Source organism: Brassica napus, chromosome A1, assembly GCF_020379485.1.
Source record: "Brassica napus cultivar Da-Ae chromosome A1, Da-Ae, whole genome shotgun sequence".
NCBI classification, from domain to species: Eukaryota; Viridiplantae; Streptophyta; class Magnoliopsida; order Brassicales; family Brassicaceae; genus Brassica; species Brassica napus.
In genome coordinates this window covers 25622764-25758947 of record NC_063434.1, presented here as the reverse complement: position 1 = coordinate 25758947, position 136184 = coordinate 25622764, and the positions used below count along the sequence as shown (strand labels likewise).

General features: G+C 34.4%; 17 protein-coding genes, 1 non-coding gene and 1 pseudogene across 22 annotated transcripts; 12 read left to right on the top strand and 7 right to left on the bottom strand.

The window, feature by feature from the left end:
* Nucleotides 1–2932: 2932 nt before the first annotated feature.
* Nucleotides 2933–4919, bottom strand: LOC111213176 (auxin-responsive protein IAA26-like). Its single transcript, XM_048738912.1, has 5 exons — nucleotides 4192–4919; nucleotides 3671–3951; nucleotides 3442–3574; nucleotides 3205–3272; nucleotides 2933–3116 (listed from the first exon to the last, which is right to left on the bottom strand). Exons 1-5 carry the CDS (start codon nucleotides 4482–4484, stop codon nucleotides 3082–3084), a joined length of 810 nt encoding a protein of 269 aa, XP_048594869.1. The 5' UTR covers nucleotides 4485–4919; the 3' UTR covers nucleotides 2933–3081.
* A 13654-nt stretch (nucleotides 4920–18573) lies between these two features.
* LOC106390872 lies at nucleotides 18574–21137 on the bottom strand (annotated as a pseudogene).
* Nucleotides 20846–23243, bottom strand: LOC106390862 (pentatricopeptide repeat-containing protein At3g16610-like). Its single transcript, XM_013831405.3, has one exon. It carries the CDS (start codon nucleotides 23058–23060, stop codon nucleotides 21093–21095), a length of 1968 nt encoding a protein of 655 aa, XP_013686859.1. The 5' UTR covers nucleotides 23061–23243; the 3' UTR covers nucleotides 20846–21092.
* Nucleotides 23244–27029: 3786 nt separating this feature from the next.
* Nucleotides 27030–32186, bottom strand: LOC106390848 (kinesin-like protein KIN-13A). 3 transcript variants are annotated; one of them, XM_013831387.3, is made up of 14 exons: nucleotides 32001–32186; nucleotides 31861–31913; nucleotides 31530–31776; nucleotides 30678–30899; nucleotides 30111–30290; nucleotides 29895–29996; nucleotides 29712–29789; nucleotides 29469–29550; nucleotides 29210–29372; nucleotides 28617–28946; nucleotides 28277–28495; nucleotides 27653–28199; nucleotides 27510–27575; nucleotides 27030–27419 (listed from the first exon to the last, which is right to left on the bottom strand). In XM_013831387.3, the coding sequence occupies exons 3-14, from the start codon at nucleotides 31719–31721 to the stop codon at nucleotides 27234–27236; spliced, it is 2367 nt and encodes a 788-aa protein (XP_013686841.1). In that variant the 5' UTR covers nucleotides 31722–31776; nucleotides 31861–31913; nucleotides 32001–32186; the 3' UTR covers nucleotides 27030–27233. The 3 variants fall into 3 exon arrangements, with proteins under 3 accessions (XP_013686841.1, XP_013686849.1, XP_048594854.1); XM_013831395.3 differs by having other exon boundaries at nucleotides 31530–31761; nucleotides 32001–32176; XM_048738897.1 differs by lacking the exons at nucleotides 31861–31913; nucleotides 32001–32186 and having other exon boundaries at nucleotides 31530–31781.
* Nucleotides 32187–33916: 1730 nt separating this feature from the next.
* On the bottom strand, nucleotides 33917–35362 carry LOC106390833 (translationally-controlled tumor protein homolog). Its single transcript, XM_013831371.3, has 4 exons — nucleotides 35137–35362; nucleotides 34670–34743; nucleotides 34301–34587; nucleotides 33917–34218 (listed from the first exon to the last, which is right to left on the bottom strand). Exons 1-4 carry the CDS (start codon nucleotides 35162–35164, stop codon nucleotides 34101–34103), a joined length of 507 nt encoding a protein of 168 aa, XP_013686825.1. The 5' UTR covers nucleotides 35165–35362; the 3' UTR covers nucleotides 33917–34100.
* A 16375-nt stretch (nucleotides 35363–51737) lies between these two features.
* On the top strand, nucleotides 51738–55459 carry LOC106390820 (protein pleiotropic regulatory locus 1). 2 transcript variants are annotated; one of them, XM_013831360.3, is made up of 17 exons: nucleotides 51738–51965; nucleotides 52061–52085; nucleotides 52174–52273; nucleotides 52350–52434; nucleotides 52545–52589; nucleotides 52784–52868; nucleotides 53011–53106; nucleotides 53350–53413; nucleotides 53524–53609; nucleotides 53696–53797; nucleotides 53885–53968; nucleotides 54085–54145; nucleotides 54269–54335; nucleotides 54416–54493; nucleotides 54638–54702; nucleotides 54814–54891; nucleotides 55014–55459. In XM_013831360.3, the coding sequence occupies exons 1-17, from the start codon at nucleotides 51850–51852 to the stop codon at nucleotides 55184–55186; spliced, it is 1410 nt and encodes a 469-aa protein (XP_013686814.1). In that variant the 5' UTR covers nucleotides 51738–51849; the 3' UTR covers nucleotides 55187–55459. The 2 variants fall into 2 exon arrangements, with proteins under 2 accessions (XP_013686814.1, XP_013686809.1); XM_013831355.3 differs by having other exon boundaries at nucleotides 52347–52434.
* A 2135-nt stretch (nucleotides 55460–57594) lies between these two features.
* Nucleotides 57595–58932, top strand: LOC106390812 (phylloplanin). Its single transcript, XM_013831349.3, has 2 exons — nucleotides 57595–58047; nucleotides 58426–58932. Exons 1-2 carry the CDS (start codon nucleotides 57741–57743, stop codon nucleotides 58704–58706), a joined length of 588 nt encoding a protein of 195 aa, XP_013686803.1. The 5' UTR covers nucleotides 57595–57740; the 3' UTR covers nucleotides 58707–58932.
* LOC106419028 (bidirectional sugar transporter SWEET16) lies at nucleotides 58733–62960 on the bottom strand. Its single transcript, XM_013859777.3, has 6 exons — nucleotides 62682–62960; nucleotides 62521–62557; nucleotides 62203–62413; nucleotides 61703–61867; nucleotides 61276–61395; nucleotides 58733–61184 (listed from the first exon to the last, which is right to left on the bottom strand). Exons 1-6 carry the CDS (start codon nucleotides 62713–62715, stop codon nucleotides 61056–61058), a joined length of 696 nt encoding a protein of 231 aa, XP_013715231.1. The 5' UTR covers nucleotides 62716–62960; the 3' UTR covers nucleotides 58733–61055.
* Nucleotides 62961–64713: 1753 nt separating this feature from the next.
* On the top strand, nucleotides 64714–66300 carry LOC106419012 (probable acylpyruvase FAHD2, mitochondrial). Its single transcript, XM_013859757.3, has 7 exons — nucleotides 64714–64963; nucleotides 65043–65208; nucleotides 65352–65404; nucleotides 65502–65564; nucleotides 65692–65742; nucleotides 65821–65938; nucleotides 66077–66300. Exons 1-7 carry the CDS (start codon nucleotides 64856–64858, stop codon nucleotides 66193–66195), a joined length of 678 nt encoding a protein of 225 aa, XP_013715211.1. The 5' UTR covers nucleotides 64714–64855; the 3' UTR covers nucleotides 66196–66300.
* Nucleotides 66301–66520: 220 nt separating this feature from the next.
* On the top strand, nucleotides 66521–69366 carry LOC106390802 (putative pentatricopeptide repeat-containing protein At3g16710, mitochondrial). Of its 2 annotated transcripts, XM_048738872.1 has the most exons (3): nucleotides 66521–68585; nucleotides 68690–68885; nucleotides 69004–69366. In XM_048738872.1, exons 1-2 carry the CDS (start codon nucleotides 67251–67253, stop codon nucleotides 68705–68707), a joined length of 1353 nt encoding a protein of 450 aa, XP_048594829.1. In that variant the 5' UTR covers nucleotides 66521–67250; the 3' UTR covers nucleotides 68708–68885; nucleotides 69004–69366. The 2 variants fall into 2 exon arrangements, with proteins under 2 accessions (XP_048594829.1, XP_048594826.1); XM_048738869.1 differs by having other exon boundaries at nucleotides 66521–68885.
* Nucleotides 69367–69584: 218 nt separating this feature from the next.
* LOC106408869 (RING-H2 finger protein ATL2-like) lies at nucleotides 69585–70686 on the top strand. Its single transcript, XM_013849561.3, has one exon. The coding sequence runs from the start codon at nucleotides 69686–69688 to the stop codon at nucleotides 70262–70264; it is 579 nt and encodes a 192-aa protein (XP_013705015.1). The 5' UTR covers nucleotides 69585–69685; the 3' UTR covers nucleotides 70265–70686.
* Nucleotides 70687–70730: 44 nt separating this feature from the next.
* On the top strand, nucleotides 70731–72919 carry LOC106419001 (RING-H2 finger protein ATL2-like). Its single transcript, XM_013859747.3, has one exon. The coding sequence runs from the start codon at nucleotides 72096–72098 to the stop codon at nucleotides 72879–72881; it is 786 nt and encodes a 261-aa protein (XP_013715201.1). The 5' UTR covers nucleotides 70731–72095; the 3' UTR covers nucleotides 72882–72919.
* A 4726-nt stretch (nucleotides 72920–77645) lies between these two features.
* LOC106418991 (RING-H2 finger protein ATL2-like) lies at nucleotides 77646–81027 on the top strand. Its single transcript, XM_048738861.1, has one exon. It carries the CDS (start codon nucleotides 78613–78615, stop codon nucleotides 79486–79488), a length of 876 nt encoding a protein of 291 aa, XP_048594818.1. The 5' UTR covers nucleotides 77646–78612; the 3' UTR covers nucleotides 79489–81027.
* Nucleotides 81028–81200: 173 nt separating this feature from the next.
* LOC106390788 (condensin-2 complex subunit H2) lies at nucleotides 81201–84638 on the bottom strand. Its single transcript, XM_013831325.3, has 11 exons — nucleotides 84229–84638; nucleotides 84041–84140; nucleotides 83626–83732; nucleotides 83410–83552; nucleotides 82896–83316; nucleotides 82637–82809; nucleotides 82416–82565; nucleotides 82253–82357; nucleotides 82090–82191; nucleotides 81855–82010; nucleotides 81201–81778 (listed from the first exon to the last, which is right to left on the bottom strand). Exons 1-11 carry the CDS (start codon nucleotides 84395–84397, stop codon nucleotides 81407–81409), a joined length of 1998 nt encoding a protein of 665 aa, XP_013686779.3. The 5' UTR covers nucleotides 84398–84638; the 3' UTR covers nucleotides 81201–81406.
* Nucleotides 84639–88370: 3732 nt separating this feature from the next.
* Nucleotides 88371–97621, top strand: LOC125577392 (beta-galactosidase 15-like). The gene is made up of 7 exons (XM_048738851.1): nucleotides 88371–92561; nucleotides 92654–92746; nucleotides 92842–92985; nucleotides 93069–93157; nucleotides 93246–93351; nucleotides 93447–93534; nucleotides 93610–97621. The coding sequence occupies exons 1-7, from the start codon at nucleotides 92433–92435 to the stop codon at nucleotides 93774–93776; spliced, it is 816 nt and encodes a 271-aa protein (XP_048594808.1). The 5' UTR covers nucleotides 88371–92432; the 3' UTR covers nucleotides 93777–97621.
* On the top strand, nucleotides 94101–95673 carry LOC125578377 (beta-galactosidase 15-like). Its single transcript, XM_048740925.1, has 5 exons — nucleotides 94101–94380; nucleotides 94457–94566; nucleotides 94667–94888; nucleotides 94975–95186; nucleotides 95286–95673. The coding sequence occupies exons 1-5, from the start codon at nucleotides 94101–94103 to the stop codon at nucleotides 95671–95673; spliced, it is 1212 nt and encodes a 403-aa protein (XP_048596882.1).
* Nucleotides 97622–97848: 227 nt separating the features above from the next.
* On the top strand, nucleotides 97849–100133 carry BNAA01G27580D (uncharacterized transmembrane protein DDB_G0289901). Its single transcript, XM_013831307.3, has 2 exons — nucleotides 97849–99275; nucleotides 99692–100133. Exons 1-2 carry the CDS (start codon nucleotides 98055–98057, stop codon nucleotides 99863–99865), a joined length of 1395 nt encoding a protein of 464 aa, XP_013686761.1. The 5' UTR covers nucleotides 97849–98054; the 3' UTR covers nucleotides 99866–100133.
* A 1122-nt stretch (nucleotides 100134–101255) lies between these two features.
* Nucleotides 101256–102598, top strand: LOC106390763 (ethylene-responsive transcription factor RAP2-3). Its single transcript, XM_013831297.3, has 2 exons — nucleotides 101256–101552; nucleotides 101788–102598. The coding sequence occupies exons 1-2, from the start codon at nucleotides 101390–101392 to the stop codon at nucleotides 102348–102350; spliced, it is 726 nt and encodes a 241-aa protein (XP_013686751.1). The 5' UTR covers nucleotides 101256–101389; the 3' UTR covers nucleotides 102351–102598.
* A 22480-nt stretch (nucleotides 102599–125078) lies between these two features.
* LOC125579296 lies at nucleotides 125079–125185 on the top strand. Its single transcript, XR_007317264.1, has one exon. It is a non-coding gene; the product is annotated as a small nucleolar RNA R71 (small nucleolar RNA).
* The last annotated feature ends 10999 nt before the right edge of the window (nucleotides 125186–136184 follow it).

The following is a 136184-nucleotide window of genomic DNA, read 5'->3' as shown; positions in this document are numbered from 1 at the left end:
ATTTTTTTTAAAGCAAAAAAATGATAACTATGTCTTTTTAGACTAATATCTATTTTGTGCTATTTTTGTCTATAATACCCCTTAATATTTTTGAAAATAATATTAATAAATAGTTTTACAAACAAAAAAAATTTGGAAAAATAGTAATTTTCAGATTTTGTTCTAAAAATGTTTAAATCGTAATTTTCAGATTCTATTCTAAAAATGTTTAAATAGTTTTACAAACAATAAAATACTTATATGAATTTAATGGTATTTTTTCAGTTCTAAAAATGTTTAAATCATAATTTTCAGATTCTGTTCTAAATAAAGTAGAAATGACATTCTACGAAGTAGAAAACGAAATCCACTTTTTTCATTGAATCTACAATGTTTAGAATACATAATCTACGTAAATAAGAGTATTCTATTTTTAGAATACACATTCCGCGCTTAACCTACTAATCTAAAATCTTTAGAAATCAAAATCTACACATTAATATAAATCTAAAACACGTAGAAATCGACTTTTACATATTTACTGTAAATCTAAAACATGTAGAAATCAAAATCTACACATTAGTATAATTCTAAAAACCTGTAGAAACCAATTTCTACATATTAGTTGTATTCTACGGATAAGAAATCAGTTCCTAAAAATATGGAAACAAAATAGTTGGGAATATTTACTTTCATATTTTGAAAAAATCGTTTTAAAAAAATAACAAAAAAAAACAAAAAAAAGTGATAACCTTCTTCTCACGCCGTCTTATATATTTTATTGATTGTTCACAAAATTTTCACAAAAATTTCACATTATTTCTACCATGATTCATATCTATGCTTCCATGGATCGATCGGTCTATAATTCGAGATTGGTCGATCTGTATGAAATCGACCTTTGCCGATCGAGTGAAATGGACCAGGTCGATCAGTATATGCTTCGAATTTTATTTGTTCTGCATAATGATCAGGATCGATCGATCCGTTCGACCTTGTAATTTCGGATCGATTGATCCCGCTTGATCGAACCCATTATTTATTATATTTAAAAATTATAATTTTAAGGGTATTATTGCCATTTGAAAAATAATTAATCTAATGAAACATAAAATATATGAGATTAGTTTAAATGGACATAGTTATCAATTTTTGCTCTAAAAAAACAATTTTCCCTTTCTTGCTGTTTGTTCGGCACATATTGTCTTATATCTTTTTGTTTAAGTAATTGTGTGTTTGTTAAGGACTAGGGGTGGTGGTCCTTTGTGAATGAAATGGAAATAGAAATATTTTCATATTTGTATAATTTATTATCTATATCGAAAACTTAGGTAAATATGTCAATATTATCGTTCGTTTCTATTTTGTTTAACGTTCTAAAAATCCATTCCGTTTTCTTATATTTTCTTAACGTTCTAAACATTTTACTGCTTATAAGTCAAAAAAATGTTTTTTTTGGTCAAAGTAAAAAAAATTTTTATGCTATATAAGTTTTCCTATAAGCTATAACGTTGGTTCAAAGTTCAGTTTCTTCGCTTATAGAATAGAGCACTCCATCACAATCACGGACAATATTACTACATGACCAATCCCTTTATATATGAAAAAGAGTAATAAGTCCAAATTTGCTTTGAGTTAGGCATGTCTCAACGAAAATGACTATTCTAATTCAATGTTTCTATCGTATTTATTTTTCATGTCTCATTCAGTATTTCCCCCAAAATCCCCCAGCCACAAATCTAACTAATCCAATCATATATACTGCTTTATGAGAAGAAAACCATCAATTGACATGTTGCTCTTCAGTTTTTGTTCATTTTAAATCAGAAAATGAAATTATATATAGGCTCCAAACAATGAAAATATAGTATATTGTGCGAAATTAAATTAATTAAAGAGAAATTCTCTAGAATAACCATTTTTAAGATTTTGTCACAAAATAGCATTTAATGAAAAAAATGATCAAAATTTTTTTTATTAAAGAGTAAAAAAATATTTATATCCTAGGGTTAACTAATCTAGATTTAGAGTTTAGAGTTAATGAATGATGTTTCGAGGATATGATTTTAAAATTTTAAAATAAAAAAGTTATTTTAGTCATTTTCCTTATTGAATATTATTTTTGTGATAAAAAAATTAAAATGGCTATTTGAGATAATTACCCTTCATTAAACTACATACACTACATCTACATGTAATAACGTTATTTAACTGATAGGAATATTTGAAAACTATCCAAATATCTAGTGATCAGGTTTGCATAAAACGGTAACATCCACATCTAACCAGAAAACCCCGTGGAATTACGCTTTTAGTGGTTTTCAAGGGTTGCATGCAGCTGTATATATGGTTAAACACCATAGCCACGAGATACTTTTGGATAGCTTTAGTAATTCAGTTCTGCTCAAAGTTTTACCTCCTAGTCGAAGTTCTACTTAGTTTGAGATGATTCTAAGTCGGCCAATTGTTTGCTTAAACATGAAAACAATGTGCTAAATTAAATTTCTTTGTGATGATGTTTCAGTCGGTGACGGTCGACCAAGAGAGACGGTCCAATAGGTGATAGATAATGCAAGATGTGTTACATGCTGTGAATATATAGCGAGAACAAACAAAGCTGCTAAATTCTGTACCATGACAAAATAGATGATAGCCCACCAAACTATCGATATGGACTGATCATTCTGAAAGAACTTTTTGTATTTTCAACTTTTAATCTTAATTTACAGGCTCAGATTTGTTTTTAAAAAATCAATTGCGGCTTTTCATTCTCAACTTTTTACATGATTAAACCATCTTTACATAGAATACAATTTTCATTTATTTTTCTGAAAGTTTTATAGACATGAGATGATTATTATCATGTTCTAAGTATCTTCCTTAAAGCATTTTGCGAATAAAATGTTTTTAGATACCGATCGCTTCTGTAGTCTCATTCTCATAGTTGAGTGTCTTAGCTAGAGACATGGAAGATATATATCAGATCATATGAAATGTCTTTGTGGACTCATCCAATGATTGTCTCTTATATAACAAACGCCAGATTTACAAACTAAAATCTGCGAGACCTTCTGACTCGTATAGAAGTTGCTAACCCACTCTTTAGTTCCTCATCTTCTCCTGCTTACTGCATCCAACTGCAAACACAGATGACACCTTTTCTAGTTATGACTCTATAAATCATCTTAACATAAAACTAAACACAAACGAAACATAAAAGCTTACATCTCAAAGCAGATGAAATCTCAGAGCTTTTAATCACACGCAGCCTCTTGACAGATGAAACGAACATTCTGTTTTTAAAACACATATCAAGATTACTTAGTAACCATTCTTTACTTAAAAGGACAATCAATTTGAAAAAGCATTAACAAAAGGCGATACTTTATGCTTTTTGTAGTTATATGATTCTGCAAAACACTGAATCAGATTCAGAGGAGAAAAGGTAGAAAAGATTCTTACTGCCAAGAAACATCCCCAACAAGCATCTTGTCCCCTTCATTGTCTTCATAAGTTAAAGTAAATTCTCCTTTACCATCCAGTAAACCAATGATCGGTTTCTCTTCTCCTTCACCACCAGAGGTATCTCTTTGAGCTAAAACAAACAACATAAACAAAACACACCTCAGTATACAACAAGAATCTTTCTATAATAACAAAAAAAAAAATATTTGAAAAATCAAGATTTAACCTGCAAGTAGACCTCTGAAGAGTTTGTCTACACCAAAAGAGAGCTGTTCGTAGCTATTGTAAGCATTGAGATCTATTTTTCTACCAATTGGAACACTGTCCATGTTGATCTTTACAAACATGCCTTCCCTCTTAGGTTCGACTTGCTTCACACCATCACCATTCTTATTGATTTGACCTATGTGGGAGGATTCGTTTACCAGCTTTGAAGAGCTTGTAGTCGCTAGATTTTTTCTGAATGAACGAACCGGAGGCCAACCCACCACTGGACCAGGAGCGGTTCTTTAAACAAGACAGTAAAAAAAAAGAAATATGTTAACACCAAACGCAAAAAACAGAGCAAAACAGAGAAAAACAGAGCAAAACAGAGAAAAACAGAGCAAAACAGAGCAAAACAGAGCAGAACAGAGCAAAACAGAGCAGAACAGAGGTGAAAATAAGGCTAGTAAAGATTGAAAATTTAATAGGATGTGTCAGATGGGTCCCTAATGTCTAGAGAATACGCTCTGTGAAAGGAGATACCTTTTATGAGAGATGTGAGGAAGATTAGTTCTGTTGGATGGAGAGAAATGGTTTTTGCTGGGACTGAAGATAGATTTGTCTTCTGCTTCTTTCTTGATGTTGTTGTTTCTTGTCTCTGTGTTCTTCTTCGTTGCTGGACGATCTTCGTCATAACCACCGGGTGGTCCAAGCCTTAGCTCAAGTTTCTTTTCTTGATCTGTGTTGTTGTTTTCTTCATGGTACCATTGTCTTGCTTGAGGAATCAAATCAAGGAGTTTAGGACAGAGTTCTCTGTTTCTTGGACAACCTTCCATTGATTTTTTTATTTTTTTTTGGTTACAAAGAGATTAAAATTCGACAAACCCTAAACTTGAAAAACTGATGACTTGCTTCAAAAAGTTCAAAGATTATTTGTCATCAAAACGTAGTAAAGCTTCCTTACAAGGGGAGACGTACGACAGAGATTCACCTAACCCTAAGAGAGCTTTAAAGGGGAGAAAGCCTAAAAAGGAAATAATCTCACAAAATTGAGAGGGCGGGGGGGGGAGAGAGAGAGATGTGATGAAGGTATGGTAAGACAAGTGGTGGGATTTTATAAAAACCAAAGCTTTGCTTTGGCTCCTTTTACTTTTCTCGTGCACGCTTTGGTGCGTTCTCTCTCACGCACAGGCTTCCCCTTTTTCAGTTTGTTCTCTCTCTCTCTTAAGATTCTGAAAGAGACGACAAGAAAAAAAAAGGGGTAAGAATCCAGAGAATAGAGAAGTTGGATTTTGTATGAACAGGAGAGTAATTCTTACCCCAAAAGAGGAAGTAACAAACCATGAAACCTTTTTAAATATTCCACGTAGAGAAAACAGTAACTTTTCTTGACATGTAAAAACAGAAAAATGATCTTAGGAGTTTTGTGGAGTGAAACACAAGCAACATTATCTTATTTTCTGCCTCACATATCGCTAATCAAGGGTTTTTCTAAGCAAAGGCTGCTTTTCAGCTGCTAACAAGCTGTAGTATATTACAAACTAAAGAATAGTTGACAAAAATACAAATTAAAATATAATTAAATGTATAAATCCAATAAACAACTTGAGCATAATATAAGAACATTTTAAAATATGATTAAAGGAACTAGGGAAGATCCCATAAATTAAGGTCTGTTAAGGACCACTCTCTTATCCACTGTCCGTAAGACACATATCTCTATGCCTTAGACACATTTTAAATGGGTCCACATGGTGTATGAAACTTTAATATCAATACTATTAAAACAGAAGCAATTTTTATCTACTTACAAATAGTCTAGGTTAGACCATTATATTTAATTATATTTTCTATTATTTCTATTCATATTTAATTTAATTGTTAAATATACATCATACCTAAAATTAAGAAACTAACTAACTAATCTATTATTTTTTTAACTAATGAATTTAATTTATATTAATTCGAAATTCAACTAACTAATCAATTATATTTTAGTTATTAATGTAATAAATAATTATATATATATATATATATATATATATATATATATATATCTATTCATTCATATATATACAACTATATATTAATCCAAATGCAAAAAAAAAAAACAAATTGTTCAAAACCCTCACCAAATACATAAAAATATAATTCTTATAGTTAGAGTATTAAAATATATATAAATATATATTATAAAATAAATATTAATAGTAATTATATGATGAAACATGTTACTATTGATAGTTTAATGAATATATTTTTACGGGTTACTCAAACAGACATGTAATATATATATCAAATATAAACCAAATGAACAAATATATTAACACAAATATATCATAAAACATTACAATTAACATAAATCGAAGCTAGAGAGTAAGAGTCAATATTTTAATTGCTTAAAAATATAATTATATATATAAATTATAAAAATTAAGAACTAAATATAATAAAATATATATCAAAATTAAAATAATAAATATTTACATTTCTAATGCGAATAATGAAATTAACTTTTAAATTTAAAATAAGCCATAGACAAAACATCAAAAGTATCTAATAATATGTGAATAACAAAAGTAAACTAACTAAATAAACAATTATATTTTTTTTTGCAAACTTAAATCATTAATTTGTAATAGACGTATACATATTATTGATGCTCAAATCTATTTTATTTTTAGTATGCATCCACTCAAATATTAATCCATTAACAAGATGGAATTTTAGTTGGACTAAAATTGTATTAAAATTGGAATATCAATTTCATAATATTTACTATTCATCTGAACGTTCATTAATATATATTACAATACTCTAAATATAATAATAAATCAAACCGGATTACATATTGGGTCATCTATCAATTCAACCGATAACCAGATCTCGGGTTTTAACAGTTGTTACGGGTTTTATAGAATTTTTAAATAACAGTTTTTTTTTTTGAAAACAAAAATAGATTACAATTTGGCAATTTAACTGCGGGTCAGGTCGGATTTCAAAACATTGAATATAATTTTTCATTTGTAATATCTAAGTGTAGATACAATTAAAATACAAATTTATATCAAATAAATTTGGAATGTTTCGAAAATAATAGCGCGGATCAAAATCTGTTAGTATTAAACTATCTACAAATATACATAATTCACCAAAATAAATAAACGAACTGCATGGGAAGATTAACTGAGAGAATTCACGAAATGGGAGTACATACGAATTGCATGACGTCTCAGTGATATATAGATGATGGTTTATTTAAACACACAAGAAGGCAAATAAAATGTCAGCTAGTTAGGTAGCTATTCAACGATTTTATCAAAAGTTACAACCAATGCGTACGTGTGGATTGCGATGGCATGTTTAATCTGTTTCCCCAAAGAAGCAAATGGTCAACTGTTTGTTTCCTAGTCTTTAGTTATTTTCTCACGACATATAAATAACATCACAACTCACAATAGGCATGTACGTACATATATACAATCGAGTTTGGTTCGGGTTCAATGGGGTTTGGTTCTTCAGAATCATGACATTTATCCACATTAAAATATTTTTAAAGTTTGATTCGGTTCAACCTTTTTCTGGGTTCGGTTTAAATATAGTAACACATCAAAACATGATTGCATCCGTTTTAAATTCGGATTCAGTTCTAATCCATTTTTGGTTTATTCAAATGTTTTCGACTCTAAATTACACAATTTAGTTCATAAACTTGGAAAGTTTAAACAATTTGCACTAACAAAAGCTTGACATGACATGATTAACAAGTGGTTGTTAAAAGTAGAGAAACATAAATAAGTTAAATTAACAATTAACAACTCTATAAACGTACGAAATATTATCTATACTTCAAAAATAAAATAATTGTTGAAACGTCATAAAAAACTTGTTTATAATAAAACTTTAAATACAATTTCCAAAACATAAAAATCCTAATAAATAAGATAACAAAAATATACATTACATTGAGTATTTAAGTTAATTATTTATATTATAGATATTTATTGTAATCTTTAAACTAGATTTCTACCCGCACAACCGTGCGGATATAAATTTTCACATTTATATATATAGATATTTGTTTTATATAATTATTATATATATTTTTAACGTTACTCACATATTTAAATGTTTGTATAACTATGCCAAATATAATAATTTTATAGTTTTCATGCTGTAAATTAAAATCATCACATATATATGTTGCTTATTATATATTTGTCCTATTGAATTTGCGTTTGATTACTAAACTAAATTTTTAATGCATGAAACAACATATATGAAAACAATTTTGTATTTAATTTATTATAATCATGATCTGTAATTCAAATCGCTTGATTTTTTAGTAATTTTTTAATGTTTATTAATTTTATATAATAAATTACTGTATATTAAAAAGTTTAAGATAAGAATTTTTTTTTATACATGTATTATATAGTTTACTAATATTAATCCATTCTACCAACATATTATATATTTAGCATAAATATTTTATATTTATGAAAATAAAATATGTTAACTTATCAATTTAAAATAATTTTATCATATCTTGTTCAATATAACGTTTTTATTTTAAAATGATAGATATTATTATAAAATTGATAAAATAAGATATAATTTTATTCTTTTAGTAACATTTCATAACTAATTACAAAATTAGTTAAAAATATTTATATTCAATTTATGACAATTAAGATCTTATTATAATCTTTTTCAAGAGATTTGTTAGAATTTTAATTTTTTAAAAAAATTAAAAGATATAAAAGATATTATGAATTAAGTAGTTAAAATATTATATATATTAGCATTAGTGATATAAATTTAATAGAAAATTTAAATGATGGTCTAAATAAAAATATTACTCATCAAAAAATCATGATTTTTATTTTATTAGAAAACAAATTTGAAAAAATTAAAATAGAAATAAATATTTATTTCTAAGAAAATCTTTGAAAATTATTAGTAAATGTATTTTTGAAATTAATTTCATTTTATTTAAATTTTCGTTTATAAACCAAAACTATATTCAATTTTAATTTCTAATTATATTTTATGATAATATAAATTAAAACTAACTAATTTTTGAAAGTAAATTTAAAAAGATTCTAAGAAAGATTTTAAAAAGATTTTGTTAGAACATTTTAAATATATTCATTTGTATTTCAAATAAAAAGTTAAGGATATTAAAAGATATAATAATGAACTTATATAAAATATGATATTTTCTAGGAATTGTCCAAACTAAAAAAATCACACATGAAAAGAAGTCATGACTTCTGTTTTAATATATTAGATGTTTTGAGTATTTATTCAGGATTGGGTTTGGATTTGATATGAATTTTTTTTCTGGGTTTCTGATTTTTTGGGTTTCCTCGGATATTCACTTGATTCTGAGTTCAGTTCGGATAAAACACAAAATCTAAAAGACCGTAAAATGAGATTTATTCGGATATTATGTCGGGTTCAATTTGGATTTATTTTTTTGGGTTAAATCGGTTAAAATTTTTGGATTTTTTCCCACCTCTCTCACAAATTGGCATATATATTTTATTTATAACAAGATAACATAAAGAAGACTTAAAAATAATATTGGTGCATAAGCATACTTGATACTTCAAGGCTAAATATTATAATTTATTTGGTGAGGGAAAACGGATCGTTCATGTCTCCCCCCACGTGTGACAGCAATATTACAGAGAAGCCAAACGAAGAAAAGTTGAGACTGAAAGAGTTCCAGTCAAGCAAGGTTGGGCAAGTTTGGTAAACACAGTGAAGGAATGTGTGTGTGTGTGTATGTCGCTAGTCACGGTGCATGGTAAACTTAGTGAAGGAGTACATACCAATCTCCATGACGTCTCAGTAATATATATGTGAAATATGTTTATTTAACATGACACACAATAAGGTAAACAAATTTTCAATTTGTTAGGTAGCTAATCAATAATTCTGTCAAAAGTTAAAAACCAATGCGTACGTGTGGATTGCGATGGTGTGTTTAATATGTTTCCCAAACAAGTAAATAGTCAATTGTTTGTTTCCTAATCCTTAGTTAATTTCTCAAAAAATATAAATAACATCATAACTCACAAAATTGACATATCCTTTAAAAAAGTAACACAAAGACTTTAAAAGAATATTGGTGAGTAAATTATGAGCATTCTTCAACGCTTAAAGCGTATTATTTGGTGAGGGAAAACGGAAAGTACATGTCTCTCCCACATGTAACAAAGATATTACGAAGAAGCCAAACGAAGAAAAATCAAGAGTGAAGAGTTCCGGTCAAGTAAGAAAATGTAAATTAGTGAAGGAGTGTGTGTGTCTGTCGCTAGTCATGGTCCATGGTTAACCCCTCCGTCAGGAATGCCCTCCGGTTTAACTTCACCGCACTTCTTTTACTCACCGTCAATGGTTCAAAGTGAAAATCCAGCAAATAATATAATAATTCAGAAGAGGAAACTAGATCCGCGCAGACACATGTTGCACTTGCACAAATTGTAAGTTCGTACTATAAGGTTTGAGTTTTGGCCTTTTGTCACAACCATATAAGTGAATAAAGACGAGATAAAGTGACGGCTGGGATCTAAGATTACAAAGCAACCGACTCAGGAGTAAAGGAACAAAAACAACTCGTGAAATGAATGTCATATCAGGAAAGGAGAAAGTGAAAAAAGAGAAGAAAATAGTGGTATAAATGATGCTCTTCTCTTCGACCAAATTTTTTTTTGAAAATGATGCTCTTCTCATAATTTCACCAAGAAAAATAATTTAAATTTAAAAACAATACATATAATTGTCTAAATCATCGAATTATTTTATGCAATAACTATTATTCTATTAATTTGCAGGTTTTTAAGCCTTTTAAAGTATTATTATTAATTGTACACTAAATTTTCATTGTCTGTATTATATAAGAAAATAAAAAGATTAAAAACATATCCACTAAATTATGATTTCGAAAACCAAACACAAACTTTAACAAAGCTCCCATTTCAAGACTGTGTGTTTACTTTAAGAAAAAAAAATCATTTAGTAAATGTACTTTATAATAAATTTCTTAAACCTTTGTTAGTCTCAAGTTTTTGAACTTAACAACTAAATACGATCACAATATACTAATATCAAATAGGATTGGTAAAATATATGTATCAGCTGAGAACGATCATTGTATTTTTAAAATATATTATTAGTTAGTAATATTTTTTTTAAAATCAAAATTAAACGAAAATTTCAGATATCAATAAGATATACATTAGGCCTAATCTAAATGGTCTATGAAACCACGAAGAAAATGGACTCAATGGTTTATTTCATGGATGAAATGCTTGAAGTTTCTCTATTAAGTTGGTGAGTTTAGCTGAACTCTATAGCACCACGTCAGCTTTGCTTTTCAAACTTTAATAAAAGAAGGTCAGGAATTAGAGTCTGTGGTGTAGGTTGCCTAGGCAATTCAATATCTTTGGGAAGAACTTTGTGCTGCATTACCTTTCTTTAAATTTCAACCACTCTTGTTGGTATTCCATCTGGTGCTTCACTTTTGATAGAAAGAGATTTGATACATTATGTCTCTTACCGTGTAAACATTATCAATGAATATTAGTCCTTGCAGTTTTCAAGAGAGATCGACTTTCATTATTAGAGCAATGTCAGACAACTTACTAACCAAATCATGGCGGATACACATTGGCATGATGCGATTTTCATTACTACGTCACTGTTGAAATGTCTGCGACAAATTGAGAAGCTCAGAACTGGGACTTGGACATCTCCAAGATCTTTCCCGCCGAAGATCCCATCACAGACCAATTTCACGACGAGGGTTAAACGGCCTTCACGGGATAACCTTTGTTTGAGGGAAAATTTGACGGCGTGATTCCATGTAGGCTCAGATCCTCCGGTTCTATGGACGGCGTGATTCCGCGTAGTATTATATAAATATAACTTACACGTAAAATGTTAATTATGTAGCGGAAGATATATAATCGAAATAATTATATCACAATAAATGTGTATCTAATGGATAGGAAAACACCAATATAAGCCTTTGATTTTCATTTCACATAAGCAAAGAAATCACAAGCAGATTCTTGATATATACGAAACACAACATTTATTGCGAAAGCGAAAGGAATTTTTCATACGAATCACTAACCAAGATAGTTGTAATTGAATTGACAATATTTGCTTGGTTGGATTCAGTGAAAAACGAAACCAAGATAAACCAAATGAAATAAGATGTTACTCCCTAGCCTCTCTTTGTTTTCTTCTAGATGACGTTTTATCATTTTCACACAAATTAAGGCATCAAATACAATATATTCCTATCTTTTTTCATCAATTGACTATTGTCGTAAGACACATGGAATATAATTATTCTACTTTGAAACTTGAGTTTGTTGACTAGAAAGAATAATATAAGGGTACAAAGAGTATATGTCATTATATTTTGCATAGTTTTCTAAAAACATCAAGTATATGGAAACATAAAAAAGATGCTAAAATGTCATTTAAGAGAAAATGAAGAGGATATCTAGCAAAACAGATAATTTAAGTCAATAAAAAATACACTAAACTTCCCTTTTATGTTATTTTAAAATCATACTCATAACTTTAGAAACTTACAAATCTAGAATAGAAACCAAAACTAGTCACTGTCTTTCTGAGATTCTTAGACTTGGAGAAGAAAATGTTATAACATTCCAAGATTTCAACTGTTGTTTTATAGCGGATTCATAGTCGAGGACCGCTTGTAAATTGAACCTCAAATATTCAATACAACATCTCTCTACGAGCTCAATGAGATGATTAAGACTGTTCATTTCCAATTCATTTACCTTATGTACATGTTTCTCAAATAACTAAATGTTTTGGTTAAGAACTAAGAAAACATATTAGATAGGATAGTTACCAGTAAATCTTCCAAGCGTGTAAAATTTTAATTGATGTCATGATTGTTATCTCTGAACATCTATATCAAAAAAAAATTTATCTCACATGATGAACTTTTGGAATATCAAAATTTGAATCAATAGAGGATAACATAACAAGTCTTAAATAAATAAAAATCATTTAGAGCTCTAACAAACAGAATAACATACCAAAGAAAGCATGACCAACTATTCTCCAATCTCTAATTCTTTTGTTATTGATTTTGTTTTATATAGGACATAATCGCAACCGACAAAAATCACATCATCTTTAATGTATGCATGGGTGAAAGATGCATATACAAACCCTCCAAATATGTTGTATCTTGGAGAGTTTAGTGTTTTACACATTGATATGTGGTTTACGTGCATACAATTAATAACAATTAAAAAAATGAGATGACAAAATAAATGAACAACGTTAAAAAAAATAACAAGCAATGATATACATGTTTCAAGGTGAAATTTCACTCATGCACTTTTCATAATAATTTAAACAAAAGTTTTTCTTAATAGAGGTGGAATGTCTGCAAAACACAATGAAGATAACAAAGTAAATCAACAATTTTAAAGATAACAAGTGATGACAAACCAGTTTTAAGGTGATGTTGCACTCATGCACTTCTCCGTCTCTAAATAATGTAAAAGAGTTTCATATGCTCTCTATTAAGAAACCAAGTATCTGAAATCGATTCGCTTTTTGTTGCATAAAAAACTGCACAAAAAGATCGGTTTCACAAGTTAACATATAAGAAGAATGATTAAACAAGGTGTTCTAGTACATGTGTCGTCATTTCCTATCGGAATGTTGTTTATTGCAAGAGAGATGTCAGAAGTTTCCATAATCTTGTGAGCTCGAGATAACAATTTGATGCTCTCAACAAGGATTCTCGAATGACTTACACTACATTATAACATGTACCTACATGTTAATCTCAACCAGCCAAATCTAGAGTGTCGATCACTCTCTTCAACGCTAGACGACAGAACATGCATGATAACATAGATTGGAATGACCGAACTGCATTGTGAAGACCAGAAAGTAAAAGTCAAGAGAAATGCAATAGTAAGGTAAAACGTAAGAACAAAATAATTATATAAGATATTCAGTTTTGACTCACCTAATATGAACTCCACACTTTTTTAAAAATCAACACTTTGGAATATCACACCAACCACTTTGCATTGCATGATTATTAGACTTCCACTATGCCCACTAATAATTTCTGCATCTACAACTATTGTCAATCGCTCGATGTCACTCACACAGTACTATTGGAATTTAAAGCTAATGACAAGGCCTCTTGTAACTTGAATATTATAACCTACATTTTAGTAACCAAAGCATTAAACACACATTTATCTCTAATTAGTCTCACACATATATAAGTATGTATAACAGCCTATCATATGGAAACCAATAATTGACACAACTTCTTCTAGAGGTGAAATGTCTCCAAGAGATAATGGGGACATATCTTTCTAGAACTTGTCTCTATCAACTTATAATATGGCCAAATCGCACTCGTATAAATTTTTTTAAACTCTAGTATTGTATTTAATAGTTGAATTGTGCATCACCACATTGATAATTCAAACATTTAACAACATGTGTATTCGTGAGAGTCATTTTCTAGATATGACAAACCCTGCTAAGTAACAAATAAACATGACAAACAAGATAGGTTTTATACTTTCATCCATTATGTGAAAATAATCTTTCGTGATGATATATATAATTATCAACCACAAAATTTACCACGCCAAATATGTAAATATCAAGATTCTTTTTTGTGTATGTTATCAAAGATGCGTCTAATGTATAATGTAGCTAAATATATATTAAAGTTCATACCAAAATCATTGTATTTTTTCCTCAATATACTATCAAGGTTGATATGAGTATGTCTTGTAGTGGTAGAGAAAATCATCAACACCTATTCAAACAACTTTTCATCAAAAGAGATGAGATGTGCTTCTATTTTCCCCTGCCATTCTTCCATCTTCTTAACTCTAGTCTTGTATTTAATTATGTTTTCTTCTTTATTGAGGTAAGGGAATAATATTATTTTGCCCAATTTTTGTTTTTTTAGATCTAAACTATTATCTTGATGCATTTAGATTGGTTTTAAATATTTTATTCTACTCTAGTGATTGTGTCTTCATCATCTCTCTCTCTTTTATTTATTTATTTATGTATCTATTTTTATTATGTTTATGACTATTTCTCCGCAAGTCATGGTGTTTAGGATCTAATATTTAGTTTGATCATGATTAGGTTATAGTAGGATGATTTGATGTTTGATGATAATCCTTTATGTTACATTTTCTTAGATCTTTCATTTATACTATTTTATGCTAGTTTTTAATTTGATCATTCAAATTCTAGATCATAGATACTTTAAGATCTCAACTGTGTTTGAGGAAACGCTATTGAATTAAATTTTTATGAGTTTTTTAACCAATAAAATGATATAACAGTGAATAGTGAACTTAATGAAATTATTTATTAATGCATATTGATTATGTAACTAGCATATGAAAAAATTTAAGTGCGGATTTCTTGTTGTTCGTATTAAAATGATATAAAGGTAAATAGTGAATCTAATGAAATTATTTATTAATGCATATTGATTATGTTCTTTCATAGTGTCGTAAAACCCTTACTAATATAACAGGTTGGTGTTTATATCATATAGCTCAAGATCTTCATACCAAACTGGTAAAACCTAAGAAACCAACATTTCAATTTATCAGAGACATTGATACATTAGTAATCCTTTTACGTTGTTCATTAGCATTGTCTATACTATTACGTTGTTCATGTCGTCAATTAAGTGTATCGGCTCACTTTCCCAATCGAAATGAAGGGCTCACTTTCGCAATCGAAATGAAGGGCTGGCAATCACTCATTGAGAGCTTCTTAGAAGTCAAGGGGGATCCCCAAATACTGGACTGTGTAGATCAGTTGGTAGAGCACAAGGCTCGTAACATTGTGGTCTTGGTTCAAGAGCCCCTCAGGTGGAGACATTCTTTTTCTCAGATATTGAAGTTTAAATACTCCCACCTTACATTATGTAATATGAATATTCATAAACACGCGAGAAGTAAAGCTCTAAGTTCAAAATTTATTCCAATAGTACTTAAATCAATTAACAGAAACCAATTATGTCTAGTTACAAACCAAGTAATAAGCCAAGGCTAAAAAAAAACAACCAGAGGCTTAGACAAACTAAAAAGCAGCAGTTTTATCGAACAAACCATGAAGGTATCTAGAAATGAAGCTAGCTAGGAGGGTAGATAGAAATGAAGCCATGCCCATGCACAAGCTCGATCCCTTCCTTGTTGCTGAAGAAATCGAACAAACCATCGCTTGCAACTTTAACAAAGTGATCTGACTTCGTTATCTTGCGTGAACTCTCATTGATGGTTTCACTGAAACGTTAAGTGGGCTCAAAAGGTTACAAACCCGGAGAATTCCAACATCCTTCAGTTTCTCCTTCAACGTATTAGCCCTTTGAAAAATCAATCATGAGACAAAAGCTATGATGATGATACTCTCAAATCACCATGATAATGATACGTATGAGGCTTACTATCCACCGATGCTCTATCAATACAAGAGGAGGAAGGCCCAAGCTGAATAGGAAGCCTCGCACCGCTCGTTTTGGCCAAGGGAAGGTTGGTTCTTCAAAGGGCAGTCTCTAGAAGAATAAGGGATCATGCTGACTCAGCGACAATTGCACATGGGGTGTTGGCTCATGAAGAATGTGTGTGTGTGATGTGGGAGGTGCACATGGGGTGCTCTGCTTGCAGCTCACATAGTATGTGCGTGGAAAGAACGAGTAGCTTGAGAGTATAAATACTGTGTAGGGTTGTAAGGCTTTAGTATCAAGTTGTTTGATCATCATGTTCATGGAGAGATTGAGAGATTCCGGTTAAACCTCTCTAAACTTGTATTTTCTTTATCATTTCAGTAATCAAAACATAATCAGTTTATCATCCTTGTTATCTATTTCTCTGTTTTACCGGATCTAATACGTAAACTGTATCAGATAACAATACATTCTTTTTCAAGTAATTAACCAACTCCTAGAGTACAAGTAACTTTTAAGTTTTCCTTACCAATAACGATCTTGGGATCATCAAGATGTTCACTCAAGAGCCTAGCTTCTTCGATTTCGTTATGAACAGTGTGATTCCCTGTGAGCTGAACAGCTTGCAGCTTCCTATTACCGTTGTAGGTCACTTAGCACAGCTCTGCTATTACCTAGATTCATGATGTAAGGATCCTTCACGAGAAGAAGACTGGCCAGAACACAAGATCCCACGGATACTAAAACCCGGTCACCATCACATGTTATCGTTTGCATATACAATCCGAGGTTTCCAGCTTTAAGTGATATCAGCATCACCTGCACCTGCTACGATATAAGAACCTTGCATTAGTTAGTTCACTTAGAGCGGATAAAACATGCAACATCGAATTCACCACTTATGTCTGGATCATTGTTGAATTCTCTTACAGCTGTGTCTCTTGTTACTACAGACACTGAACCATCTAATCTTCTGTCTAATAATATTTCAGAATCATGGCCAGAGATGATTACTGTTAATTAAAGCATATGCAAATCCAATACCTGAAACAATGTCTCCTTCAACAATGCCTGACTTCCAAGATTACTCTGTCAATTAAACATCAACCCAGCTACAGCCCGGGATCTTGTGAAGCTGAATTGGTGTTCGACAGAAGGGCAAATATTAAATTAGGTCCATATCACCAAACACAAATGTTTCAGCTTTTTATGCAGAACCAGCAAGCTTTAAAACGCACACATCAAATCGGATGATCAAATAAATGTGTAACTTCATACGAGGAACCCAAAACCATCGTATGTGAATGTTCCAAAATCGATGTTGAATAAAAAAGAGCTTCGAAATGGATAGCTTCTGACATCTTTTTTACCAAAAAAATAAATATAATATATTCAACATTTTTGCATTTGAAGCAATTCAGCATCTAATGGTGTACAATTATGTTGTTCGACTTAGACCAAAAAATTATGTTATTCAACAAGCTAACTTTTATTGATTTGTATACAAGAGAAACCAGAGACAGAACAAAGAGCACAATTTTTAGTCATAAAACAAGAAACAAAGAGCACAATTTCTTAATTTTAAATATTAACACAAAACAAGATTCTAACATCTTAAGGGTGAGCGTTCGGGTACCCATTCAGGTTCGGTTTAGATCTATTGGCGTTTTGAATTTTCGGGGTTAAAGATTTTAGGCACATTCAGGTATTTCTAAATTTCGATTTGGATTCAGTTCGGATCTTTGAGGGTTCGGTTCGGGATCGGATAACCCATTTAAATTATTTTTAAAATTTTAAAATTTATTATATACTCTAAATTTTTCAAAATCTATAAACAAAATAATATATTACATATAAATTTGAATAACATATATCAAAATACATAAACTTAACATATAAATTGAGTTGGTTTGAATATTTGGATAAAAGATCAATAGATATTTAAAATATTTTTGGTGTTTTGAGTATACTTTAGCTATTTTAGATATTTACTTTTGACTATTTGTATATATTTTCAAATAGTTTGGACAACTTAAAAGTATCTTATATATTTTGGATAATTTTAATATACATTAAATCTAAAAATAGTTAATATATTTAGTTATATAAATCTATTTCGGATACATTCGGGTACCCAAAATATTTCGGTTCGGATCGGGTTCGGTTTTGATTTTCTAAGTGCCAAAATTTTGAATCCTTTCAGATATTTAGTCAATTTCAGTTCAAGTTTGATACTACTTTTCTGGATCGGATCCGGATCGGTTCTTCGGATTCGGATTTTTTTTTTGCCCAGCCCTAATCTCAATGCTACTTACTTTCAGGATGTTGTGTGTTTGGTCATCTGAACAAATCATTATTTTACGAGTGAACGTACTGATGTCAGATCATCTATTATAACCGAACAATGAGCATCAAAAAGGCTAGTTTTTTACGAAATAAAATTTTCTTTTTAAGCATGATTAAAACTAAAACTAAAACTTAAACAAATTAGACTTTATTACACAGAAAAATCATCATCATAACTAAAACTAAAAAATATTATACAGCATAATTTGCCAAGTTTGATGATAACTTGAGCATGAACCACCATTTTAGGGGGAACCAGCGGGTGTCTCAGGTTCATCGTCTGTGCCTTGTACACCAATCTCAGCATTTAGCTCATGCTCATCGATCCTGCTTCACATGTCATCTAGTGAAGCCATTACCAAAGTCAAGGACATTACAGGTTATGTAAATGAACAGCAAAAAAGCTATTCACTCTCTCAGATATGATCAAAATTTCAAAAAGGTATAATCTTAATAAGAACTCTAAGACCAATAGAGAGAGGATATTGTTTGTGATGATGGAGTCCTGAAACCTGGATTGCTGTAAACACACACGTTAGCACCCATTCAGTATATACTTTTCACTATAAAAGCTAGCTAACTCAAGAAGATGAAAAATCAACAAACCCACCAGCAGATTTTGATCCACATTGCCATCAGCTTCAAGTATTGATGAGTCAGTGATGGCAAAACCTTCATCTTTCATCTCTCTCGTCACTCTTGCAGCCTCCTTAAACATTCCAGAATGTAGGAAACATCCAAGAAGAGTATTATAATTGATACCATCAGGCTTAATCCCAGATTGCTTCATAGCTTCAAACATATCAATAGCCAGCTTTGGCACACCTTCTCTAGCAAAGCCGTTGAGGATGATATTATGTGAATTTACATCCAGGATGAAGCCATTTTCTTCCATCTTTCTAAGCAACAAATTAGCTTCACTTATCATACCAGCCTTCACCATTCCTGACACAAGCGCATTGACATCAAAACCACTTCCTTGGTCCTTGAGAAGATCCACAACAACAGCTTCCCTGAGCTTTCCATGTTTTCCGAAATGTTTGATCATCACATTTCTGAGATTCTCTTTATCTTCCTTAGATAGCTCACTTGCCTTTCCAAGAGTGTTTATGAAGCTGCAATACACTGGAGGAAAAGGTGGGAGACCTCCCTCGTCCATCTCCTCGAGAAGCAACAGAGCCTTGTCCACTCTATTTCTTTGACAATAGCCATCTATAAGGACTGAGTAAGTGTATTTAGTAGGGGAAACACCGTCCGCCTTCATCCGATCAAACAAATACATCACCTCTGAATCAGGTGCATTGGACTCAAATGAGTCTTAATCAGAGCATCGTACGCATCAATGTACTGCCACACTCGGAAGACCTTTGATAACACCTCAACTCTACCTATTTTGCTCAAAATGTTAATCAACTTGTGTAAGAAGACGAGATGAGGACACCTCAACCAATCTCTACGAATGTTCTCATACAAACCATATGCTTCTTCTACGTTCCCCACTTTGAGAAATTCATGTATCAGTTCCGCAAAAGTAGAAAAAGTACCGGTCTGTTTCATCTTAATCTCCTCGAGAAGATCAAAAGTTTTCTCAACCGTACAAAACTTAAAGTGTAATCCCAAGAGAGCGATGTATACACTCTCTGTCGCATCAGAATCATGATCAAGCTTCCTAGCCTCTTCTTCAAGGCAATGTAGAAAGACCATGTAGGTGGAGCGGTTAGGTTGAAAGTTTCCACATCTACCAGCCCACTTGAAAAACGTAATCTTGGCAATTATGTCAGCGTCCATGTCAAGAACCGAACAAACAAAGCGATCGTTCACTCTATGTTCAAAATCATGCAAGCCTTTCAAGTTTCTCCTCCTATGGAAGTTTTCCATTATCCTAACAACGGGCTCACCCAGAATCCGCGCTGACCTCTCCCTTCTAGCCTGTCTCGAAATACCAAACCTCTCAACACCAGCCTCATACTCTGGAAAACATAAATGTTACAGTGTCAAAACCCGTTAAAAAGGTTAAACCTTCTTTTAAAGTCCTTTAAAATGAGGAACAAAGTGTGCAGATTTTTTTACCTGTCGGAGAAAGGTAACATCTTGGTGGTATAGTAGTTGAAAATCTTGAGACGAATCTCTTCGCTAAAGTGTATGGAACCGACATGTACATCATCGAAATTATACTCCTCCGGTGACCACAAGTCCCCAGCAGCTTCCAGTTCCAGCGCTATATATCCACTCCCTCTCGCTGAATCAGACAGAACGGCGGCTGATAACGCTAGACTTAACTACGTTTGGTCGGGATGTTCAAATGGGCCGTTTTGGGCCTGGTCTGTTAAACACGTAACAATACCTTCTTCTTCAAGTAATCAACTCGTAGAGACCAGAACGCAAGATCCCACGGATACTAAATCCGGACTTTCTTGCTCAACCATCCTTAAGACTTGTTTATATCAAAGCCTTGGATTCAGAAAACAATCCTAGTATGTTTCACTGTGTCTGTGTTTGTTAACATCACTTGAAACAATGTCTCCAGCTAAATTGCGACAGTGCCTGACTTCCACGAATTCTCAAACCAATCTATCAGTTAAACATCAACCCAGCTATAACCCGGGGTCTTGTGCAGCCCTGTTTTCTTCTGAGTCGTTCTAATAATCTCTGCCTCTTCCCATCTTTCAACAGCTGAATAGGTGTTGGATAAAAGAACAAAGCTTCCTGTTGTTCCTCCAAGACTGTGCATCTTTTTCGACACTTTATCCCCAAGCTCCACACTCTTGTACGTCATACAAGCAGAGAGAAGTGTACCCAACACATTAACGTCTGGCTCAAACGGCATCTTGTTGACAAGATCATACGCTTCATCCAAGTATCCGGCACGAGCTAGGAGATCAGCCATGCAATTATAATGGTCTATCCTTGGGGTGAAGCTAAAATCTCCGCGAGTCAGAGAGTTGAACACTTGTCTCCCTTCATCCACAAGTCCTGAATGGCTACAAGCAGAGAGAAGAGCAAGAAAAGTCACATCGTCTGGGTTCACACCTGTGTCCCGCATACTATCGAACAGAGAAAGAGCTTCGTTGCCAAGGCCATGGTTTCCAAAGCCAAACATCATTGTGTTCCACGAAACAGTATCCCGCTTATGCATCGTGTCGAAAACTCTCTTGGCGACATCGAGTTTACCGCACTTTGTGTACATATCAATCAATGCGTTACAAACGGTTGTATTAACTGCATAGCCGTAAACAACGCAATACCCGTGGCAGCTGAAACCGTGTCTCAAAGCAGCCAAGTGAGAGCAAGCGGTCAAGACACCAAGCAACGTTGTTATATCTGGACGAACTCCAGAACATTTCATTTCATGAAACAGACGCAAACTCTCTTCGGTGCGACAGTTCTCCACACAGCCAGAGATGAGAGAGTTATATGAAACAATATCTTTCACGCCAATCTCACTAAACTGCCTAAAAGCATCACATAAGCTTCCATACTTGGCGTAAAACGAAATTACGGTGTTTCCAACGGTTAGGTCTGAGATAAAGCCAGCTTTAACCGCGTAACAATGCACACATCTCCCTCCATTCACATCTCCAAACCTCGCACAACCCATCAGAATAAGCCCAACGGCCACCGGCGTCACAACTGCCACATCTCCATGATCCAACATCTGCAAGAACAATCCCCCAGCTTCCATCATCATCTCACTTTCTATGTAGCCTCCAATCATAGCACTCCACGTCACCTCATTCTTTAAAAAGCCCGAATCAAAAACTCTCCTCGCGTAGACAATGCACTTGCTTTTCGAATAAACATCCAAGATTCCCGTCTTGAAAACAACATCATCACTAAACCCCATTCTTATGCAGTACCCATGAACTGACTTCCCTTCCCTCAAAGCACCACCAGACCTTCCTAACGCAGGAAACATCCCAACGATGGTGGATAAATTAGGGCTCAGCCCATCTCTTCTACGCATATCCTTAAACAATGCAATAACATCAGCTAAACCGGAACACAAAGAAAACCCAGAAATCAAAGCGTTCCAAGCAACAACATCTCTCTCTGGCATTTCGTCGAGCACCTGGATTGCTATATCTAGTGCTCCACATTTAGCATAGAAATCGACCAGGGCAGTACACACATACAAATCATCACTAAATCCACTACCTTTCGCATGGGTATGTATCAGCTTACCATCTTCAATCGCTCGCAGAGCAGCACACGCCTTCAGGGCAAAAGGGTACGTGTACTTCGTGGGTCTAACGCCAGAGCTCAGCATATTGTAATACAAATCCAAAGCCTTTTCCGGGTAATCGTTCGATGCGTAGGATCTGATCATCACGTCCCAGGGGATGGGATTGGTTCTTGGGTGAGGAATTTCGTCGAACGCGTGGCGTGCAAGTTTCACTTCGTTGCATGATGCGTAGAGGCGGGTTAGTTTGACGAGCACGGTGGAGGAAGTCAGTGTGAGGGAGCGTTTGAGAAGGTGCTGGTGAATGATTTGGCCTAGGATTAGGTTCTGTGATCGGATACATGAGTCGAGAAGGCTTAGAAACATCGGAGGATTGGATTTTAAGTTTCAGTTCAGGTGCATCGGCGACTTGCCATTGAACCGTTGCGAAATCAACTACCAATTGTTTGGTTTCCTCCGGTTATATCCGGTTTGTAGAATTTAATCACATTTCACTACTTTTGGGTTTACACTTGGGCTTTACGTATGTGCTCAACTAATGTTTCATCCCAAGAATCTAAAGTTGTCAAATAAAAACAATACACTACTATTGTTGTGCCACTTTTTGAAAGGATAGTTAGAGAAAAATAAGAAATACAAAAGGTATAATTTTATAATAGATTTTAAAAAATAAAAAATAAATAAATTCACAAAACACGATTCAAGAAGAGATCACCATTTAGTTTACTGAAACTGAAACTAAAATTTCACTCTCTTTTTCATTCATTGTGTCCCTAGCAACTTTCACACTTGACAACACCACACAAAGGTCATTCTTTAGCTTATTTTCTTCAACCAACTACCGGGGAGGAACTCTCTTACGGCTCAGCATCTCTTGTTCCTTGAGACGGTGTTGGAACCGAGCAAGTCTCGCTTCCCCGCTGCTTTCCGGAACAAGACAAAGCTCAGTTGCGTTACGTAGTTTTCTATCATGCTTCCTGGTTGGTCCACCTCCGCTAGAAGCTTCAATATTTCCTAATCAAGATATGTAAAAGAAATTAACAAAGCCATGATAATCTACAATCTAATAGTCACTTAGTTATGTTTACTTACCTCGCGAACAATCTCCATTGTATCCTCGATTTCTTTTCGGTGTGCTGCTATTAGAGCTTCTTCTTCCTGAACCGGAATTATCATAACTATCAGTATTAAGTTTTCTACCATTGCTTGTTAAGTGAGTATAATTTCACAGTTAAAAGATGCCGAATTGAGAAGCTTAAGAACTGGGACTTGGACTTCTCCGAATTTCACGATGAGAATTAAACGTCCTTCATGGGCTAACGTTTGATCGAGGGAAAACTTGACGGAGTGATTCCATGTAGGCTCAGATCCTCCGGTTCGATTGACAGTGGTTTTCTCCTTATGAGTCTTCCTGAAAGTATCCCCGTTGATCCAAACGACATCGCATATGTGTATCTTGGTGATAAGGTTGACATTTTCAATATCCTTTGCAGAGAATGTGTTGAGTTCTAAGGCAGATTCTCCATGGTAGAGAAGGAGATAAATTGTTGTTTCCATCGTAAATGAAATGTAATGTTGTATAAATATAACTTACATGTAAAATATTAATTATGCAACGGATGTTATATATTAATGTACATACCGAGTCTGTATATTGAGTCCTTGTATTCTGGTATTGTGTAAACCAGATGTAAATAGAGTCATAGATTTCAGTTTATAGGATTGGTTTAGTCTTGAGTCAAGTATGTATATAAACACACACTTGTACATTTTTACTAATTAATGAGAATGATATTATTTACTCATATGGTATCAGAGCTATACATTCGCTAACAAACTTTTCACACATTGCCATCTTCATCGATTCTCACCAGAATCTCGCTGGAATTCATTCATCAATCCTCATCAAAGCTTCGATTCAAACTCCTCCTCACTTTCCAATGTTGTTGTAATCGAATTGACATCATTTCTTTGTTGGATTCAGTGAAAAACAAAACTGAGATGCACCAAATGAAATAAAATGTTACTACCTTCGTTTTTTTAAGATGAGGTTTTATAACTTTCACACAAAAAAGGCATCTAGTACAATATTTTTTTCTATTTTTTTCATCAATCGACTATCATCTTTCGCAAAACACCTTAGAGTAGAGTAGAGTTGTTCCATTTTGAAACTTAAGTTTGTTGACTAAGAGAATAATACAAATGCACATAGAGAATATGTCATTATATTTTTCATAGTTTTCTGAAAACGTCAAGTATTTTGAAACATAAAAAAGATTATGAAGTGTCATTTACAAAGAAGCAGAGGGATTTTTGGTTGGGTTTTCAGAGACATAAATTGGAATTAGCAAAACAAATAATTTTAAGTCAACAAAAATACACCAAACATTCATTTTATGTTATTTTAAAATCATACTCATAACTTTAGAAACTTACAAATCTAGAATAAAACCCAAAATTAGTCACTGCCTTTTTGAGATTCTTAGAGTTGGAGAAGAAAATGCTTTAACATTCCAAAATCTCAATTGTTGTTTTTTGGTGGATTCATAGTGGAGGATCACACTTCTCCCTCTTGTAAATCATTCTTAAATATTCAATACAACATCTCTCTACGAGCTCAATGAGATTAAGACTTTTCACTTTCAATCCATTCCTTATGTATATGTTTCCAGTATATAGTTTTTCAAAGAACTAAATGGTTCAGTTAAAAACTAAGAAAAAGTATTAGATATGGTAGTTACCAGAAAATCTTTTAAGCATATAAAATCTTGACTAATGTCATGATTGTCATCTCTCAACACTTATATAAAAAAACAAATTATTTCACATGATTGAACTTTTGGAACTTCAAAATTTGAATCAATAGAAGATAACATAATAAGTGTTAAATAGAGAATCATTTAGAGTTCTAACAAACAGAATAACGCACATGATAAAACATGACCAGTACTATTCTCTAGTTTCAAATTATTTTGCCTTTGATTATGTTTCATATAGGAGAGAATCGCAACCGACATAAATCACATCATCTTCAATGTATGCATGAGTGAAAGACACAAATACCAACCCTCCAAATATGTAGTATTTTGGAAGGTTTAGCGTTTTATACCTTGATATGTGGTTTACCTGCATACAACTGGTAACGATTTACAAAAATTATGATGAAAAATAATCAATATCGTTAAAAATAACAAGTGATAACACTTCTCATAATAATTTAATCAAGATAGTTTCATATGATTTCTTCATAGATGTGGAATGTCTGAAAAAAACAACGGAGACCTATCTTTACAGAATTCGTCGCTATCAACCTCTAATAAAACCAAGTTACATCCGTAGTTAATCTTCTTAACTCTAGCTTGTATTTGATAGATGAATTTTAGCTCACCACATTGATAAATGTGACTTTCTATTTTCTTATTTACTAAAGTACTGGAAACATATTATGTTTGCCCAAATTTTGTCTTTCAACATCAAAATATTTATGTGTTTGGATTGATTTTAATCTTCATACACTACTCTAGTCATTGTTTATTCATCATATATCTCTTATATTTTTATCAATTTTTATTATGTTTATGTCTATTTATTTGTAATTCATGATTTTTATGATCTAATATTTAGTTTGATCATGATTAGATTATAGTAAGATGATTTGAATGTTTGAAGATAATGATTTATGTCACATTATGTTAGATCTTTTGTTTGTATTTAAGGTCTCAATTGTGTTTGAGGAAATGCTCTTGATCAAATTTTTATGAATTTTTCCTTTTTAACCAATAAAAAGGATATAAGTGTGAATACTGAACTTAATGAAATTATTTTATTATTGAATAATGGTTATGTAACTAGCATATGGAATTTTCAAGTGGAGATTTATTGTTGTGTTTCAAAGCGGAGTTTTGTATTAAAATTCCACTAATATCTGATTTTAAATGAATACAGTAGATATTTTACACTTGGTAAAACTGATATCTAAGTTTCAGGTGCATCCGCGACTTCCCATTTGAAGCGTTGCGAAATCAATTACTCCAACCAATTTTTTGGTTTTCTCCGGTTATATTCGGTTTGTGGAATTTCATGGTTCAATCACATTTCACTACTTTTTGGCTTATATTTGGTATTTAATGTGTCACAAGAGCATTCACAGCAAGGTTTCTTTTCTTGCATGAGTCTCTCAATAGAGAAACACGAAGAGTGAGGAGAGAGCTTCCATTCCCAAAAAAATTAAATTTGTTAATATTTTATATTTTTAATTTACTGATAAATAAAATAAAAACAATACACTACTACTGTTGTGCTCACTTTTAGAAAGGATAGTTAGAGAAAAATAAGAAACACAAAAGGTATAACTTTATAATAGATTTAAAAAATAAAGTGAAATAAATTCACAAACATGATTCAAGAAGAGATCACCATATTTTTTGCAGAAACTGAAACTAAAATTTCAATTTCTTTCTTCATTGTGTCCCAAGCAAACTTTCACACTTGACAACACCACACACAAAAGTCGTTCTGTAGTTTCCTTTCTTCTACCAACTACCGAGGAGGAACTCTCTTACGGCTCAGTATCTCTTGTTCCTTGAGACGGTGTTGGAACCGAGCTAGCCTCGCTTGGAGACTGACAAGCCCCGCTGCTTTCCGGGACAAGACAAAGCTCAGTTGCGTTACGTAGTTTTCTATCATGCTTCCTGGCTGGTCCACCTCCGCTAGAAGCTTCATTTCCTGATTAAGATATGTAAAAAACAAAACAAAAATTGAACAAAGCGATGATAATCTCTAAAATCGAATAGTCATTTAGTTACGTTTACTTACCTCGCGAACAATCTCCATTGTATCCTCTATTTCTTTTCTGTGCGCTGCAATCAGAGCTTCTTCTTCCTGAACCGGTGGTTATCATAACTATTAGTATTAGGAAGATAGTCTCTTGTCGTAGATGTTAAGTGAGTATTTATTACCTCCAGCAGTGCGTCAATGTTTTCATCAAGCGAAGTATCAGTTTCATACTGCCTTGAAGCAGCTTCGCTTGTGTTCTGTCTAAAGCTTGTCAAGGTAGGTATATCCGATGACCTGGCATCTCTTTTAGACAAGTTTTGTGTTCTGTCTGGCTTTTCTTCCCGCAACCCTTTCCCACGAGGTGGTGACACTTTCTTAACTTTCTCTTCACGGTCTGAAGTCTCTTGGGGATACGAAGACAAGTGATTCCTCTGACTAGCGGAGCCACCAAAAGAATTGTTGTTCGTCTCTGATCTCCCTTTGTCCATTGAGATTGATGGGATTCCACTTTCCTCTCGAAAACTTGTAGGTTGTCTGAAGTCAGTACTCGAAGTAGCGTAGCTTTCTTTCTCGATCCTCCTCCCTGTTTCTTGTACATTCACTTCCTGTGGAGGCTCAAAGATATCTTCCACATCGTTTGAGGCCAGCAAAGCTTCCTTGTTAACCGGAGGCATTGAATTGGCAGTTTGATCTTTCTTGCTGTTCCCACTTTTCGATAGACTTTTGACCCTGTTTGTTCCATATATAACAAACAGGTTAAGAAGGGCTGGAACTCAGAATTAGTCTAACGTTTGTACAAAACATACCGATCAGCATATCTTAGTGTATTGAGGGTATGTTCACACGATCCTACACTCGGAGAGATGCATGATATCATCACCGTTCTTGAGTTTCCAACGAACGAGTCACGGAGCACTTCGGTTAGTTTGCTTCCACGGAATGGTATATGTAGTTGGTCATTGTCCAGTGCACGTATACATTCCTTAAGAGCCAAGAGACTCTTATTGATTTCCGCTCCTTCAATCCTAAGCAAAATCAACCGTGTTTAAACTAAAGATCAAGAGAGTAGTGGTCCTAAAGTAAAACATAGTGCCACGCCATCAAACCCACAAGTCCAAAAAGAGGCATAGAAAAGAGCATCCTTACCTTGTTTGGCGGTCATTGTCTGTGGTGTCTGCACCTCTTTCACTGCCAGCAAGGTCAATGAAAGAAATCTTCCCAACAACTTTCCCAGGCAATTCCTTGGCATCATTGTTTTTGCGTCTAGTTTCTTTTACCTCAACATGCTTCTTTACAACAAGCTGTAAGATAGCATGTGATCTAGAAGATTCCTCATTTGCTCCAGTAGACCCAGTGCTCCTTTCAGCATTTCCTTTCTCGATGAAGTCCTTTACAATTTGAACATCTGAAACTTCATACTCTTGCAGGCCAACAATGCAAACTTGTTGTCTACCATCTTCTCGCATGCAAAGTTTCCTGCTCGACAATAACTGAATGATTTAGACAACTCAAAACTTGCATTTGCAATTGTGGACATCAGTGAAAGCATGGAGACTGGTGATGAAAAGTGACAATGTTTACAATTTCATAACATCTTTTAAGGGGGGCAATTAATTTAAAGATACCAAAATAACAATTCAAAATATAAAGAAAAATGTATATGCCAAAAGAAAAGAAAAAACATAAAACATCTAAAATTATGACTTAAAGAAGAAATGAGAAAGAGAAAGAACACTAACTTTCTCTCACTGAGAAGATCAAACAGCTTTCCACCATATATCTCAAAATAGCTGAGCCACAATTTAAACCTCTGATTGCTATATACTGGTTGACGCAACAACCTCATTAGATCTTCAACAGCTCGTATGGGTAGTGGTTTCATTGTGTATGTCTTACCACTACCTGAATAAAGCAAAACATCATCAGGGCCATGAAATGACATCAAGAAGATATATCATCATCTAATATTTTCGAATTAACATTACTGCCATTGTATACCTGTTTGACCATATGCAAAACATGTAGCCTTTGTTCTTTGGAAAATAATGGGAATTATCGGCTCAATCGTGGCCCGGTACACCTGTTCAAGGAAACAGCAAGCAACATCAAAGCAGAGTAAAGCTTTAAAAATCTACAAAGCTTTAATGTATCCATTCATAAATCTGTCACAGCCCAAGGTTGCATCATGTACTCCTGCTAGAATTTGCTATGGACTCCAATACGTTTGAATTATTAAATTACCTCATCATTTGAAACATCCTCATCTAGAACAGCATCAAAGCAGAACTCATGATTTTCCACATAAGCTGTCAAATCCACCTGCACCAACAAGATTATGATTCTCTCAATATCAGATGCCATCGTTCAGTTGTTTAACTGAATCATGGATGCCATTATTATCTTAAATGAAGACTACACACAAACCTTCAGCTTGGGCTCATGGACAGTCAAAGAATTATCAGACACGGTCACGACATCCTCCTCCTTTCTAGCTATTTCTTTCTTATTTAGGGGTCTTTTCCTTACCTAGAGAGTGAAGACAACAAACAACGGTTCTTAATGAGCCCTAGTCATAGTGAATGTTTCTTATAAAACAATCACGTAGTTAAGAAACAGTTACTGCTCAAATGAATTCCTTACCACTACTTTAATCTTGGCTACACTGGTATTTTCTTTTTCACTCTTAGGCAATGAGCCCAAAGGTTCAGAATCTGTTTGTTGCCGTTGTTGACGATTAGCTGGCAAATTAAAATCTTCTTCAAATTCTTTATTCACACTAGGCATGAAAGGTGACGGCTCAAAGGGTTCGGTGATCACATGCTGCAAAATGAAAGGAAAATGACATATTACAAAAGTTGACAACTTTGACATGGATAATCCTTTCTTTACGAATTAGCAAATGCAATCGGCATTTTCATACGTAGGCTTTTCTAATGAAATCAAGACTATAACTGCCATCTCTCGTTAATTCCTTTTGAATGTCCAGATCGAAATTTGTCAAACAAAAGTCTCCCAGATAGATGGCATGCACACCAAGCCAATGGATTAAGTGGGACTCACGACGACAATGTAAAATTGGCAGTTCCACTATTAACAACCGAGTTGCAAGTTTGCAAGTCAAGAACAGACAATGAATAAAATGTGTTGTTTTTCTATTCTATGTATAACTCAGAATAAACTATGTACTAGTTCTTCTTCCAAACGTACCTCAGATAGCAGCTCTGTATCATCCATTGCATGAAGATCCATTAATCCAGCTCCAAAATCACCTCTGAACTCGGGTGAAAAAAATCCTTCCGAGGAAGGCATAGCTGCCGATGCCTGATAAGTTGGTGTATACGATTCGGAAGTCGACTCCCCGTTAAAATTTAGATTTCTCATTAAATTGAACAGTCTTTGCTTCTCTTCAGCAGTCTGCGCTCCATAACCCTACCAGATACCGCAAAACACCACAAAGGAGGCTTCAAATTCCCGTTCATACAAACAAAAACAAGAGCCAGCCACAGAAGTTTCTAAAGAAATTCACCTATAGAAAGAGACATTACTAACATCCCTGAAAACAAACATGATGCGTATTCACATTCCCATGGATGGTAAAAAAAAATTCAACTTTCCAAGCTCAACTAATATACATAAACGAGAAACAAACAATCCTACATTCGTCTTTCAGTTTTTTTTTTTTTTTTGTAGTCCTACACCATCACGCTTAGGATGCAGCGAAGCAAAGCTCTACCAAAACGAAAATTGACCAATCAAAAGAGAAATTACCAACATCCTGAAACAAACATCTAACATAATAACTGTTCTCATTCACATGGATGGTCAAAAACATCCCAAGCTCTCTCCTTGAGATACATTATGACTAATATAAATAAAAGGAAACAATCCTACATTCGTCTTAAACGCTTAGGATGCAGCGAAGCAAAGCTCTACCAAGACTTGGCTATGCGGGTCTAATACAAAAAGTGTCATACTTTTATCAGCTAGAGTAGGCCACAACAGGAGAACTAACGGCATGCAAATTATTAGAATATTACAGAGAGAAAGAATCAAGATTACCTGCATGAGAAGGTTAGGAAGATGACGCTGATCATTATTGCCTGTGGAAGTAACGGGAGACCCGAGATGCTGCAATCCAGCGGATTGTAGCCACCGTGCCATGACAGCATCTCCAGCGTCATTAGCGGGTCCCGCCGCATCGTAAAGCGCCGTCGCGGCCGCAGCGTTGCTCTGCTGCATATGGCCGCCCATGTGGCGCTGCGATCTTCTTTGAGGAGCCAACTTGGGAGATCTGATAGAAACAACTCTTTCATCCCCAAACCAAACCAAAAACAAAAAATCAGATATCAAAATTCAATCTACAGAATCTCCAATCGAAGGGAAAACTCACAATGTAGAGATTCAAACATGAAAGCAGCAAACTCGTTTTCACTTTCTTCGAATCTGAAAATTCCACCGATGGATTGTATCAGAGACGCCGAGACGAAGATCGAATTAACAACAAAAAGAAAAGATGTAAGCGATGATTACCAGAGGGAAACGATTAGATTAGAGATCTGCGATTTGGGGATACAATCAGATCCGATTGGGAAGAAAATAACCCTAAGCGATGCAGAGAGAGAGAGAGAGAAAGCTCTGTTCAAAATTTTCTTTCTTCTATGGGCGGAGAGAGAGAAAGAGAGGCGTTGAAGAAGATTTGACAAAGTGTTATAAGACCAAGTTAAAAAATATATATTAAATTTAAATTTTAAAAAAAAAAAGCCGAACCGTTTAAACTTTTTTTTAAAAAAATTGAGAGTTAGATTAGAACATCCTTTAACTTCAGAAACATTTACTGATTTATCCTACTTTTGTAAATTGTGATATCTAGTCCACACGATCTTCTGTGAAACGGCATGGGTATTTGCAGTATGTTTTTTTGTTTCTACGATAGTGTTGAAATCGATCTTTGTCATCTATCAGTTTATTTACATTGAGCTCAGTCATCAATGATATATACTAAACAAAACAAAAGGGAAATTTATATGGTTTGAATCATCCTTATTTGACCTAATTCCATAAACTGATAGGATATTTTGATTTGGACCATAGATAGTAGTAATACTATGGTACTCTCTCTAGATGACAAATGACATGAGTTTTCAGTAGAGATGTGAAATTTGAATATGACTATGGTACTACACTACTACTATCATATTTGATTTGGACAATAGTAGTAATTGAGAGATGAAATTTTGAATATGTCTGAGGAAAATGACATGAGTTTTCCTCGACATGAATGCCACAACTTTGGGAATTTTCGTACATGGTGTATGATTTAATATTCTCATAACCATTATTCTTATATATTTTTCATATTTATTTTATCTTGTTGACCACTATGATATTTTGTATTATTGAAGTCTTGAGTTTTTTTTTTTTTTTTGTGATGTGTAGAGGTATCATCATGCATATGTGTGTGTTAAGAACTATGATACTTGTTTGTGTGGTGTATTATATTACGAGAACAAGAATATTCAAAAGTAGAGAAGTGGGACAACAAAGCTTGTGGGTTACTTTCGTTTGAATCAAAAAGGTTTGCTTTATCCTAAAGCATTTTGATCTAAAGGATTTCTGATTTTAACTAACAAATTCTTTGTTTTTCTCTCCATTTTAATAGTTCTGGTCTCTAGTGTTGTGCAGCTTTTACGTATTCTACCTCATCTTTTAAGATTAACAAGTGTCAAGTGACCACGTGAAAATATACCTTAAGAAGTTGATACAAGGTAATAGTGTGGACTTATTAATTTGTCTAAAAGCGAAAGGTAACAAGGAAACTCTGAAGAAGAATAGAAGATGATGACTTCAAATACAATTAGAGGCAAAAGAGTTGGAGTACGTCTACCCGACCAAATCACGTTTCCTTTTACTTGAGACACGATACGTAACAACGCATTTTGGTTGTCATCTCCTCTACACATAGGCAAAAACACATACATCAAATCATGTTGAGAAACCAACGGAGCTTCAAGAAAACATAATCTTTTACACTATTAAATGTACATAGCCAACGTTTTCTCAACTTATGGCGTGGTCATCGTATTTCTTTCTATTTTCGATCAATCAATGTTAGTTTTTGAAGGGTAAATTGGAATACTAAGGAGAAAAAAACAAAACCAAGCATGGTTGGCGTACTCGTAGATTGTAAAGATCAGACAACAATCGAAGTTTACTATCACCTCCACATTAGTGATTGTGCATAACTTAGAACCAAGAAGATATAGAATTATAACACAGGTTGAACATGAGATGTGATTGCCATACGAAGAAGACAAAAATGTTTCAGTTACGGGATGAGTTTACAACGCTTAAATTAGACAAGCAAGGTTCATCTGATAGTAACTGACAGATCAGACCAAAGAGAGAGAGATAAAATCAAAGAAACCAAAAGTAAATACGAACCAAAATTCAACTAACAAAACCATTGTTTTCGGATTAATAACTTAAGAATCTTGCAACAGAGACGAGAAGTAGAAAGAAAAGAAAACTGCTGATGGTAATTTTAGTAAGAGAAGACGAAACACACAACAATATAAAGGAACATAGAGTCGCTGCGACCGACCACAGTAACCCCGACGAGAGCTTCTTCACTCAGCACTTGACCTCCTTCAAACCATGTCCGAAGTACAAAAATGTTGGGTTCGTAGCACCTTCCTTGTAGTAAGCAAAGACGATAGTGCTGTCATCGTGCATCCCCTCCCCAACAAAGCTATCAAAACAAAACACAAATGAGTTTTCCATACGAACCAGAGTATCAAAATACAATCGGATCGAGAGGGGGAAAAACTTACAATTGGAAGTCCTTGAGCTTGGGGAGCAAGTACTTGGTAGCTCCCTCAATACCCTTCTTAAACTCTTCTTGCTGTTCAGGGGTGAGCTTGGGAGTCAAAAGCTTGATGTACTTCTTGATATAGGCGATGAACCCCTTCTTGTCGTAAGTGGGCTGCTCCTGAAGCCTGAAAGTGTCGACAATGTCAACAACCTTTTCAACAGAGTCGTCAACACCCTCGTCCTCACCACCTTCCTCAGCAGATGGGTTGGCACCAATGTTAACCTCTACACATCCCTTAGTAGTCCACTAAAATATAAAGCCAAAACAAAACAAACTTCAACATAAAAATCAGAACAAAGGATGAAACATTTATGATGGCTACACAGACCTTTCCTTCAACTTCCCAAAGAATACCATTCTCAATCTCCTTGTACGGGAAAGAGTCAGAGAGAAGCTCATCACCTGAATCAATAACCAATTAAACCAATCCAGTGATTCATATTATATATAATTTCTACCAAATCCAATCTAAACTATTCAAAAATTAAAATAAAAACCCCAATTCATACGAATACATCCAAACACGAGAAGAAGCATCGATCAGGACATTAAAAAAACTAACCAATCACAGATCTAATCATAAGATTCAATAACTATGCCCATCACTAACAAAATTACAAATTAACGAGAAACCTAATCTAAATCGTACATGATTACAGCTGCAAATCGCGACGAAAAATCTAAGATGCGATTACAGATCTAATCTCAAATCCAAATTCGAGGCAGAACAAGTCGAAATCAATGAATAGCTCAATCGACAATATAGAAGCGATGATAAACAATGATTGAGCTTACCGGTGAGAAGATCAGTGTACACCAACATGGTCGCTTATTGAATTACTCTCTCTCCGATCGATGGAATAAAAACGAATCTTTAAGGTTGCGGGAGAGAGACGCAGCGACGAGGGGGTTACCACGAGGACGTAACAACCGTATTTATACTCGAGCCTAACGAGGGTTTCCGATCGAGAGAGAAAAAGGAGATAATAGTTAATTACTATTTTACCCTTTTCCTTTTTTAAAAAAATAATGGAAAAAGGATTAAAATATTAAACCGCCCCCGAACACTCCACGGGTGGGTGGGTGGATCCGAGAGTTGGTTAACGTATAAATAAAGATCTGATTCCATCTTTATTTACCAGGTGTTATTGGTTTATATATTTTAATTGATTTAAAAATGAAAATATTACATCCAAATGCAGTTTTAAGTTTTTATTAACAGAAAACGACAGTTGTTGCTACTAGGGTAGTTTTGTTTAACCAAACTCATCTTCTTGTTACAAACTAACTAAATAAATCTCGATTTGAGTGTCCATTGCCTTAACTAAACATAATATATGTTTTTATTTTATTTAACATAAACTAAATCCCACATTTTTTTTTCTTCGTCTTCTTCCATCTTAAGTTCTCAACCATTTTTTATAAAATGTAATATATTCCCTCACATTATTTTCTTCAAGAAAAATTTAGGCAATTATTATCTTTATTATTATGTCTATCTTTTGAAATATGTCAAGTTATATTTCTGAAGGTAGCACTCAGCCGTAGGATTTGGAACAAAATGTTCAACAAATCAGAAAAAAAAACAGTTATGTTTGAACTTTTGAATGTAAAACCATAAATTAGAATTGAAATCTATTAGATCTGGACAAAATACATTAAAAACAAATGAAGAATGTAAAGAAACGTAAAAATAGGTGAGAGAGACGGAAATTAGGGTTTATGGTCGACAGTGACCAAGAAAGAAGACAAGAGCATTTTCGTAAATTTCCATTATTAATGAAAAAATAAAAATAAAAATTCATGTGTACATTACTTTTAAATTGTACATGTGTACATCTAATTTTGTATTATACATCAAAGTGATTGGGTACACATTTTTTCTTTTAACCATTCTCTTTGTAAACTTTTTTGTTGCAAACAATTATCATGTTGAACTACAGCTTTAACGTAATGAAATATCGAATAGGTAACTATAGTTTAATGTTAATCTATTAAAATATCTTTTTATTTTATCAAGATATGAATATATGATTGTAACTGAGAGCATATTACTTCACTGAAAATTTTGAATTGCATTGTGTTTTAAAGATTAAGATTTGGAGTTGGACATATATAAGTCATTTTGTTAGTTTTTTAAAATACAGACTATTTCAAAATTCTGCAAGATAATATAGGCTAGCTTTGTAACACTTTTGTTCTATGTTCCTATACAATGTGTCTAACTTTTGAAAGAAAACATAACAAATATAGTGATATAGTATTTTGAATTTCCTACAATAACATATCCATATCTCAATAATTTTGTTTCTTGTAAAAATTCAAATTATTGTGTCAGAAATTAATTTTTTTAAGGATAAAATAACAAGATTAAATCAATGCTTTGAAAAGATTAGCCAAAACAATATACGAGAAACATATATATTATTTCTATAAAAATTAATAAACAAGACATTTTGACACATCATATGATTATATTATCTATATGGATTCTTTGGCACATCTTGAAAATTCGAAATTAAAGTTTAAAAAAGAAATATGTTGATTCTCGTGAGATTCTTCGTATCGCATAAATAGAATGGGAGAATTGGGATGAAGCTCAGAAACAGGAGATAATAGAAAAACCAAAAGATCTTTTGGATCTCCCTCATTCGCATTAGAACGTCACATGGATAGTGCCTCGAAGATCTCAGATTCATCTACATGTTCATGATGGTTTTGCAAGAAAACAGAAACAAAAAATGTAATGATGGGCGAAATGAATATATATATATTAATGTCTCTCCCCCCTTATGCTGAATTCAAGGCCCTTATCTGGACCTCGGAGTGTATGAAAACCATGCAGATATTAGATGTGGAGCTTGCAACACATTGCTTTGAATTGGTGAAAGATAGTGCTACATCGGTAGAGTGGTCTGCCTTCTCTTTCCATTAGATGAATTTAATAGATCTAAGGAATATTTTTCTTTATTCAATCTGGAACAGTGCAATGAACATTCATGCATGATAACTTAGCATGAATTGGTAGAAGTTAATTTACATGAAATCGATAAATCCAAATTTTACCAAAAACAATGTTTATGAAATCCTTAGGTAGTAATCATATAGGATTGTTGATTAGGCGAATGCATTGACCAATTTTTTGAATGTATAGACCACATTGTTTTTTAAACAGTGTTAGAAAAACATTTGTAGACCCGATTTTTCATATAGGTGGACGCCTAGGCACCGTCTAGACCAAGATTTAGGACATATATCTACAAGAAAGATTCACGTTGACTTTGTACCACCGATATACATCACCAAACCGTTTACTTTTTATTTTTATTTTAATCATGCTGGTAACAAAAAAAAAATAGTGAAGGTTATTTCCATTTGTACTATTCACCAAATAGTCATTCCTTCTATACGTGACATTTTTATTTTGTGAAAAAATTAATCATCATACCAGTTTATTTAGGCATTTTCTATTAGAAAAATCCAACAGATTTTTAATTGATATAAAACTAAAATTACAAAGGCAATATAGAAAAGTTTTGAATAACAAATTATTACATATATATATATATATATGGAGAAAATTGACAAAGTAAATTCCAACTTACTAAAATAAATCAGAACAAACTTCAATTCACAAATGCACCATTTAAATCTCATATTGTCTTCTAAACACAAATAAATATCAAATTCCCGTTGACCAATCCATTTTAGCTAAATGAATAGTCAATGTTATAACATTGTCAACCTACGTTAACATCGTAAGAGTATTATCCCAAAATCTCTAACTTTCAAACTGAAGCTTAAAAAACTTCAACTCTTCAATAAGCCATTTTAACCTTTGAATATTATTTAGCCACAAGTAAATCACTCGATTTTATTGGTCAAAACAATCCAGACACATGTTTAATTGAACACTAAAACCTTAATAACAAATGTTGAACATTAAAACAACGTCTTAGCAAAAATAATCACCTCTTATATAACTGACCTAATCCCTTCTTAAAAGAAAAAATTCCTATATTCTTTTCTAAATCATCTATTCAAAATAATTTCTTCATATACATTTTCTAAATGGAGGTGAATAAAGCTAAACTTAAAACATTGTGGCATAATACCAATGATGAGTTATATCAAGTGTTGAAATGGATGTTAAAACATGTGGTTGTATCAAATGGTAGTTGAATGTCTAATAAATTTTAGATGGATGACTTGGGGAAAATGAATTTATATATGTTCACAAGAGGATATATCAATTATATTAGGGGTGTAAAATAGAGATATTTAAACGTGTGTTAGCGAGATTTTAACAGATTAAAAAAACGAATCACAAAATCTTGCCAATGAAAATAAGTGATTTTTTGTGTCTAAATGATAGTTGAAGATTAAAATGACTTACTAAGGAGTACTTTTTTAGTTTGAAAGTGGGAGATTTTTTGGCAAATCAATACAACTAAAACAACATACTTTTTGACATCCCCTTTACTTTGTTGAATATAGTATTTACCAAACATTTAATATAAATTTAGTTTTTTTTTGGTGAAATGTTAAATTTATATTAAGAGGATAAAGGTTTATGTACAAAAAGAATCAAAGGAATAAATTTAGTAATAATATAAATTTAGTTTATTATTATGGTTTTAGTAATAATAGTATTTTTTTCACCTGATATCTATAAGATTTGATTTTTGTTTACGAGATATTCTTTATTATAACAGTATTTTTTGTATAATAATTCTAAGTAAATTGTAACAAAATTAAAATTTTGACTTATTTCAGTTACCAAAAAATTATTTTATAATTTATAAAATATTTGCATATTGTGTGAGGAGAATAGCTGGTGCTTTTATTTTTAATAATTTTGGGCTTTAAAATTTGAAAAAAAATATATATAACTTCCTTAATTTCAATATATTTAGATAATAATCCTACAAGATTTTAATCTTTATTTTGTAAAAGGTATGCATATTGTGCTTTCATTTTGAAAGTATTTTCTGCTTCAAAAATCAGAAAATAGAAATACGTTGGAATACAGAACTTCCTTAAATTTAAAATATAAAAATTCCATAATTTTGAAAATGCTTAATGAGAGATTTTGCATATATCAAAATATATTAAAAAAATATAATATGTAAGAAGATATTCCTATGAATAACTTGCGAAACACTAAAATTACTAGGTGATTTTCCTGTGCTTATGCACGAGTATAAATACTTATAAAGTTAATATACTATAATAATTGATTTATATTTACTTTTAATTTTAAATAAATTTATAATTTGTATGCATCATTTATATTTATAATATTATATTACTATAATAGTAAATATGATTTTATATATGTTATATATATCTAATTGGTTTTGTTGTTTTTACAATCAATTTAGTTATCATTTGGATAATTTGGATTGCATCTCTGAATTCAACTATAATATTTATTATTCTAAATATATTAAAATTTTGATTAATTTTTGGATAATTTGGATTTGCATTTAAGTGGTTGTTGTCTTAGATATGTAAATATATTTTATGAAGATTATGTATAATTAAAAAAATATTGTGCTTAGAATAAAATAAAAAAATAAACTAAAATGTCTGATTCCAAATTACATAAATTGATATAACGATATTATTCTGAAGTCTCATGCACATATATAAGTTTTAGAAAAGAACTAAGTTGTAACAGTTGGTGAATATTTTATTTTCATTTTCATATGTTTTGAGTTGTCTTATGATTTATATTTATAAAATAAACTACTATTCTTATAAAATTATATATTCTTATCGTAGTTAAATCTATGATTTTAGATATATGTTGGATTAGTCGAGTCACCCATGAGGTGAGTATATTGAGTTTCATATATTCTTTAAATTCAAAAGGAAGTATAATTATTTTTATTATAATTAAGTCAAATAAAATAAGTTTTATTTATCGTTTAAATGTGAATGTATTTTCATAATATTTATAAAATTATATTTTGATTTCTTAAAAAGAATTTTATAAAATAAAGCGATGCTCAACAGGAAGTTACATACATAATTAGGTGATACATTTTTGGAAGCTCATGACATATATTAATATTTACAGTAATTAAAATATTTGATAAATTCTAAATAAATTTATGCCTTTGATTTATTGAATGGAAATTGAACTTTATTTTAGATAATTTTAAAAATGAGATTTCAGATTTGCTTTGGTATTTTGATTATGGTTAATGTGAGAATGACATATAGGAAACTGACTTCTCAAAAAATATGATAGAGATCAACTCCACTATTTTTGTTATAGATTATAATTTACAAAATATAGAAAATCTGATTATGTTATCTATTTAATATTTTATAATAAAAATATATTCAATACACAATATATATATATATATATCGACTTTCATAGTATCTATACGAATATCCTTGGAATATCGTTTGACCTTCAAAATTCTTGCTGTATACTATTGTCATAAATAAGAAAATTACCTAGCAATAAATATGTGAATTATTAATATTGGAAGAACTGAATCACCCGAATATTTTAATACAAATAGTTAATTTTATCGGATATTTTATGTAAAACTAAAAAGTGATATTTACTTGTATTATTTGAGATTATCCCAAAATCGGGACCCAATCAAGAACCAAACTAAACTCAAGATTTTAACGGGTTTCTAACATTGTTATTCGGAATAAACCGATAACCAAAATAACCAAACCAAGAAACACTCAAATTTATAAATAACCAAATATTTCCTATATCTCTTGAACCAGAAAAACAAAAATCAAAAACTGAATTAGAACCGTACTGAAAGCCAAAAAGATGTAACCAAAATCTGTCGGCAAAAGATAATCATCACTTTAAAAACATGGATCAAAATCTAGTTTCTTTTATGAAGCTAACCATGAGTATGTTAACGACATTATAATAGATGATTATTTACATAAATAAAATGGGTTAGTTAACGAAAATTTGATATTCGTTCATGTTTAAACAAAAGTATATGATTAAATGACTCGTTTGTAAATTGGTATTTTTAGATTATTTTCTAAATTGGGATTTTGTTTATCAAAGTTACATTATATATTAGATCTAACGTTTCAGTTTGTAATATTATGTAGAACTCAACTCAGATTATGATTATTAAACAGTGATGACTAGGACGGTATTGTTAACTAAAATAAATGTGTATCATTTATTTCATATTTGGATTTGGTATTAGTTGTAGATTTTATTTGAAAAAGGTTTCAACTTTTTATGTATCTTTATTTATTTTTATTAGATTGGGGTTTAAATATATAAACGTCTTTTTGTCAACTGAAGATAGAAAAATTAAATACTAATAAGATAAAAAAAATACAGAAGAAATACATGCCTTTCTATTCAAATATTTTATTTGTTAGAATCAGTTTTATTTTGAATATATAACTTTAAAAGTGTATTTTTCTTTAGTCTTGGTATATATCTTCATCTACAGGAACTATAAATATCTAGATTCAAGAAGCTAACTAATCACATATTTTCTTCATCTATCGATTAACAAAGAGAAACCAAAAACAAAAACATGAACAAAAAAATTGGAGTTGCATTGCTTCAGTTCTTATTTCTTACGCTAGCTTTAGCCACTCGCCAAAGTTTTTTCTTTAACTCTTATTATGATGTATCAAAAACAGTTTCAAATGATGAAATAATGAGAAAAGTTCCAAGAGGTCCAAGCAATATCACATCTCCTCCTACCCCAGTGTTTCCCGTGGCGGATGTTGGTTTTAAGAGAGAGATTCCAAGAAAAGGTCCAAGCAATGTCAAATCTCCACCTTTTTCATTATTTTCCATAGCGGATATCGGAATAAACAAAAAGGTTCCAAGTGGTCCAAACCATGACACATCTCCACCTAGTTCACAAATTTTAGTAACAGATATTGGAGTGAAGAGAGAAATTCCAAAAAACGATCCAAACAAAATTACATCTCACTCTATCCCTACAGTTTCTATTGCAGATAATAACTTTTAATTCAATAGATGAATAATCGTTGTATGATTAAAAATTATAATTATAATCTTATATTAATCATTTCCATACTAATAACTATTAAAATGTTGAAGATAACTTACATTTTATATTTTTGAAAGTAATTCATTATAGCATTTGATTAAATCTGTATTAGTTCAAATACCAATGGTCTCCTATGAACCTAGAATCCAATTGTACCATAATTTGGTACGTGAACTTGAAAACATAAAAGTGTTTGTCTGCCATCTTTTCCTAGTTTTGTTTTTATTATTTGTATATGATTTCCATATGGTTCGTTGATATCACAAGGTATAGACAAACATCATAATTTTTTTTGACATCCCCTTTACTTTGCTAATTATTTACAGGAGTACCCCTACCATTTAATTTTAAATAAATAATATGTAAATTACCATCGAATAACAAATTGAAATATAATAATAGGAAAAATATGTGTCAAAATATATCATATTAAATTATTTAATACCATTTCCAAATATGTTAAGTCAGACATTAATTTAAAAGTTTGCATATATCATACATCATATAATATTATGTCATCTTACACTATATAGTTCCAAATATTTACAAAATCAAATTCAATACAAACACTTTAATAAACCATATGTAAAAAAGCAAAATTTTAAATTTTACGTCAAATTATTTTTTTTATAAAAGTGTTTAAAATAATTTTTTAATATAAGCTTAAAAACTATTAAAACACTTTACAAATCTATACTATTAAATAAGCCAAAATCTACCAAGTAAATTTTAAATCTCACGAGTCCAACAAATGTAATTCTTATAAAATGCACAAAATATAATGTGAGAGAATAGGTCTGGTAATCAGGTCTTCTCATCGGGTACGGATCGGTTCCTTTCAGGTCTAGATTTTTTGGATCCTAAACATTTGGACATAACTAGGTATTTAAAATTTTTGGAAAAGTTACAAGAGGCTTATAAGGATGAGGAGGAATATTGGCACCAGAAAAGCCGAAATATGTGGTATTCATCGGGGGATCTTAATACTAAGTTTTATCATGCCTTAACAAAGCAGCGTAGGATTCGCAATAAAATTGTGGGCCTACATGACGAAAGGGGGAATTGGGTAACAGAGGAGAACGGAGTTGAGAAGGTGGCGGTTGATTATTTTGATGATTTGTTTCGTACTACTAGCCCAACGGAATTTGATAGTTTTTTGGAGGAGATAGTTCCATCTATTTCCCCTCAAATGAATCAAACTTTATTAAGAGTAGCAACGGAGGAAGAGGTTCGGCAAGCTCTATTTATGATGCATCCGGAGAAAGCGCCAGGGCCGGATGGAATGACAGCTCTCTTTTTTCAACATTCCTGGCATGTTATTAAGGAAGATGTGGTGGAGATGGTTAATAATTTTCTGGTTACAGGAGAAATGGATCCTCGATTAAATATTACTAATATTTGTATGATTCCGAAAACGGAGAGACCTACAAGGATGACAGAGCTTAGGCCGATTAGCCTGTGTAATGTTGGATATAAGATCATCTCAAAGGTTTTGTGTCAAAGATTAAAAATTTATCTACCAAGACTAATCTCAGAGACACAATCGGCTTTTGTGGCAGGCAGGTTAATATCGGATAATATTCTTATTGCACAGGAAATGTTTCATGGATTGAGAACCAATAAGTCTTGCCAAAACAAGTTTATGGCGATCAAAACAGATATGAGCAAGGCGTATGATAGGATAGAATGGAGTTTTATTGAGGCTCTTCTGCACAAAATGGGTTTTGATATTCGATGGATTAATATAATGTTGGAGTGTATATCGTCAGTTCAATATAGGGTGCTTCTCAATGGGCAGCCACGAGGTCTCATTACTCCCCAGCGGAGATTGCGGCAAGGAGACCCTTTGTCTCCTTATTTATTTATCATGTGCACTGAGGCATTAATTGTAAATATTAAAAAGGCGGAAAGAATGAAACAATTAACTGTTTTGAAGGTAGCACGGGCTTGTCCAGCAATTTCGCATTTGCTATTTGCAGATGACAGCCTTTTCTTTTGTAAGGCAAATAAGGAGGAATGTCAAACCATTCTCAGGATTCTAAAAGAATATGAAACGGTCTCAGGACAACAAATTAATTTTCAGAAATCCTCAATTCAATTTGGACATAAAATTGAAGAATCCAACCGTCAAGAATTGAGAGATATTTTGGGCATTCAGAATACAGGAGGAATGGGATCTTATCTAGGTTTACCAGAAAGCCTTGGAGGATCCAAAGTACATGTTTTTGGCTTTGTACAAGAGCGTTTGAATAATAGGGTTAATGGATGGACCTTCCGTTTCTTTACTAAAGGAGGGAAAGAGGTGATTATCAAATCGGTAGTTACGGCATTACCAAACCATGTGATGTCTGTTTATCGGTTACCAAAGGCTACAGTGAAAAAGTTAACTAGTGCAGTAGCTAAGTTTTGGTGGAGTCCAGGAGGAAACACAAAAGGCATGCATTGGAAATCTTGGGATAAATTATGTGATCCTAAAGATAATGGTGGACTAGGCTTTAAGGATCTGATGGATTTTAATACGGCGATGCTTGGAAAGCAATTATGGAGGCTGATTGAGAAGCCAAATACTCTTTTTTCAAGAGTTTTCAAAGGACGGTACTACAGGAATGCTTCACCCCTGGAACCGATCCGTTCATACTCTCCGTCATATGGCTGGAGGAGTATGATTTCTGCTAGATCTTTGGTTTGTAAAGGACTAATTAAAAGGGTGGGAACAGGTTCATCTATTTCAGTATAGAATGATCCTTGGATCCCAGCCACTCGCCCGAGACCAGCAAACAAAAACCTTCAAAACGGTTACCCAGACCTCACAGTGGATTCTCTTATTATATCGGAATCCCGAACATGGAATTTACAGGCAATCAGGGCTTTGGTGGATCCTAATAATGTAAAACTCATAGAAAGTATACCTTTAAGTAGAATTACGATGGAAGATAGAAATGGATGGCATTTCACAAAAAATGGGAAATACTCGGTTCAATCGGGCTATCAAGTGGAACGAGTCTATCCTGACAGTGAAAAACCACCAGATTTGATTGGACCTACGGTGGATATATTAAAAGCTTTCTGCTGGAAAGTGAGGTGTCCCCCGAAGATCCAACATTTCTTATGGCAAATTATCTCAGGATGTATAGCGGTGATGAAAAATCTACAAACTAGGGGAATACAAGGAGATATATGCTGTGCTCGCTGTGGAGACCCGGAGGAATCAATCAACCATGTGTTTTTTGAATGTCTTCCAGCACGTCAAGTCTGGGCTTTATCTAAGATACCATTGAATCCCAATATTTTCCCTAGTAGTTCTTTTTTCGCCAATATGGATTATCTATCCTGGAGAGTCAATCCAAAGATGGATGACCACCAGTTTGCATGGATATTATGGTATATATGGAAAGGTCGGAACAACAAAGTGTTTAGCAATCTGGATATTGACCCAACGGATACATTGAAAATAGCAGAATTGGAATATAGAAAATCTGATTATGTTATCTATTTAATATTTTATAATAAAAATATATTCAATGCACAATATATATATATATATATCGACTTTCATAGTATCTATACGAATATCCTTGGAATATCGTTTGACCTTCAAAATTCTTGCTGTATACTATTGTCATAAATAAGAAAATTACCTAGCAATAAATATGTGAATTATTAATATTGGAAGAACTGAATCACCCGAATATTTTAATACAAATAGTTAATTTTATCGGATATTTTATGTAAAACTAAAAAGTGATATTTACTTGTATTATTTGAGATTATCCCAAAATCGGGACCCAATCAAGAACCAAACTAAACTCAAGATTTTAACGGGTTTCTAACATTGTTATTCGGAATAAACCGATAACCAAAATAACCAAACCAAGAAACACTCAAATTTATAAATAACCAAATATTTCCTATATCTCTTGAACCAGAAAAACAAAAATCAAAAACTGAATTAGAACCGTACTGAAAGCCAAAAAGATGTAACCAAAATCTGTCGGCAAAAGATAATCATCACTTTAAAAACATGGATCAAAATCTAGTTTCTTTTATGAAGCTAACCATGAGTATGTTAACGACATTATAATAGATGATTATTTACATAAATAAAATGGGTTGGTTAACGAAAATTTGATATTCGTTCATGTTTAAACAAAAGTATATGATTAAATGACTCGTTTGTAAATTGGTATTTTTAGATTATTTTCTAAATTGGGATTTTGTTTATCAAAGTTACATTATATATTAGATCTAACGTTTCAGTTTGTAATATTATGTAGAACTCAACTCAGATTATGATTATCAAACAGTGATGACTAAGACGGTATTGTTAACTAAAATAAATGTGTATCATTTATTTCATATTTGGATTTGGTATTAGTTGTAGATTTTATTTGAAAAAGGTTTCAACTTTTTATGTATCTTTATTTATTTTTATTAGATTGGGGTTTAAATATATAAACGTCTTTTTGTCAACTGAAGATAGAAAAATTAAATACTAATAAGATAAAAAAAAATACAGAAGAAATACATGCCTTTCTATTCAAATATTTTATTTGTTAGAATCAGTTTTATTTTGAATATATAACTTTAAAAGTGTATTTTTCTTTAGTCTTGGTATATATCTTCATCTACAGGAACTATAAATATCTAGATTCAAGAAGCTAACTAATCACATATTTTCTTCATCTATCGATTAACAAAGAGAAACCAAAAACAAAAACATGAACAAAAAAATTGGAGTTGCATTGCTTCAGTTCTTATTTCTTACGCTAGCTTTAGCCACTCGCCAAAGTTTTTTCTTTAACTCTTATTATGATGTATCAAAAACAGTTTCAAATGATGAAATAATGAGAAAAGTTCCAAGAGGTCCAAGCAATATCACATCTCCTCCTACCCCAGTGTTTCCCGTGGCGGATGTTGGTTTTAAGAGAGAGATTCCAAGAAAAGGTCCAAGCAATGTCAAATCTCCACCTTTTTCATTATTTTCCATAGCGGATATCGGAATAAACAGAAAGGTTCCAAGTGGTCCAAACCATGACACATCTCCACCTAGTTCACAAATTTTAGTAACAGATATTGGAGTGAAGAGAGAAATTCCAAAAAACGATCCAAACAAAATTACATCTCACTCTATCCCTACAGTTTCTATTGCAGATAATAACTTTTAATTCAATAGATGAATAATCGTTGTATGATTAAAAATTATAATTATAATCTTATATTAATCATTTCCATACTAATAACTATTAAAATGTTGAAGATAACTTACATTTTATATTTTTGAAAGTAATTCATTATAGCATTTGATTAAATCTGTATTAGTTCAAATACCAATGGTCTCCTATGAACCTAGAATCCAATTGTACCATAATTTTGTACGTGAACTTGAAAACATAAAAGTGTTTGTCTGCCATCTTTTCCTAGTTTTGTTTTTATTATTTGTATATGATTTCCATATGGTTCGTTGATATCACAAGGTATAGACAAACATCAGAATTTTTTTTGACATCCCCTTTACTTTGCTAATTATTTACAGGAGTACCCCTACCATTTAATTTTAAATAAATAATATGTAAATTACCATCGAATAACAAATTGAAATATAATAATAGGAAAAATATGTGTCAAAATATATCATATTAAATTATTTAATACCATTTCCAAAAAAAATTTTTGGATTCGGGTCGATTCATTTTGGGTTCGGTCCATAATTCAAATACCTACAAAAGACCTACAATTTTTGGGTACGTAACATGTCGAATTGGTTTGGGATTTTTAGGACTCGAAAAAGACTCGAAGTACCCGAAAAAACCAAAAATATTGAAACACAAAAAGATACCCGGAAAACAAACAAATACCTGGAAAATATTTAAATTCACAAAAAAAAACCCAAAATTTTACCATAAAGCTGACCTGAATAACAGAAAAATACCTAAAAACATTTCCTAATGATACTTAAAAAACATTTGAAATACTGAATACATATCTTAAACTCAAAACTATAATCGAAAATCTGGATCCAAAACTTAAAAAAGTATTCTGTTTTTTTTTTGTAATTATTCATGATACTGAAAACACATTCGAAATACCGAATACATATGAAATACCCAAATATAACAAATATACACAAAATATTTCAGCTACTTTGGATACCCTATTAGGTCTCCGGTAGGGCCCGGAATCCAACAGAGACCGCAGGTCGAAGAAAAAATCAAATATGTATTTTGCTCTAGACCCGGACCCAAACCACAGCTATATTTCCGAGTCAATTTTGGTTTGTTTTGACTTTTCGGATCAGGTAAAATGTCATTGTCTAATAAAGAGTTATACAAGAGTGTACATACAAAAACTTATATAAACTAATTCATAAATTATATAATCTTAAACAAGTGCCAGTCTTTGTAACATAATAATCTACACCAGTTCCAAAATATTATTTCACAAACTTTGTTTACAATCCAAAAAAAACCCTGCGCTTTGACCCTGTGCTTTCAAAGCACAGATCAAAATCTAGTTCTTTACTATAACAGTGATTTTTTATAATCATTTTAAGTAAACTGTAACAAAATTAAATGTCACATCTCCCCCTATCTCATTATTTTTCATAGCAGATATCGCAGTGAAGAGAAAGGTTTCAATCGGTCCAACCAATGACACATCTCCACCTAGTTCATTTTTTTAGTAACAGATATTGGAGTGAAGAGAGAAGTTACAAGAAACGGTCCAAAAAAAGTTACTTCTCTACATATCCCACCAGCTTCTATAGCCGATATAAATTTTTAATTAACTGATGAATTAGCGTTTTTGATTAAAAATAATAGTTATACTAGATGACTTCCCGCGATATCGCGGGGTAATATCGTTTAAATACACTTATGGTAAATATCGTTTGTATATATATTTGAATTTATAATAATTTTGATAAATAAAATTTGTTGATTAAAAATCGTTAGAGAAATTTTGAATGGTTAATAACGGAGAAATAACATTAAAATTTATTTCACTATATTAATCAACTTAATACATGTATCTCATAATTATGAAAAAAATAAAAACTATAGAGAGAAAATACCATATAATTTTTTTTGTTTTTTAAATGGACTACCGTACATGAATTGTAATATAAATCTAATATTTAAGTTTGAAAAGTATCTATTATAATACTTGGAAATACTAATGACTAAGTATAGTTCAGTTTTGTATATAATTAATCAATAATATTAGATTAATTTCAAGACATTCTGAAATATATAGAAAATCCCACTAAACATTCTCAAGATATTTTATGTTTATTTTATTTTATATTAAATAAAATATATTAGTTAATAAAATTAGGATTCTAATCAAATATATCAATAAATTCAGATAATTTGAAAAAATAGGGATATATATGATTTTTTTTAGTCTTATAACTACATATTCATATTCCGATGAAGATGAAAATCATGTAAACTGCAATCAAATACAATCTTATTTTATTATAAAAATTTTAAATTAGTAATTTAAAATAAGCTAATATATACATATTAAAAAATTAAGCCATGTATTTTGGAAGATATATTCTAAAATTATATTCTAACTCTTATTTACACTTATTTAATTATTTATATTATATGTGTTATGCGTGTTATACTTATGAAGACTTTAAAATTTTGATCATTACAGTGACGTCCAACTCATTATGTATATTTTTTTTTTGAGAAAGACTAAACAACAATAATAAAATTATGAACACATAGTATATAGTATTTACTTATGATAGAGTTTTCACTAATTAAAATTTCTTACAAATTAATTAGTGTATATTACGGACATATGACATAACCTATATGTGTACAATGTTTACAGGTGTACGTTGTATATTACTAAGGCAATGTATCGTAGAATCATATATTCTCATTTTGTTTAAATTTCCATATGAACAATGTTTTAATGTTATATATGTGTACATCGCTTTACATATCGACATGTACAAAAGGGTGTGTGCCAACTGTCTGTACAACGGTTTACATATCCACATGTACAAAAGTGCTGCGCGAATTGGCTGTACATCGATTTATATATCCACATGTACAAAAGAGCATTCAATTTTTCTTCCTTACATACCATTTAAAACGTTGTAATCCAATGCGTGTAGAAGAAGGAAAAAAAATCACATGTACATTGTGTTAATATTATCGTGAGTTCATAAAATCGCAGATGCTTAGTTATTTTGATGTGTACATTTGTTGACGAGTACACGTGTACATCGAAAATGATCCAATATATATGAAGAAGTTGTACACATATAGGTGGATTGGTGGTTCCTTACTAAAACAATACCAAAATACATAATAAATAGCTCAAGTCAAACTAAAAATGGTGTACATGACAATAACACACATGATTTTGTGTTTTATTCGTATCTAATGTACACATGTACGCAAGTTGTCTTTGTAATATACAATGTACACATTACCTTAGTAATATACAGTATACACATTTTATCTTTGTACACATGTTATCATGTACACATGTACATATATTACATGGTGTACATTTATTGAGTGGCATTTTCGTAAATATATCTTCGTATTCCCCAGATTTTTTTAGGGTTTCCTGCATCAAACATTGCGGCCGCCATTAATTTATTTCATGTATTTTTCATTCTTTTTCAATATCGTGTATATTATACTTCAAAATTGTTTATTTATCACTTCTAAACTGGTTTCTAACTTTAGATTTTGAAATTTTTTGTGAGATTTGGCCATTGTTACTCAAGCTTCATTGTGCAACTGTTGGAGTGTAACAGAGATTAAGAAGAAATAAACAAAATATGGTTTGGTCTAACTAGAAAGCCTAACTAGTTGTGAGAAAAGAAACTAGACACAAAAAAAAATGAAACAAGTCACATCCCATCAACCCCCAAGTTAACAGAAACTGTCCTAGTAGCAGAAACTGACTTAATTTGTAATAAAAACTTGGAAACTATCTTGCAGTGTAAAATACTCTTTAAAAATCCATATAGTATTTTTCTTTAGATTTGAATTTTTATATTTTTAACTAAAAAAATCCAAACAAATCGATTCAAATCAATTATAAAATCAAATATATTAGTAAATCTGTACGATTGAATAACACTTAATTTGATATAGAATTTATGAATCATTAAACCAATATCACATGATTTTAATACAAATTTGAAAATCACATAACCAATAACAGTAGATTTAGTTCAGATTTTCAAATCCAACAATCAATAACCTCTACTTATATGTTAATAGTTAATTACTACTTTACCCTTTTCATTTTTTTAAAAAATAATGGAAAAAGGATTAAAATATTAAACCGCCCCCGAACGCTTCACGGGTGGGTGGATCCGAGAGCTGGGTTAACGTATAAATAAGGATCCGATTCGATCTTCCGCAGATAGTTTCTCTCTTCTTTCGTGTAAAACCTCTAATCGATTGGAGTAAACGACGAATCGACGATGACGACGGAGATCGAACCACAGTCACTGCAAAATCTGAGTCTCAAATCAGTAAAGCGAGCTCTTGATCTTTTCTCCCCCGCTCATGATCAACTCGCTCCGCCTGATCCAGAAAGGTTAAACCCTTTGCTAGTTTCGATTGCGATCTCCTTGTTTCTCGAAATCTTTCTGAATTTGTTTAACGTATTGACGATTCCTCTTTGTCTTGCAGCAAAAAAGTTCGTCTCTCTCATAAGGTAAAAAAAGATCTCTCTTTGTATGTTGTCTTCTTGTTTTCTAGCCTAAGACATAGGGCTGAACATAACATTGAGGTTTCTTGTATAGATTCAAGTTGCGTTTGGAGGTGTAGAGCCAGTGAGTAAGAAGCCTATACGTAGAGCTGAATATAATAATGAGCAGATAGCTCCATCCAATGCCCTTCCAGGTGAGAAAGTTTCCACCTTTCTAGTTGTTTATTGTTCTAAAGTTTCTAACTTTTATTGCTTGATGAATTCTAGCAGGTCAAGAAGGAGCCAAGGAAGTTCAAAAGGGCGTAAAAGAAAAAGCTTTAGCTGTTTTTGGTCCTACTTTACCGCCAAGAACCTTGTGAGTTTACTTTTGGAATTTTACTAATGGATAAAAAAATTTACTACATTGTCAAGAATCTTTTTGCTCTACTTATATCGTGATGATGCTGATAATGGATCGAATTACAGGAACGACAACACTGTTCTTCCTGCATTTGGATCCTCATCTGAAAGGTTCTCTGTCCTTTCCTTTTCTTCTTCTTATTTATATAAGCTCTCTGTAATGACACTACATGTTAGGTGGTACATTAAGAGTTTTATTAGCTTGTTCATAGTCATGGAACTTAAATTTGGCTATATTTTTCGATTTAACTACTTCTAGCTAGTTTCTCATTATATGTCCATCTTTGCCGCTCTATGTGTTGCAGAAACCTGTCGACTTCTGCTTTAATGGAGAGAATACCTAGTCGATGGCCCCGTCCAGAGTGGCATGCACCATGGAAGTATTACAGGGTAAGATTTGTGGTACAGTAGCATTCCTGCATCTCATTAAAATAGCATATAAGCTAAGCATTTAGCTCTTAGCCCATGTGTTGGCTTCTAGAGAGTACTTAATGTTCATATGAAGTGATGTATCTTTTGTTTCTTTTTACAGGTGATCCAGGGGGGGCACTTGGGCTGGGTTAGATCTGTTGCATTTGACTCAAGTAATGATTGGTTTTGCACTGGTTCTGCTGATCGTACCATTAAGGTAACCGATGAGCTCTACATGTTGAAAACTTCAATGCCTTTTTTCTTCTTCTTTTAACCTCCTTTTATAATATGAATTTTGCTAGATTCTGTTACCTAGCTCTTAATGCATCGTTTACCCATATCTCATGCATTTACCATACTTTCATCATGTGGGTACTTTCATCGAGTGCAACTTTACCACTTGTAGCAATCCTGGTTTTATTACTCTTGTTGAGATTTTTATATGGCTCATGTTCTCTAGGTATGGGATGTAGCGAGTGGAGTTCTGAAGCACACACTTACTGGACATATTGGGCAAGTACGAGGTTAGCCTTTTCAATCTTAATCCCATCCATTTGTTAGTTCATCAATAATTCTTGCAAAGCAAAGTTCCATGCTTCGACTTTCTAATATTTGCTTAATCATTGTTTCACAGGCCTCGCTGTAAGCAACCAACATAGCTATATTTTCTCTGCTGGTGATGACAAGCAAGTCAAATGCTGGGACCTTGAGCAGAATAAGGTTTAAACTCGATGATGGACTTCATTTCATCTGTAGATGAATTATATTATGTCTTCCTGATCTTAACTTCTCATGTGCTTGGATAGGTAATCCGATCTTATCATGGTCACTTGAGTGGAGTCTATTGCTTAGCTCTTCAGCCAACTCTGGACGTTGTACTAACCGGAGGGCGAGACTCTGTCTGCAGGGTATGAAATTTAGTGAAAAGATGTATCCTGTTTTCAATTTCTGAGTTTCGCTGAGATTGTTGTTTAAAATCCTGTTTCTGCATATAGGTGTGGGATATCCGTACGAAGGTGCAGACGTTTGCACTCTCGGGACACGACAAAGACGTTTGTTCCGTTTTCACCCGTCCAACCGTAAGCCACTTTTCATAAGCGAGCACTTCTGTTTTATGCTATATGGTCCATCTGTTTTACTTTCGAAATCATTTGAACTTGGGATATGAGAGCTGATGGTGTGTGTAATGTTGCAGGACCCACAAGTTGTTACCGGTTCTCATGATTCGACCATTAAATTTTGGGACCTTCGATATGGTACACTTAACGTTTAACCTTTTTTTTGAAACACTTAACGTTTAACCATCTTCTGATTTTTTTGCTTTTCAGTTGTGTGCAGAGTTGACTAACAAATATATATTGTTTGGTTATTATAATCAGGTAGAACAATGGCAACTCTAACGAATCATAAGAAAGCTGTCCGAGCAATGGCGCTTCATCCGAAAGAGTAATTGTCCTTCTCTTTCAACCTTTGGCTGTGCAAGATTATGCACTCTGATTTAATTTGTTCCCCTTGATTTTTTTCAGGAATGCTTTTGTTTCTGCATCGGCTGATAACATCAAGAAGTTTAGCCTTCCTAAGGGAGAGTTTCGCCACAACATGCTGTAAGTATCTGGAATCCCTGTTAATTAGCTCTTGTATCTAGTTTCATTGCGTTTTTTTAGTCAGTTAGTTTTCTGATGTAGTCAAAGAAATTGTAGATCTTTTTTTGCTGATGTGTTTTGGTGTTGTCATACTCCATGGAGCAGTTCTCAGCAAAGAGCCACAATCAACGCAGTGGCTGTGAATGAGGATGGTGTAATGGTCACTGGAGGTATTAACTCATTTCCAAACTTTTTTATTTGATAGTATCTGGATGCCACACTTATACGTACTACACTGGATGTATGTTTCTTAAAATGTTTACGTTATTGTATCATCGAAGGTGATAATGGAAGCTTGTGGTTCTGGGATTGGAAGAGTGGTCACAGTTTCCAACAAGCAGAAACCATTGTACAGCCTGGTATGACCTCATACTGTTTCTTTAAATTTTTGTTCTTGTTGATTAGTTTCTAAGGAGCTAAGGAAGCTCTCGAATGTGAACAAGTAGTAAATCTGAGTCGTTTTATCATTTCACGTTGTTAGGCTCGCTGGAGAGTGAAGCTGGTATATATGCAGCGTGTTACGATCAGACGGGTTCAAGGCTGGTAACGTGTGAGGCAGACAAGACCATAAAGATGTGGAAGGAAGACGAGAACGCAACTCCTGAAACCCATCCTCTTAACTTCAGACCTCCCAAAGAGATCAGACGCTTCTGAGGTCTCTCTCTCTCTCGCACACCTCTCTAGTTATCGTCTCAAACTCAAGTCAGAGGAATCACTAATCTTACAAATATAAGATTCTTTTACCAGTTTCTCCCCAAGATAAATTCATGTTAATTGTAGTTTTGCAAGAGTGTTGAAGCCATTATTGTGGACAAGGGCATCTCAGTATGAAGATTTTCTCCAATAAATATGATAAACATACCCCCATGTTTATGAATTATTATGGGCATCATATGAAATTAATGGTCATAGATGAGTCTAAAATCATCATGAGGATTTTTTTTTTTTGGTTTATGGGCACTAAATACTAATTCTTTAATTTATAAGTTGGTGGAAGATAAAAGAGAACTTTAATCTTCTGAGGTTTATGAAACAAGATTCTAACTGTTTATGTTTCATAAATTTTCAGCAAGGTAAGTTTAAATCAATTCTTTCATTATCGAATTGGTTTGGTAATTTAACCCCAAATACCAAATCGTATATACATACAAGAGCATGATGTCACGAGAGAAAGAATATAAGATGAATATTTGATTAACTAAAGTTACAAGGGAGAGGCTATGACGAGCGTAAGAATGTGAAGAAAACGCTCTGAAATATCCTAGCCATGCATAATGCACTTAATCAATTGTTGATTAAGTCTTTGTTGATTATGCTGCGGTTGTTGTTGACATGTTGTTGATGTCTTTGTTTTGGGCTGTTGACTTTCTCTCTTTCGGTTTCTCGGTATTTCCCGAGACAGAACTTGTTGTCACTTAACCAGCAGTGACAACAAGTTCAAAAATATACTTGCAGTACTATGGTGATGAAAACCTCATGTTTCCAAGACTCTTGTCTCATTGTTACTATCTACTTGAGTTTCTTGGTTACCATCAGTATACTCCAGAATGACTTTCTTACGGTTTTGTGGTGTCCATAACAAACGATTGTACGAAACAGTTACCGTGACCAAGAGGGCAAGCAACTTGATATACGACTAATCCCTTGGATGGATCTATCTATCCTGGTCCCCTGGAGTTACGTTGAATTCATTATTAACACACATTTACATTTACCTCTTAAGAGATAACTCTTTTGTTATGGCTATAAAACGGCGATCCAACGTAAAGTCGAAGATTAATAATAGGTTCAGTGGACCAATCTAATATAACACAAGTGATGGGTGGTGGATTTTCCCTTATCTCATTATATCAAGAGTCTACTTGTGTAAGTTTGATTTGTTTTTATATATAAGAATATTTAAGCAGGAAAAAAAGAGCCAAGTCTATAGGAGAGCCCTCCTATGATTTGGAGTTTAGGAGTTAAGACCACTCAATGATCCAAACGGTTAGATTTTGAACTTTGACAAAGCTGAACTCACCATATCTTTCTTGACCCAACACTTTAGGATACACTTAAAGACAAAACTGTATTCCAATATTCTGTCTTTCGTTCTTGATCTGTCTCTTTACCTTGTGGGTTCCGATATCTTGACTAAATTATTAAAAGGAATAAAAAATTGACATGTTAAATTTTTTTTTTTTTTTTTTTTGCATGAGAATGAGTTTTCTTTTAGTTTCTTTGTTTTTCACTCAATTAAGTTTTTTTTTTTTTAACTTTTTGTTGTCATACAATAGGAAACATTCTTTTTGTTATCATTGTGTTGATCTATTTACTAGTGAAGAAACTTCATTCCATTAAATGTTTTCAGTAGTGAAGAAACTTCATCAACTCAAGTCAGACGAATCACTAGTCTCACATAAATAAACTTTTGTTGTCATACAGTAGGAAACTTCATTCCATTAAATATTTTTCTTAGGGATTGTGATATGTATAATTTTGGTACGTGTGCAACAGTTTGAACACCAGATTTATTTTGCGAAATATATTGTGGAAGCAACAAGTTGTTTTTCGATATTGATCAATTCTTTATGATGCTAGTTTGTATCTCTATGCTGATTAGTAAATAGGGATGTATAGTTCATAATCATAATTGATCATACCATGTTATACCTATCGTCCGATTACTTATATATATTAATATACAAGAAGGATCGAATTTTGAAACTAATATATATCTCACGCATGCATGGTTGAATGCAAGACCGGTGCAGTTTGATATTCCGAATATTATAACTTGCCTAGAGTAGCATATGATTAAACTCAGGCGATGATTTAGTATAGTACTATTATCACATCAGTTTTTTTACTTAAACCCCCTCATCTTGGATAAACTAATAGGATGTATAAGAAAAGATAGTAATAATTGATTGCTTGTACATAACTTGTAATTAAATTTTAGGATTCTGGTTTATGAAACCTATGGACGTAATTCACTTAAATATATGATGAAATTATATAATAATAAAAACATCAGTGACATCATCACCGACTTTAAATGTATAAGAGCAACGTATACAAGAGGGGCGAGATCTGCAAAACTCGTTCTATAAATAAAGCTGCATGGTAAGACACTTTATCACATCCAAAACCAAAAGCAACACAAAAGAAAAGCATTTATTTACTGTCTAGCTACTCTGTAATTTCATATACAATTGTTCCCAAGAACATGACAATGCTTAAGAACAAACGAATAACCTTCTCACTGATCTTCGTGTGTCTCGTGATGGTGTCTCCAATGGCTAAGGCTCAGCTTGGTGGTCTGGGTGGCCTTCTTGGTGGTGGTGGTGGTGGTGGCCTAGGGGGCCTTCTTGGTGGTGGTGGCCTAGGGGGCCTTCTTGGTAATGGTGGCCTTGGGGGGCTTCTTGGTGGTGGTGGTGGTGGTGGTGTCCTTGGAGGCATTTTAGGTCTCATCAATATTCAAGGCGTACTTCGTTGCTCTGCCAATGGCAATGTCTCCGCTCCTGCTTTCGTTAGTAAGCTTTCCAAACTTATCCTTTTACCTATGAATCAATCATTTGAAATTAATAACCAGGCCAACAAAATTTGTATCGGTTCTCTAAACCAACACAAATTGGCGAGGCTGGTTTTGTTAAAGCGATATGTTATAAGAAAGCGATATGTTATAGATTTTATGTAAAATAAATATGGTATAATTAAACACGTTTGTAAGTTCAACTGTATTGTGAAAATGCGATATGAAATATATATTTCGATTGATTCCTAGAAGTATTTGTATATGTTACATATTCATTCGTGTACGAATCTATCAATCCACCACTTATTCACGTTTGACAAATGTAATTTCATTAATTTTACAGTTCATAACAATCATAAGTTTTAAAATTGAACAGATGCCGGCGTTCAGCTCCAGTGCGGAGGACAAAACAACGTCGTTTCAACGTCGACTACAAACGCCGCCGGATTATTCTCGATGCTTGTAAACCCAATCCAGCTTGTGCTTTCTACACTCCTCTCCGATTGTCAGGTCGCCGTCACAACCCCTCTCTCCACCTGCAACGCCGCACTTCCTACGGGCCAACTCCTCTCATCATCATTGGCCATGGTCGGAGAAACCGTCTCTGGTCTCCTCCGCGTCGCCAACCTCCGCCCCACTGGCTTTACCCTTGCTTAGTGAGTCCAGACTACACTTAATTATAAGTTCGGTGAATGTACGTGTTGTTCCATTTTGTGTCGTGACCAGTTTATGTTTGCTTGTGTATGGGTTAACCATATGCATGAATAAGGTCTAGGGTTTGTGTCTTAAGCTTCAAAGTCGTGTACCTGTTGTCGTTTATGTCTCCAATGTTTGATATGTATAATGCTGTTATAAAATGTAAGAAATTACTTTCCGTCTTTAATAATGTGTCTCTCTGTATACAAAATACATGTACGTGTATTAGATATTTTCTTTCTTGGTCTTTAAAAAAACCCTAAAAGATCTAGAAAAGCACTTTGAAATCATTAAAAACCCAATGTCTCAAACATTTCTAATAACGATGAACTTGAATTTAATGTTTAAAAATCACTAGTTCAATATCATTAGATTTAAGGGACATTTGTAATTAAAAATCAAGTAATAACACTGATCTTAGAAAACTTATGTAAATCTATACTATTAAAAGAGAAACATTCTGAAAAATCTACTTATACAAGGTTGTTGGACTCTTTTATTAGACTAACTTTTTTTGGTCTTCCTTTATATATTTTAATCTATACTATTAAAATAAAATCATCCTAAAAATCTACTTACAAAAAGTTTGTTGCACCTACTCATTAATATTTTTTGATCCTACCTTTATTTTCTCTAACTATCTAACATTTTTATTAATAGCCATATTAATACAGGATACAATAACTGCAATTAAAGCATCCTCCACATAATCATATTAATATCTCTTGCTAAATTTAATACCTTGATAAATTCATTTTCTTAAAAAAGATTGCGAACCATATATTGATTTCAATATAAACATTTTAATCCTTGATATAACTTATCTTTCAATATTCACGACGACCTTTAACCTGACTATTAATATACGGCAAGTACTTATCAACAAAATATAAACTTTTGAACACTGAAAAAATTAACATTTTTAATGTAATTCAAAATTGTCAAACATATATCCAACTATTTACAAAATCAATTTTGACAAAAAAAAAAACAAATCATCTGTTAAAAAATTATATGTATTACGAAATTTTTTTTAATGAAAATATTTATAATAAAAAATTATTATTTAAGATAAATTTTTTAAAAATATTAAAACCCTACAAATTTATACTATTTAGTTAGCTAAAAATATGCCAAACAAATCTTAAGTTTTATCAAGTGAACAAATGCATTAACTCTTATAAAATACACACAAATATATTGAAAGAGAGTAGCCTTGAGTATTTGGATCATTGGGTTAGGTACATGGCGGTTCTTTTTGATTTTGGGTCCTTTGAATCCTAAAGATTTGGAGTTAACTAGATATTTTAAAAAAATTTGGCTTGGGTTTGGGTTAGTTTTTTCAGTCCAGATTGGTTCAGACCCATAATTTAAATATCTCTAAAATACCTATAATTTTCAGGAATGTATTGGGTCCGAATCAGTCCAAAAAAACCCGAAGTACCCAAAAACCCGAAAACATCCAAACCCGAAAACACTCAAACCCGAACAAACACCCAAAAATTCAAACAAATACCCGAAAATATTCAAATAGTCAAAAAACTAATTTTACCTGAAATCATATCCGATGAACCAAAAAGTTATCCAAATACCTGAAATATATTTTAAAATTTTGAAAATTTATCCAAAACTATAACCGAAAACCCAAACTTGAAAGTTAAAAGAATATCTGTAACACCAGCAACATATCCGAAATACCCAAAAATACCTAATCTAAACAAAATATTTCGCATATTTTGGGTACCCGATCGGGTCTCCGGTAAGATCCAGACCCAAACCGAGATCACATGTCCAAAAACATACCCAATAGGTAATTTGCCATGTATCCGGAACCGAACCAGGCCTATATCTTTTACTCGGTTTCAGTTGATTTTTTTTGGATCCGGATAAAATTTTCATACCTAAGAGAGAGTTACAAAAGAATATATACATACAAAATTTCAAATAAACTAATAACGTACAATCAAAAAATACTAATTCATATCAAACTTTCTTTATAATAAAAAAACTCACGCTTTCGAAGCGCGGGTCAAAATCTAGTTCATCATTAAATCAAATGAGATTTGTTATTTTAACACAATCTTTCAAATTTTTGATTGATTAGTGATATTTTGGACAATTTTAACAACAAATCATAACAGTTTCTCTAGATTCGTTATAATCTTCCAAAAAACATATTTATAATCAAATCCTTCAATGTCACACATGTACTCACGCTCGGATATGTAAAAACAAATTAGATACTATCAATGATCACTCGCCAAAAGAAAAAAAATACATAGATTTTTTATTCATTCATACAAATTATGTTTAAGAAAGGAGAGGTTGGCTTGGAGCGAGGGCTTCCTCTTCATCTTTTACGTTTGGTTTGGCATTTCTGTAAAACGCATAAATTAGGAGTTGCATTGTCCCAAGGAAGAAGCCCATTCCATTTGGCACCTATACACACCAAAATATAAATCAGTTTACTACCAAATAACTATTTTTTTATGTTTCCTATAAAAAGCTGTATCAAAACAATGATACTTACTAGTAGAAAAACATCGTGTACGAGTAAAGCGTAGACACCCCAAATCGCGCCGTTTAAGAAGAGGAAAAACGATAGCCAAAACGGCATGTACTTCACGCTCTTCGTTGTCACAACTGTTTTCTGATCAGATCAATAATTTAAGTGATATGGATTAGAACGACACTACGTGTATATCAAAAGGGCCATCTAATGATTTGTTGTTTCTTTGTGGTGGTTGATTTGGTAGTTTATTGTCTAATGGGGACATAATATTTGTATAAAATTGTCACAAAATTTTAAACATGAAAGAACAAAAAATAAAGTTATTGGTGACTTATGTTTTTTTCTTTGAAACATATTGGTGTCTTATGCTATTATCATTTGTTTGTAGCAAACGTGTATAATTAATTAATATATAGTTTGATGAAAAGAATATAGAGAGACTTACAATAGCGGAAAGAGGAGAACCATACATGATAATGTTGAGAGTAGCACAAATGAAACCCATTGAGTTAGAACGCGTTTTTGCATCTCCAAACGCAGTTCTTGTTCCCACAATTGCTATAACTGGGAAAAGAATGTTCAGAGCTAGAACCAAAGTAATTGTTTTTAACTGCAAAAACATAATTGAAAAGATGAGAGAAATCAATTAGTTATAAATGCGTACAAGTGGACAATATATATTATAGTTTATATGACATATCAACTTTTTGATCAAATGTCACAGTAAAATGTTTCTATATATATAATCAGATCTGAATCTGAGTCAGACCAATGCAGTCCCTTATCTGTCCATTTTTTTTTTGAAACACATCTGTCAATTATTAAAAATGCAGAGTTCAACCAATAACCAAAAGAAAACACATAAGATCTCATCATCATAATACAAATTTACAATGCAAACAAAACTATATTATTTAAATATGTGAATGAAAATTAAAAACTTACGAATCTAGGTTTTGGGACAAAGAAGAGGAAAATGAGAACATAGATGGATTCAGCAAGAACTCCAAATCCATTGACCGTCGAAACCAAGTATTCTCCAGGTGTCACTATTCCATAATATGTCCATAACGACGAACCCAACAACGTGCAAATGTATGGCAAACACTCATACTCCTCCGTCGATCTCCGTTTCACTATCTTCCAAAACGCCTCCCTATTAATAATTCATATGTAATTCAATTAGTTCATGACCCATTTCTTATAGCTCAAATAATCTATTATTAGATCAAACAAAATCATCTGAAAATCAAGGTAACTCACACAGGAGAGAGGAAGACAAGCACCGATATTACATTTCCTGCATCGATCATATATAAAATTTACTCAGCTATAACAATTTAGATATACATATAAGGTTATGAATGTATAGTATGATTCTTTGATATAATTTAAATCACGTGCAAAGAAGATGATAAGGTTACCTATGACTCCGACATAAAAACTTAGTTCTGCCATATCTCTGGGGATTAGTTTTTGAGGAAGACAGAGAAAGAAATAGTGGTCAAAGAGGATTAGAAGAGGCAACTTTTGTGTTTACTATCTACATAATGGATATTTATATGACTTATTCTTAGGTCCACCCCCTATGGTGAATTTCTAGGTTCACCAACCAATAGGATTGTTTTATTTTATATTCGATATTTTTTAAAAAAGGAAACAAAATATTGTCAAATTATGTTTTTAAAATTAAAAGATAAAAAAAAATAGTAATAATTACAAAAAAAATATTTTACGTCATCAGCATAACATTAAACCCTAAACCCTAAATTCTAATCCTTAAACCCTTAATCCTAAACCCTAAACCCTTGGATAAACCCTAAACTCTAGGATAAATCCTAAATTCTAGGATAAATCCTAAACTCTAAATCAAAATCACTATACACTAAAACATTCAAGCGTTTAGGGTTTAGGGTTTTAGTGTTTTTTATTTAGAGTTTAGGATTTATCCAAGGGTTTAGGGTTTACCCAAGGGTTTAGGGTTTACCCAAGGGTTTAGGGTTTATCCAAGGGTTTAGGGTTTAGGATTTAGGGTTTAGGGATTAGGATTTAGGGTTTAGTGTTTTGTTGAGAACATTAAAAAAAAAAATTTTAATTCTTTTTTCTGTAACTATTATCTTTTTTTACTTTTTTATTTTAAAAACATAATATAATTTGAGAATATTTTGTTTCCTTTTTTAAAATATATCGAATTTGAAATAATGAAATCCTATTGGTTGGTGAATCTAGAGGTTCACCCTAGGGGGTGAACCCAAGAATGACTCTATTTATATACATATATGTGAATTTATGGTCAAGTATTAATAAATATATAAATTCTCTTTCAGACAGCAAAACGAGTACATGACAGGACGCTAATGTTAAAATAAAAGGGCTCATGTATCTCGTGAATATTTGATTAGTATCGTGCATACCATATTCTACACTAATCTCCTTTTCAGGTTGAATAGTTCCTTTCCTCCTATTATAATCTTTTTATACCCTTGTTGTTATTGAAATAACTGATTTACTAAAGATTTGAATGGATGTGTAAATCTAATTTAGTGTAAAACTAATACAAATGCACTAGTATTTCTTAAGAAAACATTAAACAATAAGTTTACAAAAAAAAAAAAAAACATTAAACAATAGCATTATTGAGCACGTAATTGATGTTTAGTTCAAGTCCAGACCAAAACAGCTCAACATCGGCTTTTAGACCCAACTCAGGGCTACACTCATTAAAAGAAACAAAAGGAAATAACTTCAACAAAAAGTAGCACATATTTCTGATTTTATGATTTGAGGGACATGTAAAAAATACTATGCTGCATGATTTTGTTATCCTTCAACTTTTCTAAACATCGTTATCAGACCATAAAATATATGTATGTATGTACATCTACCTTTTAATTACTTCAAATGTTTTTTTGGTAAAATACTTAAAAATGTTTGCTCTTAAAAAAGTTTGTATGATCAAATTAAAACCTTCCTATAAACTAAATATTTGACTAAGACATTTAAATCATATATCTTATGTATACATTTTTCATTTTAGAAACATTGTTTTTACATATTTATCGTGTTTTTTTTCGAAAAAGGGCTTTATTTTTATTTTTTTTGTCAAAGAAAAAGGGCTTTATTTATTTATCGTGTTTTGGTAAGTAATTATGTTTGTTCTAAAAACTCTGTGCCAAAATTTACTTCAAATGAGATTTTGACCCGATCATTAAGTTCGAGATTTTGATTAATCTTGGTGACACGTTTTCGAAAAAAAGCTCGTTATTTGATAATTGATCATGTGAGTTGCGAGATCAAGTTAATTAATCTTTTATTTTTTCTGTTAAAGAAAAGAAAAATGTCAACACGGCCAGACTAGCTATATGTCTTAATTGAGTCTTAACCTAGAAAGTCCACGTCGTGATGTGATGTCTTAATTTGCGAATCATAGCTATTTGCAGTAATAGGTCCTTACATTATACATTTGTTCCACATTTCGCCACTTACTTTCAAAGCTTTACACTTTGACCCTTAGCCTCACCGAGTGGACTCGGTAACTCGGTCAACAACGAATCTTTCCCAGACGAAAAGAAGAGTGCGAAGCTGTGTTAACCTAAAAATGGCGACTTCGATGATCCAGAGGATGTTCAAGCAAGGCACGAAGATCGTCGGCGTTGGTCTCAATTACGCTTCACACGCCAAAGAGCTTGGCAACGCACTCCCAAAGGTACACACTTTGTTGCATCTTCTTAACTTCACTTCCTCTTCTTTGGTCTTGACTTTGTAACTGTTTGTGCTGGGAGTAGGACCCGATTGTGTTCTTAAAGCCAACATCTTCCTACTTAGAAAACGGTGGAACGATTGAGATCCCACATCCTCTGGACTCACTTCACCATGAGGTGGAACTCGCTGTAGTGATCGGACACAAGGCTAGAGATGTCCCTGAACGTTTAGCCATGGATTACATCGGAGGTACTTAATAACACACACATTTGTCTGACTTAAGATTCTTGATGGTTATAAAGTATGTGATGGTTCTTGTGTTTGTGACATTGTTCTTCATCTTAGTATTTATTTATATACGTTCTAATGTGTATAATGTTATTATTTTGTAGGATATGCGATTGCTCTTGATATGACTGCTAAGGAACACCACGTTTCTGCCATGGTACACACCACTTATGACTTTGTTCATACGAGTCTTTACTTAGCATATACATCGTTGAATGATCATGGGTGGGTGTTTAATTTCTCTCCTTCTCTAGGCATCTGGTCTGCCGTGTACACTTGCTAAAGCACAGGATACCTTCACTCCCATCAGCTCTGTTGTAAGTTAATCATCTGGAACTTGTTACCATGTGTACGGAACAAACATAACATACTACTATTAGCTAACTAATAGCAAACAGTTTTGCATCTAATCTTGAGTTTTGTTTTCTTTTGTGGGGGTTTAAGCTACCAAAGGCAATGGTGGTTGATCCCAATAACCTGGAACTCTGGCTTAAGGTTTTGGTTCATCCTGCTCTGTTGTCACTATGAAGCTTTGTTTATTCCCTTTTCTTAGAATTTTCATCTCTATGATAGGTTGATGATGAGATAAGACAAAAGGGTTGGACAAAGGATATGATCTACAAGGTCCCGTACCTCATCAGCTACATAAGTTCTGTAATGACCCTTTTCAAAGGAGATGTCATCTTGACAGGTATGTCATCTTGACAGGTAATAAAAGATGGAACCAATGCTGGTAACACTGGAGTTAGTGGTTTGATTTCACTGTATCTGAGAATATTTAGGGATAGTATTGTAAAGAAAGTTGATGAACGTGTGTGTGTATGTATAGGTACACCAGAAGGTATAGGACCTGTTAAGATTGGTCAGAAGATAACCGCTGGAATCACTGGTCTTTCTGAAGTTCAGTTTAGTGTCGGTAGGCGTGTAAGACCATTGTTGAGCTCCTAGTGTTTGTTTGTGAATCTTTTACCGTGATTTATTATTGTATAAACTTCAGTTATAAAGTTGCCCAAAAAAAAAAACTTCAGCTATAAAAGCATTCAAGTTGATTTCCCTGGCTATTTATCATGTCTTGTTAACTTATTGGTCAACAAGAATGATGATTATTAATACTGTTGTTTAACCAAAGTATAAACTTTACACAAGAAATGGGCGTGACGGATTCATCAACTAAATGTCATCTTACAACTACTTGGGAGAAAATTTGTTGGTCACAATCATCCTTAATATCTACTTTTAAATATGAAATTTTAATCTCAAAATACTTTATTATTAATTATACAATTTTCACTGATTTATCTTTTTCAAATTATAAAATTATTATAAAATATTCTACAATCGACAATTTTATATGCTTATAAAGATTTAAGTTTCCCGGCTCATATTTGTGTAGTATTACGAAGATTTACATCTAATAATTCCATTTATACCATAACAAAGATTAATAAATTTTTAGTCGAACCGATTTACTAAAACAATTTCACAATTTTACAGATTAATAAAAAGAATTATAATTAATTTTCAATAGACTTTTTTCATTTATTTTAATTATCGTTTTAGTTTTATACACATAGATTAATAAAACATTTAATTTTTATACTTTTTAGAAAATAAAAGTTATTACCTATAATTGTTAATAAATTTTATATTAAAACTATAAAATGACATTATCTTGAAATAAGAATTTTACCGTATAACGATAACTAAACCGGACCAAGTAGTTTGCAAGTAACACAGTAAAACATGTATTTTTGTTTCAGTGCAGCAGAAAGTAAAACCAACGAATATAAATTATCATAAGACATACATTATCGGTCGTATTAATTACCGATGTAATGATACACAATAAATCAATATTAAACAAAAATAGGAAAATAAAATAAAAATAAGACGCCTCTAGGTTTATCGACTTCTTCCAGCTTTCTCCCTCTCTCTCAGAGCCCGAGTTCGTCGTAAGGGTTTAGGGTTTTACAGTGAAATGACTTCTGAGTCATAGCTTGTGAATGCGTAGTTCCATTGCGACTTGGTCCGCGTCGATAGCGAAAAGGTTCCTTCTTATTCTTCATAGGCATCGCCTGCATATAGAAGCTGCTCCCTCCTCTAGACTCTGTGGTTCACGAGCTTTCTCTAATCACCGAGATACTCCGAGAAGCGATCTCCACAATCTCCACCTCGACGAAGCTCTTGAGCTATTCACCCGCATGTCCCACTCCCGCCCCCTCCCTTCCCTGGGCGATTTCACCAGACTACTCACCGCAATCGCCGCAATGGAGGACGAGGAGGAGAGATACGACGTCGTGGTCTCTCTCTTCGACCAGATGCGAAGAATCGGAGTCTCGCCTCTTCTCTACACTTGCAACATCGTAATCAACTCTTTATCCCAATCCTCTCGGCCTTATTACACAGCTTTCGCCTTTCTTGGGAAGATGTTGAAGCTTGGGTTCGAGCCTGACGTGTTCACGTTCACTTCTCTGATCAGTGGTCTCTGTTATAGGAATAGAGTTGATGACGCTGTAGCTTTGTTTGTTAAGATGGTGGAGATCGGGTGTAGTAGGCCTAATGTTGTCACCTACACGACTCTGATTCACTGTCTTTGCAAGAACAGACACGTGGATCACGCGGTGGAACTATTCAACCAGATGGAAAGGGACGGGGTTCGAGCCAATGTTGTTACTTACAACTCTTTAGTAAAATGTCTTTGCGGTTGTGGTAGATGGGGTCACGCAGCTCTGCTTCTGAGAGATATGATGGAGAGGAGAATCCGCCCGAATGTGATCACTTTCTCCGCGTTGATCGACGCGTTTGCGAAAGCTGGGAAGGTTCTGGACGCTGTGGAACTGTTCGACGTGATGAGGGAGATGTCTATAGAGCCTAACGTTTTCACTTACAACTCTTTGATCAATGGGTTTTGCAAGCACGGTCGTTTAGAAGAAGCTATGAGTATGTTTAACTTGATGGAGAGAAAGGGCTGCGTGCCGGATATAGTGACTTATACTACTCTCATACATGGATTCTGCAAGTCCAAGAGGGTAGAGGACAGTGTGAGGGTCTTTAACGAGATGTCCCTGAAAGGATTAGCTGCCAACACAGTCACTTACACGGTCTTTATCCAAGGCTATTGTCTAGTTGGCAAACCTGATGTTGCGCAAGAAGTGTTCAACCAGATGGGTTTTTCTCACAATGCGCCTCCCGATATCAGGACCTACAACGTGCTGCTAGATGGTCTGTGTTGTAACGGGAAAGTAGAGAAAGCGTTGATGATATTTGAGTACATGCGGAAGAGAGAAATGGATGTTAGTATTGTTACGTATACTATTGTGATTCAAGGGATGTGCAAGGTTGGTAAGGTGGAAGATGCTTTTGATTTGTTCTGTAGCCTTTTCTCCAAGGGAGTGAAGCCTAATGTTGTAACGTACACTACAATGATAACGGGATTTTGTAGGCGGGGACTAATCCATGAAGCTGATGCGTTGTTTAGGAAAATGAAACAAGATGGGTTCTTACCAAATGAGCGTGTGTCTTAAGAAAGGTGAACTCATGAGGAGTTAGAGATACCATGATGCTTTTGATCTCAAGCATATGATGGCTCAGTTGCAGTTTTGGGGGAGAGGACACGCAGGTTATAAGTATATTTACAGGTTAGAAACTCATTGCTTCAGGATAATGTATGTTGTATTGGATTTTTTTTTTTTTTTTTTGAAACAAGTATGTTGTATTGGATATAATTAATAATTGTTGTGGATTGTAACTTTGCAGGTGCAATTAAGATGTTGCCATACCTTGTCAGCTACATGAGTTCTATAATGATTCATGTACAAGGAGATGGCATCTTGACAGTTTTTTTTCTTTGATAACTTGTTTCTATCGTCAAGATCCTGCATTATTGAAGTGGAATAGTATTCTCCAGAAATAAATTACTGTATAGATAGATAGTCGAGAAGGTATATGTGTGTAGGACATGTTAGATTGGTCAAGAAGCTTGTTGAGCTTTGTGTCTTATGAATCTCTACTGGTGTAAGGGGATTTAGATTTTGTGAAGAAATCCTTTTGGACTTTAATGAATGTAAACTACGACATTATTATCCGATATAAACCAAACAAAACCGTGGTTTGATCCCAGTTTCCTTATAATGTGGCCTTTAGAAAATGCTAAGAAATCTATAATTTAGTAGGGAACTATTTATTTATGTTTTTAATAAAAAATGAATATTTTTGGTGAAGATAAGAATACAATTATATACGTTCTCCCTTGAATGAATTCGAGTATTTACAAATTAGATATTGATGAAACAAATTGGCAAAAATCAAGGAAAAACGAAGGGCAAATTGGTCAACGTCAACTTTGGCGTCTTGTGAACCTCTCTTTCGCTCACAACAGTATAAAACACGAACTCTCTCTCTCTCTCTCTCTCGGAAGCTTTCAGTTGCCGCCAGAATCATGAACTCCAACGAGCATAACCCGATGGACCAATGGCCCGGGGAAAACATCTCCGATTCTCCAAATTACGACACGAATGGCAAAGCCAAGCTAGTCACCATTGTAACCCTCTCCACAATAGCCATAATAGTGGCCCTCTCCTATCTCTACGATCGCTGGCATCGCCGCCGCAGTCGTAACATGGTTTCCTTGGCCACCAATCCTTCTCATACCGGCCTAGATCCCGCCGTCGTGAAAACTCTCCCTGTTTTCACTTTCTCCGGCTCAACTCACAAGGATCCGACTGAATGCGCCGTTTGTCTTTCTGAGTTCGAAGAGGGAGAGTCGGGTCGGGGTTTGCCCGGGTGTAAACACGCTTTTCATGTTGAGTGTATTGATATGTGGTTTCATTCTCATTCAACTTGTCCTCTCTGCCGCTCTCTCGTCGAGCCTCCTGCAACCACGACATTGGAGGAGCGTCCTAGGAGGAGTTTCAGCGAGTTCGAAGACGATTTGACACGGGACTTATCGTCTACTCGGATGTCAAGCTGTCAAATAGTGATGACCGAATCGGATATCGAGCTTGGAGAGAAGAGATAAAGTGATTTCCTCCACGTGGATGTTCTTAGTGGTGTTGATCATTGATATTAACATCAAGTATAACCATGATTTAGAGCTTTTTGTTTTTGTTTTGGATAACACGAGATGCACTGATGTATCGCACTTTTATTGCTAAGAAATCTAATTAAATATATTAACAGTTCACTGATCAACGGGTTTTGCATTCACGGTCGCTTAGATGAAGCTATGAGAATGTTTTATTTGATGGAGACTTACCCAATATAGTGACTTATACTACTTTCATACATGGATTTTGCAAGTCCAAGAGGGTAGATGACGGTGTGAGACTCTTTAACGAGATGTCCCTGAAAGGATTGGCTGCCAACACTGTCACTTACACCGTTTTTATCCAGGGTTATTTTCTAGTGGGCAAACCACATGTTGCACAAGAAGTGTTCAACCAGATGGGTTCTCACAATGTGCCTCCCGATATCAGGACCTAAAACGTTCTGCTAGATGGTCTGTGTTATAACGGGAAAGTAGAGAAAGCTCTGATGATATTTGAGTACATGCAGAAGAGAGAAATGGATGTCAGTATTGTTACTGTGAGAGCATTTACAACCAAGAGACGAAGCTAAAGACGGTGATGACGTGTTCTCATCACCTTGCACGTGACTCACATGAGATGTAATTCACAATCTCTTGTTTTAAGACTTCTCCTTCAGCTAGCATGTTTACTATACTTAGCTTAAGTCTCGTGACTTCTTTCTTCTTGTTGATTGCGTTCTTCTTCAGTTCACTTGCAAAGAGTCTTCATGTTGAATCAATCTCCAACAGTTACGTATACTATTGTGATTCGGGGGATGTGTAAGGTTGGTAAGGTGGAAGATGATTTTGATTTGTTTTGTAGCCTTTTCTCCAAGGGAATGAAGCCTAATGTTGTAACGCACACTACAATGATAACGGGATTTTGTAGGCGGGGACTAATCCATGAAGCTGATGCGTTGTTTAGAAAAATGAAAGAAGATGGGTTCTTACCAAATGAGCGTGTGTCTTAAGTAGGTGAACTCATGAGGAGTTAGAGATACCATGATGCTTTTGATCTCAAGCAGTTTCGGGGGAGGACACACAGGTTATAGTATATTACAGGTTAGAAACTCATTGCTTCAGGATAATGTATGTTGTATTGGATATAATTAATAATAGTTGTGGATTGTAGCTTTGCAGGTGCAGTTTAGATTTGCCATACCTCGACAGCTACATGAGTTCTGTAATGATTCATGGTACAAGGAGATGGCATCTTGACAGTTTTTTTTCCGTTAAAGACTGAAGTGGAATAGTATTTCTCTAGAAATATAATCAATGTATAGATAGACGAGAAGGTATGTGTGTAGGACATGTAAAGATTGGTCAAGAAGCTTGTTGAGCTTTGTGTCTTGTGAATCTCTACTTGTGTAAGAGGATTTGGATTTTGTGAAAGAAATCCTTTTTGGACTTTACTAAATGTAAACTACTACATCAAGAGGGGATACAATAAACGGAATTATCCGATTTAAACCAAACAAAACCCGGTTCAATCCCAGTTTCCTTATAATTTGGACTTGAAAATGCTAAGAAATCCATAATTTAGTTATATATATTTTTTTAAAGGTATATTTTTGGTGAAGATAAGAATACAGTAATTTGGTCAAGCAGAAGGTGATATTTATTTGAATTTTGACAAATGAGAGTATTTTTGTAGCATTTTTCCCTTGAATTTGAGTATATCTTAAATTAAATATTGAGGGAACAAAAGGAAAAAGAAATTTAAAAACCACCGATAGTACTCTAAAAACCACCTTCACCTGTTCTCTCATTGGCCGTCAGAATCATGAACTCCAACGAGCATAACCCGATGGAGCACTGGCCCGGGGAAACCATCTCTGATGCTCCAACCTACGCCACCAACGGCAAAATCACGCTCCTCACCATTGAAATCCTCTTCTCCGTACTCATCTTTATGACCTTCTCCTACCTCTACGATCAATGGTACGCCACCCGCTCTAGGAGCCACCGCCCTACAATGTTTTTCTTCGCCGCCACCGATCCTTCTCATACCGTTTCACGCGGTCTAGATCCCGACGTCTTGAAATCTCTCCCCGTTTTCACTTTCTCCGACGCCGCGACTCACGAGGATCCGATTGAATGCGCCGTTTGTCTCTCCGAGTTCGAGGAGGGCGAGTCAGGTCGGGTTTTGCCCGGGTGTAAACACGCGTTTCATGTTGAGTGTATTGATATGTGGTTTCACTCTCATTCAACTTGTCCTCTCTGCCGCTCTCTCGTCGTCGAGGAGCCTCACGCAACAACGATGACGGTGGAGGAGCAAGTCACGATCATGATCGCGATTTCTCGTGAACCGCGATCTGGATCTTCTGCGATGCCGCCTTTGGATGATTTAGGGAGAGAACCAGCGGCGGTTGAGACCACTAGGAGAAGTTTCAGCGAGTTCGAAGACGGTTTGACAAGGAATCACTCGCCGATGAATCGGATGTTATCGTTTACTCAGATGTTGAGCAGAAAAGGAAGAAGCGCCCCGTCTTCTTTTGCTGGAGCTCCTTCGTCAAGCTGCCAGGTAGTGATGAACGAGTCGGATATTGAGCGGGGAGAAAGATTTTAAACGTGATTTCCGCCACGTGGATGTTCCTTAGTGGTCTTGATTATTGAATTTTTTTTTTTTAACATCTTAACTTTATTAATTTCAAATCAATGTAACATATTACATGAAACATAAGATACATCAAACATGTTAAAAAGAACATTTAACAGAGACAGCAGTAACACGATGCTTCCTAACGCATTCGTAGGATAGGCTGATTCGCTAGCTTTCTTCCACTTCGTTCTTGGTCTTATAAGATCTTTCTTTTGGCTCCCAATTCTTGTGAGTAAATGCCTTTCTTCTTTAAAAAGATCATTGGATACGATCCATCTGTTACATCGCAATCCGTCCCTAACACTCCCGCTGCAGGAGATAACATGTTTAATTATACCTGTCCATGGCGTTGATATTCTTTTGCTTTGGGACCAATAAAGCAATAACTTCAAACCGTTTTGTTGTTGAGATATCTTCAGACTCCATGCTTTAAATCGTACACTTCCCCATTCACTCCTCTGTATTTTATTCTTAATCATCAACACCACTGAATCTTGAAGGAAAGCTTTTAGAATAAACAAGATGAGTAGCAATTGTCTGTACGACATGAACCACCAAAAGTATAACCCAATGATTATACACCACGTTTCCAACTCTTCATGTATGAGACGCATCCATCTCTTGAAATCTCCTGGCCATGGAGGGATTTTTTGTCGATTCCTTATCTGCACAAGGCAAGATCCTTGAATGATTATATCAACTTGCAACATGTGCAAGTAAAGGCCATCGATACAGTAACTCCATAAGACTAGGAATTTCAACACCGGAGAATGATACTCCCGTAGGGAGAAGAGACGCACACCCAACGCTCGACGAAAACGCATAAGCAATGATATATCTCCGAACAATATCATAGGTGATATTCGCCGCTGGTTAAATCCGGGTGATCGCAAGTGGTGGGGTGACAACAAAACGCGATTTGGTTTTCTCCAAATCGAAAAACTTGATGTCCAATTCATCATGAATTGGTTAGATTACTAAAGTAACAATAACTAAAAGAAAAAACAGGAAACTCCGACGGCCGAAGCCGCCGGAAACGTGGATCTCCGGTGAAGAAACGAGTTTGGTGGTGGTCTTGATTATTGAATTATTAACAGCAAAGTGTGTAAGTTTATAACTATATGATTTAAATCATTTTTTATTGCTAAGAAATCTAAATAGAATATATTTTAAAAATTAATTGGATAAAGGCACAACTGAATAAGAATTTAAAAATTTATATTTTTCTCAACAAATATTATTAAAAACATAAGACTTAAACTAATATAAAAATTATTTCGAGTTCATTTGAACAAAATAACAGCTCGGCACTATATCCAAATCTGAATCATCACTCCTTCTCAGATGAAAATAAAAACATTTTAAAATGAGTTGCTATCGATGATTTCTCGTTATCAGTTATATACATAATATCAGTTATATACATAACTTGTTAAAGTTTCTTCACATACATGGGTACATTTGACACACTCAGAATGAGATTCATAGTGCTCAACATGCAACGTCGACTTTCAAGTATTGAATCCAACTTTTTACTTCCTTATACTTAGCATGATTATTCCTAAAGTGAGTTTTAAAGTTTCTTAAATTTTTTTTTATCCGAAAAAAAAAATAAAAAAAGAACCAATCATGGACTGCCACGTATTAATGGGGCTCGTGAACAGTACGTAAAACCAACAAAAAATGATCCTTAGTTGGTTACTTTTGTTACCGATTTTTATGAGAATTGTGGTCACAACTATCGTTTTTTGTAAAATCCCTTTAGAAACTTGGGATAAAAATGGTCTAATATATTTGGTGTTGTCCATTCACAGGGGTCTCGTTTTTATAGAAATATGACTCTTTTAGGTTCCAGTTTATCTGTGTAACTTTGTGTGAGTGGACAAAGTCTTATGAACCACAACGTGATCGATTATTAACGTAAGTTCTGTATAATTAGTCTTTTCTAAGAATCAGAAACGTTCTCGACTCTCAGTACAGAAATATTAATAAATTTTTAGTTAAACTAGTGGAACAAGAGAACTTCCGCATCCCAGTTTCTTTATAATGTGGCTTTAAAAATGCTAAGAAATCTATAATTTAGTCATACAAACTACAAAGGAAACTATATATTTATTTATTTTTAAAGAAAAGGTATATTTTTGGTGAAGATAAGAATACAGTTATTTGGTCAAACAAAAGGTGATTTTTTTTATTTGGAATTTTGGCAAATGAGAGTATTTTTGTAGCATTTTCCTTTGAATTTGAGGAAAGAAAAAAATTTAGGGATTATTTTTGTGGTCATTTCAACCTGTCCTCTCTGCCGCTCTCTCGTCGTCGTCGAGGAGCCTCACGCAACGACGACGGTGGAGGAGCAAGTCACGATCGTCGAGATTTCTCCTGAACCGGGATCTGGATCTTAGTGATGGACCTAACTCACACCCAAAAGCTAGCTCAAGAGTGGAAGATTGCCCATACATATATATATGCCCAAGGACCAAACATCTTTAACGATGTGGGACTCTAATAGCCCCTCTCGAGATGTGGATGGGAAACGGTCCAATCGGAAACAGCCCAAGTCCAACATCTCGGAAATACCACAGCAAGATGGACCATTTTATAGGCTACATAGGTAGACAACTATTTATATGGAGAATCATCTGCTGGGCTTAACCATGGGCTCTGATACCATATTAGTGATGGACCTAACTCACACGCAAAAGTTAGCTCAAAAGTGGAGGATTGCCCATACATATATATATGCCCAAGGACCACACATCTTTAACGATGTGGGACTCTAATAGTTGGATGATGTAGGGAGAGAACCAGCGGCGATTGAGACCAATAGGAGGAGTTTCAGCGAGTTCGAAGATGATTTAACACGGAATCACTCGCAGATGAATCGGATGTTATCGTTTACTAGGATGTTGAGCAGAAAAGGAAGAAGCGCCCCGTCTTCTTTTGCTGGAGCTCCTTCGTCAAGCTGCCAGGTAGTGATGAACGAGTCGGGTATTGAGCGGGGAGGAAAAGAGATTAAAAGCGATTTCCGCCACGTGGATGTTCCTTAGTGGTCTTGATTATTGATATTATTAACAGCAAGTGTGTAAGTGTATAACCATATGATTTAGATCATTTTTTATTGCTAAGAAATCTAAATAGAATATATTTTTATAAAAATTTGGATAAAGGCACAATTAAACAAGAATTAAAAAAAATATTTCTCTACAAATATTTTTAAAAACATAAGACTATCACCAATGTTTTTAAACCCGACCCGGACACTGAACCGGACGACATACCGGGTTGCTGGGTCACTGGATCGATCATGGGTGAACCGCAAATTAATAAATGAATTAATTTTATTATATAATAATATATCAGCTATGTAAATAATAATATAGAAACTAAAGTTTAATATTTTCTAAATATTTTTTAAAACAAAAAATAATAGTCTAGATATGTATATATTTTATGTTTAAAACATTTAAAAAATACTTAACTTTAGTTTTTATATTTTTATTTTTATTTGACATATAAAATATCAAAAAAATAGTTTAGACTATTTAAAATTTTCTCTAACAAAGGTAAGAGTTATGGCATCTTAAAAAAATAAAGACATAAATTTTTTAAATATTTAAATGTCTAATGTGAATAATAAATTAAACTTCAAATACAAAATAAACCAAAAATAACAGATCATTGTAATAAAGTGTCAATAACGGAAATAAAATAAACACCAAATCACATCAACTAATTTTGATTCTCTCTACCGTCGTCGTTCACTTCATTTTTTTTAGGTGACATAGTGAAATCTTCATCAAAATCTAAAAATCACAAATATAAACTGAAAAAGAAAACCTAACTTTTTTTTGTCAGCACATAACTTCTTAATTAGAAACTTATAATATAAAACATAATCTAAAAACATGATTAAAAACTAAAAAAAAGAAGTAAAAGTTATTTATTGGTTCAACCGGTATCGGATTCCAGGTTTTACTGGGTTTTTGCGGGTTTATTTTTGTTTTAAACTCAACTTCAACTTTTATTATCCACCACCAAATTTGTTACTAACTAATTAGACCTCAAGAGATTGAACCGCAAAACAATGGAAGCGATCTAGTATCACCTAAGAACACGTCTATGGATTCTACGCTACCTAATCAAATTCCATCGTACTCTTGTAACCACAATGAGAACAAATTTACTCCACGACTCAGAGCAAAGCGTCTCTTGAACCACTATAAAAGCAAGATTATAAAACTATGTCTAAACCACCAAGACAAACATCTAAAATGAGATACAAGTGAAGGTCGAAGCACAGTTGATGCCTTAAGTTTAGAAAGTTGTTCATGACCAACCGCCACAACACCTATTGGTGCAAATCTCACTTAGTCGATTCCTAATAGCCAGAGACCAAGGCTTTGCAATCCTGCAAGGGATTAGATAAGCAAAGCAAGCGACCTGTAACCAAGGCTTCTGGATTCCGCTTAAACAGCCACCCGATCCCATGAAAACTCGGGTTGAGAGAGAGGCTCCAACCACGATCCAAAGAACCATAAATATCAATCACATTGGTACTGCGAATGATGAACTTCAAAACGTGCTCACCACCAAGACCCGAACTTTCTCGTTGACCAAGCGAAAAAACTTGAGCCTTCACATGTTCTTCTTCGAGAACCAGATTGCAGCTTCAACTTTATACGAAACGTTTTGTCAGCGTTTTGTTCTTCTCTTTATAAAAAACATTTTATGTTACTTTTGTCTTGGCTCTTGTATAGTTTATAAAATAGATCTATGTTTTTCAAAGCATGATCAATTTTACAGATATTTGATAGTATCAATTTAGTTTAGTATCAATTTTACAGATATTCGATAGTATGATCAATCTATTATTGATGAAAACATGTAATAATGTACATAATTAACTGTTTTATAAATTTGTATTATATTGATTAATATCAGTTATATACATAACTTGTTAAAGTTTCTTCACATACATGGTATTGGGTACATTTGACACACTCGGAATGAGATTCATAGTGCTCAAGAATGAGATTCATAGTGCTCAACATGCAACGACTTTCAAGTATTGACTCCAACTTTTTACTTCCTTAATATCAAGTATAATATATTTGGTTTTGTCCATTCACAGCAGGGGCGAAGCCAGGTATAAAATTTAATAGGTCATATGATAATTATTAAAACGTAATGGGTGCACGGATACCCACAACCACCAATGTGGCTTCGCCCCTGATTCACAGGGGTCTCGTTTGTATAGAAATATGACTCTTTTGGTTTCCAGTTTATCTGTGTACCTTTGTGTGAGTGGACAAAGTCTTATGAACCACAACGTGGTGATCGATTATTAACGTAAGTTCTGTATAATTAGTCTTTTTAAGAATCAGAACGTTCTCGACTCTTAGTATAGAAGCATTAATAAATTTTTAGTCAAACTAGTGGAACAAGAGAACTTACACATTCCAGTTTCTTTGTAATGTGGTTTTAAAAATGCTAGGAAATCTATAATTTAATCATACAAAGGAAACTATATATTTATTTATTTTTAAAGAAAAGATATATTTTTGGTGAAGATAAGAATACAGTTATTTGGTCAAACAAAAGGCAATTTTTTATTTGGAATTTTGGCAAATGAGAGTATTTTTGTAGCATTTTCCCTTGAATTTGAGGAAAGAAAAAAATTTAAAAAAGGAAAGGGCAAATGGTCAAAGAGAAAATTCTCATGAGTCATGGAACCTCTCTTTTTCTCACGATAGTCTCTAAAAACCATTTCACCAGTTCACTCTCTCTTTCTCTGAATCTCTCATTCGCCATCAGAATCATGTACAGCAACGAGAATGACCAGTTGGTGACAGTCTTCCTTACATTCATCTTCTTGTTCTTCATGTGTTTCAACATCTACTATCTCTACGTTCACTGGTGTCTCCACCGCCCTACAATGCTTTTCTTCGCCCCCACCAATCCTTCTCATACCGGTCTAGATCCCGCCATTGTGAAATCTCTCCCTGTTTTCACTTTCTCAGACGTGTCTCACAAGGATCCGATTGATTGCCCCGTTTGTCTTTCAGAGTTCGAAGACGGCGAGTCGGGTCGGGTTTTGCCCGGTTGTAAACACGCATTTCATGTTGAATGTATTGATATGTGGTTTCATTCTCACTCAACTTGTCCTCTCTGCCGTTCTCTCGTTCACGCAGTGGAGGAGCAAGTCACGGTCATCGCGATTTCTCCTGAACATGTTTCTGCTACTGAACCGGTATCGAGCTCGGGATCTGGTTCTTCTGCGATGCCGTTGGATGATTTAAGGAGAGAACCAGCGGAGATTGAGACCCCTAGGAGGATTTTCAGCGAGTTCGAAGACGGTTTGACACGGAATTCGCCGGTGAATCACTCGCCGATGAGTCGGATGTTATCTTTTACTCGGATGGTGAGTAGAAATCGAAGAAGTGCACCGTCTTCTTTTGCCGGAGCTCCGTCTCAATCGCCGTCGTCAAGCTGCCAGGTAGTGATGAACGAGTCGGATATTGAGCGGGGAGGAGAAGAGATTAAAATTGATTTCCGCCACGTGGGTGTTCCTTAGTGGTCTTGTGTTATTGATATTAACATCAAGTATAAGTGTATAACCATGATTTAGAGATTTTTTATTGCTAAGAAATCTAATTAAATATATTTACAGTTCAATATTTAACTTTCGGGGTATCCATTCTGAGTTTAAGAATAAGTAGAGATGTTAAAATGAGTTAGCTCGTTCAACTCAGTTCAGCTCATAGCGAATTCAGATCTTTCATAAATTAACTCAGCCCAGTTCAATTATTATATGAGCTTCGGGAAAACGATCAATTCATACATCAACAGCGGGACGCGGTCCCAATCAATACATGAACTCTGGACCTGTGCAAAAACATACATCAACAACATTTTTTATTCAAAATTCATACATCAACTAACACTCTTAGGTCAAAACATACATGAATCGTGTTTCCGTTAACTTTATTCGGTGTATTTGTGGAGTTAACGTGATTATGTGGATTAAACGAATTTATTACGTGGATTATTGGACTGAGAGTAATAGAAAACGACATCGTTGTGGTCTTTTGAAAACGGCTTCATTTTGTGTTTTATGAAACAAAATCCTCACTTTCTTCGTCGAACCCGCGATAAAAGAAAAAGGAATCAGAGTTCGAGAGAGAGAGAGAGGAGAGTAAAACGTGATTGAGAGAGAAGAATCAGAGTTTCCTTACCACCTAATTTTGTAATTTTTCTCTCTCAATCACATTCCCATATACTCAGCATACTCATTTTTACACCCCTGAATCGGGTTTAGTTATAATATTTTGTATTTCAGGTAGATTTTATAATTTTCTAATACTTATTTGTAACAAGTGGTAATAATCTTTTGGGGTTCAGCAAGTTGTTGGTTCAAAGTTTGATTACCGTTGGAAACTAAATTATTAATATTAGCCTAATGTGAATTTGGATTTCGGTTTAAGTAGTTAATATGGTGGACAATAACAGACGATGGTCTATCTCCTTATATTAGTCGAAAGGTATTCCAAATTTTGATCTAGTAGTGTGGTTAGTTTCCGGATAAATCCCGTTTAACACTAAATACATTTCTCTTAAAATCGACCGGATCAGCCGACATAATATATTAAAAAATATTTATTTGGAACCGAACTCATTTTAGACTCTGGTTAATAACATATGAAGTGGTCAAGTATTTGAAATATATAACTAAGTTTGACCCAAAAAACATACACGAAAGATAATCAAATTTTTTTATTAAAAAGTACAAAAAATTATATCTTTACTTTATAGATTATAAATATAAAAAAGTACAAAAAAATAAAAAAAATAAAAAATATTTTCGAAAAATACGTTTTTTAAATTGATCTTTTTGTGAAATTTGTTTTTTAAAAAAATTGTAAACTACACCCCTAAAACCTTTATCCTCAACTCTAAATATAAATTAATTAATCCCATGGGTATATGAGTTATTTTACCTCTTTTATAAAATATTTTTGGTCATTTTAATCTTTGTGTGCTATATTTATAATAAAAAAAATTTGTGTTATCTTAAAGAATTTCTCTTTAAATTTTGAAACTCATTTCTAAAACTAATTCAGATCAGGTATGTATTTATTTATGACAAGTGGACGAATAAGTTGAAACTGGTAATTGAGTCACAAGTTGAAATGGATCGAACAAGGCATCTAAATATATACGAACCTAATTATACTTGGTGTGACATTATATGAACTTTTTAACAGTCGAATTCCCTGGGGAAAAAAAAGTTCCAAAAGCAGCCTCTCTAATATGTTAAAAGATCCTGAAAAAGTGGAATTTCATTGTTATTACAACATACTACTACTACTTCAGACAATGACTTCATCATAAATTACACATCAGACAGTTACAAGAGTTTCGTAACTGTCTGATAGAAAATCCCACACATCTAACCACATTCTAATCTGTTCACTCACTATCATTAGCCTTTCTCAGCTTCCCACAGTGCTTTTAACTGAAGAAACTTCACTTCCCTCGCCTACTACTACCACCTCATCAGATCGACCTTTTCCTCTCTTCTTTCCCTTCGGGGCGCATCTTGCCCCCACACTGTTGATCTTCAACGGAACTTTCCTCCTCTGGCTTGACACAGAAGACGTTGTGTTTGCCTTCTTCGGCGGTGGTGACTCGTGAGTTTTCCCTTTGCCTACTGGGGACTTGGCTCGTTTCCTTGGTAAATCCATTCCTCTTTTCTCAGTCTTTCTTTCAAGCAACCGAACGCTGAAAGGATTATCCGCTGTGTAACACACTGGCTCCCCTACGGAGTTGCCAGGTTTCTCGAGATCAACCTCTCCATTGTTCACCTGAATAAAACATTTAAATATCAAATGATGGTTTCTTGCTTTTTCGGTGAACATACAGAAAAATGTGTTAACTTACCAACTGGAGAAGCGCAGAGAAAGCTCGAGCTACATCGTGCTTTTCTTGGTCTTTCATTAGATCAGTAAAGGCCTCCACGTGTCCACTCTCTTCAACAGTCAGCTTATTGAGAATCCTTTCACCGTATTCTCGAATGTCAAAAGGAGGGTGTAGCTCCTGATCATTAGAATAACAGTGCAGCATCAGAATCTTTCTCTGACTTCAACACAGAAACTATAGGAGAAAGAGATTTTACTTGTTCTTCTAGATTTTGTTCGATTTTCTGTTTCCATGATGAAACCCGAGCAGCTAGATCTGTTTGCTTCTCATTTTTAGCTATGTTTGCAAGAAGAGCATCCTACAAGAACATTTTCAGTTTTTTTGTTTTCTCAGTCTAGTACAAAAACCAAAGTAGTTACCAGGTGTGAGCGGCAAAGATCTTCCAAGCTTTCTTGACAATGTGAGTCCTCTTCGTTTCCAAATCCATCGTAATTGGGGAAATCTGCAGCTCCACCATCATCATTCTGCATGAATCCAAATTAGAGAACTACTAGAATGTCATCAAACTAGTGAACTACTCACCATAACTGGACCATCTTCATCCATGAACGCAGGTTCATGATCATCACCAAAATCATGGAAGTCGCCATCATTAGCTTCATCATGGCTATCCTTGTGATTGCCGTTAGCATCAGTAGGTAGGTTTCCTCCATTAACTAGCAATGCACGAAGCTGAAACCAAAACTATCAGTTTCTTTATCTGCATTACATATTATATAATAATGTATAGAGAAAACACAGACCTTCTCGTAAGAGGGAATGTCTTGTGGTTGGCTGTGATCTTTACTAGCAGGACGGCGCTTCTCCCAAACTCCGGTGAGCTCTGTACTGATGGGACCGTTGGGTTTAGCAAGAGGAAACATGGAAGTGACATGGTCCTTGGTAAGGCTCCCTCCGAACTTCCTCAAACTTTTCACTGCTCAAGAAATATAAAAGTAAAACATGAGATGGAATGATATAAGCTTCGGACATCAATCAAGAAAACAATAGCCATGTCCCAACCTTTTTTGAAAGGCTTCACTTTCAACTTCCCTTGTTCATAAGGATTCAACGGCTTCCACGGATCATCTTCATCATCAGCATCTGTATCACACAAATCCATGGTTCCTCCATGGTCATCGTTATCCATGTCAAAACCATGATCATCATCTCCAAAGACAGGAGGAAGAGGATGAGAGCCTTGGTCACAGTTCTGAGCATCAGGACCTTTGGTGCTCTGACTCTTTCCCAAAGATGATCTACGGGCACTTCCTCCAGAACGTCCTACTGGTGAGTGAAAACTTTTACGACCTGAGCTGCCTCTGTGAGAACTGGTCTTTCCTTTACTGGCATTGGCATAGCTACCACCTAAAAATTCATTTACCGCTACAGCATCACATGGGTCTAATAGAATAAAGTCTCGGTAGAGATGTGTAGTTGCTAACTGCAAGACAACGAAAGTTAAAAAAAAAAAAACGGAGTTCAAACTCTTTCTATTTTCCAATACTATTGAGGGATGGAAGAAGATGCTACATACCAGATAGGATTCCAATTCTCCTCCGTCACCACTAGTATCCAAACAGTCACCTTCAAGAACAACTAGATTTGCTGGAGGCTTGACAAACTGACTCGGACATGAATCTCCACCAGCTGAGTTGTCCAAGCTATTCTTCGCGTCAACTATATTGTTAACAGTCTCTAGAGTTAGGAATGTACTCTCTAGAGATGTTAAAAATTTCAGAAGTTTATCTACCTGGGATGTCATCCACAGTCCAGAAGAGATCATTTTCTTCTTCATCAGCCTGACGAGAGGAGCTTGCCTCAGCCTCGTTTGATGTACCTTTGGACTCTTCTTGCTCTCTGTTTAAAAAAAAAATAGCAAGAAGAATTGATCAAACAGAGAACACTCGTCTAACACTTTTTTTATTATGTGTAGCCGTCCGTTACTATCATTGTAGCGTTTGTTTGACTTTAGATACTATCATTACTCAAAGAATTGCAAACGAGGGCTGAGAGGCAAATAAAACCACTGTATAAGAAAAAAAACAGCTTAGACAGAAAAGGAACTGTATAGATGAAGCCAGCCACTTTATAGATTCACTTCATTAATGAGCAGAAAGAGAGTATCTAACAAAAGCACTAATCTAATAAAAAAAAAAAGGAGGAACCTTTGGTTGGATAGAAACTCCAAAGTACGTAAGACCAAGTTGTACAAGTACTCCACTTTCTTGCTGTACACCTGAACCGAGCCCTGAAGCAGCAAAGCAGCTAACAACAACAGACAACAAAAACACATCAAAAATCCAATCTTTGACTGACCCAGCAAAATCAAAATTGGTAGGAACGGAGTAAGCACCTTCGGCGAAATTGACAGGCGAATCTTCTTCAGTTCCGGTGATTTCACCGGAGCAGATTTTGAGGAGGTACTCCTCTAGCTTCTCCGACAAATCAACTTCCCAATTCGCCACCAAATCTCTCTCCGGCTGTACTCTATGGATCCTCTCGACGCCGCCGTGGCTCGTCATTTTCGGTGGAGCCGATTTAAGAGGTTGGATAGTTCATAAACCCTAGAAACAGTGAATTGGGGAAATTTGAGGAATTTTAAAAGAGAAACTTCCACATGAGTCAGAGGCTTTCAGATGAAATTTTGATGGGAGGCGAAGGGACGTTAAGGAGGATTCAACAACAAGAGAGTACTTCAAACTGAAGATTCATAGAAAGGAACTGTGTGAGACACTGAAGAGATTGGGAGTTAACGAAATATTTTGACTTCTCTAGATTTTCCCGCTTTTCATTAAATTTTGTTGGGCCTTATTTATTTGGGCTTTATCCGTGTATGATAATATCTCTCTATCATAGGCTCGTTTTTATAAAAATATATGAGATATTTGGCTTCGAATGCATGCAGATCAAGAAAACGCAGATCAAACCCAAAATGCAGATCAAACAGAACAAATGCAGATTAAGTAGATCATGCAGAACAAATGCAGATCATGCAGAGCAAATGTAGATCAAGCAGAACAAATGCAGATTAACTGGTTAAGCTACTTTATCGAATTAATGTATTTAACCAAATGTTAAAAATAATTTTGTAAATTAAATATCTAAAACAAAAATATAAATTCTTATTGATTATTTTTTATTAATTTAATAAATACAAAGAAAGTTTAAATATTATATAAAAGGTAAACACAATTACAACAACAAAAACTGTAAACAAAAAAATAATATCATTCTAATAAATATATTGAAACTTAAAAGCTATATAAAATTCATTAAAATGACAAAGAGTATTCCTTTTCCCTTTAATTATTTTTATTGTCCAAATTAAAATCCAATTAAGATCCAAAGACGTTAATTAGGTCTGGACATAAAATCCTTAACCTGAATTTCGACCGAACCCGAACGAATTTAAAAGGATTCAAAAATATTAAAATGTAACAATTTATAAACAAATATTGATTATTTAAATGATTACTTATTATCAAGAATTAAATCAAAATGAACTATAGTATATATGTTTTTATATTATTGTAAATATGATTTATTACTGAAGTTAAGGAAAATAGATGATACAAAGTACACTTTTTATTAAAATACTTACATGTGTTATAATATATATGTTGTAAACAAATTAAAAAAATTATTGAATACTATTAGTTATAAACTTTAACTTATGTGTAACATAATTTTTCATAATTTATTAAATTAACTAATACAAAACATATTTTGATTTTCTTTTCATTTAAATGGATTGAGTAAGAAAATTCATGCATGTGTTATAATACATTGTATTCAAATATTACAAATATAATTTATATTTAACTATTTTATGAATATTAAATAAAAACAGTAATCGAATAGTAAAAGATAAAAACGCATACATGTGTTATAATATATTTGTCGAGAATTAAGTAACTTTTTACTAAGTATTATTGAATATAAATTTTAACTTATTTTAAGCATATTAAAATTTTAATAATTCATTGAAAAACTAATTAAACGTGTACCTTATTTTTTTTTGAATTATTTTTAATAAATGTAGATATATGAATCAACTAAAAATATTTTTAAAAAACTAATTAAGCATAAGATAAAATACTGCTTTTATTAAAATATTAAATAACTAAATAAAACATGAAAGTGCATGTATATGTCATAATATATTTCAAAAGAATAGATAAATATTCACTAAGTATTAATGAATATAAAGTCTAACTTATTTTTAATCAAAAATAATAAAATACTATATCATTTATAGATGACAGATTAAAGAAAAAAAAAACTATTGATCCCATTGGTCACCTGCACATCACGAACTCCCTCCTTCCCCTTCTTATCTGCAGTTCAAAAAATCAACATACTATTAATCTGCATGCAGGATTCTAATAGTTTATTAATTAATTTTTGATCTGCATTTTAATGGTGAATGGAGAGTAAATACAGTTTATCCTGCATTAATATTTCCACTGCATTTCTCCTGCTTCTATCCTGCTTGACATTCATAACCATTGTCTTTCTCTCTCTTTAATTGTTTTCAATTTATGATATACGTGTTTAAAAACCTGATGAGCATTCTTAAAAGGACGAATAACCAAATATCTATTAAAGTAAATTGAATTTGTATCTTGAAAAATAAAACGAAAAAGATTATAAAATCGTTTTTGTGTGTAAAATAGACACTCTAATCCCATTCTATAAAAATGGATTTGGATAATATAAAACTGAGTTTTTATATAATTTAAATGAGATTAGTGGTAGGAGAAAACAAAACTTGTTATTGTTGTATGCAACTTAATCAATTGTTTTTTACCAAAAAAAAACTTAATCAATTGTGTCAATTTTCAAGATACATTGGTTAAAAAAAACCAACCACACCATATATCTTGTTCGTTTGGGATTTTTTTAAAAAATGATAAGCCTGAGCAAAGAGTCACAATTATAAGTATCGTCCAAAGCCTTGAATATGTTAGAAGCATACTTTCGAAATGACAAATATAAGACTGAATTACCATGTTTAACAAAAGACAACACAATAGTAAGTAGTTTTATTTATTACATTCAACCAGTTAAAACATTTGAAAATCGCAACACCCTTCTTGCTTCTTCATCTTCAGATGTGTTCCTTCACTACTTTAGAATGAAACCCAAGTCAGTAAATACAAAATCATGCTATATGTACATTAGATGGAACTCAAAAAGGAAAAGAAATGTCAACTTGCCTTGGATTGACTGTTAGATCTGTAATAGTCTAATTTGTAAGAATAAATCAACATTGTTTCCTTATAATGGGTTTCTCGCATAGATTACACACCCTAAACTAATGAACAAAAACATTTATTGTTTTAAGGATTCATGTCAATGCCTTTTGATGACATACATCAAGCATCAAATTGATCAACAGAAGCTTTCGTTTTCATGATAAATTGCAGCTAGTATTTACTATTATATGCTAGTTAAGAAGATAATTGAAATTGAAAGAATCTAGTAGAAGGTGTTTTGATAATCAATAGATTTGAGAGAGAAACCTAATCCCGTTTTTATTTTTTTTGGTCAAAGAAAAACCTAATCCCTTACTTTCGTCAATTATCAAGGGAAGAAACAAAAATACTAATAAATGAATGGAACATCGTCGTTTTAGACAGTTTGCTGGTAATTTAAAAGCTTTATCCAATACTATATTCAATTTTCTTTGGTCCGACAATAACCAAATTTTATGTTCTAATTACCTAGTATTTTAAAGCTTTTGATTTTCTTATCGATTACATATTGACCGATCTATGTTATTTTATATACATAATCTTATTATATAATATATACTTTGTCTCTCACCTTCTGATGACACATCATCAATTCGAGTGCTGAGAAGCCACACATCAGTAAACTAATATTGTGAGCTATGACTAACGTCTCAGTCCTCCTCTTCGATTTGAAGACAGGCCGCTCCTCCTCCACCGTTCAAGTCCGGTTGCTCCGTTTCTTGAAGGCCATGAATGTCTGCCGGGGTGGAGAACTTATGGGAGTGGATATGCTCCTACTCGATTCTCAGGCAAATTATTTAACTCCGCCTTCTGTTAATAAATAGAGTTTTTTCACCGGTTAAATTCTTTAGACATTTCCGCCGTCCTGAATCCATATTACTAAAAAAAAAATTTTTTGCTAAACATTCTTCACTGAGACATTTTGCACATTGATGAGTGTTGTGTCTATTTCACATATGTTCAGGCGACCATGATGCCTGCTACCATGAATTTCAACCGGCTTGCAACTCACATGCCTAATCTGAAATCGAGTTCGGTTTATTCTCTAACCGTTTTTGATGTTACTCAATGTAACCAAAATTATCGGTTATCGGACTCTGTCCTGATAATCCATTTTAGCGACTCAAACTCTTTCAATGAGGTCAAACCGGCCGTTCTGATATCTCTTGAATTTTTTTGGCTCCGCCATAATCGCAGTGATATGCTTGGTCTTGCCAACACAAATACTTAGCTTCCAGGTAATGTTTCTCTTATCGGTTCTTCTGACTACCGGATTAGATATATAATTATCTTCTCTCCACAGACCTTATTTGTGAGATAACTGTTGTGATGAGTACTGTTACTGACCCTTTTCAGGATAAGAATCGTGTTATGGCAACGATTAACATGGAAAAGTAAGTTATTTGAACTATATTTTTTGGTCGATTGTTTAAATCTAATAACTACAGTTTTCTCACCAATATTCTATCTTTGCATGTTATCAGTGACATGTATGTGACCATGAGTTTTTTCGACTCTCAGGCTGTTAAGATGCACAATCAACAAGAAAAAATGCGAGGTGATCCAAGGGTTGTGGTTGCAACCAGTGTCAACCCCAAGATGGTGGGAGGTAAGCAACCAAACTGAAACTACATGGCCAGCCGTTAAATGATTGTTAGAGCATTTACTCCCTATTCATCCTACAGGTCATCTGTTTTTGAATGCCACCTCCGGCACACACATATACTTTGACAAGGAAACAGCTGTAGGGGAGAGTTTTTTCTACATGTAATTTCTTGAGAATTATTGGCTTTATACATTCCCTAATTCTGTGAGATTCCAAATGTATATCGATAAGTCTAACAACTTTATATTCAATTATGCAGGTTGGTTGCACAAGACACTGGGCTTACACCAGCATCTCCACGGCTAAGGGGATATGCTAAGGTGGAATCCCTGAGCATAGCTGAGCTCAATAATTTTGTCACAACTGCTCCCTCGCAGGTACGTCAACCAGATTTGTAATGCTTAAATGCTAAATATATAAGTTTCTGTGTGTCATTATGTTTTTCGAACAATGTAGGAAATTGATTTTGTCTGTACCGGAAGAGTGACTGGAATAAAGGTGGAGAAGGGATGGTACCATGTTTCCTGCTCAAACTGTGACAAGAAACTTTAGCACACTGTCTCATCTTTCACATGTCTGCCTTGCAACAATACTAATGCAGTTGGTGTTCTCCGGTATGTACTATTACCGGCAGCTTATTCAGTAACATTGAACTTCTGACCTAACACAAAATCACCTTTGGGATTTGATACATGTTCTCTGTCTTCTAGATACCGTGTGGAGATGCCCGTTGCAGATGAAACTGGTGAAGCTTTGTTTGTCTGTTTCGATGGGGTATTGACAAAACTACACAACATGAGAGCCTTATACCATTTAAACAAATGATACATGCTAATACGACTCCAATCTCATTATAATTCAAGTTTTCTTACTCAACTCGTTATAGTTATATTTAAAACTGTTTTGACTAACAAATCGTTAGTCAACCGTTAAATTGAGATGAGTCATCTTTTATACATAAAAATATTTGCTTTCCATTAATACTCACTATACCGCACTAGCTCAGTTGATAAATAACTAATTTTACTTTGTTACAATACTTTCTTTGCATTAAATAAAATCTTTAACCCTTCTTCTTCCCCATTATCTTTGACGTACACGAACATGAGCTTTTCACCGCACTCAACAAGTTTTGCCGACAAAGGTGATTTTGGCGAGACAATGAGTTTTGGAAGGACTGAAGCACTTTCTACTTCAGTCATTTGTTTGCCGCCACTACCTACGGTGAGGAGATTGACTGGAACCGCATTGTGATCCGGAGGATTAATCGATATATTAGGAGGTAAGGGAGATGGTGAGGAGTGAGGAGGAGTTAAATGTGATGCTGAACAAGAGAGGAGGCAATGGGCGATTCTCAGAAAATGTACGGAAGATGCTGGATGCGGAGATAGGTGAGAGAAGACGATGTTGGGAGAAGAGATGAGAGTGAGGGCTATGCTGAGAGGAGAGAGGAGAGAGAGAGAGGGTAATTTTAGGAGGAGAGAGGGCAATACTGAGAGGAGAAAAAGTGGACGATGTTGTATCACTCTTGGCTCTATCTCTTCTCTTCTCTTCTGTTCTCCTTTGATGGTTTCATATATTCTTACTCAGTTTCCCAAAGCTGTTTCGATTTGTTTAACAAAAAATATGCATAAATACATCAAGCTTGAAGCTTCCATTACAAGCTTAAAATAGTCAATTATCTTAATCAACAGATGGGTCAATCTGTCTCCATCAAGCTTATTGAAACCATTTTGATCCTAAATCTTATTGTTGGCAAAAATAATCTATTTCAATTCTTTTACTAATCTTTCACAAATTTTGTTGGCCTCCAATGGAAATTTTGAATATTATAGTAAGAATTAGGTTTCAAAAGAGAGAAGAAAAATAAAAACAATTTAGTAGCCTTGTTGAGCAAAATAACTTTCTTCTTGCAAGGATCATAAGATAACCTATTTTTTTAACTTTTGACATTTCGTTTGTTACACCGGGCTCCAACTTTAGCTGTTAAATTATAATTTTAATTCCTGAAACATCCTCAGTGTCCAATAAACTTATACTATTTGCCATAGCATCTTAAACCTTTACAGTTTACAAAGTACACAATAAATTTAATAGTTATATTACCTTAAATTTTGATTCGCATAGAAAGTTAGAGAGACTAAATGGTTTAGATGCTTGGAAATCATATATGCTATTTCTTTTCTACAAATTTTTTAAATTTTTATTTGTAAACAGAAGTGTGAAGTGCTATATTTTAATTTTAACTAAACAAAATTAACATAGCGCATTGTGTTTTTATAGCTAACATATAACAAATTAAATCAAACTCTTTACTAATGTGTTAGCTAAAATGTTAAAATCTCACTATTTTGAATCATAAGTGGAGATAATCCTAATCATTTTTTGTACATGTTAATGAGTCTTGTAAATCATATAATATATACCTCGTCATTAAGTTAGAATAACATTTATTCAATGCTCATACACTAATTTGATTAACACAAACAAGATATTTATTATATAAAAAGAGAGATAGTGAATACAATTATTTTTATCTCCTTTGTAAAAAAATGGAAAGTATTAAGAAAATTATCCAGACTTAAACTGGTTTTAAAATTAGATGAAAATATATAAATAAATATGATGGTTTTAGATTTACACTATTTACAAAAAAAATCATATTCAGACATGTTTTAAGATATAATGAATTGAAAAAAAAATTCAACAACCAAGCAACATCGATTTAGATTTTTGGCATAAAATCTGTTATTATCCAAATCAAATTTAAATTAAAAATCAGGATAAATCATTTTTTATTAGTTACAAATTCACAAAATTAGTTAAAAGATAAACAAATTTATACTTAAATAATATGGCAGTTACAGTTTTGGTTTTTCGGAATATCTATAATTATCCATATTATCTTTAGGTAACGATTTTATATCCCTATAAAAGCTTTGTTTCCTTTCATATTTCTTCATTCAAGAACTATTATTCTAAGTAAACATGGTTTCTCTAAGATTTCTTTTATGTTTTCTTTTCGTAAGTAGTGCCTATGCCACAATCGTTTCTCATGATGGCCGAGCCATTACCATTGATGGTCACCGCAGGGTTCTCCTTTCCGGTTCGATCCATTATCCTAGAAGCACTCCTGAGGTATTTAATCAACCTTACATCAAACAGTATATTTGGTCTTAGTCTTTTATGTTTGCGACTAACTATACTCATTTTTTTAATATGTTTAGATGTGGCCGGATCTTATCAAAAAAGGTAAAGAAGGAGGTCTTGATGCGATCGAAACATATGTCTTCTGGAATGCGCATGAGCCTACTCGCCGTCAATATGATTTTTCTGGAAAATTAGATCTTATTCGATTCCTGAAAACAATTCAAGATGAAGGATTGTATGGTGTTCTTCGCATAGGACCATATGCATGTGCTGAGTGGAATTACGGGTAATATACTAAAATGGATTTAGCTAATCTCTTTACGTGCCATATATACCAGTTTAATACATTTTCATAATAAGTTAGCTTCTTGTATGCTGATAGTACGGTTTTCCATATAATATTTTGGTCGATAAATGGTCCAATGGATTAATATTCGTAATCAGTATACCAAAACTTATGTATCATTAATGTCACTACTAGTCTTTTAATTATAGTATATATTTTTAATAAATTATCATAATCAGTACTTAGCTTCTTGTATAATGATATTACTGTTCTCATGTAATATTTTTGACCTGCAATTTTTTTTAATTATGTTAAACAGAGGATTCCCAGTGTGGCTGCACAACATGCCTGGAATGGTGTTCAGAACTACAAATAAATCATTTATGGTAGTCTTACCTGATGATCAATATTTTTTTTTTTTTATCATATGTGTAGTGTTACTGTTTAATTAAATTTTATGTGAATGATTTATGTATAGGATGAGATGCAAAACTTCACAACTATGATAGTAGACATGGTCAAGAAAGAAAAATTATTTGCATCACAAGGAGGCCCAATTATTCTTGCTCAGGTAATCAATTTAATTTTTTAATACATAATGTGATGTTTCGTAATGTTATATACAATTCTGAACAATATTTATCTTTTTTTTTACTAATATTGCAGATAGAAAATGAGTATGGAAATGTAATGGGACCCTATGGAGACTCGGGGAAAGCATACATTAAGTGGTGTGCAAATATGGCTCAGTCTCTTGATGTTGGTGTTCCATGGATAATGTGTCAACAAAATGATGCTCCTCAGCCTATGGTAATAAGTTCAGTCTTGTATAATGAATATTTATTGAATATATTCAAAGGTTAACTATTTTTAAATCGTTTTTGTTTTTATAGTTGAATACATGTAATGGATTTTATTGTGACAATTTTGTACCAAACAATCCCAACACTCCTAAGATGTGGACTGAAAATTGGACCGGATGGTTAGTTTTGTTTTCAGTATGATTATATTTTCAATTATTTTGTAAATATTTTATCATAATATATTTATTTTGTTTTTTATTTGAATAGGTTTAAGCAATGGGGTGGTAAAAATCCCCATAGAACAACCGAAGATGTTGCATTCTCTGTTGCAAGATTCTTCCAAAGAGGAGGAACTTTTAATAATTATTATATGGTAAAATATAATAATAAAGAAATATTTATTAAAATAAGCTCACAGAAAATCAACATTAACTAGAAAGAGTAATTGAAATGTTTTTATTTTTGTAGTACCATGGAGGCACCAACTTTGACAGAACCGCAGGTGGTCCATACATCACAACTTCATATGATTATGATGCTCCCCTTGACGAATATGGTAAATTTAAAGTATATTCATATTTAAAAATATTTTAGAAGTTTCTAATTTTACTAACATGGAAAAACCTATTAGGTAATTTGAATCAACCAAAATACGGACATTTAAAACAACTTCATGATGTTCTTCACTCTATGGAGAGAACTCTCACATACGGAAACATCTCAACCATTGACTTTGGAAACTCTGCATCGGTAATATTCTTGTTATTTTTTTATCAGTATTATATATGTTATTCTTGAACTGATTACTTATCATAAAAATATTACATAGGCAACAATTTATAAAACCGAAGAAGGATCAAGCTGCTTTTTTGGAAATGGAAATGAAAATTCAGATGCAAAAATTAGTTTCCAAGGAGAATCTTATGTTATCCCGGCTTGGTCTGTTACCATTTTACCAGATTGCAAAAATGAGGCTTATAACACCGCCAAGGTTTTTTATTTTACATTTTATTTTGTGGATGTTAGATTTTCATACTAATAACCATTATTTATTCAAAATTGTAACCAAAAATCATTCTATTGTTGGTTTTCTATTTTCAGATTACCACTCAGACTTCAATGATGGTTAAGAAACCAAATGAAGCTGAGGATACCCCTTCAACTCTGAAATGGTCATGGAGACCAGAGAACGTGGACAACTTCATTTTGAAAGGAAAAGGAGAATCTACACAGACACAACTATTTGATCAGAAAGTAGTAACCAATGACCAAAGTGATTATCTATGGTACATGACTACCGTTAAATTTAAAAAACGAGATCTATTTTTGGGTAAAAGCATGTCTCTTCGCGTCAACAGTACTGCTCATGTCCTTCACGCTTTTGTCAATGGAAAACATATTGGTAAATAACTCATATATATGTTTTACAAATCTCAATAACACCAACTTACCAAAAAAGTCTTTGATTTATATTTTAGGTAATCAACACGCTGAGGATGGAAAATTTAACTATGTATTTGAGAAAGATGTGAAGTTTAAGTCTGGTCGTAATGTCATTGCTCTTCTTAGCATAACTGTGGGACTTGCCGTAAGTTCTTAGATGTTATTTTATCTTGCATTTTAAAAAAAGTTAAAACTCTTTTTTAATTTTAACTGAAAAGTAAAAAATTGTCTATTTGTTTTTATAGAACTATGGTATTTTCTTTGAAAGTAAGCCAGCTGGAATCACTGGACCCATTTTTATTACTGGAAGAAATGGTGATGAAACTATAGTTAAAGACTTGTCTGCTCATAAATGGAGCTATAAAACCGGTTTAAATGGGTTTGAGAACCAACTCTTTAGAACGGAATCAATGTCTAAATGGTCGGTTGAAAGTGTACCGTTTAACCGAACCATGACTTGGTATAAGGTAAAGAGATATTATTCTCTATAAGATAACAAACCAAAAACTTGTTAATTTAATATCAAATCACATCATTCCATTTTGTTTTTCAGGCAACATTCAAGGCTCCCTTGGGAAATGATCCAGTTGTTGTCGATCTTATGGGACTTGGAAAAGGTACAGCTTGGGTCAATGGAAACAACATTGGGCGTTATTGGCCGGCATTCATTTCAAGCGAAAATGGTTGTGATGCAAAATGTAATTATAGAGGGGCTTATCATGCTGAAAAATGTCTGACCAATTGTGGAGAACCCACACAAAGATGGTAGATTTTCCACATCTTATTAGGTTCTAGAATCAAATATTTTAATATTAAACTTGGGAAATCTTTACCAGGATTTTTGCTTTGTCTTTTTTTGAACAGGTACCATGTGCCTCGCTCTTTCTTGAATGCAGAAGGAGATAACACACTAGTTTTGTTTGAGGAGATGGGAGGAAACCCATCGCTTGTCAGTTTCCAAACTACTAGAGTGGGAAGTGTGTGTGCTAACGTCTATGAGAATAAAATTATTGAGCTTTCATGCGATAGAAAACCCATTTCTGCCATCAAATTTGCATCATTTGGTAACCCACATGGCAATTGTGGATCTTTTGAAAAAGGAACTTGTGAATCAAGTAACAACACGGTTGATATTCTCACACAAGAATGTGTTGGAAAAGAGAAGTGTTCCATTGATGTCTCTACAAAAAAGTTTGGAGCACCAGATTGCAGTGGTGCTGCTAGAAAGCTCGCTGTCGAAGTTATCTGCTAAATGTTTTTCTAGATTTATGGTGTTTTCTTTATCATATTTTTAAATTATGCTATATTTTTTTACAAAGATATAAGTATTTTTTATCTTTATTTGTGGTTGTTTTATTCAATAAAAAAAAATACATTCTTATGTACATTTTACATAGTCATTTTCTTTTCCCAAAACAATCAACTTCATTTCTTCTTCACTATCCTCACTCTTTCTGAAAAACTGTTAATATTTATTGTTTTCTATTTAATATATAACACTGATTAAATTGCACTAGCTTAATTGGTAAATTATTAATTTTAGTGTTTTAAGATACATGAGTTCAAATTTTACTGTGACTTTTTTTATTAACTAAAATCTTGAGCTTACAACTAATCACATAAAATGATAGAGAAAAGAAATATCAAATTTGAAAGCATAACAGTGTGTTTTAATTTAAAGAAATAATATATAAATACATGAAGAATAGAGACTATATATCTTAAATAGTATATTACATTTTTATAATTTTTCATTATGCGTAAGATGTGAATCTTATATTAGTAGTCTAACTAAATTAATTAATTATATAAACCAAATAAGCTACATTGGAAATAGACAACTTTAACATATTTTAAATATATAAATATTTTATTTATGTATCAAAATTTTATATCAACTTCTAAATTTCTGTATATGTCTTTATTCTGAATAATCATAATACACAGTTTATTGTATTTTTTATTTCGTGTTATTAATTTCAACATTTTTAGTATACACCATTTTATCTGCAAGTTTCAAAAGGTATCATGAAAATCAATTTGAACATTTTACATACAAGAAAAAGGTTTGCTTACATCATTTATTTTGTATATTTGTATTAGTTATAAGCGATGTGAAATAATTTGTATCATTTAAATAAATGATTCTAATGATCGATGAAACATCCTGAATATTTGCATTAGTTAATAAGTGATGTCAATATATATTTGTGATAAAGTGATGTTAACTTTGCATCAATTTTGCTAATGATGTTATCATTAGTATCATTTATGATAATTGATTTAATATATTATTATCACTTGTTATGCTTGATGTTAAATTGATATCAATTTCACAAATGATTCTAATATATGTGTCATTTTTATAAATGATGATAATTTTATTATATTTATGATAATATTATTCTATTTACATAAATAAATATGACGACAAAAGAATTCTCATTATTTTTTTAATATTTCTTAGATTATAATTTTTTTATTTAAAATAAGTAAAATACAAAAAAAGATAAATAAGAAGAAATTATTTATTTATTATTTAAATTTAAATTGTATCATTCTTTGATACTGAAAAAAGAACCAAATAAGGAATTTAAGCAGAGAGAAATATATGAACATAATGTTTAACATTAGCTTCGTTAATTAGTATAGCATATAAATAATTTAAACTTAAATTATATCGGATAAATGACATATTTCCACACCAGAAATATTATATAGCAACAATTGCACACAATCTTCCAAATTCATCTTAATTCAACATATTAAAAGTATTAAAATATATTTCTTCCCAATCCAAAAGATCGAAACCCGCATCTCCATAATATATTAAGTATGAACTAAAATTCTCATAGTCCGAGTTAGATCGGTTTACTACTCAAAAATTTGAAACATAACCAATGGCTAACCTAATTGAATTGATACAATCTGATTTTTTAAAATTTACCAAAGTTTGATTCAGAAGTTGGGTCAGATTTGTATGTGGATCTCATGTTGGTTCGGATTTAAAACTTAGTGCTAAACATATTAATTTAGTATCGGTTTACGTTCAAACCAATAAAACCAAATCAAACTTTCATTTATGGGAATACGAATTTCAATTTTGGGATTGGAGAGAAATAGGTTGAAACGGGTATTTGTGGTCTGGAAATACGTCGTTGATCCAATTGTATCCATCACGACGTATCACGCTCTTATCACACCCGAACTATATGAACATAACTTAAAAAAAAAAAACTACATGAACATAACGTTTAAACTTCCGAGACATTAGTCATACTGTCATAGGTTTAGGAAAAAGGAAAAATAGCCGAGACCTCTTAAAAGAACAAAGGATATCACAAATCAAACTGTAATGGTAGTAAAATTAATGAGGTAAATTGAATAGAAACTCAAACAATAGGGGTCTTTCTGCAAAGTTTTATTTTTATTTTCCCCTTTCGTTGGCTCTGGAACAACAACAATCGCAAAAAGAGATCTCTCTACATCGCTGGTAAAATTAGAATCATCTCTCCACGACGGATCACGCTCTAATCTCACCTGAATCTACGCCGGTATCATCTCTCGCGCATTTCACCTCTTCTGATTCTCCACCATCTTCCGTTTTTTTGTGTAAATCTGAAAGTTTCGATCATGAATTCGAACTACGGGAAGAGATCATCGGGATCCTCGATCAACGCCTTCGATTTCGATCTCGGCCTCGGATCTAACCAAGGCAAGCCTCTGAATGGCCAGAAGAGCCAAGCACCTTCTTATTCGCAGCAGCCGAGACCTGCGTTTCAGCCTGGGAAGCCTTCGTGGACGCATCAGCCCGCGCCGAAGCAGACGACGATCAGATCTGAGATCGGAGGCCCGACTTCGATGGTGGGAGATATTCACGGGAAGACGTGGAACAGCAGCTCCTCGTCTTCCGGATCGGGTTCGGGTATTGGGATTGTTAACAAGGATCCGAGCTTGTTCGGAGATCTGGTGGGATCGGTTATTGGGAAACCCAGCGGAAACGTGCCGTTGAAGAAAGCTCCTCCTAAGAGCTCTTATTCCATGGGGAATCTGGCTGATGCGTTGCCAAAAAGTGGTGGTAACTCGATGAACAGTGGTGGTGGTGGTGGTGGTTGGGGTTATAGCGGTAATCCAGGTGGCGTTTCTGGTGTTAATGCTAGTAACAGTATCAAGACTCCAAATCTTGGAGGTCCTTCGATGAAAAGTATGTCTGGGGGCAATCTGAGTAGCTCTGGGCTTCCTTCCAATAGTGATCCGTTTGGTAACTTGGTTGGTTTCGGATCGAAATCATCAGGGAGTATCAACTCTGAGAAGGCTAAGAATGATGCAAAGAGTGATGCTGCTTTTGGGACATTCCAATCTGGTGGGTTTGCGGGAACAACCACTCATAACGATGACTTTGGGGGTTTCCAGGACGCCGCCAAGTCGAGCACATTCTCATCAGGAGGGTTTGATGCTTACAACGTTGGTTTTGGTGTGCAGTCAAGTGTTAAAGATGATCCATTAGGAATGTTTTCTACCTCCACCAATACCTCAGCGGCTGCAGCGCCGCAGAGTGAAGACTGGGGGTTTGAAAGTTTTGACGGTGGGGCTGATTCTGGCGGCGGTTCAACCACTGAGCTTGATGGGTTGCCACCTCCTCCACCGGGTGTGTCTGCTGCGTCAGCTAAGAGCAAGGGGATTGATAACCAGAGGCAAGGTCAGTATGCTGATGCCATCAAGTGGCTCTCTTGGGCTGTGATTCTTTTGGAGAGAGCTGGCGATGACGCTGGTTCTGCGGAGGTGCTTTCGACTAGGGCTTCGTGTTACAAAGAAGTCGGAGAGTATAAGAAGGCTGTATCGGATTGCACAAAGGTATGTGTTTATTGGTTGATTATTGCACATAAAAATAAGACTTGTTTGGCTTTGGACGCTATATAGTTTTGATCCATAGACGAACTCTCTAGCTATGGGTTGTGTATGTATTCGCTTTAGCTATAGCCTATGGGGTTAGGAACCCTTGAATGTTTACTGAACCAGTACTGTTTAGAGTTTTGAGGTATCTGAAACTTGGCAATATGATAATACGGTACATGTGGGAACTAAGATAGATAATAAGATAATAGACTTGTATTGCAATATGATAATACGGTACATTTTGGATCGTTACATTGTGGTAGTTTATGGATTGTTAGTTGCTCTCTAGACGGTTTCGGTTACAACTGAGAACAAAACTAGATATGAACTATGAAACATATGCACTTTTTTGTTGTTTCAAAATGTGATTTTAGGTACTTGACCATGACGAGAAGAATGTGACGATTCTAGTACAACGAGCACTGTTATACGAGAGCATGGAGAAATACAAACTGGGAGCTGACGATCTAAGGATGGTTCTGAAGATCGATCCCGGGAATAGAATCGCTAGAAGCACTGTTCACCGCCTAACCAAAATGGCTGGGTGATTGATCAATTCATTGATCAATCTTTCATATACAGATATTTCCTTAATTGTCTCAAAATATAAACAAAGTTCCCTTCAAATCTTCTTCTGCTGTTTTCCTCTCAATACGTTTCGTCTCTCATCAATGGACCTTGCGTGTGTAGTCTTTCTGAGTTTTTTTTTTTTTGATGGATCAGCTTATGCAGTGTGTGGGTTATGAATGTATTGTCATCAATATGGATTCTATTATACACTACATTTTTTTGAATTTATCACGGAATATTTGACCATGAATGTTTTTATAAAGCAACTTTATAACTTTGACGGTTGTTATTTTCTTACAGAGCTACAGGCAAAAACTTTCCGACAACATTAGTGGGAATTTTTGGTGAATAAAATGCAAGATTACCTGTAATAAGTCATGTCGTAACAAAAAAAACTTACTTTTTAGAAACGCGGCATGATGAACATGAGGCGTTCAACGCATATTACACAGCTTAACCATTGAATATTATTCTTGTTAAAATAATAATTATACGTTAAGGATTATATTTTCATTTTCCAGTTAAAGATTATTTATTCAGAAACTGATAGAAGACCCCCGCCACGTGTAATAACCACTGATTAGCCGACGCTCGTGGACGCAACACTCCAACTTCCAATTAATAGATTAATGACATTGTCAATACGTTTTTTCATCAGAGCGCCTCCCCAAAAGAAGCTTATAGTTTTGTCGTTATTTGGTTTAATTTTGTCCTAATCGGCGTGTATCGGGGAACATATAACTATTGAGTATAATTATAATATAAAATATATTATAGAGAAAAAGACTAGAATAGCACCAAACCAAGTTTTTGTTCTCAAAATAGCACTCAATACTCAAAGTCACAAAAATAGATTTCATTAAAAAAGTAAATATACACTTATATTCCTTAGATTAATTAATCCAAATCTTAGGGTTTAGAGTTAAGGGGTAGAGTTTTGGAATTAAGTTTAAAATTTATAAAAAATAAATACTAAAATAAAAAATAAAAATTTTAAAAACAGTTTCAAAAAGTATTTTTAAATTATAAAAAAAAAATTTGAAAAAAAAATAAAAAAAAATTTCAAAAGAAAAATTTTCAAAAAAGAATTATAAAAATTTCGAATCTGAAAACATATAATCTAAAACTATAAAAAAAAAATTTTTTTTCATTTTTTTATTTTATTTATTTTTATTTATTTTTGTTTGTTTATTTAATTTTAAACCAAGAGTATTAGAGATATTTTACCCTTTAATGAATGTCATTTTTGTGACTTCCTCCTTCTAGTGCTATTTTTGAGACATAAACTTCAAAATGTGCTATTATTGACAATTGCCCTATATTATACATATTATAAAAAAATTCACCCGACTTTATACTATGCAAGCTTTTATTTTTTTCTTATCAACATAATATAAAGCATTTATTTCTCTTATAAATGCGTTACATCCCCACCGCATTCATCTCCCTCTCGAAACTCAGCATCAGAAAAAAAAAAAAAAAAAAAAAAGCAAACAGAGAAAATGTGTGGCGGTGCTATAATTTCCGATTTTGCCCCTAACGTCACCAAGGCTAAGGGTAGGAAACTCACGGCGGAGGAACTCTGGTCAGAGCTCGATGCTTCCGCCGCCGACGATTTCTGGGGTTTCCATTCCACATCCAAGACTCAATCCACCAACCAACAAGGTACTATTAAATTAATCATAATAATAAATGAAATTGGGGAAAAATCAATATTTGGAATATACTTAGTTTTAGTAAATTAGAAAAATTAAAATAATATTTCTAGAAGTTACATGAATATGATGATGATAAAAGATTCTTTAAAAAAATATTATTGAGGGTTGGTGGTGATATTTATTTGTAATTTATGGCTATATCCGGGGTCAAATCTGTAATTTTGGACCTTAAACTTTTGAAGTGACGTTGAAAGAGGAGGCGGCGGAGAAGGAGAAGGAGCCGGTGACGGAGAAACGGAGGAAGAGGAAGAACGTTTACAGAGGGATACGTAAGCGACCGTGGGGAAAATGGGCGTCAGAGATTCGAGATCCAAGAAAAGGCGCCAGAGTCTGGCTCGGGACGTTCAACACGGCGGAGGAAGCCGCCATGGCTTACGACGTTGCGGCGAAGCGGATCCGCGGCGATAAAGCCAAACTCAACTTCCCAGATCTTCTCCACCATCCTCCTCGTAGTCCTGCGACTCCTCTAGCATCGTCTCCAGTGTCAGAAGTTCAGCCTCCGGCGAAGAAGCACTGCGTTGTCTCTCAGAGCGAGTTGACTCAGCCGAGTTTCCCGGTGGAGTGCAGTGGATTCGGGAGCGGGGACGAGTTTCAACTGGACTACGATCTGAAACAGCAGATATCGAGCTTGGAGTCGTTCCTTGAGCTGGATGGTGACACGGTGGAGCAACCGAGTCAGCTCGACGAGTCCGTCTCCGAGGTGGATATGTGGATGATTGATGATGTCATCGCGTCGTATCAGTAAAAAACGTAATATAAGTAGAAATATTAAATAAAGTTTGTAATATAACTGCCGTTACGTTTTAAGGTTTGTAATGTGATGACATGAGCGACTGATGTTATTATATGTTGTCGTTGTTAATGTGTGGCGCCTTCTTGTGACTCATTTGGAGCGTTACATTTACGGTTTGTGGTATTGTTATTTTGTTTTCTTTTATGGAAAATATATCATGCTGTAAATACAAAATATTGTAATCAAATTATAATCAAGTATAGGGTCTAGTTGTTCCTTATCAATTTTAACAAAGAATATTTTTAGTCTTTAATTCTCTACAAAAAAAAGAATGAAAGGGAATGAGAGAGAATTATTATTCCTTGTGAATGGTGATTTTTTTCAGGAACGTTAGGAAATGCATTATTTCTTGCCGTTTTCTGGTCACCATTCATACCCTAATGTTTGTTCATAGGGTTTGTTTTTTTAAGGTGGAATATTTCTAGGTTTTTATTTTTGACATAATATTTCTAAATTACTAAAACAAGAAGTTAATATTTTGAGGGTTTGTTATTTTCAGGTGGAATATTTCTACGGTTTGATTTTTGACATTATATTTCTAAATTACTAAAACAATAAGTTATTATTTTTACTGAAAAATGTTACTCCCACTAAGTGTCGTTTTATCTTTTATAATTTGTTTTGTTAAGTGTCATTTTACATTTTAAAAGTAATTATTAAATATTTTTTTTTCTAATTTTACTCTTATCTTCAGTTCGTTTATTAACAAAACTAAATTAAATAATAAATTAAATAGAGTCAAAACAGATATCTATTTTTTTTTAATTTGTGTCACTTATAATAAAAACGGAGTGAGTAAGTATGATTTTAGACTTACTAGCAAAAGACGAACCAGCTGTCTTTTTGTTTGTTTTCCCGATTCTAATGCATGCGTACCTATATTATGTATGATGATTTTTAAATATATATTTATTTTCATTGCGAATAAGGTAATCTTAATGAAAAACGTCTGATCCGTTCCTACATGGAAAATTTGGGAATTTGAAATATATCTTACTTTTAACAATTTTAAAAGAAACGATCGATAGCAACAACTTATTTGTTTATTTAAAAAATAAAAAATAACTCGCATATGAGATTAACTTTCAAGCTTGAAGGGAATTTGCAATATTTTGGTGGATCTAATCACTAAGAAATCAATAAACTTCCGGGTCATATATGGCAATGGAGCAAAAAGTTTGAAGATATAAGAACATCTGTATCAATGAACTTTGAGAGGGTTTATAACTTTAATATTATATTATTTATTATTTATTTTTTTTGTTTGATTTTTTTTTTTAATAAAAAATAGGGTCAATTTGCTGAATAACCAACTTTGGCATCAAAATTAAGTGAGTAGCATTGATTTTGACGTAATGTAATATCTATCATTTATGCCAATTGTTATCCGGTTCTGCCCCTTCTTCCATTAATCATCCGGTAATATTGTATTGCTAGATATGACTTGGTCAAAATAACGTAGGGTAAAGATTAAATTAAATACTACTTTATTTGATAGAAACACATGCAGCCACGTACCAATTTAATCCACCCAAAATTTTCTATTGCTGGTCAATAATGAATCACTATTATTTACAAACACATCACGTAAAAGAACTCATGTCACAAATTTACTTATAACATATTTATTTACTATATGAAGTAGAATGAGCGGATAGAAACATAATTTAAAAAAAAATAAAAAGTGTATAAACCCTAAACCCAAAAAAACATAAATTTCCAAATACTAAATCCTAAACTCTAATCACTAAACCCTAACTCAAATATAAACCCTAAACCCAAATATAAACACAAAACCCAAATAGAATGGAACAAAATAAATAACATAGTACATATTGGTGAAACTATAAAATGTCTATGATTGCATGAAAGAAGTTAGTGTTGACCCAACCATACCCCTCACCTTCTAAATACTAAACCCTAAATTCCAGTCACTAAACCCTAATCCAAATATACCCTAAACGCTAAACCTAAATAAATAGATTAAGCTAAACCCTAATCAAGGAAGTATAAACCCAAATAGAATGTATATAATATGGTTTACTATACCCAAACATTTACTTAGTAAATCTAAACCCTAGGCAAGAACCTATAAACCAAAATTCAAATATAAACACAAAACCCAAATAGAATGGAACAAAATAAATAACATAGTATATATTGGTGAAACTATAAAATGTCTATGATTGCATGAAAGAAGTTAACGCTGACCCCAGCCATACCTCCTCACCTTCTAAATACTAAACCCTAAATTCTAGTCACTAATCACCCTAATCACTAAGTATTATAGAAATACTAAAACCACATCCATAATCTTTAAATACTAAACACTATCCCAACTCCTAAATACTATATGGCTATCACTAAACCCAAACCTCAACCCCTACCTTCCAAATACTAAACCCTAAATTTAAATCACTAAACCCTAAACCCAAGTATAAACCCTAAACCTAAGTATAAACCCTAAACTCAAGTATAAACCCTAAACCCAAATAGAATGAAACAAAATACATAGTATAGTACATATTGGTGAACAAAATAGAACACTTTTTATTAATCGTCAAATGGAACGATACATGATAGGGTCACCATCAAACCTCAACCCCACCTTCCAAATACTAAACCCTAAATCTTAATCAATAAACCCTAAACCCAAATATAAACTCTAAACCCAAATAGAATGGAAAAAAATACATAGTATAGTACTTGGTGAAGAAAATAACACCTTCTTTATTAATCATCAACTGGAACGATACATGATAAATACATATAGTAACAGACTATTTTACATTACATAACATGAATAAAACATTCATAATACATATTGTTTTACATTTCTATTCTATACGCATAAAATAGAATAGAACACAATGTTACAAAAACTGTTCATCTTCTCCGATCAATTCAAGGATATTCACAGCGAGAAAGATATGTGTAACTGGCAACATCCGTGAGAATAGTACATGTAACCGCCTCGTAAACCGAAAAGATTAAGGTGATTGAAGGAAGAGGTGACGAACCTTGCGGCGGTGCCGTTTACGTTGTCGGCGACTCCATAGATTTCAGATGCGCAAAGCTTTTTGTCAGTAGCGAAGCGAGTCATTGCAGATGGGCATCTCATAGGCAAAGCTACTCCAGAAATGGTTTTGGTGGTTACACAGTGGATCAAAAATGGAGAAGAAACAACCCACGTTCTACAAGGTATGTGATTCTCCAAAGACCACGTTGTATGTGTGTAAGGTAAGTATTATTAATTTAGTTTTTTTTAGTTTACAGGTTTTACCGGTTGTGTAAGAGGGCATAGTAGTATTATTATATAAAAGATGCATGGTGTATTGGTGTATTAGGGTATTTAGACATAGAATGAATTATAATTTGTTTGAAGGTTATACAGCCAAATTTCCCTAAAAAATAAGCGGACTAATCGCGGGTCGCCACGTGACGTGGAACCTGCGTTACAGTGATGAACCGGGTTTCATCCCAGTGAACCTGCAAAGACTGAGTTCATAAAAATAGAAATATTATAATATTTTTTTTCTTTGAGAAAGGTGTGAACCTCTGCATTGAACCCTCAATGCAGATGCTCTAAGGATCACATGGGCAATAAACCGGCGGATCTACTTTCAGCCCAAGTTAAACCAAACGATCTATCCTTTTCATTTCATTCACATGTTCTGCGTGTAATCAACGATGCATTTCATCGTGACTATATTGTTTCATCAATATAAATTAAGTTTGGAGAAAAGAAACCAGTATTTTGGGCGTAATTGTTATAATTGCTTAACTTTCTGAAGTTTATAAACTCTGTTTAGTGATATTATTATGTGATAAACTTGTCTAAAACGTGATATAGTTAAGATGCTAAACATTTGTTACCATGTAGAAATGTTTCACCCATAAACAAAGCTTAACGATGTTTCATCCGTGAACATAGTCAGTTGATCTTGGAATTCAGAACCACACAGACATTTTATAGTAAATTTCAATAACTGTTTTTATAATTTGAGAATTATATTACTTATGTATATTAATTTTAATTTTTTTGAAAATGATTAAGAACTTTTTTATTGTACTTTACCCAGGACCGACCATGTTCCCTGTCCTTGAACTAATCCTATCGTTTCTCGATTGTCTAACGTATAGTACAAAGCAATGTAGTTTGGTTTCTAGATGCATGAACCTCGAACCCTAGTTGATCTAATAAGAATTTAAGTGGGTCCCGACAATGTTTCATAGATTGAAAGAATCTATACTATTAATTTCGCGAGATTGTCTATTTGTTTCACGTTTAATTAGAATCATCCCCTATATATTAATTGAGGAACATTTGAAAAGATGTAACCTCAATTTTGTATTAATTAAAAGAGGCCCCAATGCATAGGTGGCACTCAATTAGGTAGTCAATTACATTCAATTGAAAAATAAGTAGGTCCACATTCGATTTTTATATGTTGTTAGATACATAAGTTGGTCAAACTATATGATATAATGATATGATATGTTATTTTCTTTCCTTAAATAAAACCTACGGAATTACCATAAATGACTAATATATATATGACAATTAATGCTTTTAATAATAAAGATTTGATAACAATTTATATCTCCTCTATCATTTTTTGTTTAATTTTATATTATTAAAATAAATTAAACAATCAAATTAGCTATAAAAATAAAATTTTAATTTTTTCGTATATGTTATATTTTAAATTTTTAAAAACGACAATAAATGACTAAAACTATTAAAATTATTATGTTAAAAATTGATGATCAATGGTTTAACATTTTTATTATAAAAAGATACACATGATTTTAAAACCATATGAGTAAAAAATATCATTTAATAATAAATAAATATATATATAGATTAAACACTATATACCATAAGATTACATAAATATTTTAATATTAAAACTTTCAATGAATTTTCAAGAACATTTATAAATTATAAAATTATTAAAGATTTCAGATTGAAAATTTTGTTATCGATGATTTAAATATTTTGTTATAAAACGATATGAATGATCATAGAACCGTATGATTATAAATTCTTATTTAATAAATAACTATACAAAATATACTATTCTTAGAAAAATAGGTTGGTCCATCTTAACTTATATTACACTTTTTATAAAACTAACTATCGAATTGATAAATAACGTACCAAAAAATCTTTTGCACTTTCCTTAAATAAAAGCTACGAAATTACCTAATATGATTAACGTATATGTGAAAATTAATTATTATGAATAATAAATATTTGATAACAATTTTTGTATCTTAGTTCTTTTTTTAATTTTATATTATTAAAATATATTAAAAATCACATTAAATATATAATAAAAACATTTATATTTTTTCTTATATGTTATATTTTGAATTTTTCAAAACGTCTATAAATTATTAGAAATTTGAAGATCCCCACTCTGAAAATTTTGTGATCAATAGATTATTTTTTTGTCATAATAAGTTACAAATGATCATAAAATTGTATTAATATAAATTTTTATTTAATATTATAAGAAGATACACATGATTTTAAAACCATATGAGTAAAAAATATCATTTAAAAATAAAACACATATATATATATATAGATTATACTATATACCATAAGATTACATAAATATTTTAATATTAAAACTTTCAATGAATTTTCAAAAACATTTATAAATTATAAACTTATTAAAGATTTCACATTGAAAATTTTGTTATCGATGATTTAAATATTCAGTTATAAAATGATATGAATGATCATAGAACTGTATGATTATAAATTCTCATTTAATAAATGACTATATAAAATATACTATTCTTAGAAAAATAGGTTGAACTATATTAACTTACATTATATTTTTTATTAAACTAACTATCGAATTGATAAATAATCTATCAAATTTGTTTTTGCACTTTCCTTAATTAGAAACTACGAAATTACCTAATATGATTAACATATATATGAAAATTAATTATTATGAATAATAAATATTTGATAACAATTTTGGCATCTTAGTTTTTTTTTTAAATTTTATATTATTGAAAGATATTAAAAAATCACATTAAATATATAATAAAAAATTTATATTTTTTCTTATATGTTATATTTTGAATTTTTCAAAACGTTTATATATTATTAGAAATTTGAATATTCCCACTCTGAAAATTTTTTGATCAATAGATTTTTTTTTTGTTATAATAAGTTACAAATGATCATAAAATATAACGCATATGAATTTTTATTTAATAAATATTCAAACTAATAATATATATATATATATATATATATATATATATATATATATATATATATATATATATATATATATATATATATAAATACTAATGATCTAAAGCAACAAGATTGGCTGATCAATTTAGTCGTCCAGTTGAAATCTTTCAAAAGTATGTGAAAGACTAAAGTCAAAGTAAATATGGTTTTAGAATAGTAATTATATTTTACTAACCGAAATACCGAAAAAAACCGAACCGAACCGAAACCAACCCGATATTCGGATTGAACATCCCTAATCCAAATGAAGCCAAACTATTGTTTCATTCTCCAAAATATAATAAAAAGAATAATTTAATCCCGCGCAAGGCGCGGGTCTTATCCTAGTTAGTAATTTAACAGTACTACTCATCGCTTTTATTCGGTGTGATTGGTAATTTAGTACTCATATTTAATTAACCGAAATAATATCACCGAATGATCATGTTCAGACCGTATCGAGATCATAACCATTGTTCACATGACCTATCATGTAGTACTCAGACTCAAGTCAGTAAGATCCCGTCTCGATTGATTTTTTTTAGTTGCATTTTCTACATATATCACAATATCATAAATAGGATGACAAGAGTACAATAGCTTTTCTCTAGCAGTTTCAGTCGTTATCCTTTTCTCCCCACTTGTAAGATGTAAGATCCATACGTGTGTATTAATAATACGTAGGATATGGTTAACGTATAGAGTATGATACAATTATATTATATTGTCAAATACAATGCATATGTATGTATGTATTACCCACAACCATTTTCTATTTATTTTGTCTTTTTCGGTAGTCAGCCAATCAATGTAAACTTATTATCTTAAAATATCGTGGAGGCAATCATTTCAGTGCATTTTGTTTTATACTAACAAGAAATTTGAATCTTAAATTATATTTTATGATTTAAAAAAAATAATTAATTGCCTCTTTCACCTTGTGCCAGTACTAACAACCATAATAGAAAACCGTTGTCCCTTTCTTGTAGTTGAAGAAAAAACTATTATAGTATTTTCAGTTTCACAAGTAAAAAGATTGTAAACCTATCTAGTATCTACATTCACCTTATGCAAAATCAATCATCTTAAATCATCACTCTTAGTCTCGGTTTATGTTAGTGACATTAGCTATGTTCTTTTGGTGAACGCCGTGACCAACGGCATCGATTGAAAATTACAGTGCGACAGAAGCAAATTTAACTGGCACGGAAAATTAAAATAGCTGCTAATAAACCGCTGAAACTACAAAATATGGGAAGCAGCTGACTCTGAAATATTTAGCGTTATTTTTACTCTTCACGATCAGCCGCAGCGTCAAAAAAAACAGGATAGCATTGTTTCATGAGTGTTGTGCTAGGCTGTGTTTTTCCATGGTAATAGTTTAAATTTTCGGTCGCTGCCGCTGATTGCGACATTCACCAAAAGAACATGGCTATATTATGAGGCTAAATGAGTCTCGTCACGATTTGTTCTTCTTCGTCTTATCGCAGAAGAAGCTAAAATGCGAACTGATAGCGGATAGCCTACCCTATCATGCAGTATCAAGCACTAAGCCATGTGTTTTTTTTTTTGTGCTAAACGTAAACGAATAGGACCTAAGAGCACCTCAGCTCCATCGGGGTAGTTTAATACAGGTTCTAACCAAAAGCAAAAATAAAAATAAATGAAAAATGCTAAATAAATAGAGAACCGTTGCCAAACGTGGACTTTTTAGAATCAGTAAGACACCCTAACGTGTCATCTTGTAATTAGAACACACATTAATGTCTCTCTCTCTCCTTCGTTTGTGTGAAATTAGTTTTCTTTCTCCTCCATTCTCGAAGATTCCGCTTCTCTCTCGAATCTCATTTCAATCTCTTTCTCGGATTGGTAAAATCATCCTTTCGATTTCGTGAATGGGAGGAGGAGGATCAAGATCTTCGACCCCATCGAGCTAACACCGAAGAAGGATGATGGTAAGCCTGGGGAGGAGGAAGAAGGTGAGGAAAGAAGCTGCTGCGACCGCGAGAGCCTCTGCGAAAGATGCTGCAGCGAGGGCAGGGGATCCGGATGAGGAGAAGTATAGGTTGGGGTACGGTGTTGCTGGTAAAGGAGTGAACCTTCATTGGTATGTTGAGAACAAAAGTGAGTATGAAGATAGAGCTGGTGGTGAAGGGGAGGAGGAGGAGGATGGTGGACGTATGACACTGCTAGTTTTTGTGGTGCTTGTTTCTGTAAGTCTGTACAGAAGCTGATGTTTGCCCAATTCCTTGTCTTCAACACTTTCCCATTGATGATAAAAGAAAACATAACCTCGTCTTTTTAACACACCAATATGATCACCATCATGAAGAAGAGTACAAAAATGAATGCTCGGAAATAAATTAGTTTGTGAAATGCATGCATGCGATGATTAAATCACAAGGATGACAAAAAAAAATGGAAATGAGACGTGTTGCAGAGAGAACCCCTATGAGGTTCTCCCATTGGAGAAGGAAAAAATTATTTCCACTAACCAAAGTTCTAAACTTGCCAAATCACTTTATTTATTCTTAATTTAATCATTAGAACTCATTAGAGGTCTTAATGGATGGAGATGGTCTAAGTGAACCTATGAATGAACGAATCATATATGTCACTCACAACAATATAATGGGCCAAAAACTACGATTCATTAAAAGACGAAAAGGCCAAATATAGCAACGAGTCGAGTTAGACATACTGACCCAAAAACACAATAGTTCAATTTTCCGAGAGCCCACCTTACCAATTAGGTTTCTATAAGCTAGATGATCGGATCCAGATTTATGTTTTCTCTTTCTAATTGGGTTTCATAAGACATGTTGATCAATGGCTGATATCCTTATTAATAATACTCGGTTAAGATCCGCGCCTTGCGCGGGATGAACATTATATATATAAATTATTTTATATATTATATGTTTATAACATATTATGAAATAATAAATATATATTGAATAATTAAAAAGTCATTATCTACTACTTATATAATTAAATTGGTGCGAACATATAAATAAATTTTATAAATCAAAAAAATATTTTTTCTATTTGATATGATATATAATTAAATTTAAATGATAGTAACATATATATGGTGTATTTTAATATTAATATTTATTAGATGATGTTTTTTGCTCATATTTGTTTTTTTATCATTTGTATATGTTATAGCAAAAAGTCTAAATTAGTGATAACAAAATTTTTACTGTGGGATTAATGGTTTAAGTAATTTATAATATTTTAAGAAATTAAGCTGTCAATATTTTTCCAAATTTTTTATAAAAAACAATTTTCAAAGTAATTTCAAAATTAAGATATTTATATATTTTTATATGGCATATAATTTAATTTAAAATGATACATATATTTATATATCTTTTATTTTTGATACTTATTAAATGAGACTTTCAACTTATATTATTTTTTAATTATTTGTATCATGCCATAACAAAAGTTTTAAATCATAGATCACAAAATTTGAATGTAAAACTTTTAACAGTTTTAGTAATTTATACTTGTTTTTAAAAATTCAAAATATATTATATAAATAATTTTTTAAAATTTTTATTATATGGTTACTATGATTGTTTAATTTATTTTAATAGCTTAAAATTAAACAAATATAATTATAATACACACTTATTTTTATCAAATATTTATTATTCAAAATCATTAATTGTCATATATATTTTAGCCACATTAGGCAATTCCGTAATCTTATTTAAGGAAATAATGAAGCACATTAATAATGTATTTATTGTGGTTTAATAAAAAGCTTATTATATATTTAGATGGACCAACCTATTTCTCTAAGGATTCTAAGACTCATTCTATTGATGACACGTGACTACAAAAAATGTTACAATGCTTCTCAAATAATATATAGGGGATACTGTAATTAGCATTTGTATCAGGACAGAATATTATAAGGAACATGGAGGATGGTTTCACAATTAGGAAACCCTCCAGGATCCACTCACGTGCTTGTGCAAGGAGTTTAAACGAGGCAAAGAGAAAAGGTTGTCACTCTGGATATGGTAAAAAGTCTCACGAGATTTCCTACCTGAAAGATCTTTTTGTCGTGTATTGTCTTTTGAAAACCACTTCAACGTTTCTTGGTCTTTAGGCAAGAGACGGACCAAGGTCTTGTTGTGGATAAAGAGAATGAGGGTGTCGAGGCGTTTTCTTAGCAAGTTCCGTGAGACAAACAAGATCGACAAGCACATCTAGCGCGATATGTATACATAAAAGCCAAGTGTATAAAAAGAGAAGATTGTATAAAAAGAGTAACAGTAACTATTTTAGGTCACAGAATTCAATCATGTGGAAACTGGCGACTCAATCCACTGTCTATCACTTATGGAAGCAGAGGAATAATCTGATCCATAACCAGACATCAGTCCCTGCTGCAACTGTCTTCCATGCTATTGACAAAGAGATTCGAAACATCATCTCGGCAAGGAGGCACAGAAAGCACTTCGACACACTAATGATTTTGTGGTTGAGATAAGTCAGATCTCTTGTTGTTCAAGCTTGTGTCCCATCTTGTTTTTATTTCTTTTTGCCAAGATGACACAAACATAAGATTCTACTTTGTATTATCTTTCTTTCATATATGATATTTACAGTTTAGCAAAAAAAAGAATTCAATCATGTGTATCATAACTCAAAAATACAAATATAACAAATTAAAAAACAACAGTTCTGTGTGGTTGGAGAAGAAATAACGATCAATACAATTTCAACTAGAATTTGATTTGCGCACGGCGCACCGCAATGTTTTACATTATTTATAAATCAAAGTTAAGATTGATTATCCTTTTTTTGTCCTTGCATGGTTTGGTTGTTCATATGTTATATAAGTCATTTGTTATTTGATATAAGTCATTTGTTATTTGATAATCTTTTACAAAATGGACAATTTTTCTATCGTATTTGTTTATAAAGCATAGTCTATTTGTACAGATCAATACATCTATCTTTCAAAAATATACATGTTTCACATAGCAAATAATATGCTATAATTTTTACTTATACTAGTTAATTTTTCCGTGCACATGCACATGGTACAAAATATTTAGTATTTACAAAATACAAATAAAATTATTAATATTATAATTATAATTTTAATTATTTTCTCATTTATATGTATGATTTATTTTAAATAATATTATATTATTTTAATTAAACATAACATGTAATTAGATATATAATGATTCAGTTATTACTTGGATATATTGAATTGTATTTACTTCTCCAAGTTTAACCATTTTTTATGCTAAATATATTAAAATTTTAATTATTTTGTTTTTGCCTTTAGAATTTTGATTTAGGGCATAAAATATTAGATTGCTTTAAATATTTTTTGGGTTATATTGAACTACACATATTTCATCAAATGGAAGCACAATTAGTTTTGATTATAATTAAACTAAATTTGATTAATTTTATTTATTGCATTAGTTAAGTTCTTCATCTTAAATATGTATATATATATATATATTTGTAAACTCTTTTGTATAATTTGATATTTTTGGATTTGTAAAAATAGTATCAAAATTGAAATGATAATAAGTATGAAATTTTATTAACAATTTTTACCATTAAAGTTTTGAAAATTCATGACCATATAACAATGTTTACAAAAATAATATTTTTTTTGTAAATTCTAAGTAACTTTATACTTTAGATGTATATAATCTAAATTAAATAATATTCTAAATAATTTTAAAATTAAAAATCCATATTGGTTTATGTATTCTTATTATATGTATATTGAGTTGTATAAATATATAAAATTTTAAAAATAAACATAATAATATTAAGCTTTAAAGAATTTTTTTAGTGGTATATTAGGTTTGATTAAAGTTTGTAGATTTTTTATTTATGTAGTTTGATAAAATCATACATAAAATGTAAATGAAAACTAAAAAAAACTTATGAAAAATGAATAAACATCTGAATAGTATCAATTATGAAATATGTTTAATTCATCAATGATATTATAGTACATGTTATTAAATTACTTTTGTAAGAATCTAAGAAAATAGTCTGATATAAATAAAATATTTTATTAATTTTTTGTAACTGAAAATATTTTTATTAAATTTAAAGTATATATTTTTCTGTGTATTAAATTTAAAGTATATTAAATTTAAAGTATTAATTTTATGTTTTAAAGAGATGATTATTTTTTAAACATCAAAACTGTTTTTCGTATACTTTTCTTTTGTAAATCACATTATATATAAATTATATTTTCCTAAAATATGTTTATTTCCTTATTTGTAAATATAGTTTTTATTATATGAAATATTTACTTTTATCATAAATGGTATTTGTAAATATATAAAAAAGAAAATACATTAAAATTTTAATTGGAAAAAATTAGAAAATAGTTTTTATAATGATAATTATATATAATATTTAAATTCATTAAAGATACCTTTGTAATTAACCATTGTGAGAATTAACATGAACGCGACACTTAGGAAACTAACTTCTCAATAATATTTGATACACTAAAAATGAATCCTTGCTACTGTCAAGTTAACAGTGGTAATTGTAATATTTGAGATTCAATCCAGAGGACCAGTTTACTCTTTACTCTTATGAGTTCAATGTCAAGCTGAGAAACAAGTGGGTTTTGAGAATTAATTGCGACAAAAGTAACAAGAATGCCTAGGTAATTTGAATTCAATTTAAATGAAGCTGGCTTAGGGTCAATAATTGGATGTTACTTGCAGAACTGAACAACTATTCAAGTGCGATGAAATGCGATCTAGAACTTAGATCACTCATCTGGAACAACTCACTATCGTGATCTTGATCCCTATGCGAGTCGGTCTTGAATCCTAAGCTCTCGCTTGGAACAAGACGCGAAAGCAAGCCTTAGATGCGAGATCTGATTAGTTCACTTAATACCCTAATATCTACTCTCGCTGATTAGGGATACTAAGCTCATTCAATATAGGTCGACTTATCTCCTAACGGTTAGCTAGAGGATTAAATCATAGATCCAACATTAAGTGATCAGTTCAATGCAGGCAGTAAGATCAATATGAATGAAGATAGTTGAGATCACTTATTTGTGTTCAGTTCATGCGGCTAACAACCTACAACCCTAAGCAAGCTTTGCCTACTACTCAATCATTAAGCAGGATGACACAAACAAGATTTCTGAATAATACTGCATATAAAATAAGTAAAAAGACAAAGGGTTCAGGGAAGTCTTCTCGTGAGAATGAGAGATGGAGCCTTCTCCCTTACAAGTTGCGTAAAATCCAAAAGAGTAATCTAGGTTTCTTGTAAAACTCGTGTGTCCTCCTAGAAAACGATAGCCTCCCCCCTTTATAAGGAGGCGCTGGTGATAGGAGAATAAGAGAAAGAGAAAGTCGAAACTAGGGCAAACTCCAGAATAGGAAGTTTCCTTAATGAACGGGAGCAGTCTAATGCTTGATCTCTTCGGGAGCAACCCTTGGGTTGTTCTAAATGACTGTTCCACGTTGAATCCTTCGAAACAGCATCAGACTTCCTGAAACTCTCTCCTTTACTCTTTCACCTGTTCCCAACCTAGAATGATGTAAATTAAACACGAATTAGGACTGAAAATGAGCTCAAAGTGCACATGTATTGGTATTAAAAACACCACATATCAATTCCCCCAGACTTAGATCCTTGTTTGTCCTCGAACAAGACCAAGCCTCAAGAGCAGGGAGAAAGGTTTGAAGGAGCGGGAACTCGCTTTGTCTGAATAACCATGCTCTTACCACACATCTCTGAACCATACAAGCTGTAGAATCAGATCGCACACCCTTACCAGAACACCCCACGATTGCTGTTCGAAGATCAGCTCCGTACTCTGTATCTCATACCTGAAAAGGTTGCACTATCGAGACAAAACTCCTTTAAGAATCATTTAAGAACAGCGTGAGCTTCTCATTACAAGCACTATTCAGGGTAGACGGGTTGATAAGGAATAGGCTGTTTTACGGTGGAGCTGAGAGTGTTTAGGGGTTACCGTGTTTGAGTGCATGCAGGATATCGCGCAAAATAGCAAGAGAGGACGGATCTGTTGAAGCCCACAACCCTTACTCATCTCTGCCTCACGGATTAGATTGTTCTACAATGTGGATCAATCGTGCCACTGTTCTCCAGCTCTTGACTTCTTTTTATTCCTCCAAAATCTGCGCCCACTTCTTGCTCACCCTTTTCCAGCAGCATGCATCTCGAATCTACCCTTTCCATCATAAATAAATTAAAGCATTCGTTTTTTTTTTTTTTTTTTTTTTTTGAGTGGAGATGGAGGGAGGTATCGGGACGAATGTTTTGCAGCCGCTGGGGGTCTATCCTCTGTTTCTCACGGGGTGCCATTGTTCCATGCGCCTTCGACTGTTCCTTTCTTTAAGGATTGATCTTGTCGACTGTTCCTTTCTTTAAGGATTGATCTTGTCGACTGTTCTCAATCTGCTTGTTCTTCTCTCTGAGTGTCAGGCGTCAACGAGTAAGGGGCTGTGTCAATCCTATCCTCTCCGGCCCTTTTGCACATATCTGCACATATGACATTGAAAAACAGAGTGCATGAGGGTGAAAATAAAGGTTTAGGTAGAAGGTTGGAACTAGCTAAAAATGAGCTAGCCGCTCAGGATCAGCAAGATTGGTAAAAAGAATAAGAAGCCCTGAGCGTTGGTCTCGTTTCCCTGATCTAGTGCCCATAACAAGAAGAATTTCAGTCAAGATTAGGTTCAAGTTGGGTGGAGTTGAGTCTACCCAGTGTAACCTGATCGGATGAGAGCTTCTGGAGAGTCAAATGAGATGAGTCAAAGGGTGTTTCAGGTCCAAGTATGGGCTCTTTCATCATTGCTAAGGTCACTGGATAAGAATGTTAGAGCACGAGGTGGTTAAAAGAATATATCACAAGGTCCTAATTCCCACAAGAGTTTTAACTGACTCGATCCTAAACTGACTCGATAAAACATCAAAATGACGCAAGGACTGACTCAAAAACAAAGAAACAAAGAAATAGAGTTTCAGCACCCAGTGCTTCCCCCAGACTTAATCGACACCATCCCTGGTGGAAATGAAGCTGAGGTCAGCCAAAAAGCAACACAGCATAAAACAAAATAAAAAATAAAAAGTTCAGATGGATAGAACAATGGATAGAGGATAGTCCTTGCGGACTCAGTCGGACTCGCCGCTCTCGGCTGGGTCAAAGGATCGCCTGTTGCGCGAGCGATGAACCTCTTCTGAAAAGGGCCAGTTCCCATGGGCTCCTTGCTTGGTCGGTGGGATCTTGGTGGTCGATCTGTCGTAGACTGGCGCTGGGCGCTCCCTCCAATGCATCCCCCAGTGACGAGGTGGAGTATCCTCCGCATGAGGCTGTGGTTCTTTCGCTGCGAGTCCACCATCCAGCGTCTGTAAGCTTGATCATCGGTTACATCGGCGAGCTCTCCTAGGTCGTACGATGGGTCGGCTTCAGGGGTGATGTCCTCAACATCATCCATGTCTTCGTCAGGGACCGCAGCACGTGGATCAGTGCAAAGGAGCTCGGGGGGAGGAAGAAACCGTATGTTCTCAAACACGCTGAACCTGGTGATCTCGGGGTGAGGCAGTTTGGTGAATAGCTGAGTTCCGGCTTTATCGTAAAAGCTGTAGGTCTCTTCATCTCGCATGATGTGGCACGCCATTAGGTACCTAATGTCGAGGTACTGGACCTCCTTGTTGACGCTGTATTTGGTGAGATCAATGTCGAAATGCTTGAAAAGCGGTGTGAGCAGGCTGCCGCTCCTGTCTTTCTTCTTCGAGCCGTGCATAAGGCACTGTCGCCGCTCGCATATCATGGTGATGAAGTTGAAACCGGGATTCGTCTTAACCCTTTGAATGGGAATTCCGGAACCAGAGGCGCGAATTTCATCCTCAATACCAGTGTACAGGGTTTGCAGCTCCCCGTTGGTGACCTTCGATGTCAGATCCTTGGCGAACAGGAGGTTTGAGATGATCTTCGCGATGACACGAAGCGCGGGGTTCCGAATCTGCGACTGGTAGACCTTCCCTGCTGTGAAGTTCCCATTTGCAATGCAGTCCCAAAAGGCGTTAGAGGGAGAGAACTTTTTCGCCACCGCTACCCCCTTCGGTTCAGCGGCCATCTCATAGATTTCATTGAGCTTGTCGAGGGACAAGCGACAGTACTCTCCATCCGCCATGAAAGAGAACGAGCAGTTGGCGTAGGAGGGTGCGTCGGAATCCTCGTAGGTGATCGTGGCCGTGGCGAGCATCTGGCGAACAAGGTCTGGATAGAGCTCGTGCGTTGTGTAGCACAGAGGAGCAATCCCGATGGCGTGCAGCGTTTCGAATACGTCCTCGTCGATCCCAAGGTCAGCCAAAGTTTCGGTGTGGCAGAAACGAGTGGGTAGCATGTCAACTCGGAGGAGGGCGTTGTAACGAGCTGCTGTCCCCTTATCCCACCCTTCGCAATTGAAGTCCAGGAGCAATGGGCTGTCGAGATCAATCAGTTCACCCTCTTGCTCGCGGGGCCATGGGTAGGAGGCGGACGTTTGTTGCTGCACTTGCGGGGGTGGCGTGCTGCACGTGGCTCTCGTTCGCTTGGCGGATTGCTTAGTTCTTGCCATCTACAAGGCAAACAAGATCAAGCATTAGTTCTATTATGTCACACAGAAGAAATGGAATCGAGGTATTCCCATCTCTCCTTGTGCGAACTGCAAACCGCTGTTCACTTCAACAAATTTCAACCAAATCAAACTCAAATCGCAATCGTGAAATAGGAGAGTGTTCATATTCTAAATAAACCCTAACAGCACGAGGGGGGATCGATATCAAGTGGTTAAACAAGAATCGATCTATGAAAGCGGTTTAGAAATGAATTTGCAAACCGAGTTGGAATTGTCGGGCCTTTCACCTGTGGAAACTGGTAAAGTGTTCTGCAAAAACAGAGAGAACTCGAGATTCCAAACGAATGAGAAGCAAAACCACTTAAAACGGTTGAGAATCAAAGATTTGGTGGTTTGTTTGGAGAGAATCGCAAGTGGGGGATCAGTGTACGGCGGAATGAAAGGGAAAGTGAAGGGTGAAGCCTTAAATAGGCAAAACCCTAACTGTTCCTGAAATTATTCTCTTTTTTTTTTTATAAATTTTTTTTTTTTTTGTTCGGAACACTTACCTGGAACAGTCGATGGGTTGTTCTAACAGAAGAACAGTCCGTTGGTTGTTCTGAGTGAAGAGTCCGATTTTCTTTTTCTGCAAAATAAATTAGAAAAGGAAAAGAACAGACTATGTAGACAATGTATGTACTGACCAGTGGGTTGCCTCCCACCAAGCGCTTGTTTAAAGTCATTAGCTCGACTTGGATCAATTGATCAGGCTGATGGGGGCTCGCTTAGGGGAATTTCTTCTCCCTCTGCGATAGTGGAGTCAGCAAGGTAGTGCTTGACGCGCTGTCCATTCACTACAAACTCGTCCCCTTTTTTGTCTAATAACACAACTGCTCCGTAGGGTCGAACTTCCTTAACAGTGAAAGGCCCGGACCATCTAGACTTCAACTTCCCTGGGAATAATCTCAGCCTCGAATTGAAAAGCAAGACCTTATCGTTTGGTTCGAATTGTCTGGCAATGATCCTCTTGTCATGGTAGGCCTTGGTTTTCTCTTTGTAGATTTTGGAGCTTTCATAGGCGAGGTGCCTTATCTCCTCCAGTTCATGAATCTGGATCATGCGTCTCTCGGTTGCTGGCTTGATGTCGAAATTCAGTAGCTTGACTGTCCATGCAGCCTTGTATTCAAGCTCGACGGGTAGGTGACATGCTTTACCATACACCAGGTGGTATGGAGTCGTTCCTAGCGGCGTCTTGTAGGCTGTTCTGTAGGCCCATAGCGCATCGTCCAGCTTAAGCGACCAGTCCTTTCGTGATGTGTTGACAGTTTTCTGCAGGATGCTTTTGATCTCCCTGTTTGACACCTCAACCTGTCCGCTCGTCTGTGGATGGTAAGCAGTTGCCACCTTGTGGTTCACTCCATTCTTTTTTAAAAGGCCCTGAAATGCCTTGTTGATGAAGTGTGTTCCACCATCGCTGATTACGACCCTAGGCACTCCGAACCTTGGGAATATGATTGAGCTGAACATCTTAGTCGCCACTTTTGCATCGTTCGTAGGGCTTGCCACTGCTTCTACCCACTTAGAGACGTAGTCAACGGCGACAAGGATGTACTCGTTCTTGAAGGACGCAGGGAATGGTCCCATGAAATCGACTCCCCAACAGTCGAATACCTCAACCTCTAGAATGTAATTCTGAGGCATCTCATTCCTCTTGCTGATGTTCCCAAGTCGCTGGCATGCATCGCACCTGGCTACGTAGGCTTGAGCATCCCTGAACATAGTCGGCCACCAGAACCCTGCTTGGAGGACTTTAGAAACCGTTTTGAATGCAGCGAAATGACCTGCGTAAGATGAACCATGGCAGTGGTGCAGAATTCCTGGATATCTGCCTCTGGAACACACCTTCTGAACAAACCATCCTTGCCTTGTCTGTACAAGAACGGTTCATCCCAAACATAACGCCTTGCCTCTCTCAGGAATTTCCTCTTGTCGTTTCCTGTGAACTTAAGTGGTGGCTTTTCAGCAGCTAGATAGTTAGCAATCTCAGCAAACCATGGGAGGTGAGGATATTGCTTTTGGATCAAGGCGACAGGATGTTTCGAGATGTGAGAACAATCGGGCGCTTTCCTCGGAGGTTGTTCCGCGATGCTGGAACAGTCTGACATGGTTCTTAGAGATTGTTCCGCGTAACACAGACCAATCGCGTTGACGTGTTCAACTGGGTGTTCCTCATCAAGAGTTGTGTCGTCCTCAATCTTCATTCTGGACAGATGGTCAGCGACCCCATTCTCGACACCTCTCTTATCTTTTATCTCTAGATCAAATTCTTGGAGAAGAAGAATCCACCTTAACAACCTCGGTTTCGCATCTTTCTTTGTGAGCAGGTACTTAAGAGCAGCATGGTCTGTGTGCACAATCACTTTAGATCCCACTAGGTAGGACCTAAATTTTTCGAAAGCAAAAACAATAGCCAGAAGCTCTTTCTCAGTTGTAGCGTATCTGCACTGAGCTTCATCCATAGTTTTGCTAGCGTAATAGATCACATGAAGTTTCTTGTCCTTACGCTGCCCAAGTACTGCTCCAACTGCAAAATCGCTTGCATCAGTCATGATTTCAAAGGGTAGGTCCCAGTCTGGTGGTTGCACAACAGGTGCACTGACTAGAGCTCCCTTGATGGTGTGGAAAGCAGCTAGACACTCACTGTCGAAATCGAACTTGATCTCCTTACAGAGCAGTCTGGTGAGTGGTCTTGCTATCCTTGAGAAATCCTGGATAAACCGTCGGTAAAACCCAGCGTGACCCAAGAAACTCCTGATGGCCTTCACGTTTGTTGGTGGTTGCAAACTCATCATCACTTCGATCTTTGCCTTATCCACCTCAATTCCTTTCTCGGAGATCTTGTGCCCTAGAACAATCCCGTCTGTGACCATGAAGTGGCATTTCTCCCAGTTGAGTACGAGGTGTTTCTCCTCACATCTTTTAAGAACCCTGCACAAGTTTGACAAACAGACATTAAAGGAGCTTCCATAGACGCTGAAATCGTCCATGAAAACTTCCATAATGTCTTCAATCAGGTCAGTAAAGATCGACATCATGCAGCGCTGGAATGTTGCTGGCGCATTGCACAAGCCGAATGGCATTCTCCTGTAAGCGTACGTTCCGTAGGGGCATGTGAACGTCGTTTTCTCCTGATCGTCTGGATGGATGGGAATCTGAAAGAAACCTGAATAACCATCTAAAAAGCAGTAATATGGGTGGTTAGCCAATCTCTCAAGCATTTGATCAATAAAAGGGAGTGGGAAGTGATCCTTTCTAGTTGCTGCATTTAATTTCCTGAAATCTATGCACATGCGATGTCCTGTCACTGTCCTAGTAGGGATCAATTCATTCTTTTCATTTGTGATAACAGTGATCCCACCTTTCTTAGGTACAACATGAACAGGACTGACCCATTTACTATCAGAAATCGCATAGATCACACCTGCTTCAAGAAGTTTCATTATCTCTTTCTTAACGACATCTTTTAGATTCGGGTTTAACCTCCTCTGATGTTCAACAGAAGTCATTGATTCATCTTCCAAGTGGATTCTATGCATGCATAAATCAGGCGAAATACCAGGGATGTCAGCTAGCGAATATCCTAATGCCTTACGATATTTTCTAAGCTCGCATAAAAGCAATGCAGTTTCCACATTATTCAGCTCAGCATTCATAATGACAGGATATGTGGAATTCGGACCTAAGAAAGCGTACCTGAGCCCTTTGGGAAGGGGTTTTAGCTCAACTTTGGGAGCCTTGAGCTCGCTCCAGGGATCCTCTGGTTTGTCCGGTTTAGGGGTCGCTCCAGATGGAGTGGTCTCGCACCTGTTGATATCCTCCCCCAGACTTAGACTTGCTACCATTCTCCCCATACTCCTTGCGGAGTCAAGCATCTTGGCATATCCATCAGCATCAATGTTCACCATACTCTGCTCGGCTTCAGCACGCACCAGTGCAAGTTCCAGTGGGTCTTCGGTAAGAATCTCCTCGATCATTCCTTCTTGTGGTTGGAGCGGATCAACCCCTTCATTGACCTCAAAGGTTTGTCCATCCAACATCGGCTTCTTTAGCAACTCATCCATTTCGAATTGCATAACTATGTCCCCAAGATTCAGATCAATCTTTCCCTGTCGCACATCAATGATAGCTCCGACAGTACATAAGAATGGTCTTCCCAAGATGAGGGGGTCCTTAGACTCTTCTTCCAATTCCAGAACAACGAAGTCTGCTGGAACAGTGGTGTTTCCTACTTTCACTTGGAGATCCTCTAGAATACCAACAGGAGATTTGACTGATCTGTCTGCGAAAACCAAGGACATCTTAGTTGGTTTGAAGTGCGTGTATCCGAGTCGTAAAGCGACAGAGTAGGGCATGAGATTCACGCTAGACCCAAGATCCACCAAGGAGCAGGCGAAAACTGTCTTCCCAATCTGGATAGAGAGGACAAATTTGCCGGGATCTCCTCGTTTTTTTATTTGCCTGTTCTGAAGCACTGCGCTGCACTCCTTGGAAACTGTCATGAACTCGCTCTCGTCTGATATTTTCCCTGAGATCAACCCCTTCATAAAGCTACGCATGGAGGGCATCATCTGAATCGCATCCATCAGGGGAAGTCGGACGGTTAGATCTTCCAGCATCTTCCTGCATTTTATTTCCTCCTTGTCCTTACGAGTGACCTTCGCTGGAACAGGGTAAGGGACTTTTGGAATGTATTCGCGAGGAGGAACAGCCTCTGGAATCGGGCGCACTGCTTCAGCCGGTTGTTCTGAGCGTGGCGAGGCTGTTTCAACTACCGGCTCTGTATTCCCCTCATCTGCTTGGTCGGCTGGTGGTTGCTCTGACTCTTTCTGCTTGCCTTTCTCAGCCGCGGTGAACCTTCTCCTTTCTGGCTCGGAAAGTTGCTTCCCGCTTCTTAGCTGAACCGCATTGCACTCCTTGGGGTTTTTGTCTGTTTTACCAGGTAGAGTACCTTGCTGTCTCTTGACACTCTCGGCAGTCTGAGCTATCTGAATGTCCATCTGTCTCATATGGCTTGCGACATTATCATATTTGGTGCTCAGGTCTCCGAACATATGGTTCATCCTAGTATTGATCTCGGTAGTGACCTGGTTCAGCGCTTTCCCTTGGAGCTGTTGTCCTTGGAGGAGTTGCTGCAGCATGGTTTTAGTTTCATCTTGCGGAACAGCGACAGGGGTGGAGGTAGCGACTTGAGTGTTCTGGTGGTTCTGTATTTGAGGCTGATTGCTCTGCGGTTGGCTTAGAACATATGTTCGGGGTTGATAGTTCTTCTGATATCCCGAATACTGGCCCTGGTTGTTCTGCGCCGGATCAACTTGTTTGTCCTGCTTAGGCCAGAAAAGTTGTGGATTGTTCCTTACGTTAGGGTTTGGGTGATAATTCTTCAGCTGCCACCCTTGTCCATTTACGTAACTCACTTCCTGCTGATCGTCTCCTGCCTGCTCAGCTTCAAACGCCTTGTCCCCCGCACTCTTCTCAGGAGTTGCTTCTTCCATTATGAAGACCTGGCTCTGGTTTCCCTTCAGAAGTTGGTCCACCTTTGCCGCTAGATCGTCTATGCTGTTCACACTTTTGGAGCGATCATGCTCCTTGTTCTTGTTGAGTGAACTGGAAGCCATGTTCTCAATCAGCGCGAATGCACCAGGGGTGGTCTGAGTCATGAAGTCTCCATTACTAGAGGAATCGAGGGTGTTCCGGTACTCATAGCTCACTCCATCGTAGAACACCTCCAATATGTAATCGTCATCAAACCCGTGGTGTGGACATTCCCTCTGGTACTCTTTATACCTCTCCCAAGCTTCATAAAAGGGTTCATCAGATTTCTGCTTGAAGTTGGAGATTCTATGCCTTAGAGCCGCGGTTTTGGACTTTGTGTAGAAGTGGCTCAGGAATGCTGATCGAACCTGATCCCACGAGGTTAGAGAACCGGTTGGGAGAGATTGCAGCCAACGTGCAGCTTTCCCTTCAAGAGAAAATGGGAACAGCGTGCACTTGACGTAATCCGGTGGTACTCCATTTGAGCGAGAGAAATTGCAGATCCTCTCAAAGGCCTCTATGTGATCCATTGGTATGTCTGAAGTGAGGCCACTGAATGTGCTCTTCTGTACCAGACCAATCAGTGCAGGTTTGATCTCATAATCCTGTCGAGTACAGGGTGGAGGGTTGATGGGAGAGCGGTTAGTAGCAAAATTCCTCGGAAGGTTTCGCTCCCCAATAAGAGCACCACGCTCCTCTCGCGCAGCGTTCTCGGCTGCTTGCTCTTGTGCAGCTTGTTGCTGATTCTGGATGGTTTGCTGCATCTGCTGCATCTGCTGTTGCTGATTCTGCATTTGTTGTTGAATGAGTGCCAATGCAGCAGTGAGGTCATCCATATTGCCATGATCACCCATGTTGGTGTCGGTTGTTCTTGGCTGTTGACGGTTCTGTCTTTCTAATCTTGCGAGTTCTTCGTTAGTCAGCTGATGTAGTGGTCCTTGTGCGTTGCTCCGAGTATGTCTACTGGTCATGCACTTGGATCATCTGTTCCAACAAAGAAGTAAAGCAAGTTAGATATCTCAGACTAAATATTAAACTGAAAAATAAAGGTAAAAGCTTAGTCCCCGTCGCAACGGCGCCAAAACTTGATACACTAAAAATGAATCCTTGCTACTGTCAAGTTAACAGTGGTAATTGTAATATTTGAGATTCAATCCAGAGGACCAGTTTACTCTTTACTCTTATGAGTTCAATGTCAAGCTGAGAAACAAGTGGGTTTTGAGAATTAATTGCGACAAAAGTAATAAGAATGCCTAGGTAATTTGAATTCAATTTAAATGAAGCTGGCTTAGGGTCAATAATTGGATGTTACTTGCAGAACTGAACAACTATTCAAGTGCGATGAAATGCGATCTAGAACTCAGATCACTCAGCTGGAACAACTCACTATCGTGATCTTGATCCCTATGCGAGTCGGTCTTGAATCCTAAGCTCTCGCTTGGAACAAGACGCGAAAGCAAGCCTTAGATGCGAGATCTGATTAGTTCACTTAATACCCTAATATCTACTCTCGCTGATTAGGGATACTAAGCTCATTCAATATAGGTCGACTTATCTCCTAACGGTTAGCTAGAGGATTAAATCATAGATCCGACATTAAGTGATCAGTTCAATGCAGGCAGTAAGATCAATATGAATGAAGATAGTTGAGATCACTTATTTGTGTTCAGTTCATGCGGCTAACACCCTACAACCCTAAGCAAGCTTTGCCTACTATTCAATCATTAAGCAGGATGACACAAACAAGATTTCTGAATAATACTGCATATAAAATAAGTAAAAAGACAAAGGGTTCAGGGAAGTCTTCTCGTGAGAATGAGAGATGGAGCCTTCTCCCTTACAAGTTGCGTAAAATCCAAAAGAGTAATCTAGGTTTCTTGTAAAACTCGTGTGTCCTCCTAGAAAACGATAGCCTCCCCCCTTTATAAGGAGGCGCTGGTGATAGGAGAATAAGAGAAAGAGAAAGTCGAAACTAGGGCAAACTCCAGAATAGGAAGTTTCCTTAATGAACGGGAGCAGTCTAATGGTTGATCTCTTCGGGAGCAACCCTTGGGTTGTTCTAAATGACTGTTCCACGTTGAATCCTTCGAAACAGCATCAGACTTCCTGAAACTCTCTCCTTTACTCTTTCACCTGTTCCCAACCTAGAATGATGTAAATTAAACACGAATTAGGACTGAAAATGAGCTCAAAGTGCACATGTATTGGTATTAAAAACACCACATATCAATATTATAGAGTTATCTATATGGATCACAATCTTATTTATATGCCAAATAATTTCAACCCCTGTAACACTTAAAAACATAATTAATTTAAAATATTAAGAATGAAATATTAAAGTTGAGAATTGTTTTTCATAAACTGTAGAATTTGATTTGTATATAATACTTTATAAATTTTATAAATTATAAAATAAATTACTAACTTTAATTTTGGATTTTTATAATTTAATATATTTTATAATTATTAGATTTATATGAAATTAGCTAACATATAAAGTTTTCAAAATAAATTCAACTTTAACTTAACATGTATATATTCCCCTTTAAGCATTATTTTGTTTCCATTAATCCAATACTTATTTTTGTAAAAGAAAATGAATATATTTGTACATCTAGTGTTAGTAATTTTAATTACAAAAGAAAAGATGAAAGCTCAAAAAAAAAACAAAAACAAAAACTTAGCAAAGTGAGGTATAAGCCATATAAAAACAAAAACCAATGTGAGTGTATAAAAGTTGAATCGAACCAAACCAACCGAAAATTTAAGGTCCAAATCCAAACCACTAAACTCAACAATCACTTTTAGCCCATGCTTCTCTCTCAACGTCGTCCTCTAGCTTCTTCTAGCATTTTTGCATGTTCTGTTGTTCTTCTCGCTTCATCCTCCGCCCAATACCTGAGAGAAAGAAGAATCAAAATCGTAAATGACCTCTAGAGCAGATCCATCTACATTTAATTTCCATGCTGGTCTGAATCAAGACGAAACGGCTGCCATCGAGGAGTACGGCTTCTCAGTTGGAGCTCTTCCTATCAGGTATCTCGGGCTACCTCTAACGAGCAGGAAACTGAAAGTCTCAGAATACTCGCCTCTGCTTGATAAGATAACATCGAGGTTTCATTCTTGGACAACAAAATCTATATCTTATGCGGTGCGTCATCTCTTAATATCGACGGTGATTAATGGAACAGTAAACTTGGGCTTGCGTAGCTATGTTGTTTGGAACAAGACTCTCCTGCTGCGGTTGATTTGCTTACTCTGCTCAACCAGCGGCTCTCTATAGGTGGCTTGGCATAGATTCCATCATTGCACATACAGTTATTCATTCTGGAGCCAAGCAGAAACACAATCGCAGTCATGATATGCAAAATTGGAAACAGTGAAACTGCAAGCTTCTGGTTCGATGTGTGGACTCCTAAGGAGCCGCTAATTAAAGCTATTGGCTCTGATGGTCCTCGCAGACTCCGTATCTCGATAACTGCTTCTGTCAAAGATGCATGCAACAACAACATATGGAACTTGCCATCCCCAAGATCAGATCAGGAAATAACCCTCCATGCTTTCTTGACAACAATTGATACACCAACAGAGGGAATGGTAACGGATGAATATTTTTGGTCAACAGAAGCAACCAGCGCTGGCTCTTTTTCTTCATCTAAAACATGGGAAATTCTCAGACTGTGAAGTGACTCTAAAGCTTGGGCCTCGACTGTCGGTTTAAGGGGCAGTACCTAAACACGCCTTCAACATGTGGATCGCAACCCTTGACTGATTGCCAACGAGAAAACTATTGGCGTACTGGGGGATGAACATCCAGTCACATTGCTGCCTATGTTCCGCTGAGCCTGAGACCAGAGATCATCTTCTGCTCTCTTGTCAATTTGAAGTAGAGATATGGAACAAAGTATTCTTCCGGATAGGAAGGCCCACGTCTCATTTTGGATCGTGGCCAGACTTACTCCGCTGGATCCAGGAGCCTCACACGAAATGAATCAAGCTACTAAGGCTGCTCTCCTCTCAGGCGGCAGTCTACAGCATATGGAGACAGAGAAATAACGTGTTTCATTACCAAACAACAGTTCTTCCTCTGGTCATCTTCAGGGAAATCGACAGAACCGTAAGAAACATCATCCATGCCAGGAAGTGTAGACGACGGTTCCGCAAACTTATGGAATGTTGGCTAATCTAATTTCGGGGTTAGCCTCCAACAAGCTGCTTAACTTTATTGATTTCTTGTTTCTACTTTATTTGCCAAGAAATCTTTTGTATAGGATGCAACAATGCAACCTTAACCACTTCATTTATGATATTAACATTCATAGCAAAAAAAAAAGAAAAAAAAAACTAATCAAAATGGCCTATATTGTCAAAAGTCATGCAATCCTCATAATTCTTTGATTTTGCTTGACAAAGAAAGAAGAAAAAACAACTAGTTTTCTTTGGTCAAAAAAGAAAGAAAAAACTTTAAGATGATATTTTCTATACCTAGTAATGGATAAAGAGTTTCTTTCAACTTCAATGGTAATAAACAAGTTTTATAACCCTAACTATTATCTAACCCTAACATATAGAGATATGTCAAAAAAAAAAACCTAACAAATAGAGACGGACTATCCTCAGCCAGTATTCTAATAAGATGAAGCAAAGCACATATAAATAACCCTAGAAAATAGAGAGCTCTCAATCCGCCGCAGCCACAGATTAGGTTGTTTCTATCTTTTCCTTCATAGAAGTTTCTGTCAGCCCTCAGCCAGAAACCATGTCCTATTTGCCTCCTGTGTGGACTCTCGCTAACTATGCCAATACTTTCCCAGGTAAGATCTATTCGATTAGATCTGATTATATCCCATGACCTGATATGTTTTTTTCCCCCAGTCTCTAATTGTTTGTTTATAATTGATCTGATATGTTTTGTTTTCCCAGCTGCACACACAGGTGTCTTCTGGGACATCAATGATTTCCCACTTCCATGTCTCGATCCCCATGTGGTTTATGAGAATATAAATTCAACCCTTCTCAATAAGGGTTACACGGGACCCGTGTCTATATGATACGCAAATGATGAAACCCAGATAAAGGAGGATTATGAGACTTTACATTCAGAATCTGTTTCGAACCTCAAGGTGGGTTAAACCTTACTTTTTTTCTCTCTCTCTCTCTCTCTCTCTCTCTCTTTTTTTCTACTTATTGTGTGTGTAATCTATCGATCTATTTTGCAGAAACCAGAGATTATAGAATGACAGTGGAGATGCTAATATGTGCGCTGGATCATCCAATATCAAATCTGATGGCACTCGCAGAGGACTTCAAAGAGGAAGATGCAGTTGATAATATTTACCTTTTGCACCATAGACAACAAAATATCTTCTTAGCATACAAGCAGCAAGCAGGATCAATACTCGTACCGAAAACCCACGGTGGCTTTATGAAAGTCTCTTGCAAGCTGTAGATCAACATGTTGACAAAAAGCTGACGACCACCATCATAGTTTTCAACTCCCCAACCTTAGGGAGCTTCCCCAGATCATCGGGTAAGCTTGAAATTCTTTTTTAAAAATTTATATATTGATTCACCTGATCATTATTTGTTAAACTATATAATCTAATCTCTCCTTGATACATTTACATAAGTTAGTTATTTATGTTATTACACAAAGAGTTGTAACTCTTCAAGTTGTGTCCTTTAGTATAAGGAGTTGTGTCTCTTATACTTGTATTGATTCGATCTCTATATAAAGATCAATCATCTGTTGTAAACATAATCACCGAATCTCAATAATACAAAAGTATTTTCAGAAAAGTTTATAAGCCTGAAACGTCTATCTTATTCTTTCTCTCGAACTCGTGTGTAACATACTGTGATCGTTGTGTAACACAAGCGGTTGGTAAAAGATTAACATGGTATCAGAGCTTTACGTTTGAGAGGACAAAGAACAAAGCACTAGTAAGAGAAACACTTGGCATGGAGAAAAGGAGGCTAGAGGATTTTGTCATACGATTTCGGAATCACTCGAAACAATGAAGAATCAAGTAATCCCCATATTTGATGGATAGAAGTACGAATTCTGGAGCATTAAGATGATAACCATTCTCAAGACCAGGAAGTTATGGTCTGTGGTTGAAGAAGGCGTAGCAGCCCCACCAGCACAAGTGGATGAAACCCCTGAAACAGCAAGGGCAAGATCGCTTAGAGAAGAAGCGATGATGAACGATACATTGGCTTTGCAAATCTTGCAAACTGCTGTATCGGATCATATCTTCTCACGGATTGCAGCAGCATCAACATCCAAAGAGGCGTGGGATGCATTGAAGGAGGAGTATGAAGGCTCTCCTCAAGTTCGTTTGATTAAACTTCAAACATTGCGAAGGGAGTATGAGAATCTGAAGATGTATGAGAATGAAGACATTAAGGTCTTCACAGATAAGATAGTTGAATTGGCAAATCAATTAACTTATCATGGTGAACAGAAGTCAGATGTTCAACTCATACAGAAGATACTCATCTCTCTCCCAGCCAAGTTCGATAGCATAGTCAGTGTGTTGGAGCAAACAAGCGATTTGACTTCAACAAAGATGACAGAGTTGATCGGGATCTTGAAGGCTCATGAAGCAAGGCTGGCTGCAAGAGAAGAAAGCACCAGTGAAGGAGCATTCGATGCTCGTGTTAAACACAAAAATTCTGGTGTTACACAAGACAACTCAAAGCGCCAAGGAGGCAAGAAGTGGTGCGGTTTCTGCAAGAGAAACAACCACAATGAGAGCGAGTGTTGGAGGAAACAGAAGAAGGATGATCCAAAGAAGGATCACAGAAGTAACAAGGAGTGTTACAATTGTGGCAAGTTAGGCCACTTTGCAAATCAGTGCTACTCAAAGAAGAAAGAGAAGGCACATGTGAGTCTCGAAGAAGACTCAAATGAAGATCACATGTTGTTCAGTGCGAGCGAAGCAGCAACAACAGTGATGGAAGATGTCTGGTTAGTAGACAGTGGAGCAACTAATCATATGACAAAGGAGGAGAGTTACTTCTCAAAGCTTGATAGGAGTATCAAGGTTCCAATAAAGATTGGAAATGGAAGCACAGTCATGACAGCCGGTAAAGGAGACATTACCGTCATGACTAAAGGTGGCAAGAAGACCATCAGAAATGTATTCTTGGTTCCGGGTTTGGCGAAAAATTTGTTGAGTGTTCCACAAATTGTTTCAAGCGGATACCGGGTGAGTTTCCAAGAGAAGAGATGCATCATAGATGATGCAAAAGGAAGGAGGATAATGGATATCCCAATGACTCACAAAAGCTATCGAATCAGGATGAGTTCGGCTCAGGTAGAAGAAGCCATGAGCGCTAGTGAGCAAGGAAAGATGGAGACATGGCACAAGAGACTTGGTCATGTAGGCGACAAAAGGTTGCAACAAATGCAAGACAAAGACTTGGTAAAGGGATTACCAAAGTTTAAAGTCAAGAAGGAAGCATGTGAGGCGTGTAGACTTGGAAAGCAATCACGCAAAAGCTTCCCAAAGGAATCTCAAACTAAGACAAGAGAGAAGCTTGAGATTGTACATACGGATGTATGTGGGCCGATGCAGCACCAGTCTGTTGATGGAAGCCGATACTTTTTGCTATTCTTGGATGATCATACTCACATGTGTTGGGTATACTTCATGAAGCAAAAGTCAGAGACATTCTCACTGTTCAAGAAGTTCAAAGCAATGGTGGAGAAGCAATCGGATTGTACCATCAAGACACTGAGATCAGATGGAGGTGGTGAGTTCACTTCACGAGAATTCAACCGGTTCTGTGAAGAAGAAGGAATCAATAAGCAAGTCACCTTGCCTTATTCACCACAACAAAATGGTGCAGCGGAGCGCATGAATAGGACCTTGGTGGAGATGGCTAGATCGATGTTGGCAGAGCAAGACTTACCGCTCAAGTTATGGGCAGAAGCGGTATACACTGCCTCATATCTTCAAAACCGTCTGCCATCAAAGGCAATAGAAGAAGATGTCACTCCTATAGAGAAGTGGTGTGGACACAAGCCAGATGTGTCACACATGAGAATGTTTGGTAGCATATGCTACATACATGTCCCGGATCAAAAGAGGAGGAAGCTAGACGTCAAGGCAAAGCGTGGAGTCTTTGTTGGATATAGCAACCAATCCAAAGGCTATAGAGTTCTCATCTTGGAGAATGAGAAGATTGAAGTATCAAGAGATGTCGAGTTTGAAGAAAGCAATAAGTGGGATTGGAAGAGGCAAGAAGAAGTGAGGAAGACATTGGAGTTGTCTATGGAAGACTCTCAATCGCCTGAAGAACAAACCGAAGGTGCATTAAGCCCTGAGGAACAAACCGAAGGTGCATCCAGCCCTGAGGAACAATTCGGAGGTACTTTCAGTCCTGTTCTCTTTCAAAATGATGATCATGATACTAGTAGTGGAGATGAAGAAACTTCTAAGGCACCAAAGAAGTTCAAGTCTATGGTTGATATCATGGAAAGGGCACCGAGAGTAGAGCTTGATGAAGCGGCTCAAGCTATAGAAACTTGTCTTCATGCAAATGAAGAACCATACACTTATGATGAAGCGTGTGGTACCAAGGAATGGAGAGAAGCAATGAATGAGGAGATAGCCATGATTGAGAAGAACAAGACGTGGAAACTAGTGGACAAGCCAAAGAAGAAGAATGTAATAAGTGTGAAGTGGATCTACAAGATCAAGACCGATGCAAATGGCAATCACATCAAGCACAAGGCGCGGCTAGTTGCAAGAGGGTTCTCTCAAGAGTATGGTGTTGACTACCTTGAGACGTTTGCTCCTGTCTCAAGACATGATACAATACGAGCCATACTTGCCTATGCGGCTCAGATGAAGTGGCAATTGTATCAGATGGATGTGAAGTCAGCCTTTCTCAATGGCGACCTCAAGGAAGAAGTGTATGTCACACAACCGCCTGGGTATGTGACACACGGGAAGGAACACAAGGTGTTAAGGCTACACAAAGCTTTATATGGTTTAAAGCAAGCCCCAAGGGCATGGTATGGAAGGATAGATTCATACTTTCTTCAAAACGGTTTTGAGAGGAGTATGAATGATGCGGCCTTATACATCATGAAGCAAGGAGGAGATGTGTTGATCGTGAGTCTATATGTGGATGATATAATCATCACAGGAAGCAACATTCAGAGCATCAACACATTCAAGGAGAACATGAAGAAAGAATTCGAGATGGTGGATCTTGGATTGTTGAACTACTTTCTTGGAATGGAAGTAATTCAAGACAATGGAGGCATATTTCTTTCACAAGAAAAGTATGCAAACAAACTTGTAGACAAGTTTGGGATGCGAGACAGCAAGAGTGTAAGCAACCCACTTACACCACAAGGAAAAGGAGTTGAGGATGACAAGGAGTATGGAGATCCGACTAAGTATAGAAGCATCATTGGAGGGCTTTTGTACTTGTGTGCATCAAGACCTGATGTGATGTATGCAAGCGCCTATCTCTCAAGATACATGTCATCACCTCGCATGAAGCACTACCAAGAAGCCAAGAGGGTGTTAAGATATGTCAAAGGAATATCAAACTTTGGAGTGTACTTCACAAGCGTGAAAGAACCAAGACTTCTAGGCTACACGGACAGCGATTGGGGTGGTTTTAAGGAAGACAAGAAAAGTACTTCAGGTTATGTGTTTACTCTTGGATCAGCCATGTTTTGTTGGCAGTCAAGCAAGCAACAAACAGTGGCGCAATCAACGGCTGAGGCGGAGTACATAGCCGTGTGTGCAGCAGCAAATCAAGCAGTGTGGTTACAAAGACTATTTGAAGACTTTGGTCAGAAGTTTGAAGGAGGCATTCCGATCTTATGTGACAACAAATCAGCAATAGCAATTGGGAAGAATCCAGTGTAACACAGAAGGACGAAGCACATAGAGATCAAGTACCATTTCGTGAGGGAAGCTGAGCAAAAGGGAATCATTAAACTGAAGTATTGCAAAGGGGATGATCAACTCGCAGACATTCTCACAAAGGCATTGGGTGGTTCAAGATTTGAAGATCTAAGGAAGCAGCTTGGAGTCAAGTCGAGATATGATTAAGGAGGAGTGTTAGACTATATAATCTAATCTCTCATTGATACATCTACATAAGTTAGTTATTTATGTTATTACACAAAGAGTTGTAACTCTTCAAGTTGTGTCCTTTAGTATAAAGAGTTGTGTCTCTTATACTTGTATTGATTCGATCTCTATATAAAGATCAATCATCTGTTGTAAACATAATCACCGAATCTCAATAATACAAAAGTATTTTCAGAAAAGTTTATAAGCCTGAAACGTTTATTTTATTCTTTCTCTCGAACTCGTGTGTAACACACTGTGATCGTTGTGTAACACAAGCGGTTGGTAAAAGATTAACATTATTAAGTCTTAATGGATTTGATCGATCACCATCTGTTTTTTTGTTTTTTTATTCTTCTTTTGTTATTTAAATGAAATTGTCTTACTTGCAGTTCATTGATACACATGCCATCTGGGACTTAGTGGATTCCGCAGCACTTCAAGATTTGAAACCTGACATCATTGCTGCCAATATCGATGCATTTTTATGCGTAAAGATCTTCCCCCTCCTAATTTTACCAATGTGTTTACTGACGAGGATGCCCTCCCGGAACATCTGATCACAGGATATATATGTTCCAATCTCCATGTCGATATCGTCCCCAAAGGTGATGATTCTAGAATATGTGTATATATATATTTTGTTAATAAAAAAAATTGTGTTATTTATGTAAACTATTTCTTTTCAGGAAATAGGCGTTCCAGAATCCCAAAAATTGCAAAATTCATTCTATTCCATGCATTGACTCATCGTAGATTACCAACAACCTTGCTGGTACTCGCAGAAGACATTCTTAGAGACCACCCTCTCTTCATGACCATTTGTCAAGCTGTGACATCGAGAGGTCTGAATCTCATTTTTCAGACGCCCAAGTCCATATTAACGTCTGAGTTATATTTGGATCCCCAATTAAGAAGTTGGTTCTGATTGGACTCTTCATGTTCATTGCTCTTCGAAATAAGCTTTTCGTGGTCACTGCCCTTGTGTGTGTGTTTTTCTTTTATTTATTTCAATGCAGTTTGAATACGTGGGTTTTGTAAAATATAACTTATTACGAGGAGACACGCGCTGCACGCGCTGAAGACTTTTCTCTCCAACCTGAGATCCCTTTCGTTCTTCCTTCACCGTCGCTGTTCACGGCGGCGGTCCCCACCCGCCTCCATGGCAAAGAAAAAGCCCCCCAAAAACAAAGCCTCTCATCGTGTCCCC

What these genes read in the sequence shown, in the direction of transcription:
- LOC111213176 (XM_048738912.1), bottom strand. Translation starts at nt 4,484, where the DNA reads ATGGAAGGTTGTCCAAGAAACAGAGAACTCTGTCCTAAACTCCTTGAT. An exon ending in CTTCAGAGGTCTACTTGCAG is followed by an intron (nt 3,575 to 3,670) that starts GTTAAATCTTGA and finishes TGTTTGTTTTAG; the next exon opens with CTCAAAGAGATACCTCTGGT. An exon ending in GTTGGGGATGTTTCTTGGCA is followed by an intron (nt 3,273 to 3,441) that starts GTAAGAATCTTT and finishes TTTTAAAAACAG; the next exon opens with AATGTTCGTTTCATCTGTCA.
- LOC106390862 (XM_013831405.3), bottom strand. Translation starts at nt 23,060, where the DNA reads ATGTTTCTAAGCCTTCTCGACTCATGTATCCGATCACAGAACCTAATC.
- LOC106390848 (XM_013831387.3), bottom strand. Translation starts at nt 31,721, where the DNA reads ATGGGCGGCCATATGCAGCAGAGCAACGCTGCGGCCGCGACGGCGCTT. An exon ending in TTTTGCATATGGTCAAACAG is followed by an intron (nt 29,373 to 29,468) that starts GTATACAATGGC and finishes TGCTTTATTCAG; the next exon opens with GTAGTGGTAAGACATACACA. An exon ending in ACACTAAGATATGCTGATCG is followed by an intron (nt 28,200 to 28,276) that starts GTATGTTTTGTA and finishes TGGAACAAACAG; the next exon opens with GGTCAAAAGTCTATCGAAAA.
- LOC106390833 (XM_013831371.3), bottom strand. Translation starts at nt 35,164, where the DNA reads ATGTTGGTGTACACTGATCTTCTCACCG. An exon ending in GTACACTGATCTTCTCACCG is followed by an intron (nt 34,744 to 35,136) that starts GTAAGCTCAATC and finishes TTATTGATTCAG; the next exon opens with GTGATGAGCTTCTCTCTGAC. An exon ending in AAGCTCAAGGACTTCCAATT is followed by an intron (nt 34,219 to 34,300) that starts GTAAGTTTTTCC and finishes TTGTTTTGATAG; the next exon opens with CTTTGTTGGGGAGGGGATGC.
- LOC106390820 (XM_013831355.3), top strand. Translation starts at nt 51,850, where the DNA reads ATGACGACGGAGATCGAACCACAGTCACTGCAAAATCTGAGTCTCAAA. An exon ending in TTTGGATCCTCATCTGAAAG is followed by an intron (nt 52,590 to 52,783) that starts GTTCTCTGTCCT and finishes TATGTGTTGCAG; the next exon opens with AAACCTGTCGACTTCTGCTT. An exon ending in ATTTTGGGACCTTCGATATG is followed by an intron (nt 54,146 to 54,268) that starts GTACACTTAACG and finishes TATTATAATCAG; the next exon opens with GTAGAACAATGGCAACTCTA.
- LOC106390812 (XM_013831349.3), top strand. Translation starts at nt 57,741, where the DNA reads ATGACAATGCTTAAGAACAAACGAATAACCTTCTCACTGATCTTCGTG. An exon ending in CTCCGCTCCTGCTTTCGTTA is followed by an intron (nt 58,048 to 58,425) that starts GTAAGCTTTCCA and finishes AAAATTGAACAG; the next exon opens with ATGCCGGCGTTCAGCTCCAG.
- LOC106419028 (XM_013859777.3), bottom strand. Translation starts at nt 62,715, where the DNA reads ATGGCAGAACTAAGTTTTTATGTCGGAGTCATAG. An exon ending in CTTGTCTTCCTCTCTCCTGT is followed by an intron (nt 62,414 to 62,520) that starts GTGAGTTACCTT and finishes AATTATTAATAG; the next exon opens with GGAGGCGTTTTGGAAGATAG. An exon ending in GTTCTCCTCTTTCCGCTATT is followed by an intron (nt 61,396 to 61,702) that starts GTAAGTCTCTCT and finishes TGATCTGATCAG; the next exon opens with AAAACAGTTGTGACAACGAA.
- LOC106419012 (XM_013859757.3), top strand. Translation starts at nt 64,856, where the DNA reads ATGGCGACTTCGATGATCCAGAGGATGTTCAAGCAAGGCACGAAGATC. An exon ending in AGCCATGGATTACATCGGAG is followed by an intron (nt 65,209 to 65,351) that starts GTACTTAATAAC and finishes ATTATTTTGTAG; the next exon opens with GATATGCGATTGCTCTTGAT. An exon ending in TCACTCCCATCAGCTCTGTT is followed by an intron (nt 65,565 to 65,691) that starts GTAAGTTAATCA and finishes TGGGGGTTTAAG; the next exon opens with CTACCAAAGGCAATGGTGGT.
- LOC106390802 (XM_048738869.1), top strand. Translation starts at nt 67,251, where the DNA reads ATGCGTAGTTCCATTGCGACTTGGTCCGCGTCGATAGCGAAAAGGTTC.
- LOC106408869 (XM_013849561.3), top strand. Translation starts at nt 69,686, where the DNA reads ATGAACTCCAACGAGCATAACCCGATGGACCAATGGCCCGGGGAAAAC.
- LOC106419001 (XM_013859747.3), top strand. Translation starts at nt 72,096, where the DNA reads ATGAACTCCAACGAGCATAACCCGATGGAGCACTGGCCCGGGGAAACC.
- LOC106418991 (XM_048738861.1), top strand. Translation starts at nt 78,613, where the DNA reads ATGGTCAAAGAGAAAATTCTCATGAGTCATGGAACCTCTCTTTTTCTC.
- LOC106390788 (XM_013831325.3), bottom strand. Translation starts at nt 84,397, where the DNA reads ATGACGAGCCACGGCGGCGTCGAGAGGATCCATAGAGTACAGCCGGAG. An exon ending in GCCTGTCAATTTCGCCGAAG is followed by an intron (nt 84,141 to 84,228) that starts GTGCTTACTCCG and finishes TGTTGTTGTTAG; the next exon opens with CTGCTTTGCTGCTTCAGGGC. An exon ending in GAGTTTCTATCCAACCAAAG is followed by an intron (nt 83,733 to 84,040) that starts GTTCCTCCTTTT and finishes TTTTTTAAACAG; the next exon opens with AGAGCAAGAAGAGTCCAAAG.
- LOC125577392 (XM_048738851.1), top strand. Translation starts at nt 92,433, where the DNA reads ATGATATTACTGTTCTCATGTAATATTTTTGACCTGCAATTTTTTTTA. An exon ending in ACTGAAAATTGGACCGGATG is followed by an intron (nt 93,158 to 93,245) that starts GTTAGTTTTGTT and finishes TTATTTGAATAG; the next exon opens with GTTTAAGCAATGGGGTGGTA. An exon ending in TGCTCCCCTTGACGAATATG is followed by an intron (nt 93,535 to 93,609) that starts GTAAATTTAAAG and finishes AAAACCTATTAG; the next exon opens with GTAATTTGAATCAACCAAAA.
- LOC125578377 (XM_048740925.1), top strand. Translation starts at nt 94,101, where the DNA reads ATGGTTAAGAAACCAAATGAAGCTGAGGATACCCCTTCAACTCTGAAA. An exon ending in TGTCAATGGAAAACATATTG is followed by an intron (nt 94,381 to 94,456) that starts GTAAATAACTCA and finishes TTTATATTTTAG; the next exon opens with GTAATCAACACGCTGAGGAT. An exon ending in GGAGAACCCACACAAAGATG is followed by an intron (nt 95,187 to 95,285) that starts GTAGATTTTCCA and finishes TTTTTTGAACAG; the next exon opens with GTACCATGTGCCTCGCTCTT.
- BNAA01G27580D (XM_013831307.3), top strand. Translation starts at nt 98,055, where the DNA reads ATGAATTCGAACTACGGGAAGAGATCATCGGGATCCTCGATCAACGCC. An exon ending in CTGTATCGGATTGCACAAAG is followed by an intron (nt 99,276 to 99,691) that starts GTATGTGTTTAT and finishes ATGTGATTTTAG; the next exon opens with GTACTTGACCATGACGAGAA.
- LOC106390763 (XM_013831297.3), top strand. Translation starts at nt 101,390, where the DNA reads ATGTGTGGCGGTGCTATAATTTCCGATTTTGCCCCTAACGTCACCAAG. An exon ending in TCAATCCACCAACCAACAAG is followed by an intron (nt 101,553 to 101,787) that starts GTACTATTAAAT and finishes AAACTTTTGAAG; the next exon opens with TGACGTTGAAAGAGGAGGCG.